This window comes from Pocillopora damicornis, chromosome 1 (assembly GCF_964200805.1).
Source record: "Pocillopora damicornis chromosome 1, jaPocDami1.2, whole genome shotgun sequence".
Taxonomy (NCBI): domain Eukaryota; kingdom Metazoa; phylum Cnidaria; class Anthozoa; order Scleractinia; family Pocilloporidae; genus Pocillopora; species Pocillopora damicornis.
In genome coordinates, this window is record NC_142670.1 from 40944233 (window position 1) to 41075638 (window position 131406).

General features: G+C 37.9%; 12 protein-coding genes, 3 long non-coding RNA genes and 1 other non-coding gene across 42 annotated transcripts; 9 read left to right on the forward strand and 7 right to left on the reverse strand.

Annotated features, from left to right (window-relative positions):
• The first annotated feature begins 957 nt into the window (after window positions 1-957).
• LOC113667940 (uncharacterized) lies at window positions 958-4686 on the forward strand. Its single transcript, XM_089183831.1, has 7 exons — window positions 958-1000; window positions 1132-1219; window positions 1538-1604; window positions 1882-1936; window positions 2801-2892; window positions 3847-3896; window positions 4154-4686. The coding sequence occupies exons 1-6, from the start codon at window positions 958-960 to the stop codon at window positions 3889-3891; spliced, it is 390 nt and encodes a 129-aa protein (XP_089039957.1). The 3' UTR covers window positions 3892-3896; window positions 4154-4686.
• Window positions 4687-4804: 118 nt separating this feature from the next.
• On the reverse strand, window positions 4805-13764 carry LOC113667938 (glutamate receptor 1). Of its 3 annotated transcripts, none has more exons than XR_016184033.1 (15): window positions 13611-13764; window positions 12892-13026; window positions 12247-12489; window positions 11748-11953; window positions 11253-11300; window positions 11016-11141; window positions 10319-10447; window positions 9730-9834; window positions 9379-9501; window positions 8908-9102; window positions 8173-8530; window positions 7060-7418; window positions 6670-6840; window positions 6238-6397; window positions 4805-5642 (listed from the first exon to the last, which is right to left on the reverse strand). XR_016184033.1 is itself a non-coding variant. In XM_089197632.1 (15 exons), exons 1-15 carry the CDS (start codon window positions 13699-13701, stop codon window positions 5624-5626), a joined length of 2472 nt encoding a protein of 823 aa, XP_089053758.1. In that variant the 5' UTR covers window positions 13702-13764; the 3' UTR covers window positions 4805-5623. The 3 variants fall into 3 exon arrangements, 2 of the variants coding, with proteins under 2 accessions (XP_089053758.1, XP_089053767.1); XM_089197632.1 differs by having other exon boundaries at window positions 7056-7418; XM_089197641.1 differs by lacking the exon at window positions 12892-13026 and having other exon boundaries at window positions 7056-7418; window positions 13611-13748.
• Window positions 13765-21536: 7772 nt separating this feature from the next.
• Window positions 21537-31564, forward strand: LOC149053895 (glutamate receptor 3-like). The gene is made up of 15 exons (XM_089197651.1): window positions 21537-21673; window positions 22257-22391; window positions 22794-23036; window positions 23330-23535; window positions 23978-24025; window positions 24137-24262; window positions 24842-24970; window positions 25405-25509; window positions 25985-26107; window positions 26837-27031; window positions 27409-27766; window positions 29253-29615; window positions 29829-29999; window positions 30297-30456; window positions 31052-31564. Exons 1-15 carry the CDS (start codon window positions 21583-21585, stop codon window positions 31104-31106), a joined length of 2508 nt encoding a protein of 835 aa, XP_089053777.1. The 5' UTR covers window positions 21537-21582; the 3' UTR covers window positions 31107-31564.
• Window positions 31565-31569: 5 nt separating this feature from the next.
• LOC113667929 (methionine aminopeptidase 1-like) lies at window positions 31570-42325 on the reverse strand. Of its 3 annotated transcripts, none has more exons than XR_016184037.1 (14): window positions 41056-42325; window positions 40328-40388; window positions 39937-40013; window positions 39312-39366; window positions 38320-38411; window positions 37960-38043; window positions 37719-37786; window positions 37360-37430; window positions 36895-37026; window positions 34462-34567; window positions 34316-34353; window positions 33230-34203; window positions 32798-32847; window positions 31570-32544 (listed from the first exon to the last, which is right to left on the reverse strand). XR_016184037.1 is itself a non-coding variant. In XM_089197670.1 (14 exons), exons 1-14 carry the CDS (start codon window positions 41167-41169, stop codon window positions 32428-32430), a joined length of 1131 nt encoding a protein of 376 aa, XP_089053796.1. In that variant the 5' UTR covers window positions 41170-42325; the 3' UTR covers window positions 31570-32427. The 3 variants fall into 3 exon arrangements, 1 of the variants encoding a protein (XP_089053796.1); XM_089197670.1 differs by having other exon boundaries at window positions 33230-33295; XR_016184038.1 differs by lacking the exon at window positions 34316-34353 and having other exon boundaries at window positions 33230-33295.
• Window positions 42326-43966: 1641 nt separating this feature from the next.
• Window positions 43967-45423, reverse strand: LOC149053896 (uncharacterized). The gene has a single exon (XM_089197656.1). It carries the CDS (start codon window positions 45378-45380, stop codon window positions 44118-44120), a length of 1263 nt encoding a protein of 420 aa, XP_089053782.1. The 5' UTR covers window positions 45381-45423; the 3' UTR covers window positions 43967-44117.
• Window positions 45424-45489: 66 nt separating this feature from the next.
• LOC149053897 (uncharacterized) lies at window positions 45490-48432 on the forward strand. Its single transcript, XR_016184039.1, has 2 exons — window positions 45490-45873; window positions 46099-48432. It is a non-coding gene; the product is annotated as an uncharacterized LOC149053897 (long non-coding RNA).
• A 3978-nt stretch (window positions 48433-52410) lies between these two features.
• LOC149053898 (uncharacterized) lies at window positions 52411-54531 on the reverse strand. The gene is made up of 2 exons (XR_016184081.1): window positions 54140-54531; window positions 52411-53914 (listed from the first exon to the last, which is right to left on the reverse strand). It is a non-coding gene; the product is annotated as an uncharacterized LOC149053898 (long non-coding RNA).
• Window positions 54532-55258: 727 nt separating this feature from the next.
• LOC113667927 (uncharacterized) lies at window positions 55259-58805 on the reverse strand. Its single transcript, XM_027183793.2, has 8 exons — window positions 58581-58805; window positions 58318-58438; window positions 57956-58028; window positions 57302-57395; window positions 56957-57075; window positions 56660-56844; window positions 56396-56472; window positions 55259-56107 (listed from the first exon to the last, which is right to left on the reverse strand). Exons 1-8 carry the CDS (start codon window positions 58731-58733, stop codon window positions 55877-55879), a joined length of 1053 nt encoding a protein of 350 aa, XP_027039594.2. The 5' UTR covers window positions 58734-58805; the 3' UTR covers window positions 55259-55876.
• Window positions 58806-58836: 31 nt separating this feature from the next.
• On the forward strand, window positions 58837-63277 carry LOC113667926 (F-box only protein 16). Its single transcript, XM_027183792.2, has 7 exons — window positions 58837-59103; window positions 59209-59244; window positions 60188-60559; window positions 60721-60923; window positions 61091-61205; window positions 62140-62320; window positions 62548-63277. Exons 1-7 carry the CDS (start codon window positions 58936-58938, stop codon window positions 62604-62606), a joined length of 1134 nt encoding a protein of 377 aa, XP_027039593.2. The 5' UTR covers window positions 58837-58935; the 3' UTR covers window positions 62607-63277.
• Window positions 63278-63845: 568 nt separating this feature from the next.
• On the reverse strand, window positions 63846-64976 carry LOC113667928 (uncharacterized). The gene has a single exon (XM_027183794.2). The coding sequence runs from the start codon at window positions 64974-64976 to the stop codon at window positions 64347-64349; it is 630 nt and encodes a 209-aa protein (XP_027039595.2). The 3' UTR covers window positions 63846-64346.
• Window positions 64977-65337: 361 nt separating this feature from the next.
• Window positions 65338-76711, forward strand: LOC113667934 (uncharacterized). 11 transcript variants are annotated; one of them, XM_027183807.2, is made up of 5 exons: window positions 65338-66027; window positions 66512-66629; window positions 67108-67290; window positions 73912-74859; window positions 75095-76711. In XM_027183807.2, the coding sequence occupies exons 3-5, from the start codon at window positions 67224-67226 to the stop codon at window positions 75292-75294; spliced, it is 1215 nt and encodes a 404-aa protein (XP_027039608.2). In that variant the 5' UTR covers window positions 65338-66027; window positions 66512-66629; window positions 67108-67223; the 3' UTR covers window positions 75295-76711. The 11 variants fall into 11 exon arrangements, with proteins under 11 accessions (XP_027039608.2, XP_027039607.2, XP_089053861.1 ...); XM_027183806.2 differs by having other exon boundaries at window positions 65408-66027; window positions 67095-67290; XM_089197735.1 differs by having other exon boundaries at window positions 65436-66444.
• A 236-nt stretch (window positions 76712-76947) lies between these two features.
• On the reverse strand, window positions 76948-77066 carry Trnal-caa (transfer RNA leucine (anticodon CAA)). The gene is made up of 2 exons: window positions 77029-77066; window positions 76948-76993 (listed from the first exon to the last, which is right to left on the reverse strand). It is a non-coding gene; the product is annotated as a tRNA-Leu (tRNA).
• Window positions 77067-77274: 208 nt separating this feature from the next.
• Window positions 77275-82269, forward strand: LOC113667922 (uncharacterized). The gene is made up of 7 exons (XM_027183784.2): window positions 77275-77622; window positions 79147-79312; window positions 79434-79548; window positions 79857-80002; window positions 81160-81208; window positions 81438-81497; window positions 81843-82269. The coding sequence occupies exons 1-7, from the start codon at window positions 77340-77342 to the stop codon at window positions 81873-81875; spliced, it is 852 nt and encodes a 283-aa protein (XP_027039585.2). The 5' UTR covers window positions 77275-77339; the 3' UTR covers window positions 81876-82269.
• On the forward strand, window positions 81974-94038 carry LOC113667921 (rho GTPase-activating protein 18). Of its 5 annotated transcripts, XM_027183783.2 has the most exons (20): window positions 81974-82114; window positions 83185-83264; window positions 84324-84397; window positions 84982-85151; window positions 85579-85644; window positions 86470-86952; window positions 87541-87785; window positions 87983-88042; window positions 88710-88875; window positions 89554-89645; window positions 89763-89787; window positions 90113-90165; window positions 90267-90367; window positions 90653-90711; window positions 91202-91284; window positions 91532-91732; window positions 92159-92236; window positions 92399-92500; window positions 92753-93017; window positions 93366-94038. In XM_027183783.2, the coding sequence occupies exons 4-20, from the start codon at window positions 85001-85003 to the stop codon at window positions 93467-93469; spliced, it is 2334 nt and encodes a 777-aa protein (XP_027039584.2). In that variant the 5' UTR covers window positions 81974-82114; window positions 83185-83264; window positions 84324-84397; window positions 84982-85000; the 3' UTR covers window positions 93470-94038. The 5 variants fall into 5 exon arrangements, with proteins under 5 accessions (XP_027039584.2, XP_089053822.1, XP_027039583.2 ...); XM_089197696.1 differs by lacking the exon at window positions 84324-84397; XM_089197709.1 differs by lacking the exon at window positions 81974-82114 and having other exon boundaries at window positions 83104-83264; window positions 85395-85644.
• Window positions 94039-96187: 2149 nt separating this feature from the next.
• On the forward strand, window positions 96188-104159 carry LOC149053899 (uncharacterized). The gene is made up of 4 exons (XR_016187120.1): window positions 96188-96514; window positions 98180-100436; window positions 100738-101834; window positions 102074-104159. It is a non-coding gene; the product is annotated as an uncharacterized LOC149053899 (long non-coding RNA).
• A 3043-nt stretch (window positions 104160-107202) lies between these two features.
• On the forward strand, window positions 107203-117827 carry LOC149053900 (uncharacterized). 9 transcript variants are annotated; one of them, XM_089199563.1, is made up of 9 exons: window positions 107203-107289; window positions 107447-107584; window positions 110083-110219; window positions 110759-112655; window positions 112832-112889; window positions 113020-113135; window positions 113676-113789; window positions 114726-114852; window positions 117628-117827. In XM_089199563.1, the coding sequence occupies exons 4-7, from the start codon at window positions 112651-112653 to the stop codon at window positions 113677-113679; spliced, it is 183 nt and encodes a 60-aa protein (XP_089055689.1). In that variant the 5' UTR covers window positions 107203-107289; window positions 107447-107584; window positions 110083-110219; window positions 110759-112650; the 3' UTR covers window positions 113680-113789; window positions 114726-114852; window positions 117628-117827. The 9 variants fall into 9 exon arrangements, 6 of the variants coding, with proteins under 6 accessions (XP_089055689.1, XP_089055684.1, XP_089055675.1 ...); XM_089199558.1 differs by having other exon boundaries at window positions 113020-113131; window positions 117628-117826; XR_016184748.1 differs by lacking the exons at window positions 113020-113135; window positions 117628-117827 and adding an exon at window positions 115042-117608 and having other exon boundaries at window positions 110759-112889.
• Window positions 117828-131406: the final 13579 nt, after the last annotated feature.

The window sequence follows — 131406 nt, forward strand, 5'->3', positions numbered from 1 at the left end:
AGAGCCGCTACCGTTGAGCACAAGAGTTGGAAACAAGAACTCTACAAGTTTCTACGACAGTATCGGGCGACACCTCATTCGACCACTGAAATTTCGCCGTGCGAAGCACTTAATCACAGGAAGCTCAAGACTACGCTACCAGAAGTGACACCACCAGTTCTTGAGAAACAGAAGAACATGACAGATAGGGATGCAGAACAGAAGTTGAAGATGAAAGCATATGCAGACCATAAGTTAGGAGTGAGAGAGAGCAAGATCAAGCTAGGAGACACAGTCCTTATTAAGCAACCAAAGCGCAACAAGCTAAGCTCCCCGTTCAGTCCAGTACCTCTCGTGGTTGAAGAAAAGAAAGGATCTATGGTTACAGCAAGCAATGGGAATAAAACTATCACGCGGAACTCATCCATGTTCAAAGTTGTCCCGAACCACATAAGGCATGCTGAAAAGATAACACAAGGGCAGGCAGACGAAGATTTAACAGCAGAGCCTTGGTCACCAGAAGTTTCAGAACAAGACAAGTCATCAAGTTCTCCAAGCCCAATTACACCCTTGCGGCGATCTCAGAGGCAAACAAGGCTCCCTGCAAAACTGAAAGACTTTGTCCTACTTGTGCAATAGAACCAGACACTCGAAGCTTGCAGTTGAACTTTGTGACAAGCTAAACACGTTCCAGTTTATCGTTCTTAATCATTAGAGTTCAGTTGCTTAAGTCGATCTTTTCTAGACATACATGTATTCAAGTTTACAATCAAGAAGGGGAGAGATGTAGTGTTTCTGACAGCTGCCAATCATAATGTTCGGAATGCACACGTGGTCCTTATGAAGAGAAGCTATTCTGTAGTCGGGTTTCGTCTCACAGGTTGATTAAATATCGTTGTGTTTCTACCGAACGTCTCAGTGGTTATTTAACCGTAAACACCACACCAACCAACAGAGCAGCTGGTCTTATTGTGAATAATGACCTTGTTTGAAGGGATCAGTTCTATTATGGGCATCCAAGGCAAGAAAAAGGTGCATATTTAAGTGGAAAGTAGATTTTCAGATTGCTTAAAATTGAAGAACACTAATGAGAAGCAGAAGTTTCTTTCCAGTTCAGTTATCTAACATACTTAACATGTTCTTTTATTTCAGTTGCGATTGTTTTATGCTTAGCGAAATCTTGGTTTAGAATTGGGTCTCTAGAAATTTTGAAACACAAGAGCGAAGAAGCTCTTCTTAGGTGTGAAGCATTTTGTTCATTTTGTGTATGTCCTGAAGCATATCTCATTAATGTATGTTTTAAGTTTGTGATAGTTTGCTAAGTTCAAAATGGTGCCCTGGTTTGTCTGTCTTCTTTTTGTGGCTCAGGCACCTCTGATAATGTTGTGTACATGGTATTTTGAAACAGATAATTGATTGTGCTTGAATACTCTACCATTATATTCATGTCAACTACTACCACTAAGCCCTCTGCCTATTAGTTGTGCCCACATGCATTGTATCAATTTTATTTTTCACTGTTTAATTAAACTAATAAGGTAATTTTTTTGTCTCACAGAAAAGTTGTGGATTTTGTCATTGAAAATTATTTCCGGGATTTAGTCAACAAGACCAAGAAGTACTTGGTAATATATTTTGCTTTTGTTTGAAGCAGCTTTTGGGATGATTTGAAAATTCATTTTAACAGTACAGTGTGATCAGATTTTGTGAAATTTTAATGTAATGAGAACTTCCAGTATTTCCCCACTTCTTCCACTTTTTTGTTCTTACTTAAATTAAAAGGCATCTGTTTTAATTTATAACGGTGCAAATAAAAGGAAAAGGTGAACTATTTATAGTAAAAGCCTTTGGTAATATATTACATTTGTACAATTTATATTATGAATTAACATTTATTTTCAGTCTCCAAGGCGAGAGGTTCCTGATCACATCCAGAAACCTAACTATGCAGAGAATGGTTTGTAATCAAATTGATTTTGTATCAAAGATTTAAAATACTGAACTTCTACTAAATGAGGTGCAGTCACTGGATTTATAGTTTGTTTGATTTTGAATGAATGCAAAAATAGTATTTATTTGACTCAATGCTCAAAGCTGTACTTCTTAGAAGAGAAGTTTGAACAATGGGGAATCAGAAAGATCTCTTTGCTAAGTTACAACTTTCCAATTGTTTCCCTCGTGATTATCATACAGTATGAATAAACAAATACTCTTACTAGCCAATTCAAGCTCTTCCATGTGATATTTGAAGAGTTAACTAACATACAAACAAGAGATACCTGTAATCAATGGTCACCCATAGAGAATGGCAGGGTGACTACTTAACACAGGTATTACATAGTGGGGGTATTCTAAAAAAAGAAAAACAATGCCACTTCATGTCATAATTAACCACTTCATGTGCAGAATCTCATTCAAAAATAGTACTTACCGATACTTTGATTTAAGGTAGAGAAACATGGATTAAAAATTACTTGAAAGATTATTCTTAGTATTATTTGATTGGTTCTGCTTTCAGTTTCTGTTCAGTGCAGGGGGGGACAATTGAAAACCAGTGGTTGAGACTTGGAGTAAAGGGTGACTGTGACTGCTTAATAGAGGTGACAGCTTGCTAAAACTAAAAATTACAGTGATGAACAAGAAAAAAATTCAAGACTTTAACAACTGACTGCGTAATACAGGGTGACTGCTTACTACGGTGCTGCTAGTACAGGTTGGACTGTAGTTTGGTTGCCCCTAAAGTGACATCAGAGAACTGCTTTTCGAGTTAACCAATTAAGCAAAGATGCATGACTAGCTATGTACTTGATCTTTCCACCAGGTGTTCCTCTGTCAGAGATAAAATGTAAGCAAAGCATGCAGATAAGAGTTCTGAATGACGAGGAAATTGAGAAGATGCAGGTGGTATGCAGGGTAAGATTTATTCTTTACCTGTTGGTGTAGGTTTTGTACATGTAGTATGAGGTTGTTATATACAGGACATTTCGCACAAGTCTTTTAGCACAAGTTTTGGACCGTTCGCACAATTCTTAGCGGTCATTTCGCACAATAATTATAAGTGAGAAACATCAATATAAAAGGTATACTAATTAATACTGATAAAAAATTTCACCTTCACATGTCACTTTCAATAAGATCCAACGGCGAGAACGTAGACATTTATTCAGGTAATAACTTCAACTAGATCGAAACGCTTGTGAACACGATCACTATTCTTACTTGAAGAAAGGAACAAATCTTTCTCTATGAAAATGTAAAGAACTCCCTATTCGAACGATTACTTCTTTTACTTTTTCTATGTTAAACGAAAAACCTTTTAGTTTTGACAGTACATCATCCACTACAAACAAACGAACGTGACGACCCAACCCTATGAGGACGCCATGTTGATTTCGAAAGTATTTGTCACCAATCCTCCCTCCTCTGAATTCAGAGTAAAAACCTGCACACATTTACCATTGAACCGATGATTTCACAAGGTACTCGTTACATCATTGTTGGGTTATTGAAACACTTTTGGGTAATTATTGGTATATATAAGACATGAGTCTTGATATCTAAAGTATTGGTTTACAGTTACACCTCTTAGTTTTCTACATTGGATGTTTGTGTTGGTTTGTCTTTTTTTTTTTCCATTGAAAATTTGTTTATTTGTCTTTTCCTTTGCAGTTTCCTTGGTTTGTTTGTGTGTTTTAGCAATAAACTTATACAACTAGGGAGAAAAGTTTTCAAACAAACACTGTAGCGTGAATTATTTATATTAACTCCACTCAAAGGTGTGATCAATGAAGCCCACCTGGTGTGATACAGTGGCTTCCAATTAAATCAATTCTATGGTTTGATTGCTTAATTCTGACAAAATTCCAGGAACTTGGCAAGATGAGATCTGGCCTGACAACTGGACTGCCGTGACACAGGTGTGTTAAGAAACAGTTTTTGTGCAATGTATTCTAACCCTAGGTAATTGAGTGTGAATGAGATGGTTTTGCCTTCTGAAGAACCTCAGGCCTTGGACAATGACAGAAACATGTGCCTTGATAATGGCTCTCTTTTATATATGAGCCCAGTGAGTGTAACTATTTGAATCCTCTTGACAGACTTAAAAAAGTAGCTTGTCACTGCACATTTATGTCATCTTAACACAGGTGACGACTTCAACATGTTTTCCTTGCAGGATGGCAAGAGGTCAGCTCAGTTTGAGCAGACCCTACTAGTGACTGAAACTGGATGTGACATTCTGACAATCAGACCTGATGACAAAGGAAGACCTCACTTCCTGTCTCAGATGTAAATCCCCAAATAAAACATACTGAACAAGCAGCAAAAGCACAGCAAGAGTGAATAAACATACTGGAAAATACTCTACATTGTAAGCTGAATTGCACATGTATTTCGATTGATTCTTAGTCATGACCTTTTAAGGAACTAACGCATTGATGATGTCACCTTTGACAACTTTTGCTACTTCAGTTTAAGGTTTTGATGTGTGGTAATCAACATCAAATTTGATCAGTTGGATCATTTTTTGTGGAAAAAAGGTTCTTTCAAACCAACACTAACTTGCATCAACATATTAGTTTGTTAAGGTACAGGCAATCCTCAACGGTGTGAAAATGAACTTTTAAGAGACTGCTCTGTCTTATGCTTTTTTTTATATATAAGAAATCCTATTGATAACCAGAATATTTCCTTGTAGGTCCTGTAGGCACAATATGTCTCAGGGTGGCATCGAGTTTTATAGGAGTGGGGTGTGTCCATGAACTGTGCATGTCATTTTGCTTAAAATTTTAATGAAAGAATGAACTGCGACTTAATGTACTTCTTGTTGCAAGCAATTTCATAATTTATTTCCCATCTGTTCAATTGTGAATCAATGTAACGTTGTTGATGTTTCAGGATGTAGAGTAGTTTTTTTGACGTTGTAAAAATGTTGCTACTAACCTCAGTGTTCAAAGAGAAAATGTCTACATTGAAAAAGGGTAGAATGTCAGTTTAAAAAATTGGAAACTTCTTGCAACATACAGACCTTCAACTCCTTAGCTTGAATATCTGCTGACCTAAATCAAAAGATAACTGTATGGCTCCTATGTATCACTGCGAGTTGATAGTGTGGACCCAAAGACGTGTAACAGACTAATTAAAACGTAGGAGCTCAACATTTGTGTTATTTCAAGTTATTTTACTTAAAATCCTGTGATGATACTCCAAGAGTTCAAACATATTATAAAAAGCTGACTGTCTTCCTCAATCATCCAGAAAATTATATTTCGAACAATCTGCGGGAGAAAAATGAACATATTTTCGCGTCAAATAGAGACTATCGTTTATAAACACATGATCAATACTAATCCTTGTACCTTTCAACTGAGTCATAAACGGTGGAAATTTATTAAGAGCTTTATCAGGTCACTTAATATGAAGCAAGTTGTGCAAGTTTGTTCCTCTTACAGTTTCGATGTCATCTATTAGCTTTTTTACTTAGCATAGGAACAGTGCTCAGCACCACAGAGCTTAGGGTTATTAGTCCAGACTTCCAAACAAAGTGATCTTTATATTTCCTTCTTTTTGGGCTATTCGCTTTACAGAATTTAGGTTCATTCCATGTTAGTCAGTCTGCTGAAGTCCTACTGGTGCAGTTAGACCTTCACGCAGAATTTGTTGGCCTGTAAACAAGATAAATTCTTTGTATTATTTATTGTTGTTTTTTTAGCCACAAACTTGCTGGTAGGATGTTTAATGAGAGTAATACAGTGTTATTGTATTTCTGGCTTGAATCAGCGTCAATGCCAGATGTGATGACTACTTACTGTCGGTATAATTACGTTAACTAATTACTATTCATCTACTTTTTCACAATTGTCTCTCTAAACTGGTCACTACGTTGAATTATTGCCCAGGGTACTGATGTTCAACTCGGTTTAATGCATAAAGGGGGTAAGTTTCTAAAGAAACTGTGGTGCTGCGTCGGTGGGAGAGTATAGCAGGTAATTTAGTGTTAATAACTGAGTAGTTGTATCGCTCTGATGAAGGGCTAACTCTGGAAACGTCAGCTTTTTTACCCTTTACGGTGGCCAATTTACGTTTTCAACTCAGTTGTTAACACTAAACTACCCATTCAGTTTAATGCACGTTGGTACATGGAAGAAGTTAACTTACTCAAATTCTTTATCATCAACCTTTAAAGTCCTTTTAAGGTTAGCTTTCATGCTTTGTAAAAGGTTTTGAATTGTAAGGCCTTGATAAAACAATCGAACCAACCTTCTGTTCCCTGTTTGAACTTTGTTTGCCAGTACGTGTTTAGCTGTTCTTTTCCAGTAGATCTCAGCAGCAAGCGTCACCAAGGCAACTGCTAGTCCAGCACTCAACACAATATAAACTCCCAGCATGCTCTTTAGACTGATTCGCTTACGAGACAAAGCTGTAAATACGGATTTTAACAATCTTCATGTAAGAGAAATACAAAAGATCACGAAAACAAACAAACAAACAAACAAAAACCAACGTCAAGCAAGACCTTCATTCAACATCCTCCGAAAATAAGTGTAGACTAGTTTTTTATTTGTCATCATACGAAAGTAAATAGGAGGATGTAAATCCCTGTAATGGTCTTAAGCAGTGATGAGATGTGTGCATATCTAGTTCAGTGCCCGTGTTTAAGCATTGAAGTGGTTAAAAACCTTATTGACTCACTTGTATCTTGTTCCTGAGAGCAAGCATTGGTATCATCCCACCATTTGCGTTTCAGTGAGTCCAGAAACTGATTCTCATGGAGGTGCAGAATAGTCAGCGTAAATATATTAGTGTGAGGGTCATGCGCTCTAAAAGTCAGGGCAAAACCTCTGGCCGAGGTCAGACCTAGAACTGAAAATCACAAATAGGCACAATTTTAGAGAACTGTCAGAGACTGATTTAGACGCTTATTGACGGATCTGAAAAATAGTCATGTCGTATACCTGGCCACTTAACCCTTTCTCTCGCTGTGAAAGTCCAGTGATGATTCTAACCAATTCAATCCCACAAGAGAGCCTTACAGCTTTTGGTATTTTGACCACGCCCTTTCAAGTTATTTCACTTACCTACCCTGAGGCCGCATGGCCGTTGCATGGCGAGGTAATCAAGGACTGGTCCGTCATAAACAAATGCAAAATTATCCTTCTCTCGAACCCACTGGACTCCTTCTTGTGCGTTTTTAACCAATGTTTTTTCCGCTTGGATTCTATTCCAAATCTTCCTATGCGGCTCGTACTGAGCTTTCTTAAATGCTGAATGAACGCTGGTGGAAGAGACAACGGCCACTTTGTAGGAGGTTTTTAAAATATCGTTCAGACTGTTGATCGGCTGAGCTGCATTTTTCACAGTGAGGAACGCTGCAAGGTTGGCTGTGTAAGTTGAGACCCAGATAAGAGTACAGAACCAGTAGCAACCGGTCAGAATTCGACCTGATGTGAAATAGGGACAAACTCGCATTTAATAAAACAATGGGGTTCATGTTCGCGGGCTTAAATATGATTTGGTTTCGAATCATAGTCATTTTAGCCGGAGCCTCTAGGCTGTATTACTCTATAACTGTATGACTATTTTATCACTTTGGAAGACGTTGATAAAATAACTAATGGAAAAAAATAACAAATCTCTTCACAAATCTCCATTTTAGCCCGCAAAATGCGCCACAGAGCATGACAAAGAAATGAAAATACCAGTAAATGCTGTTATCAAATATACATGAAACTGACTTTTCATTGATACACAAAAATGAAATTCCTTTTCTCTATCCTTGGCTTAGCCGAATTCTTATTATCTCTATTAGCCCGAAATAATATATATAGTGATCTGTGAGCAAGATACGACCAATGAGTAATACCTTTGGTACTGAACGCGCTAACGGGTTAAAAGAACTTGAACTATGAGTGATTTTGAGAAGCCATCACTATATTATTTTATTGTCTAGTTTTGAGAAAGTAACAGTCTGAACAATCGAGCAAGCGTACAAGAGAGCGAGCTAAAATACATTTTAGCCTACCATAGTCTTCATTCTAGACCACAAAAAACGCAAGAATGTACGATAAAGTGATGAGAATACCGCGTTATATTGGCTTCTCCTTCGCACGCAAAACCAATGGAAGAACGCGTTATATCTGTAGTTCACCTTATGAGTAGTAATCATTGCCGTGTGGATATCTGTGCTAACATTACCTGATAAATTCCTCGGTGTGTTATCTCCTCCTTGCTGCAGCATGCAGGCCAAAGAAAACCACATACTGTTGAAGAAATTAAACTCCTCTGATGTTCCTCTACCATTTTCATCTTTGTATCCATAAGGACTGAAGTAATTCACTGCGAAGACAGCAATAGAGATGAGTGCCACTACTCCCAGAGTAGCGATCCAGACGCCATTTTCAAATGGATCCATGAACTGCAATAAATCGGTTGTCTCTGTTGATGTCTTCTTCACCAGTAGATCGTCTGTGTAATACATGAACGGAACAGTGAAATCCACCACCTTTTCTCTGGTTTCAGTGATGGCAATCGATCCAGCCGCCATGTTCGCATTCTTAAAGAAGGCAAAAGTGAACGTTTTTGTCGTCAGTTTAACTTTTGAGATCTAAGTCAGGGATTTTAGCGGTACACTGTCATACTGTTACCCCTGATTTGTTTTGGTATTCAGTTTTTTTCGCACTTGATGCCTCGCTCGTCACTCACACTTTGCGCTGCCTTCCACCTACCTTAAAAAAGGGTCTGATCTGGTGGCTGTTTATCTTTTACGGGCATCAATGTCAGCTAGAGTTTATTTCTTTATAGGCGTTTCCTTTTGAACCTTTTACTAATTAGGGTGGTTGTCATCTGAGTTACGATGATTTTATGTACTGTAAAAAGTTAATATTACATCTGGTGCTTTTGGAGAAGAGAGTCAACTTTTCAGCTAATTACCCCGTCTAAAATCTGTCTTATCATGCCGTTCCAAGTTCCATTTTCCGTCACTGTTCCATAAAATCCATCTGGCGAAGGATACATTTCATATGTAAACCCGAGTGATCGAGACAGCTCCTTGAGAAGATCAATAGAGTATCCTTGAAGTGAAATCGTCCCATCTCCATTCTTCTTTGGCATTATAAATGGTGGATCCTATTTTGTTTTTCACGAAGGAAAAAAGAGTGTTAAACTAACGCCATTAGAGAGAGATAGAATTTACCAAGAGACTGAATTCATTATATTTGATTTCAGTTTGCCATGACATAACCGGCACTAAATTGTTTGAAAATTGCCGCAAGGCTTAAAAAATAGAGGCCTATTACAGTTGGTTACTTAGATACAAACTTTCTTGAATATAATCACCAAGCTACTTCCAGTGGTAAATGATAATACCTTTCAACGCACTTGCAATCTTCTTAATACAAATACCTCAACATATACAATCCTAAAATGTCTGCCGTTTACTTCTCCATTACTTGACGATCCTGGTAAAGTGTTTGGTAGTGGATCTTCAAAAAGAACTGCTCGTTCCGTTGAATTCCAACAACCAATCTACAGTGAAAAAGAAAAAAAACATACGAAGAGCTGCCCTGGAAAGTGTTAGTTATGGTAACTTGTGTGAAACTTTGAAATAAGGAGGGGACTCGAGATGGAAGTTGACAGGCCGAAGGTTTATCATTTTGACGTATTTCCTTTCGGTATTTAAACTAAGTCGCTGCATCTGTGGGTAACCTAATAAAATAAAACCCATACTTTTCAATCGGATCAACTTCATCTTACCTTTTCGAAAGAACCATTTCGAAGATTTAAGATTTCCAGAGAGACGTCTGTTCGCCTTCCGCTGTTATCAAACTGCACAGACCCAGTCATACCGTTGAATTTAACCTTAGAAAAGAGAAACAAACTTCACATACAAAGATCAGGTAACTCCTCTTTAGAAATCACATAAACTCCACTAGTAATCCGTGATATCGAAAGACCTGTATGGAGTCGGTGCAAATGGCAGAGTAATCTGAGAATGCTGATACAACCCTTTTGCGATCTCTCCTAGAATTTCCATCACGTGATGTACTAGGGGAACAACGCACATCAAGATACCCCCCCTCCCCCCCCCCCCCCCCACACACACACACACACACACACACACGCACACGCACGTGGTAAACAGTTGGAACAAAAATTTGAAATTAAACGCGCTAAACAATGGCTTCCTCGGAAGATCCACCGATAAAAAATACACTTCTCGAAACTTGAACTCGGAAATTTCAAACTGAAGACAATTTCGACAATTTTGGAAATTGATAGACTAAAAGAGACAAGCAATTGTGCTTCATGAACAGAAATTAATAATTCAGACCAGACTTATCACCTTTCTCATGCAGTTAAACATCTCTGTATCAGGTAACAGTCTATCTTTTCCATTCAGTGACAGACATGGCTTCTCATTTAAAGCTTCGGTAATAACGTTTATTGCATCGTGTGCCACAGCAACATAATCCTGAGGAAAGATTAGGAATTTAGTTATAGAAACCCCATGATGACAGAACAGAAGTGAAAAGAGTGATTAACTGTTTTATCGTTGTAAGACTTGTAAGCTGGCTAGCTAAAAAACTCGCGCTGGCCTATTGTCATATTGCATAGGTATATGAGATACTCACTTTAGCTCGCCTATTATTTCTTTAGTTGACATTGATTTAATTATCTTGTTATTTTTAATGGACATCAAAAGATGCTTGACTGTGATCTTGCAACAAATATTATCAACAAGAAAAGAGCGATCGGTAGACAGCTTCTTGAATGTTTTACTGTTAACCAAACTTAACTAGTTACTCAATATGTTAGTCAAAGTCCCTTGACAGGGAAAAGGTTAAGTTTTACTGTTGTCTAGATCTGTAAAGCTAAAAATGAAGTATAAATAAAACTTGAAGACCATGGTTGGTCACCCAAATAACTGCATGTGAACTAGACCACCATTTAATTTGTAAGAAAATCTGATAATCATTACTGCGAAGAGAAGATTTATTTATCTAACAATGTCATGACTCCTAAGTTTGCAACAATTTTACCTTGTTGATGTATTTGAGTTTTTCTTGTTCTGCTGATCCAAAGAGTTTATTAACAAAGCTGCTTTCGTATGGAAGCTTAAATGCCAAGACTACATTGTCAGGAAGACTTCTCTGGTGTTGAGATACCTGTGCAAACGAACGAGTCAAATTCATGATCAGAGTCTTCAATAACATTTCACTTATAATTAATGAAGAGCTTCATGCTTTCAAGTGCTACATACTCAAGTTATTTGGTACCTGTTCTTGGAGGATCCACTGATACGGAAAATGCCTTTGACGAGGAACCTAACATAAATGAAATAAAAAACCGTAACTGCGTATGACTCCTTTGAACTTTTGCTGATTGAAAGATTTTTTTCCCCAAAAGTACTTAATATACTTCTGCAAGAGGTAATCTTTTGTTTTCTGGTAATGATAGAGAGTAGAAATTCTGATAACATATCGTCAGCTCATATTTTTTGGATGAGACTGCTGAAGGCCCAGAGAGTTCGCAAGAATACTCTAAAAAAGAAGATCAAACCGTGACAGTAGATCCTGCATAATAACCAAACTCTCGTACTGTGAGATCGTCCTCAAGAGTGAAAATGAGAAATGTTTCCTCGTTGAAAAAAAAAGACAACAAAAGAAAGACAATTGTTACAACTACCGGTAATGTTGTGTCAGTGATCGTCGCATCCGCTGGCACTTAATCAGTCAAATTAATAAGTTTTGATTTTTGAATACTTCCCTCACCAGTTGCAATAACATATCTGTGTTTTCCTTCCCTGTGTAGAGAATAATACTTTCGGGTTGGTAGCTTTGTATCTGTTCTGTTATTTGCCATATTTTTCTTTCTCTGTCTTCAGCGTATTTTGTCTCGGGCACCTGAATTAAATCCATGATGAGTGTTGACTTCTTATAGTTGAAGTAGAAATATCCAGCCTCAAAGAAGCGACTCTCTGTGTCAACAGACATAACAAAACGCATCAAGGCTAAGTTTCATAACATGAGCTTAACTGTTCACTAAAAAAATTCCTGGAAAGTAGGAATAAACAGCCTGAAGATTCCTGGCAAGAAAACTCTAGGATAGGAGGGTTGCATCACAATAAGAAGTAATGGGTAAGATAACATGAGCGATGCACTTCATGGGATGAATTGTGGGGTTTCGGGTCCAACACTACAGGTATATAGATTTTTCACTTTGGTTAATAGGTTCTCTGTCATAACCTTATGCTAGTTTATTTCAAATTACCATCAAAGATCAGTAGAACTTTCCGCCATTTCAGTAAGCTCAACGCATCAAATGTTGCATGCGCGAAATATCTGTATCCTGCTGACATATCCACTACATTCTCACACTGGTCAAACTGTCCGTTGCTTCCATGGAGGCGAATGACAGAAACACCCATTACCAAAGAGATTGCGCATGCGGAGACTTTTGAATGGCTTCCCTCAACGAGTATCGTGACGTTTTGTTGGCGAAGCACCGAAACAGCTGCAAAGAATGATAATTAACCAGTTAAACTAAATTGTATCCATGCCAGCTATCTGTCATCCACTTAAATTAATTTTGTTAACGGTAATTAAATATTTGAGTTGTCTTGTACCCATGCCAGTTCTTTATCCTTTTATTTAATTCTTGCTAATGATGACGAAACCATCAGGCTTAGCTATTATCCTTCTTTGTACCTGTTATGAAAAACTGTCCTATACTAGTTTGGGTAGAACTAACATAGAGTTTTGAATTTATAATAAGGTTTAATAAGGTTGTAGGACCATTCTGTTGTTTTAGTGGAATCATGATTGATGCCTCATGTTAGAGTGCATGGTATTTACATGGAGGTTATTATCCAGAACTCGTAGAAAGAATGATATACCCTTTGTCTAGATTTCTTACCTTGGTCAAATAGACCTACAGAAGTTGATGTATTTAAAACCTTTAATGTTATTGAGATGTTGTTTTTTGTGTTACTTTGGGACACAACAAACTTCAATGCCTCAGATTCTTCTGCATTTCCATTATTTATAAATCCTATTTGGCCACAAGGAGAAAAGAAAAATACGGTGAAAACCTATTTTACAAAATTCAAGTTATAAAACCGGCAAAGAACATGCAGGATTTGCACGGCTACAGAACTTCAGGAAACCAGCTTTCTCTGCCTTTGTTTCCACTAAGGGTTGAGCGATTTACTTTTAAATTTACTGCAATGTCTTAAGGGTTTTTTTTCTGATTAAGTGGTCTTTCACTCGGCTGACCATTTTCCAAACTTTCTCTTATTCCCTGTATTAGTTTAATTTAGGGTTGAAAAAAGAATTTACTTTGACACGCTTGATAAACAAAATGGTGAAGAGTGAATTAATTTAATTTCCCCCGAAACGGTATAGATCACTTGGAGAATATCATGTTTGAAATGATTCCTCCATTTGATGTGGTTACGGTGTAGAAAGATGGTGTTAGTGGTTGCGATGACATTGAGCAAACTAGGACAGTTCCTTAATCAACGCAATTAACATCTACTACACTTTTACACAACTTACTTTATATGGCTTTTTTTCAGGGTTTGGTTTTGTTTACATCTTGAATGTTCTTATAGACTGAGTAGCTGTATAACTTACCACATGTGAAATTTCTTTTATCTGCGGATGCTAACAAAACAAGGCTAGAAACAAAAATTGTTAAAACCATTTTGCGGTTTCGTGCGTCCATGTTAGCCTAACAGGCTTTCAACAGCACGAAGTTTTCGATATTAACATATTAGCTGTCATATGGCCGACTTTGCTGTATCTGGACCTATAAATGATTAATGACTTACGTCATAAATATTTTTGATGAAATTAGTTAGTCTATTATATGGAGAACCCTACCTACAGGTGTCTCGATAGGTATAGTGTTCACTGAAGTGCATTTTCATATGACGAGAAATATGGAAACGCTTTATCTTAATTGATATTCTAGGTAAATATGTTGTACTAGTAAATTCGATGGATGTAAAATTGCGTGCTTCTGATACTGTGTGCTAAGCAAATCATAACTATTTTATTCTACTTAAGAATCCGTCTCTTGAAAAAAAATATTCAGCCAAAGAAGTTGTGATAGATATCAGGGTGAACCAATGTCCTGCTTTGAATAAAAGCAGTGGGTGGGTAAATTTTGTATTACTTTACCTTCATCGATTCTTTTTTTTTAATAATTCCTGTCTGTATATTATTTTTAAAAAAATCCTGTTAACTCGATTGAAGCGCTAATAACACTCGGTGAAGGACTCCGTTTACAAATAGGAATGTATCCTTTCGTGGAACAAAAGGTTTAAGTTTCTAAAGAAACTGTGGTGCTGCGTCGGTGGGAGAGTGTAACAGGTAACTTAGCGTCAACAAGTGAGTTGAAAACGTAAATTGGCCACCGTAAAGAGCAGAAAAGCTGACGTTTCGAGCGTTAGCCCTTCGCTCTGACGAAGGGCTAACGCTCAAAACGTCAGCTTTTTTATTCTTGGAGATTGGGCATGGCTTCGAGGTAGTAAGACGTGCCGTTCCGCGCTCTGCTCGAAAAGTATCTAAAATGGCTTCAAAGTTTTTAGGAAGCCATAATAACTGTCAATCATGTTCTTAAGTTAATATTTATCGGTTTGGAGCGAGTGCGGCTGAAGGGGAGAGAAAGGATGCTACACTCCTTCAGGAGGAAAGATGAAAATTTGAAATTTGATATTATTTTCCAAGCTAAATTATTTACTATGTGTTTATATTTTTGTGTCAGTGTTTTCGTTTCTTTGTGTAGAGCGATGCAAATCATTATTCAAAGGTGTGTTATAAGGCAAATGGTCTTCCAGGTTTTTTCCGTACCAAATAAGAAAAATCATAGCAGAAATGAGTGATTTTAGAATGCTTTCATTAAATGTTAGAGGCTTGAGCAATTTTAAGAAACGACGCGCAATTTTTGCATGGTGCAGAAAACAAAATGCAAATATTATTTTTCTTCAAGAAACGCATTCAACTGGAAACAATGAGAAACAATGGAAAGCTGAATGGGGTGCCCCTCTGGAGCTCGCTCATGGGAGTAGTGGTTCAAGGGGTGTTGCAATACTCTTTCGAAAGGGGTTTGATTGCAAGATAATTAAAAAAGTCATTGATCCCAATGGGAGATATATTAGTATTGAAGTTCAAATCAATGATGAAAAATATTTTTTAGTGAATGTTTACGGTCCAAACAATGATAATCAAGCTGTGCAATTCTATGATCATTTAATTGACGTTCTAAGGAAAGAAGGTCTCGCTTATGAAGATAAAATAATAATAGGTGGTGACTTCAATTGTCCCATTAATCCGCTACTGGACAAAAAAGGTGGGATACTGGTATTAAGGAAGAAAGTTGTTGAACGCATTGAAGAATTACAAACAACATTTAATTTGCATGATGTATGGCGTGTAAAAAATCCCCAAGCAAAAAGCTTTACATGGTCCCGAAAATCTCCATTTATTTTTTGTAGATTAGATTATTGGCTCATCTCAAATTCACTTCAGGACTTGATTAAAGATGTCAACATCATTGCAGCAATAAGGTCCGATCACTCAGCAATTTTCTTACATCTACAGGAAATCGAAGAATGTCAGCGAGGCCCGGGGTTTTGGAAAATGAATACTTCCTTATTGACTGATGAAAATTTTGTTCAAAAGATGAAAGAAAAGCTAGACCAATGGAAAAAAGAGGGGGAGGAATTTTCAGATGTGAGAGTTGCTTGGGATTGGATTAAATATAAAGTCAGACTCTTTTGCATAAATTACTCAAAAGAAGTAGCTAAGACCAAAAGGGAGAGAGAAGAAATGCTGCAAAGAAAATTGCAAATTGCTCAAGCACAGTTTCAGCAGGCCCCCTGTGAGGAGGTCGAAAAAATTCTTGATGAATGCAAAGCGGACTTGGAAAATTTTTATGAGGAAAAGGCTAATGGATTAATTGTGCGTGCCAGGGCGAGGTGGCATGAATACGGAGAAAAGAGTACTAAATATTTTTTGAGTTTAGAAAAGAGAAATTACACCAGGAAACACATAAGAAAGCTCTGTTTAAGTGGAGTCATTACTAAAAACTATCAAAAAATATTGGATTCCGCTACGGAGTATTACAAGAACTTATATAGTAGCAAATTGAAGGTAGACCAATCTGACTCATTACATCACTTTCTTGGAAATTCGAATATTCCACGACTATCGCAAGAGGAAAGATTAAGCTGCGAGGGTCAAATAACCATAGAGGAATGTGTTAAAGCACTTGATACCTTTGACACGGGGAAGACGCCTGGAAATGATGGAATTCCTTTTGAATTTTATAAATTTTCTGGAATTCTGTTGGTGAATTAATGACTGAAGTTTTTAATCATTGTTTTGAGCTAGGGCAAATGTCAAATTCTCAAAAGCAGGCGATCATCACCTTGATCGACAAAAAAGGAAGGGACAGGATGTTTTTGGAAAATTGGAGACCAATCTCGTTGATTAATGTCGACTCAAAAATCGCAACTAAGGTCATCGCAAATAGAATAAAAAATGTTCTTCCCTCTGTAATCCATGCAAATCAATCCGGTTTTATGAAGGGTAGGTTTATTGGGGAAACAGCTCGTTCAATCTTAGACATTATCGCTCATACTGAATCACTACAGTTACCAGGTGTTTTACTGTTTATTGATTTTGAAAAAGCTTTTGACTCCATAGAACATGAATTTCTTTATAAAGCATTAGAGTGTTTTAATTTCGGACCCTCCTTCATGAAGTGGATTCAAACGTTTTACAATAACCTCTCAGGTTGTGTTCTTAATAATGGTTTTTTTCTCTTCTCCTTTTCAACTAGAAAGGGGTGTTAGGCAGGGAGACCCTCTGTCGCCTTATTTATTTTTAATTGCCATTGAAATTATGGCGATATCTATAAGAACAAATGAGAATATTGAAGGCATAAAAATCGGGGAAGATGAAACTAGGTCTCTGTTGTACGCCGACGACATGACAGCTACTCTAGCAAATATTTCATCAGTCGAAAAAGTAATACAAATCCTTAATGACTTCGAAAAATGTTCTGGCTTAAAAATGAACCTTTCTAAAACCAAAGCTATGTGGGTTGGAAAAAACAAAAATTCTTTAGAAACACCTCTGGACCTTGAGTGGTGTACAGGTGTTAAGACCCTAGGTATTCACTTCTCCTGTGATCAAGAACAAGTTATAAAACAAAATTTCCAGGATAGATTAAATGAAGTTCAAAAAATGATTAATTTATGGAAACTCAGAGGTCTCTCCCTATTTGGCAAAGTAACAATAATTAAATCTTTCCTAATCCCAAAATTATTATATGTTTCCTCAATAATAGAAACCCCACCCGAAATTATTAAACAGATGGAGAAAATGATCTACAAATTTTTGTGGAAAGGCCCTGATAAAGTCACAAGGCTTTCTGTGATAAATACTTTAGAGAATGGTGGACTGAATCTCACAGACCTTGAGCTACATATTAAAGCATTAAGATTGTCCTGGATTCCGCGTCTCATAGATGAGAAGGAAGGGCCCTGGATTTCTTATCTCAAATACAACTTTAAAAAATACGGAGGATGTTTTCTTTTTAGATGTAACTATGATGTAAATGATCTTGAGTTAAGTCTTAGTAAGTTTTACTTACAGCTTCTAAGATGGTGGGCGGATTTTAGATGCTCCTTTTCTGATGTGAATTATTCTCAAAATGTAATTTGGAATAATAAGGATATACGAATTAATAATAAACCTGTTTTTTATAAAACATACTTTGACAAGGGCATAACTTATTTGAATGATTTACAGTTCGATGTTGACAATGTGCGTTCTTATGAATTCTTTAAGCAAAAAGGACTTAACACTAATTTCCTGACTTGGACAGCCTTGAGATCTTCTATTATTAATATGAAATCAAAAAGCTCCTGCCCCATCCCCACAGCGGGTAATCTCGATCCTATGAATTTTGATTATAAGTCTAAATCTTTTAATGCATATACTGCAAAGTGTAAACAGTTTTATCCTACGATGATAACAAGCAAAGCGAGAATCCCGAATGGCTTTAAAAAGTTGACAGCGGATTTTGAGCTTTCAAATGCGCAGGAAGTTTTCTCTATTCCTTATCTTGTTGCGAGCGAAACGTATGTTTGGACGTTTCAATACAGAGTATTGAATTTCATTTTGTTTACAAACGATAAATTGTTCAAAATAGGGTTAAGTGATTCGGACAAGTGTTCTTTTTGTGGAACCTATACGGAAGATCTGTACCACCTCTTCTTTAACTGCTCCTTTGTGCAAGCTTTTTGGAACGTATTTACAGTCTGGTGGTTTGATCTTAGTGGCGAATATTTAATTTTGTCTTTAAAAGATATTATGGTTGGCTTACTTCAGAGGAATGATCTGTTAAATTATTTGATAATTTTAGGGAAATTGACTATTTGGGAATGTAGAAAAAATAACACCTCTCCAATATTTAGATTGTTTTTGCACAAGGTTGAAGTTAAAAAACAAGTTGAAAAAATAATTGCTATAAGAAACAGAAAGCTTCGCGATTTTCAACTTAGATGGGAATTTCTCATATAATTTTGTGTTTGCCCTTTTTTTAAGGAAAAGAATGGAAGACCAATGCATAAACTTAGATCTCATATTCTTCCTTGTTTATTAGTTTATTGTAGTTTATTTTTGTTAGAGAATTAACTGGGCGTCGCCATCGCCGGTATGTGTCACTGTGCAATGTTAAAAGAAAATAGTACTTTTTTGTATGTAATGGCATAATTAGTAGATTGTGTTGTTAATAGAGCTGGATACTGTAAGTAGTGTAATTATTAGTGACTGTAAGTAGAGTAATGTAAATAAGCATTGTAATTAGTGTAAGTGGTGTTTCATATTGTATTGTAAGCATTGTGTTTGTAATTTAAAAATAAAAATTAAAAATAAAAAAAAATTAAAAAAAAAAAGAAGAATATGATCCCAAATAAAAACAGTGAGAACGATGGAACTTTACCTGATGTCCACCGTATCTATGTGATAGCATAATTAAGTTTGGTATCATTTCATTTCCCGCAGCAAAGTCTATGAATGCTGGTGATTCTAAGACAGTATCATTCAAATCAAGAATGTCCGTCAATACTTCTTGAGAAATAGCCACCAAATAAGGTTTATATTTCAGAGGAACTGGATGAACTTTTGAAAAAATTACTCCATGTACTTGTCTTATATAGTTTCTCGTTTCCTCGTCCACGTCAAATTCTTTCAATAGAATACTTCTTTCCATAAACTCCAGTTTTCAAATTCTAGTAGTTCTGTCTTTCGACAAACAGAAACCATTTGTACCAACAGCAAAAACATATTTGTCTCACAAACAGAGTGATCCTTCAGGGAGATGCAGTGAATTTTCCAAAGATCCTCATTCACTACGCTTAAAACCGAGCCGTGAAATAAAAAGAAAATAAAGATTGGAAGGGGACAACGAAAGAGACCCAAGTTCTCCGCCATATTAGATGCCTTGGTATCCAAGCCTCGTTTTCTGAGAAAGTAACCGCGGATGGACTTCAGAAAGAGAAAGGAGGAACAGCAAGAAGAAAAAGAAAACTCCTTCAGCCCGTCATCCCTTTTCCTTTTCTTTCCAAAGGAACAGTTTGAAGACTCAGGGTGTAAAAAGAGTAAAAAGGACAGAAATGGGTGCATAATGACGCAAACTGTTTGTCAACGTGAAGTTTTAGTAGAAATAGAGCCGATAGAAAAAACGGAAATGGGGGTTTGACAAGTTGCTAAGGTTGAAGACATTGCAGATAGTTTGGTTTCATTTGGATTCGCAAGGATGTTAACAGTTAATCAGATTTTACAACGTTCTCCGTTACCAACTGTTTCGTGACCTTGGTTACTCTTTTTTTCTAAGCCTTACACAAAGCAGCAGCTAACAAATTTAAACATAAGCATGCGTAGCATGCAAAAGTTATTTTTTGGCTGGGCGGGTTGAGATGGGGCACTTTTTGTTCGTAATGTTTTCATTTTTGAAACAGAAAAAGAGCATAACTTTCCAACGGACGAAAATATCGCACTACTTCAGCTAAAGAGAAAGAAAAAAAACTAATTTATCTGAACTCACACAGGTATTTTGTGGTCTATTGTTTCTATTGTCTAAATACTTCTAAGCAAAGATAAAATCCACCGGTGCCACACTTGCTGTTGTTCCCCTCGCAGCCGTTGTTTGGTCTCATCACACAACACCATGTATCCCTTGATGGAAAGAGAGCGCGTTGCAGGAAGGGATTACAAGAGGGGCCCGAGCCCCCCCTCATTTTGGAGAAAAAAAAACCGCAGAAGGAAGAAAAGCCGGCAGGGCAAGCGACAAAAAACCGGGCCCCCCTTTAGCTCAAGGTCTGGATCCGCCACTGCATACCCTAATGCCGCAATCTGACTGGTGCAAGATACATACCCAAATGCGGCGATCTGATTAGTACGAGCAACATACCACTCTACATGCTAACATAAAGTTACTTAAAAAAAAAAAGAAAAAAAAACGAATTATAACGAAAAATTAGATGTTGATGTGGTTGGTATTCGCATTGTTTTGTTGTCATAAAACTAAAGACCGTCGACACTGAGGTGCTGATATGGTAAACAGTTCCACAAAAGCAGGTAATCTAATGTTAACGAGGGAGTTGGAAACGTAAATTGGCCACCGTAAAGAGTAAAAAAGCTGACGTTTTGAGCGTTAGCCCTTCGTCAGAGCGAAGGGCAAACGCTCGAAGCGTCAGCTTTTACACTCTCCCACCGACGCAGCACCAGGAACCCTTTAGTTCCACAAAAGGATACATTCTTGTTTGTAAACGGAAAAATAGCGACTTGACTACTACAGTGTTTCTAAAAGTCCTAATCATAGAAATCACTGACGGATTGTAACGTTCGATTATGTTCAGCTGCTTCAGTCCACAGCTGACTCGACTGAATGACACAAGCTGTGCTCTGAACACATCCGCATTTCATCACATTTGTGACAGAGTTTGACGTTATGATCGTTAGTATCATAGGAGTCCTTCACCGAGTGTTATTAGCGCTTCAATCCATTTTAACAGTTTTTTTTTAATAATATATACAGACAGGAATTATTAAAAAAAAAGAATCGAAGAAGGTAAAGTAATACAAAATTTACCCACCCACTGCTTTTATTCAAAGCAGGACATTGGTTCACCTTGATATCTATCACAACTTCTTTTGCTGAATATTTTTTTTCAAGAGACGGATTCTTAAGTAGAATAAAATAGTTATGATTTGCTTAACACACAGTATCACAAGCACGCAATTTTACATCCATCGAGTTTACTAGTACAACATATTTACCTAGAATATCAATTAAGATAAAGCGTTTCCATATTATTCGTCATATGAAAATACATTTTTGTTAACAATATACCTAACGTGACACCTGTAGGTAGGGTTCTCCGTATATAATAGATAAACTAATTCATCAAAACTATTTATGTCGTAAGTCATTTATCATTTATAGGTCCAGATACAGCAAAGTCGGCCATATGACAGCTAATATGTTAATATCGAAAACTTCGTGCTGTTGAAAGCCTGTTAGGCTAACATGGACGCACGAAACCGCAAAATGGCTTTGACAATTTTTGTTTCTAGCCTGGTTTTGTTAGCATCCGCAGATAAAAGAAATTTCACATGTGGTAAGTTATACAGCTACTCAGTCTATAAGAACATTCAAGATGTAAACAAAACCAAACCCTGAAAAAAACCGTATAAAGTAAGTTGTGTAAAAAAGTAGTAGATGTAAATTGTGTTGATTAAGGAACTGTCCTAGTTCGCTCAATATCATCGCAACCATTAACACCATCTTTCTACGCCGTAACTACATCAAATGGAGGAATCATCTTAAACAAGATATTTTCTAAGTGATCTATATCGTTTCGGGGGAAATTGAATTAATTCACTCTTCACCATTTTGTTTATCAAGCGTGTCAAAGTAAATTCTTTTTTCAACCCTAAATTAAACTAATACAGAGAATAGGAGAGAGTTTGGAAAAAGTTCAGCCGAGCAAAAGACCACTTAATCAGAAAAGAAACAACTAAAATATTGCAGTAAATTTAAAAGTAAATCGCTCTACCCTTAATGAAAGTACAGGCAGAGGAAGCTAGTTTCCTGAAGTTCCGTAGCCGTGCAAATCCTGCATGTTCTTTGCCGGTTTTGTAACTTGAATTTTGTAAAATAGGTTTTCACCGTATTTTTCTTTTCTCCTTGTGACCAAATAGGATTTATAAATAATGGAAATGCAGAAGAATCTGAGGCATTGAAGTTTGTTGTGTCCCAAAGTAACACAAAAAACAACATCTCAATAACATTAAAGGTTTTAAATACATCAACTTCTGTAGGTCTATTTGACCAAGGTAAGAAATCTAGACAAAGGGTATATCATTCTTTCTACGAGTTCTGGATAATAACCTCCATGAAAATACCATGCACTCTAACATGAGGCATCAATCATGATTCCACTAAAACAACAGAATGGTCCTACAACCTTATTAAACCTTATTATAAATTCAAAACTCCATATTAGTTCTACCCAAACTAGTATAGGACAGTTTTTCATAACAGGTACAAAGAAGGATAATAGCTAAGCCTGATGGTTTCGTCATCATTAGCAAGAATTAAATAAAAGGATAAAGAACTGGCATGGGTACAAGACAACTCAAATATTTAATTACCGTTAACAAAATTAATTTAAATGGATGACAGATAGCTGGCATGGATACAATTTAGTTTAACTGGTTAATTATCATTCTTTGCAGCTGTTTCGGTGCTTCGCCAACAAAACGTCACCATACTCGTTGAGGGAAGCCATTTAAAAGTCTCCGCATGCGCAATCTCTTTGGTAATGGGTGTTTCTGTCATTCGCCTCCATGGAAGCAACGGACAGTTTGACCAGTGTGAGAATGTAGTGGATATGTCAGCGGGATACAGATATTTCGCGCATGCAACATTTGATGCATTGAGCATACTGAAATGGCGGAAAATTCTATTGATCTTTGATGGTAATTTGAAACAAACTAGCATAAGGTTATGACAGAGAACTTATCAACCAAAGTAAAAAATCTATATACCTGTAGTGTTGGACCCGAAACCCCACAATTCATCCCATGAAGTGCATCGCTCATGTTATCTTACCCATTACGTCTTATTGTTATGCAACCCTCCTATCCTGAAGTTTTCTTGCCAGGAATCTTCAGGCTGTTTATTCCTACTTTCCAAGAATTTTTTCAGTGAGCTGTTAAGCTTACGTTATAAAACTTAGCTTTGATGCGTTTCGTTTTGTCTGTTGACACAGAGAGTCGCTTCTTTGAGGCTGGATATTTCTACCTCAACTATAAGAAGTCAACGCTCACCATGGATTTAATTCAGGTGCCCGAGACAAAATACGCTGAAGACAGAGAAAGAAAAATATGGCAAATAACAGAACAGATACAAAGCTACCAACCGGAAAGTATTCTTCTCTACACAGGGAAGGAAAACACAGATATGTTTTTGCAACAGGTGAGGGAAGTATTCAAATATCAAAACTCATTAATTTGACTGATTAAGTGCCAGTGGATGCGACGATCACTAACACAACATTACCGGTAGTTATAACAATCGTTTTCTTTTATTTTTTTTTCTACGAGGAAACATTTCTCATTTTCACACTTGACGACGATCTCACATTAAGAGAGTTTGGTTATTATGCAGGATCTACTGTCACGGTTGGATCTTCTTTTTTTAGAGTATTCTTGCTAACTCTCTGGGCCTTCAGCAGTCTCATCCATAAAATTTGAGCAGACGATACGTTATCAGAATCTCTACTCTCCACCATTACCAGAAAACAAAAGATTACCTCTTGCAGAAGTACATTAAGTACTTTTGGGGAAAAAAATCTTGCAATCAGCCAAAGTTCAAAGGAGTCATACGCAGTTACGGTTTTTTATTTCATTTGTGTCAGGTTCCTCGTCAAAGGCATTTTCCGTATCAGTGGATCCTCCAAGAACAGGTACCAAATAACTTGAGTATGCAGCACTTGAAAGCATGAAGCTCTTCATTAATTATAAGTGAAATGTTATTGAAGACTCTGATCATGAATTTGACTCGTTCGTTTGCACAGGTATCCCAACACCAGAGAAGTCTTCCTGACAATGTAGTCTTGGCATTTAAGCTTCCATACGAAAGCAGCTTTGTTAATAAACTCTTTGGATCAGCAGAACAAGAAAAACTCAAATATATCAACAAGGTAAAATTGTTGCAAACTTAGGAGTCATGACATTGTTAGATAAATAAATCTTCTTTTCGCAGTAATGATTATCAGATGATTTTCTTACAAATTAAATGGTGGTCTAGTTCACATGCAGTTATTTGGGTGACCAACCATGGTCTTCGAGTTTTATTTATACGTCATTTTTAGCTTTATAGATCTAGACAACAGTAAAACTTAACCTTTTCCTTATCAAGGGACTTTGACTAAAATATTTAGTAACTAGTTAAGTTTGGTGAACAGTAAAACATTCAAGAAGCTGTCTACCGATCGCTCTTTTCTTGTTGATAATATTTGTTGCAAGATCACAGTCAAGCATCATATGATGTTCATTAAAAATAACAAGAAAATTAAATCAATGTCAACTAAAGAAATAATAGGCGAGCTAAAGTGAGTATCTCATATACCTATGCAATATGACAATAGGCCAGCGCCATACGAGTTTTTTAGCTAGCCGGCTTACAAGTCTTACAACGATAAAACAATTATTCACTCTTTTCACTTCCGTTCCGTCATCATCGGGTTTCTGTGACTAAATTCCTTCAAATTTTTCCTCAGGATTATGTTGCTGTGGCACACGATGCAATAAACGTTATTACCGAAGCTTTAAATGAGAAGCCTTGTTTGTCACTGAATGGAAATGATAGACTCTTACCTGATACAGAGATGTTTGACTGCATGAGAAAGGTGATAAGTCTGGTCTGAATTATTAATTTCTGTTCATGAAACACAATCGCTCGTCTCTTTTAATCTATCAATTTTCAAAATTGTCGAAATTGTCTTCAGTTTGAAATTTCCGAGTTCAAGTTTTGAGAAGTGTATTCTTTATCAGTGGATCTTCCGAGGAAGCCACTGTTTAGCGCGTTTAAGTGCAAATTTTTGTTCCAACTGTTTACCACGTGTGGGGGGTATCCTGATGTGCGTTGTTCCCCTAGTACATCACCTGATGGGAATTCTAGGAGAGATCGTAAAAGGGTTGTATCAGCATTCTCAGATTACTCTGCCATTTGCACCGACTCCATACAGGTCTTTCGATATCACGGATTACTAGTGGAGTTTATGTGATTTCTAAATAGGAGTTACCTGATCTTTGTATGTGAAGTTTGTTTGTCTTTTCTAAGGTTACATTCAACGGTATGACTGGGTCTGTGCAGTTTGATAACAGCGGAAGGCGAACAGACGTCTCCCTGGAAATCTTAAATCTTCGAAATGATTCTTTCGAAAAGGTAAGATGAAGTTGATCAGATTGAAAAGTATGGGTTTTATCTTATTAGGTTACCCACAGATGCAGTGACATATACCCCATTCACACCAGCAAAACATGTTTTGTTAAACTGGTTTTCATTGAATGAAAATTATAAACAGAGAACTGAAGGACTTGATTTTCCATTGGATTCAACTACTTGCTAACTTGCATTTCCAATGTGCTACATTCAAGTAAAAAATATTCGGTTAAATAGTTTCTATGAAGAAAAAAAAAATTAAACTGTGTTTAACAAAACAACTTTTAAACATGTTTAAGCTTTGGTGTGAATGGGGCATTAGTTTAAATACTTAAAAGAAATACATCAAAATGATAAACCTTCGGTCTGTCAACTTCCATCTCCAGTCCCCTCCTTATTTCAAAGTTTCACATAAGTTACTATAATTAACACTTTCCAGGCCAGCTCTTCGTATGTTTTTTTTTCTTTTTCACTGTAGATTGGTTGTTGGAATTCAACGGAACGAGCAGTTCTTTTTGAAGATCCATTACCAAACACTTTACCAGGATCGTCAAGTGATGGAGAAGTAAAAGGCAGACATTTTAGGATTGTATATGTTGAGGTATTTGTATTAAGAAGATTGCAAGTGCGTTGAAAGGTATTATCATTTACTACGGGAAGTAGCTTAGTGATTGTAGATCGCAACGCCTTACATTCTTTTTAGTTTGTTTATTGTTCTTGTGCAAGAGTGCTAATTGTAGTAAAATTTTGTGTGCGCTTTCTTTGTGTCATTGCGTAACGTTGCATAACGTAGCATGTAGTCAACCGTATTGTTCATCGTAGTTTGGTGCAGTTTTTGAAGTGTAGTTTCGTCGAGTGTAGTTTCGTATATTTGTTCTTTTCGCTTCGTGCAGTTTGTTCACCACTAGGCAGGATCTATAACATCGCAACAAATGTAAGTTTTGTATCATGTAGCTTTCTTCGTTGTTTTCGTTGTAGCTTTCCTTGTGTACTTAGTCTAGTTTATATTGTAATAGTTTTCGTTCGCTGTTTTATTTGCAGTTTTAACCGTACCGTGTCGTTTCGTTCCGCGTTAAAAATTGCGCTAGAATTAGTTAGTATTAGTCACCAGTGGCAGTTACAGTGATTATATTCAAGAAAGTTTGTATCTAAGTAACCAACTGTAATAGGCCCTTATTTTTAAGCCTTGAGGCAACTTTCAAAAATTCAGTGCTAGTTATGTCATAGAAAACTGAAATCAAATATAATTAATTCAGTCTCTCGGTATATTCTATCCCTCTCTGATGGCATTCGTTTAACACCCTTTTTTCCTTCGTGAAAAACAAAATAGGATCCACCATTTATAATGCCAAAGAAGAATGAAGATGGGACGATTTCACTTCAAGGATACTCTATTGATCTTCTCAAGGAGCTGTCTCGATCACTCGGGTTTACATATGAAATGTATCCTTCGCCAGATGGATTTTATGGAACAGTGACGGAAAATGGAACTTGGAACGGCATGATAAGACAGATTTTAGACGGGGTAATTAGCTGAAAAGTTGACTCTCTTCTCCAAAAAGCACCAGATGTTATACTAACCTTTTACAGTAGATAAAATCATCGTAACTCAGATGACAACCACCGTAATTAGTAAAAGGTTAAAAAGAAAACGCCTATGAAGAAATAAACTCTTACTGACATTGATGCCCGTAAAAGATAAACAGCCACCAGATCAGACCTTTTTTAAGGTAGGCGGAAGGCAGCGCAAAATGTGAGTGACGAGCGAGGCATCAAGTGCGAAAAAAACTGAATACCAAAACAAATTAGAGGTAACAGCATGACAGTGTACAGCTAAAATCCCTGACTTAGATCTTAAAAGTTAAACTGACGACAAAAACGTTCACTTTTGCCTTCTTTAAGAATGCGAACATGGCGGCTGGATCGATTGCCATCACTGAAACCAGAGAAAAGGTGGTGGATTTCACTGTTCCGTTCATGTATTATACTGACGATCTACTGGTGAAGAAGACATCAACAGAGACAACTGATTTACTGCAGTTCATGCATCCATTTGAAAATGGCGTCTGGATCGCTACTCTGGGAGTAGTGGCACTCATCTCTATTGCTGTCTTCGTATTGAATTACTTCAGTCCTTATGGATACAAAGATGAAAATGGTAGAGGAACATCAGAGGAGTTTAATTTCTTCAACAGTATGTGGTTTTCTTTGGCCTGCATGCTGCAGCAAGGAGGAGATAACACACCGAGGAATTTATCAGGTAATGTTAGTACAGATATCCACACTGCAATTATTACCACTCATAAGGTGAACTACAGATATAACACATGTGCTATCTGTGCTATGCTATTTTGTTCTTACATTGGTTTTGCGTGCGAAGGAGAAGCCAACGCAACGCGGTATTCTCATCACTCTATCGTGCATTTTCGCGCATTTTGTGATCTAGAATGAAGACTATGGTAGGCTAAAATGTATTTTGTCTGGAGTTCATTTAAAACCAATGACTAATCTGGAACTTTCAAATGCGCTCGCTCACGATGCAAAACTTGTTCTTTCATTCATAACGTAGAGAAAATATCGGGACCCAAGAGATCTATTAAGATCACTGATCACTTTACGTGTACCTCCGCCAATGTTATTTACTGCATAACTTGCACTTATTGAAATAAGTTATACATCGGCGAAACAGGAAGACGACTAGGTGGCCGATTCTGAGAACACCTTCGCGACGTGGAAAGAAATGACAAGGACGCATCCAAACCAGTCGCTGGACACTTTAATCTCCCTAATCATTCTAAATAGCATATGGCAGTCTGCGGCCTTTCCTTACATCTAAGAAGTTTGGAAAAGCCGCAAAACACTAGAACAAAAATTTATCTTCCAAATCGGCACCCTTAATCCCCACGGAATCAACGAGCGCTTTTTATTCAACTAATTTATTTCTGTTTTCTCGTCACCATATTCACACCAATGGCGTAGGTACACTTTCTGCATATAAACCCACAACCTACAATAGATTCCTCCAATCGCTCTGACGAAGGGCTAACGCTCGAAACGTCAGCTTTTTTACCCTTTACGATGGCTAATTTACGTTTTCAACTTAGTTGTTAACACTAAATTACCTAAATGCATTTTGTCTCGCTCTCTTGCACGCTCGCTTTATTGTTCAGACCGTTACTTTCTCAAAGCTAGACAATAAAATAATATAGAAATGGCTTCTCAAAATCGCTCATAGTTCAAGTTCTTTTAACCAGTTAGCGCGTTCAGTACCAAAGGTATTGCTCATTGGTCGTAACTTGTTCACAGATCACCATCTATTATTTCGGGCTGATAAAAATATTAAGAATTCGGCTAAGCCAAGAATATAGAAAAGGAATTTGATTGTTGTGTATCAATAAAAAGGCAGTTTCATATATATTTGATAACAGCGTTTACTGGTATTTTCATCTCTTTGTCACGCTCTGTGGCGCATTTTGCGGGCTAAAATGGAGATTTGTGAAGACTAATATGCAATTCCACCCGATCGCATGCTCGCGTGATTGTTCAGACCATGTTGTTGTTATTTTTTTCCATTAATTATTTTATCAAAGCCTTACATAGTGATAAAATAGTTATACAGTTATAGAGTAATGCAGCCTAGAGGCTCCGGCTAAAATGACTATGATTCGAACCCAAATCATATTTATGCCTGAGAACATGAACCCCATTGTTTTATTAACTGCGAGTTTGTCCCTATTTCACTTCAGGTCGAATTCTGGCCGGTTGCTACTGGTTCTGTATAGTTATCTGGGTCTCAACATACACAGCCAACCTTGCTGCCTTCCTTACTGTGAAAAATGCAGTTCAGCCAATCAACAGTCTGAACGATATTTTAAAAACCTCCTACAAAGTGGCAGTTGTCTCTTCCACCAGTATTCATTCAGCATTTAAGAAAACTCAGTACGAGCCGCATAGGAAGATTTGGAATAGAATCCAAGCGGAAAAAACATTAGTTAAAAACGCACAAGAAGGAGTCCAGTGGGTTCAAGAGAAGGATAATTTTGCATTTATTCATGACGGACCAGTCCTTGATTACCTCGCCATGCAGCGGCCATGCGGCCTCAGAGTAGGTAAGTGAAATAACTTGAAAGGGCGTGGTCAAAATACCAAAAGCTGTGAGGCTCTCTTGTAGGATTGAATTAGTTAGAATCATCATTGGATTTTCACAGCGAGAGAAAGGGTTGAGTGGCCACGTATGCGACATGACAATTTTTCAGATCCGTTAATCAGCGTCAAAATCAGTCTAACAGTTTTCTAAAATTGTGCCTATTTGTGATTTTCAGTTCCTGGTCTGACCTCGGCCAAAGGTTTCGCCTTGACTTTTAGAGCGTATGACCCTCACACTGATTTATTTACGTTGACTATTCTGCACCTCCATGAGAATCAGTTTCTGGACTCACTGAGACGAAAATGGTGGGATAATAAAAATGCTTGCTCTCAGGAACAAGACACAAGTGAGTCAATAAGGTTTCTAACCATTTCAGTGCTTAGACAAGGGCACTGAACGAGATGTGCATTACATAACATATATTGTTCTTTTCGCATCCCACCACTACGTAAGACCATTACAGGGATTTACATTCTCCTATTTACTTTCGTATGATGACAAATAAAAAACTGGTCTACACTTATTTTCCGAGCATGTGGAATATTTCGTAAGGTCTTACTTGATGTTTGTTTTGTTTGTTTGTTTGTTTTCGTGATCTTTTGTATTTCTCTTACATGAAGATTGTTAAAATTCGTATTTACAGCTTTGTCTCGTAAGCGAATCAGTCTGAAGAGCATGCTGGGAGTTTATATTGTGTTGAGTGCTGGACTAGCAGTTGCCTTGGTGACGCTTGCTGCTGAGATCTACTGGAAAAGAACAGCTAAACACGTACTAACCATCAAAGTTCAAACAGGGAACAGAAGGTTGGTTCGATTATTTTATCAAGGCCTTACACTTCAAAACCTTTTACAAAGCATGAAAGCTAACCTTAAAGGGACTATAAAGGTTGATGATAAAGAATTTGAGTAAGTTAACCTCTTCCATGTACCAACGTGCATTAAACCGAGTGGGTAGTTTAGTGTTAACAACTGAGTTGAAAAAAGTAAATTGGCCGCCGTAAAGGGTAAAAAAGCTGACGTTTCCAGAGTTAGCCCTTCATCAGAGCGATTTAACAACTCAGTTATTAACACTAAATTACCTGCTTTACTCTCCCACCGACGCAGCGCCACAGTTTCTTTAGAAACTTACCCCCTTTATGCATTAAACCGAGTTGAACATCAGTACCCTGGGCAATAATTCAACGTAGTGACCAGTTTAGAGAGACAATTGTGAAAAATTAGATGAATGGTAATTAGTTAACGTAATTATACCGACAGTAAGTAGTCATCACATCTGACATTGACGCTGATTCAAGCCAGAAATACAATAAACTGTATTACTCTCATTAAACATCCTACCAGCAAGTTTGGGGCTAAATAAACAACAATAAATAATACAAAGAATTTATCTTGTTTACAGGCCAGCGAATTCTGCGTTAAGGACAAACTGCACCAGTAGGAATTCAGCAGACTGACTAACATGGAATGAACCTAAATTCTGTAGAGCGAACAACCCAAAAAGAAGGAAATATAAAGATCACCTTGTTTGGAAGTCTGGACTAATAACCCTAGCTCTGTGGTGCTGAGCACTGTTCCTATGCTAAGTAAAAAAGCTAATAGATGACATCAAAACAATAAGAGGAACAAACTTGCACAACTTGCTTCATATTAAGTGATCTGATAAAGCACAAGAACTTCTAATTAACAAATTTCCACCATTTGTGACTCAGTTGAGGGTACAAGGATAAGTATTGATCATGTATTTATAAACGATAGCCTCTATTTGACGCGAAAACATGTCCATTTTTCTTCCACAGATTGTTCAAAAATATAATTTTCCGGACGATCGAGGAAGACAGTCAGCTTTTTATAATATGTTTGAACTCTTAGAGTATCATCACAGGATTTTAAGTAAAATAACTTGAAATAACACAAATGTTGAGCTCCTACGTTTTATTACTTTGTTACACGTCTTTGTGTCCACACTATCAACTTTCAGCGATACTTAGGAGCCATACAGTTATCTTTTGATTTAAGTCAGCAGATAATCAAGTTAGGAGTGGAAGATCTGCATGTTGCAAAAAGTTTCAAATTTTTTAACTGACATTCTACCCTTTTTCGAGGCAGACATTTTCTCTTTGACCACTGAGGTTGGAAGCAACATTTTTACAACGTCAAAAAAACATCCTGAAACATCAACAACAATGTTACATTGATTCACAATTGAACAGATGGGAAATAATAAATTGTGACATTGCTTGCAGCGAGAAGTACATTAAGTCGCAGTTCATTCTTTCATTAAAAGTTTAAGCAAAATGACATGCACAGTTCATGAACACACCCCATCCCTATAAAACTCGATGCCACCCTGAGACATATTGTGCCTACAGGACCTACAAGGAAATACTCCGGTTATCAAAAGGTTTTCTTATATACAAAAAAAAATAAGACAGAGCAGTCTCTTACAAGTTCATTTTCACACCGTTAACGATTGCCTGTACCTTAACAAACTAATATGTTGATGCAAGTTAGTGTTGGTTTGAAAGAACCTTTTTTCCACAAAAAATGATCCAACTGATCAAATTTGATGTTGATTACCACACATCAAAACCTTAAACTGAAGTAGCAAAAGTTGTCAAAGGTGACATCATCAATGCGTTAGTTCCTTACGAGGTCATGAGCTAGAATCAATCAAAATACATGTGCAATTCAGCTTACAATGTAGAGTATTTTCCAGTATGTTTATTCACTCTTGCTGTACTTTTGCTGCTTGTTCAGTATGTTTTATTTGGGGATTTACATCTGAGACAGGAAGTGAGGTCTTCCGTTGTCATCAGGTCTGATTGTCAGAATGTCACATCCAGTTTCAGTCACTAGTAGGGTCTGCTCAAACTGAGCTGACCTCTTGCCATCCTGCAAGGAAAACATGTTGAAGTCGTCACCTGTGTTAAGATGACATAAATGTGCAGTGACAAACTCCTTTTTTTAAGTCTGTCAAGAGGATTCAAATAGTTACACTCACTGGGCTCATATATAAAAGAGAGCCATTATCAAGGCACATGTTTCTGTCATTGTCCAAGGCCTGAGGTTCTTCAGAAGGCAAAACCATCTCATTCACACTCAATTACCTAGGGTTAGAATACATTGCACAAAAACTGTTTCACACCTGTGTAACGGCAGTCCAGTTGTCAGGCCAGATCTCATCTCGCCAAGTTCCTATAATTTTGTCAAAATTAACCAATCAAACCATAGAATTGAATTAATTGGAAGCCACTGTATCACACTAGGTGGGCTACATTAATCACACCTTTGAGTGGAGTTCATATAAATAATTCACGCTACAGTGTTTGTGTGAAAATTTTTCTCCCTAGTTGCATAAGTTTATTGCTAAAATACACAAACAAACCAAGGGAATTGCAAAGGAACAGACAAATAAACAAATTTTCAAAGAAAAAAAAAAGACAAACCAACACATACATCAACCATAGAAAACTAAGGGGTGTAACATTAATTCAATACTTTAGATATCAAGACTCGTGACTTATAACAATAATTACCCAAAAGTGTTTAAATAACCTAACAATGATATAACAAGTACCTTGTGAGATCATCGGTTCAATGGTAAATGTGTGTCCTGGCTTCATTACACCAAAAGCTTTGTTTTCTATAAAATAATGCCATCGTGAATAGAACGCTCTGCACATGATTTGGTTTTAGAGGAAAAATACTGTAATTTCCGGCCGTTTACCCGCGGGTATCTGTTGATTTTGCATTAAACGCGGGCCACTGCGGGTAATAGGGAGGTGCAGGTTATGTGACAATTTTAAAATCTACTGGTAGTTGAAATGTATTAAGAGTGCCACAGAGCTGTACGAAAACATGATGCCGACTCGAGTTTATTTCACGCATAATTAGTTGCGTGACCAACAAATTGTCACGCGTGACAATTGGCACGCGTGAAAACAAAATCTTGATGGTGACAAAAATAATCCAAAGATATCCGGCGCATCAATAACAAATTTCCATTTAACACTAGCTTAAACTAAAGAGAATTTTCCCGTTTTGAGGGACTTGTTAGGCTCGATAGAACCGGAGATATCTATTTTTTTCAGAAATCGCCGACAGTACTTTATAATTCAAGTTTGAACACTCACCCAGCTTTCTTTCAAATCAACATGGCGCTGTACGATCGCTCGCACAAAATGTGGCCACAAGTTCGCATTCTGTCAAGTATGAAACGCTGATATTTGGGCATGGGCCGTTAGTGTTTTTACTGTATAATTTTATCAATAAAGTACATGCTAATACTGACACAGAATTGTGCACGCGCCTGAATTTCTTTGACCTTTAAACTCGACAAAGAAGCTTTCAAGTTTTCAAAAGTTAGATCAGACAACTTTTAAAAGACTGAAATAGTATCACCTTAAAGTCACGTTTTCGCCACCAAAAACATAACGTGCGGGTTATCCACCGTGCGGGTAATTTTTTTCGCCGTGTGCAATAACCGGCCGGTGCGGGTAATCGGCCGTGCGGGTAAACGGCAAGAAATTAAGGTAAGTCATATGAAAATACCTGTGGGCAGAAGCGTAACCATGAAGATTAATGTGTTTGCGAGCTGCTTTGAATTTTAGGAAGCAAGAAAAGAACCACCGCAAAGACAAAGACAACTGCGTTGCATACTTACTTGCATAATGAGGGACACTTGGTGCAGTATGAAACAGCCTGTGATGTGGACGATTTGACACATTAGCACATTACTAATATATCATGGTTGGGTTCTCACAAAGTTGTTATCATAGCAATGCATCAGCACAATCTACATATACTTACTCGTGAATCCCATGGCCACAAAAACTCTTCACAACAGCATAGCCATGAGCTTGGGCATGCTTCTGAATGATGTTACCAATCTCTCTGTATTTCACACCAGGCTTCACTAAGATACAGAAAAGGATTTTAATCAACACTGTAATGCTAACATGACTGTTGCCATCTGTTTCATTGTTGGCACTAAAGTGCTTCCATTTGTCTGCAGACAGAGTCAAATTTCATCAATTACAACAGACGTCATTACTGACCAATCTTTTGGTCACAAGGATGACTGGCAAAACTAATGAAAGCAAGTGGAAAAAAAGACATAATGTTGTGGGTTTCCATACACTTGACAACAATTTAAGTGTTAGGTGGCTATCTATTTCCTCTCATTACAAATACATCTCTGAAAGGATTTATAGAGAGACAAAGAGGGGAATGCCCACTGTTTTTCCCTGATTACTGGGATACCTGTGGTAGCCCAGTCATAAAATGCCTTTGCTTTTTTGTCGTCTTTTTTTTTTTTCCTCCGCCACAAAATGGAAAAATTACCCAGAGGTCATTGGGCCCTCAACACCATGACAACTAACTGTGATCCAATGAGGTGTTCACAAGCTGATCACGCGTGTTATCTTGATGATGATTGACGTTGTCATGCACAGACAGGGCCGAGTCACATGACGAATCACGAGATTTTGCTTGTAAAACTCTTTGGTCAGTTTTGTATTTCAACGTTTTTGGATTGCGATCTCCTGGAGCATTATGGCGCAAACGCGCAAAATACTTACAGACGCATATACAAGTCGTATTAATTGCGGCTAATCCACACTGAAAGATGTTATTGAGCGGTAATTTTGGAACGGATTGAGTCGCGAACGCTTGAAAGCCATGAAAGCCTTGAATGCCTTGTATGCTAAGTATGCCAATGTCTTAGTTGAAAACGTTCACTTGTTGTAAAAAGCAAAATCTGAAACCAAACTGCATACACTTTATGCAATCTATTGAACAACACTGCTACCGTGAGACTGAAGAACATAACTATAATGGATGCAAACTGCTTGTGAAGAAAGACGACATGTTGAATTCACTTGATGGCAAAGAACGTAGCTACGATAACAGTACGAATGGTATTAATTTCACGATCAGAAAGGTGAATCTTATGTTTGTTTTCATTGTAGTTGTATGGATATTCTTTTTTAATAGATACGTGATCCAAAACCCTGTGTTTTTTGTGTATAATGTTATTATGTTAAATATTGTTTACGCAATTGTCTTGTCACAGGCAGCCCAAGCTCACGTCTCGAGTAAAAGCCAACGATTAATTCATGAACGCGTCACGCATTGTGTGACTCGGTGTTAAGTTACGAGAGGAACTGCACGTTATAAGGAATAGTATAGGGAACGAAGTATCGTTGATTTACAACGATACATATTTCGAAATATGAACATTTTTCTCGTAAAATCAATAAAACTTACTCATACCCTGTGTATCCGTTGTATTTTCTGGCAATTTCTACCGTTTTAAGCTTGCTATACCATCACTGTTATTCACGTCATCTACTTTTATGACGTTGGTAAAATCTGTACAGACATCACACCAACCAACTCGCGCGCAAAGTAAGAAGACTATATTGAAGGCTTGAAATAATGTTGCGATCGATTTTCATCAAGAAATGGGCCAGGAATATTCCACAATAGTGCAAATAATCGTGAAGGCGGTCGCAGAAAGCGATTGCGTGACGCTCGGTAAGCTGTAAGATGACATGTTATTATATACCAGACGTAAAAACTCTTCAGATTCTTAGTCTGTATTTTGTACCCAGTCTGCAGTCTATATTTTGTATCCGGTTTGCAGTCTGCTGTCTGCATTTTGTACTAACAGGTATCTGTGGCACCAATACAGTTTATTTTTGGTTACATTTATTCGCAAAACACACCTAATCTACCACAAAATACCTGTGTGTGAGGTAATTCGACATTTTCGTTCTTTCCCACATTAATATTCTTCTCTCCTTTTGTAAGAATGTAGACATCACTCACAATGTTTCAAGTAATCCACCCACCCTACAAAAAAGTAACTCTTGCATGCGTAGCATGCCTATGTTTTGAAATAGGTGTATGCCCTTGGCCAGACTTGAGCGCACTATTTCAGTATACTAGTCCAACACCCGTAGTATCACTACACTTGATTCCAAGGATCCAGTACCATCCAGGTATCCCAGTTACCCTGCTCACAGGGTCTAGTTGTTTATTTTTTTTAATGAAATATCTTTTGAGTTGTTCATTATAAAATGTTGTTAGTACGGAGTGAAGTTCCAATCTCACATTACAAGTTTGACCTGAACAGTTATCATCACCATATGTGACTTTATGACAGAAAATGCACTCAACATTGGAACTTTTACATAATGAATTAGCCTTATTTAATACTAAGGATATCTATCACATTACCTGATGCTATAGCCTGACTTAAACACTCATGTGTAACCTTCACTAACTGTTTGCTGTCCTCTGACACTTCACCAACAAAGAATGTCTCATTCAGATCTCCGTGGAAACCATTGTAATAAATGGTGATGTCGACTACAAAACAAAAATTGAGTAGATTTCAAAATTATAGTTAGCATGAAGCAAGCACTTTCAAGTGTCATTCATCACACTTAAAGTTTGGAAAGAAAAGGGTCTTAACTTTAACTTCCAAGCACAAAAAAGTATTTGTGACTTTGAGTTTGCTCCATAAAACAGTTTTCATAACTGTACTAATGTATCTGTCCATGGTACATGTTAAGTGTTTATCCATTCATGAATAACAGCACTCTAATAGTTATCATAAAGTGTACCATCTAGCCTTGTTTACTATTGTTCACCAACTGGTAAAGTACAGACATTAAAAAAGAAAATTCACTGGCAACTTACTGTTTAAGAGATCCCCATCCTCCAATGGGCGCGTGTCAGGAATACCATGACAGATCACTTCATTTACAGACCTGTTCCAAGAAGAGTATTCAATTCAAAGCTGGGGATTTGAACTTATCTTAAATTAAGCAAATTGGCACTAATGAAATATTTGTGTCAATGCTACACAGCTTGCATGGCCTTGAGAGCAAGAAAGCAAAAACATAAACTTTGAGGTTATTGGTAATATTATTAGAATCTCTGAATCAACCTGGTAACACTAGCAACCAAGATAGGGTATGGGCAATTTTTAAATATCTAGTAGACATATTAGTGTGTTGTGAGATTTTATTATGAAGAAGTAGACAAAACCAACTTACGTGCAACAAGACTTTGGAAATCCATGATAATTGAGAGGAGAAGGATAACAATTCCTCTCAAGACAGGCCTAAAGGATAAGAAGAGCAACGTTTACTCAATTATTCACAAATTTAAGTTAATACAGCAGAATTTGTGAGAAACATTAATGAACGCACTTTCAGACATGCTGGCACAATGCTAATGGTTGCTTCAAAAGAACTTATAATCAAGACAAACTGTGTATTTATTTATATTCTGTACCTCATGTACTATCCTGTCCAATTCATCTGTTGTGATACCAACTTTAATATGCCTTGCTGCTGTATCCAACACTTCCCTTGCCAACTGCAGAAGTAAAATACAATACTTTCAGTTGTAGAATTTCTTAACACAAGTTTATAATAACTTTCAAATAATTTACCCCACAGCTTGTTACACATGAGAGTAATTACACAAAGTCATGTCATTTCTCAATTTCCCTTAAGTATGCTAAGTTTCTACATGTTAAAAAAAAAAAAAAAAGCAAAAAAAGAACCAACCAACCCTCCCAAAGACAAAGTATATAACAACCTCATACTACATTTACAAAACCTACACCAACAGGTAAAGAATAAATCTTACCCTGCATGCCACCTGCATCTTCTCAATTTCCTCCTCATTCAGAACTCTTATCTGCATGCTTTGCTTGGATTTTATCTCTGACAGAGGAACACCTGGTGGAAACATCAAGTACATAGCTAGTCATGCATCTTTGCTTGATTGGTTAACTCAAAAAGTAGTTCTCTGATGTCACTTTAGGGGCAACCAAACTACAGTCCAACCTGTACTAACAGCAAGGTATTAAGCAGTCACCCTGTATTACATAGTCAGTTGTTAAAGTCCTGAATTTGTTTCTTGTTAATCACTGTAATTTTTAGCTTTAGCAAGCTGTCACCTCTATTAAGCAGTTGCAGTCACCCTTAACTCCTAGTCTCAACCACCAGTTTTCAATTGTCCCCCCCCCCCCCATACTGAACAGAAACTGAAAGCAGAACCAATCAAATAATACTAAGAATAATCTTTCAAGTAATTTTTTATCCATGTTTCTCTACCTTAAATCAAAGTACCAGTAAGTACTATTTTCGAATGAGATTCTGCACATGAAGTGGTTAATTATGGCATGAAGTGGCATTGTTTATCATTTTTTATAATACCCCCAATATGTGATACCTGTGTTAAGTAGTCACCCTGCCATTCTCTATGGGTGACCATTGACTACAGGTCCCACTCTGCAGTTATTTACATGAATCATGAATCTCTTGTTTGTATGTTATTTAACTCTTCAAATATCACACAGAAGAGCTTGAATTGGCCAGTAAGACTATTTTTTTATTCATACTGTATGATAATCACAAGGGAAACAATTGGAAAGTTGTAACTTAGCAAAGAGATCTTTCTGATTCCCCATTGTTCAAACTTCTCTTCTAAGAAGTACAGTTTTGAGCATTGAGTCAAATAAATACTATTTTTGCCTTCATTCAAAATCAAACAAACTATAAATCCAGTGACTGCACCTCATTTAGTAGAAGTTCAGTATTTTAAATCTTTGATAAAAAATCAATTTGATTACAAACCATTCTCTGCATAGTCAGGTTTCTGGATGTGATCAGGGACCTCTCGCCTTGGAGACTGAAAATAAATGTTAATTCATAATATAAATTACACAAATGTAATATATTACTAAAAGCTTTTACTATAAATAGTTCACCTTTTCCTTGTATTTGTACAGTTATGAATTAAAACAGATGGCTTTAAAATTAGGTAAGAACAAAAAAGTGGAAGAAGTGAACACTGAGACACCACAAAGACAAAATGACATATACTTAACATTGAACAGACATAAGAAAAGGTTTATCAAAAACTTGCTGAGAGGCACTACCTTTTTTGAACAGTTGCTCCAATTTACTATTTAATTTTCAAGTTGTTATGACTATTTTTTTCCTTTTTTCCATTTTTTTGGGAGGCAGTAAACAGCACCTGCTAAACTTTTTCTTGGGTGTCTTCACTAATGCTTCTTCCAGAGGAGGAAATATTACAAGTGACATAACAAAACTTTGTCTTGTTAGTAAAGCAAAACAAGTAATTTTTTAATTACATGAGCCCAAACAAAATGACTAATTAGAGTCTGAAGTATTTCCTCCTTTATATAATTCAAATATCTAGTTTGTTTAAAGATTATACTCATACACAATACTATACCTGAGGCCAGGGCTTCAGTTTTCCTGTGAATCTATATCCAGGCCATGGATTATAGGTCACTGGTTTATTATTGTCATCTACCAAACAGTTTCATAGAACAATCAAGTCAATGAAAGTTATGTGAAAGGTGACAGGCAGACTTGCTGACAATAAAATTAAACATGTGAAATATTGTGCAAATGATAAACCCTTTAGATTTTTAACATGAGTTGTATTAAGAAAAATATCAATATATGAAAAATGTTTAAAAGATCAATATCTATAACAAATGAAGATAATTGAACACAATAACCACTTCTGATCAGTTATTGAACTGTTGTCAACACGGGTCCTGTTTATGAATTGATGTGGAACCCAGGCTTTGTTTGAGTATAATGTGGTACACCTGTACCTGCAGCTTTAGCTGACTTGTGTACTTTTCTGTGTTCACTCCAGTTCTGCTTGAAGCAATCCTGCAACAAAATGAAGTTCCAAAAGTAAATACAACAATCATATTCACAGGTGTTTGATTTATACTCATCCCTGAAAGGTATCACTTTATAACCAGTATCTCCTTCAATGATCACAGAGACCAGTACAACTATAAGAAGAGTGATTGTTTCATATTAAAGAATTCGCCTGCCTTTAGTAAGGCAGACAATCACAATCAGGTTCTGATGATAATAAGAGGTATTTTCCTTTAAATCCAAATATCCTCAAAATAATGAATCCGATCACATTAATTCTTCCCTAGAGTGACACAAAGTATTATGAAAAGTAGATCAACGATTCCATACCACGAGCAGCAATGGTGAAGATTTTGCAGAACATATTTTTTAAGTTGAGCTTAATTATTAGAACAAGTGCAGAAAATTACTTGTCATAGAGTTTCATTACTAAAAGCACTTTGTATTGACAGAAACAGTGAAAAAAGACTTGTGGAGTGGAAGCAGTGGCGGATGATTAACGACGATTAACGTCGACCATCTCCAAAGAGACTAAAGATTATTCTCAAACAATTTCGAGTCAACTCACAATGCATAGATACGAATCAGTACAAGTCGTATTTAAGCCCTTTCCATTATACATAATGTGGCTGCCACACAAACCCGCCTAAAATGGGCAATTCTTAACCATTACCTGAGCACAGAAGAAACTTCCTTGAATTCCAAGCTTAATACATGTAGGACACTGTAATTTAGCTGGTTGTTGACAGCCAGGACTTTCGCAAGTGCGTATCGCGACAGCCGCCATGATGAACAAAATGATCTAATTTCCAGTCTCATTATTACGAAGCAAGTGAGAGAGAACTGGGGCCACTACTCTTTTAATAGCAACATGATCTCGAGACCGAAATTACGATTATCGTTATTTCTAAATTGGCACCAAATTTATGGATATAGTAATTTCGTGGCACTCTTTACCAATGCTCTTTACTATGGGCGGCCGTCACCACCAAAAATACAAGGATGTCAAATAGATCAGCAAATACAAAGATGGTGTAAGGATCAGCTGCAGGATAGCATAGCTAATAAAGGAATGGCATGGCCAAATTATAGACAGTCTAGTTTTCCTTCGTGAAACAGAACACCCTAAACACGAATAGTTTAGCCAAATGAGAAACGGTCTAGTAGCCCATGTTGAGTTGGATCATGAGATTGTGAAATGGACTAGCTTAATTACGAATAGCTTAGCACTCATTTGCGATACAGTATTCAAACGGTGTAGCGTTGAGTTAAACGGCTCAGGGTAACGTCGAGTAGCACAGCGTACGCACAAACGGTGTAGCGTTGCGTCAAATGGCTCAGCGTAATTTAGAATGGTACAGCGTACACACATATGGTGTAGCGCTGCGGGAAATGGCTCAGCGTAATGTCGAATGGTACAGCGTACATAAAAACAGTGTAGCGTTGTGTAAAATGGCTCAGCGTAATGTCGAATGGTACAGCGTACATACAAACAGTGTAGCGTTGCGTGAAATGGCTTAGAGTAATGTCGAATGGTACAGCGTACATACAAACAGTGTAGCGTTGCGTGAAGTGGCTTAGCATAATGTCGAATGGCACAGCGTACACCCAAATGGTGTAGCGTTGCGTGAAATGGCTCAGCGTAATGTAGAATGGTACAGCGTAGACACAAATAGTGTGGCGTTCGGTCGAATAGCTTTGCAAAACATCAGACGCTCTATCTGAACATTAAATTACTTAGTATTACTTGAAATATTTCGATGTTGTGGCGAATCGTCGTGGCGTGACGTGAAGGCCATGCCATTCCTTTATTAGCTATGCTATCCTGCAGCTGATCCTTAAGCCATCTCTGTATTTGCTGATCTATACGACATCCTTGTATTTTTGGTGGTGACGGCCGCCAAGGCATCTCGCCGAAACCACCAAAAATACAAACCGCAAATGGAACAGCGATCTGCTGGGGGTATGACGTCATCGAATGTGAAGACTGACACGAAATCATTACATGGCGTAGTATAGTCTTCACTTCGCTTTGCCGTAAAGCAGAGCCAATTTGGTACGTTTCTCCTCTTTTTTCACTACTGATATTGCACTTATTCGTTGTCGTTCATGAAAGCGTCAATTAAAATAGCAACGAGACTGAATTCTACCACGATTTGCCGGCCTCCCGGTTTACCACAGTTTGCACGCGTTGGTGGGCCTGAACATGTTTATAGTATTAAGTAGTGTTATGACGTGCATTAAATGTCAATTGTCGAGCTCTCTTTTCTTTCTCCGACTCACGCTTACTTTTCAATGAGAGTCCAACTTCAACGGCTCTTTGAACATTGGAGGAGTACGTGAGAAGTTAAATATTGTGTGTGCCCTGGACGCCATAGTAAGAAAACTGCTGTCCTTGATCTGTTTTGACATTTTTCGATCAAAGTGATATCGGAATGCTTTAATTGATGTGCCGGACGATAAGAGTAAGCTAAGAGAAGACATATTTATTATTTTAAAAAGGTGTACATTATATTGCTTTGTTTATTAATTTTTTCCTGGGTGCAGTGATAGTAAAAGTAATGCACCGTAATGCACGTAGTTGTACGTAATTGTCCAACTTTACATTTCTGTACCTCAACTATTAATTTAACTATTAAACTCAACTATTATTAAAATGTGCATTAAATGTCTATTGCCGAGCTCTCATTTCTTTTCTTTTCTGACTTGCGCTTTCTTTTCAAAGGGAGTTTAACTTCAACGGTTCTTTGAACATTGCAGGAGTACGTGAGAAGTTGGATTTTGTGTGTGCCCTGGACGCCATGGTCACGCAACTCTAGTCAATATATTTGGTGTGTACTGAACTCAGTCTGTAGCAATAATAATAATAAAAATAATAATAATAATAATAATAATAATAATAGTAATAATAATAATCACAAAAATGAATAGTTGAGGTACAGAAATGTAAAAATAAATAAAAATGTAAATAAATACGTCTACCGAAACAAACGACGAAACAGCAAGACGTCCTGTCAATTGTCTGAATTATGCAATAGTTTTTATTCAGCAAGTTGCGACTGTAACAGATCGAACGGTAAAACTCGACCTAGAGTTGGACAATTACGTACAACTACGTGCATTACGGTGTCCGCACTAGCCTTCCTTAATACGTGATGACTACGGAATGGGAAAGAGCACAGGGAAGATAAGTATGTATGCGCGCAAAACCAACTCAGAAAAAATATTACTCTGGCAAAAACTATTTTGGAACGCGAAAAAACCCTTTAACTGTTTCCGGTCCAGACATGTAATCTACGTTTGATCGACAAAATAAAAATGGAACTTACTTTTACTATCACTGCACCCAGGAAAAAATTAATAAACAAAGCAATATAATGTACACCTCTTTAAAATAATAAATATGTCTTCTCTTAGCTTACTCTTATCGTCCGGCACATCAATTAAAGCATTCCGATATCACTTTGATCGAAAAATGTCAAAACAGATCAAGGACAGCAGTTTTCTTACTATGGCGTCCAGCTGGGCACAAACAATATTTAACTTCTCACGTACTCCTCATGTACTATTCCTGATTCAAAATGTCGGTCGATAATCGCCGCCATAAGACCTCTTGGCATTGGAGTTGTGCCAGTCGATACTGTAAAGCGTTCTGGAAAACGGAAGGAGAATATTACACCTTAACTAAAGTTGCTTCAGCTAGTAAACCTGTTGTCGAAGCTTATTTGTTTGTCCTCAGGAAAACCATAAACTCCCAACTCTTAGTGCTCTCCATTCATTAGAACACTGCTCAACTTCCAAATAATTCTGCTTTTTCAATAAAGGAATGATAATCTTTTCATTCTGGAATGACTGGTCAGATGGGCTGCTGCTGCATGAATCATCCTTTGACTCAGTTGATATCTGTGGCCTCCAAATTGACTCAGTACCTGCCTGAAATCTTGGTTTTAATACTTCTTTGTCATGATCTCGTCCTTTCTCCCTTCTTTCATACTCTGTTTTATATCTTAAATGTAAAAACAAGCCAGATTTCTTCTTGTATCTGGACAACACTGAATAAACATGGTTTTCAACTGATTTCTTTTTTGCAATATTCTCCATGATTTTCCTTTCTATTTCAATCACATCACGTTTATACCAATCACTGAAATCACTTCTTTCCTTATTTTGCTCTACAATTTTTTTCTTCTTTCTTCTTTTTTTTATATCCCTTCTTGCTCCTCTGAGATTTCTCAAATACTTCAGCTTGATCTGTGATGCTGACTTTATTGTTCTATTACATGCAGGTCCTTTCAGGTGCCATTTTTGTAATTTTTCTGTGCAAGTCATATGAAGAAACAGCTTCTTATGTTCTCTAAAATAATTCAACTGCATCAGCAAGGCGATTGCATGACAGCACAATCCACTTTTCCCCACTGCACAAGGACAATATGCTTGGGTAGGTGTATTACCAACAAACATTATGGTTACAGGACGGGAAATACTTCCTGTGTAGGATTTGAGGATGTTTGCTTTTACAAATGAGCGTTTAGAATTGCTTTCCATCATTTTCACAGACGTTATTCGCCTCGAAGAAAACATAAGGTGCGCCTTTCGGTACTGACCTTTTTTACCTGCGTATTTGGCTTTTTGGTAGTCTCGAATAGTATTTTCGTTAACCACAGGGACGTTAGAATCTTCATTTCTTCCTATTATTTTCCAATTTGCCGATGGAGGAGGAACTTCCGAGGCTTCAAGTGAGGTGGAGAATTTATAAGTTTGACTAATGCGAAGTACTTTCTTCTGGAATAGTTCAGCAGATTTCCCTAGAGGAGCCAACCTTTCAACAAGTTCTTGCTTTTCCCCGGTGACCTTTAGCCTCAATTCCTTACAATGTTGCTTCAAACTTTCTTTGCCGAGTGATGGCAAGTTTTCTGGTGATATATCACATTTGATTGCCTCAAAAGTAGACAATTTTGATCCACATTTTAGATGAGTTTTTGGATTGCTTGCAGCCATTTTGAATCTGGAAAAAGTCCGCAAAAATCCGGTAGTGCCAGTCTCCCGCGCGCCATGAAATCAGGCAATACTTTACCGTGTTAAATAAAGAGAAGGACTCGGTTCCACTGTCTTACAACATTCAAGATGGCGGAGGAAAGGGGTAAATGTGCGTTCAGTTGTGATCAGCATGATCTCGACACCAAGATAACGATTATCGTTATTTCTAAATTGGCCCTGAAATAACGAATATCATAATTTCAGTGCATGTCTGAGACCTTCGGGCTCGAAGCTTGGGAACTAGTATTCAGGGAAAGATAAAATGGCGGCTTACGGCGGCGAAGGAAATCTCGGTAGTTTAATATTTTAGCGTGAAAAGGCTTGGGTGTTGTGATCTGGTTCTCAAGTAAAAAAAAAATCACGGTCTGCAATGGCCCTACCACCTTTTGAACAACAAGAAAACATTGAAACGGTGGTAAAAAGCAGCAAGTTTCGAAGTCTAAACGAAAGATGGGTAAGCTGAGTTTCAGTCAAATATCATGACATTTGGGATGTAATTTCGATACCGAATAAATAGTTCTACATGGTTATACACGGATAGGATTCTGTTGTGTTCACGTGAAGGCCATTTCAGCCATTCCTGCCACTTGTAAGTGGTAGGAAATAAAAGATATGTATAGTTGTTTCGTATTGAAGCCCTGTGAAATCAAAAATTTGATTTATTTCTTCTTTGTTTTAGGTGGTCATTATCCATTACTTTTGGAAGTCGATACTGATGAGAAAGAAAAAATGTTTATGATTATTTCTTCTCTCGAACATTTTACTATTTAGGTACCAAATAATCTTGATACTGAAGACCATTGCATCCTATTATGAAAAATGTACCCCTGATTGCTTTGTCAACATGTATGATGTAATATACCTTGTGATTTTTGGGATTTTCACATGTTAACTAGAAATACCTGTAGAGGGTAATGATGTACTTAATGCAAAGTGTTTTGGTACAAAGTCTGCTTTGCTGTAATCTACCTGAAGGTGCTTTTTATATGCTAGTAACACTTGCACAGCCCAGTCAAAATGTTCTTTAGTAGTAGTCAAGCTGGCTGTTGTAATTATAGGCAGCAGAGGCCAAACCTCATCCTGAAAAGCAGTCTGAAAGGTGTGAAGTCAGTGGAAGATACTTCATTGTAGGTGGCCAAATTGCAGGCTGTCAGCCCATTTTGAGTGAGTAGTTAAACTCAAGATCGGCTATTTTAACTAATTTTATTGAGAGCCAAATCCTGCAAGGCTTATATTCTGTATTAATTTGAAGTGTTACTTTTATGTTTCTTATTTTGCAGTAAGTGGGCTTGTTGTGGCCATTTTTCTCTCAAACATTTTTTTCAGCTTAGTCAAAACGTTTTTTAGAAGTAGGCAAGCTGGCTATAGTAACAGAAGGTAGAGACCAAACCTTGTCCAGACTAGACGCCTAACAAATGTTCTGTGTGGAAAGCCAAATCCCTGGTTACCGGCACATTTTGACTAGGCTATTTGTTATTTAGCTACTCTTATTATTAAAGATTACTGCATTCCTTTTTAATAATTTGCTGCCAATTGTATGCTGTATATAGCTTATGATTTGTGTGATTTTCAAGAGTAAATTAGAAATACCTGAAGATGGTAATGATGTACTAGATAACGTACTTGATGCAAAGCAATTTTGGCACAAAGTGTATGCCTTGTCCTCAGGTGATTTTAACATGCTAATAAGATTTGTTATTCAAATAATATACATCAGCTGGAATGGGAATATTGAAAGAAAAATAATAATATTTAACCATAACAAGTTTTGGTTTTATGTCCAAATTAAGCACTTAGTTGAAGATCACTGCACTGATCAGGCCCCGAAGGCCAAAAAAGTGCTGTCTGCTGTTAGTTTAATTTTTGTCATTTCTATTGATTTATTTTATTTATCAATGTTTCTTTGAGTTATAATTCATTGACCTCTTTCAATAGTGCAGGTTCGCTCGTGTAACCTAATCCCACATGTATTTATGTACAATCTCAGTTGAAATTTTGAGTGGCAGGCAAGCTGGCAATAGTAATAGGCAGCAGAGGCCAAATCTTGTCCTGAATAGAAGTCTGACATGTGTGAAATTGGCAGCTATTTCATTGTAGGTGGCCAAATTGTTGGCTGCAGCACATTTTGACCTGGCTGATTGTGTGTGTGTTATGTATGTGTTCTTCTTTTTAGGTGTTAAACAGGTCAAAGTACCGAAAAAAACCTCTGTGATAACTTGGTAGTCTAAGATGTAAAAAATTTTTAATAATAAGGTAAAGCTTGATCATTCTTAAGAGTTTGCATCTGTTCTAAAAGTTTTGGGGAGAGTTAGGGGAGCATTATTTATACAAATGTATTTAAAAAGTAACAAAAAAATAAAAAGAACTAGGGCAAAATCCCAATTTGCTTTAAAAGTTTATTTTATTAAGAGCATAATTCTGGATATAGCTTGGGATTTGTGTGATTTTCACAAATTGTTAGGTTGTTATGTAAACTTAATTTACAGGAACCTTGTTAGTTTTCAGCTTTAAGAACAAGTACATAATTGCAGGAAAAGCTTGAAGCTTGAAAAATTGACTGATGAAACTGGAACAGATGTCATGAGATTTGTACAATAGGTTGGCCTGGGAGGGACCAAGAATTAAAGAATTCATTGATTCTCTTACACCTTTTGTCTGCATAGTGTGCTTCTGTAGAGCTTAGTTATTGCTGTAGAAAACGTTTTTGGAGGGCCCTTGAGATCACTCACTTTTGAGCTAGTTGCCCCTAGGGAAGAGGATATCTGTACTTATTATCTCCCTTGGGGGGGGTGAAGGGTTAAAGACTGATTCTTCTCCAGTAGCCACAAGTACCCCTGCATATGGAAATTTTGAACACTATTAAAGGGCTAGTACCCTCATTTCATACTTGAATTTCTAATTTAGTGTAAGTTATGACAAATAATGAATGTAAATTCATCTTGGTTGTACAGGTTATATCCAGCAGTCCTTAAAAAAAAATAAAAAGGTATTTTTCTGAATTAAAAAAAAAAAAGTGTTCTTCCTTCAAAGTAAGTGCATGATATGTCATTCAATTAATGCTCTAGCAGAGTTTTTGTTTGAAATGCCAAAATCAACTTCATGAGTAAGGACAAAAAAAAAGGCAATAAGCAAATGTTCTTCTGTATCCTTTATGTCAATTTGGGCTGAAAAACAGGTTTTTTTCCTTTTGCAAAAATTAGCTTATTTCACGACCAAAAACGATGCAAACAAGCTGAAACGTTATGTTTTCAGCAAAACAGCGATAGAATCTGCGAAAAAACAATGGAGACAAGCTAACACACAGTGTTCTCAGTAAAATTTGGGCAAACAAAACCTTAAAAACAAAAAAAAAAAACAATTGCGCTGACTTACCCATTTTTTGACAAGATAACTGCCAAAACACTGAAAACTAGCTTGAAACTACATGTTTTTCACAAGATCGCGACGAAATCTGTCTAAAAACTCTAAAATACGGCAGAAATGTACGATTTTTGCAAAATTTTTCGCTAAAGTTGACAAAAACACTAAATTCGACTGAAAAACACGTTTGTTTTTTTTGCAAAAATAAGCTTATTTCAGTTTTAAAAACGCTGCAAAAAATGTTCTCAGCAAAATAGTTTAAGAGTCTGTGGGAAAACACAAAAACCAAGCTTAAACCAAGTGTAAATTGATAAAAAAGGCCCGAATTGCGCATTTTGGCAGTTATTTTGGCAAAAAATGGTATATTTTGATTTCAAGCAAACTTTCAAGTAGTTGTTAAAGTTTAGAGCCAAACACAATACCAAAAAAAAATTGGATGTTTTCAGAAAAAATTGTGACCCTCAGCCTAATCATAATCCCACCCTACCCAAGCCCTAACTCTAGCTGCGAGCTATCCTAACCCTAACCCTAACCCGGGTTAGGGTTAGGGCTCGGGTTAAGAACGGAACTTTTCACTCCAGTCAAAATGATGCAACTGGTTAACATGGTCCAACCAGCCAAAACAAGATAAAATGGTTTAAACGGTGAAAAGATTTTAATTACGTGACATGGTCCAATCGGAAGAAACGATCTCACTTAGTAAAATGGTGCGACTGGTTAACATGATCCAACTTGATAAAATGATGCCAATATCTAAAATGGACAAACTGGTTTAAATAATCCAACCAGTTGAAATGGTCTAACTGGATAATGCATGTCTAACCAGTGCAATTGGTTCAAATAATTCAGGTAAGGATGGTAACATTAGTTAAAAAGATCCAGCATATTACAGTGGTTCAACTGGTAAAAATAATCATCCAACTACTAAAAGTTATTAAACCCCAATCAAAATTAATCCAACCGCTTCAAATAATCTAACTGGTCAAAATTCTTCAGGTGGTTATTTAAGTGAAAAAGGTGACAAAATCTTCTTTAAAATATTTTTGAAGAGGCTTACACCCTTACCCTAAACACTAACCCTACCCCCAAACCCTAACCCCAAACCTTCACCCTAGCCCTAACCTCAACCGCAGACCCTCTAACACTAACCCTAACCCCAACCTTCTCTATCTATCCTGTAAGTGTACCAGTCGGCCTATCGTTTGTTTTTCAGTAAACTTTCAAGTAGTTACTGAAATTTACAAACACAATACCAAAAACCCTGCAATTGAATGCTTGTAGAAAAATATTAACGCCAACCCTAAGCATAGCCTCATCCTAGCCTTAACCCTAATTCTAACACTAAACCCCGCTAACTCTAGGCATAATTTTACCCTAGCCCTAACCCTGATTGTAACACTAAACCCCTCTGACCCGAAGCAACCCAAACTCTAACCCTAACCAGGTAATGGGCTCCTGCCCTAACCCTATCCTCAACCCTGACTTAAACCCTTTACCATAGCTTAGGATTGGTTTGGGGTTTGGGTTAGGTTTAGGATAGCACAGAGTTAGAGTGAGCACAGGACGAAATAGCATGATTCCGTAATTCGGAAAAATGAAACTCTATGTTTCCACATCATTCACTTCTTCCTTGGACCTGTTATGTTTCCGTTATGATTCCTGAACGGAAATATGACGACACGTTTCCGTTGCATTTCTGTCAACGGAATATTATCATCGCCTGTTTCCGTTACGTTTCCTTGTACGGATTCAAACTTTTACCGTCAAGTAAAACATATATTTATAAAGTGCTGTACAGTTCTTACACCACGTTACCATGAAGACGTGATCGTTCGAGGACAACAAAGGCAAATTGACGTGCATTAGGTGTGTACGTTCGTAGGAATCATAAGAAGTCCTAGAAGCTTCGATGTTTTACACTGAGCTATGTGCATGTTAATTTTGGAACTGTTTCGAAACCTTACAAAATTGAATCTTTTAAACTTACTCTGTGCTTAGATTTTTAAGCAGCTGGATCATTTGAGCCAGTTTAGTCACTCAAACCAGCAATACAATACTAGGCTAACTGGATAGTTTTAGGGTTAGGGTTAGGATTTTCAAGTAGGCACACGCAGTTGTGTGGATATTGTGGTACATGGAGTTTAGTAGAGTGTAGATTTTAGCAGTATTTGCCAGTGTTGACATATTTATAAAATTATGGTTCCAAAGTGCGTGTCACTGTTGAGAACCCAAGAAAATCATGAGAAAGTCGCCGATGGATTAGCCATAAAAATAAGCCCAACTCTGAGTCAATGCCAAACCACAAGAAAGTTGTGAAACTCGCGCCAATGTAAAAAAAAAAAAAAAACAACTGAGGTTCGAAGTATGGGTCGCTAACATCCTATGAAAATCATGGGAAAGTCGAGGAGATTGGTCATGGTACCAACCAATGCCACTTTCCCATGAAAATCAAGAAACCTGTGGTAACTAGCCAACATATGCTAGAATGACAATCTTTAATAAAATTCATATCTAATAAGGATGTGTGAAATGGCCAATATCGCTCTTGGCCGAGATACTGGTTTGCCGTGTTTTGGCAGTTATTTTGGCGAATATGGTTAAAATCAAATCTGTGTAAAAACAGTAAAATCAACGAGTTATTGAGGTTCGTCAACATAGGGAGGGTCCTCTTAGTCTAGAGAAAAACTTCTGCCCACGGCTAAAGGCGTTAAATTAATAAATTGATATATCTGGGCGGCATATCACACAGCAACACTAAACTTCTCCTTTCTCACAGCTTTTTCCCCTTTAACATCTTTGCTAATTCCATTTTTTTTAAAGTAAAAACTCGTTTTGGAGGCATAAAGGTCCCTAAAGCAAAGTTTCAAGATTTTATGGCGATCTTGTGAAAAACATGTAGTTCCAGCTAGTTTAGAGGGTTTTGGCAGCTATTTACACAAAAAGTGGGTAAAATCAGCCCAAATTTTACTGAGAAGACTGCGTTTTAGCTGGAATAAGTGTTTTCACATGGATTGTATCCCTATTTTGTTAAAGATATCGTGCTTTTGAATGTAAAATAGGCTGATTTTTGAAAAAAAAAAAAAAAAGTGTTTTTCAGGTCGAATTTGAGCGCTTTTGTCAACTTTTGCGTAAAATTTGGCAAAAACTCGTGCGTTCTGCCGGATTTTGGTGTTTTTAGATAGATTTCATTGCAATTTTACGAAATACATGTAGTTTCAGCTAGTTTGCAGCGTTTTGGGCATGAGACCGGCAAGAGTGATGGTAGACACTCTTAGCAGAGATAATTGTGCTAGCAGATATTAAAATTTCACCTGTAAAGACAATAAATTAATTGCACACAAGAAAAAGGAAACTTGATAAAAAAAATTAGAATAATGGCGGGGAGAAAAGAGGGCTGCACTAAAGATTATGTACTTGTGTTCTTGAAGCTGAAAATTAACAAGGTTCCTAACAATTTTTGAAAATCACACAAATCCCAAGCTATATCCAGGGTTTTCTCTTAATAAAATTAACTCTTAAAACAAATTGGGATTTTACCTTGGGCCTTTTTTTTTACTTTTTATGTACATTATTTATGTATAAATAATGCTCCCCTGACCCTCCCCCAAATTTCCAGAACAAATGGAAACTCTTAAGAATGATCAAGCTTTACCTTATTATTTAAAATTTTTACATCTTGAATTATCAAGTTATCACAGAGGATTTCTTGGTACTTTAACCTGTTTAACACCCTAAAAGAAGTGCACATATATACTACACACAATCAGCCCAGTCAAAATGTGCCACAGCTGACAATTTGGCTGCCTGCCACAATATAGCTGCCGCTAACTTCACACTTTTCGCACTTCCATTCAAGACAAGGTTCAGCCTCTGCTGCCTATTACTATCACCAGCTTGCCTTCCACTCAAAAACATTTTGACTGAGCTCATCCATACATACATACATAAGTGGGAGATTAGGTTACATGAGCGAACCTGCACTATTGAAAGAGATCAATGAATTACAATTCAAAGAAACATTGATAAATAAAATAAATCAATAGAAATGACAAAAATCAAACTAACAGCAGACAGTACTCTTTCAGCCTTCTGGACCTGAGCAGTGCAGTGATCTTCAACTAAGTGCTTAATTTGGACATAAAACCAGAACTTGGTATAGCTAAATATTATTATTTTTCTTTTAATATTCCCACTCCAGCTGATGTGTATTATTTGAATTACAAGTCTTATTAGCATGCAAAATCACCTATGGACAAGGCACACACTTTGGACATAAAACCAGAACTTGGTATAGCTAAATATTATTATTTTTCTTTTAATATTCCCACTCCAGCTGATGTGTATTATTTGAATTACAAGTCTTATTAGCATGCAAAATCACCTACAGACAAGGCACACACTTTGCACCAAAATAGCTTTGCATCAAGTACATTATCTAGTACATCATTACCATCTTCAGGTATTTCTAATTTACTTGTGAAAATCACACAAATCATAAGCTATATACAGCATACAATCAACAGCAAATTATTAGAAAGGAATGCAGTAAATTTTAATAAGAATATTACTAAGTAGTTAAATAACAAATAGCCCAGTAAAATTGTGCCCGTTGCTGGGAATTTGGTTCTCAATAAAATTAGCTAAAATAGCCAATCTTGAGTTTTACTGCTCACTCAAAATGGGCTGGCAGCTTACAATTTGGCCGCCTACAATGAAGTACCTTCCGCTAACTTCACATTTTTCAGACTGCTTTTCAGGAAGAGGTTTGGCCAGCTTTTCTACTACTCAAAAACATTTTGACTGGGCTGTGCAAGTCTTACTAGCATATAAAAAGCACCTTCAGGTAGATTACAGCAAAGCAGACTTTGTACCAAATGCTCTGCATTAAGTACATCATTACCCTCTTCAAGTATTTCTAGTTTACTTGTGAAAATCCCACAAATCACAAGGTATATTACATTATACATTCCAGTTGACAAAGCAATCAAGGGTAATTTTTTCATAATGGATGCAATGATCTTCAATATCAAGATTATTTGGTACCTAAATAGTAAAATGTTCGAGAGAAGAAATAATCATAAACATTTTTTCTTTCTCATCAGCATCGACTTCCAAAAGTAATGGATAATGACCACCTAAAACAAAGAAGAAATAAATCAAATTTTTGATTTCACAGGGCTTCAATACGAAACAACTATACATATCTTTTATTTCCTACCACTTACAAGTGGCAGGAATGGCTGAAATGGCCTTCACGTGAACACAACAGAATCCTATGCGTGTATAACCATGTAGAACTATTTATTCGGTATCGAAATTACATCCCAAATGTCATGATATTTGACTGAAACTCAGCTTACCCATCTTTCGTTTAGACTTCGAAACTTGCTGCTTTTTACCACCGTTTCAATGTTTTCTTGTTGTTCAAAAGGTGGTAGGGCCATTGCAGACCGTGATTTTTTTTTTACTTGAGAACCAGATCACAACACCCAAGCCTTTTCACGCTAAATATTAAACTACTGAGATTTCCTTCGCCGCCGTAAGCCGCCATTTTATCTTTCCCTGAATACTAGTTCCCAAGCTTCGAGCCCGAAGGTCTCAGACATGCACTGAAATTATGATATTCGTTATTTCAGGGCCAATTTAGAAATAACGGTAATCGTTATTTTGGTGTCGAGATCATGCTGATCACAACTGAACGCACATTTACCCCTTTCCTCCGCCATCTTGATTGTTGTAAGACAGTGGAACCGAGTCCTTCTCTTTATTTAACACGTGTAAAGAGGATTGGTAAAGAGTGCCACGAAATTACTATATCCATAAATTTGGTGCCAATTTAGAAATAACGATAATCGTAATTTCGGTCTCGAGATCATGTTGTTTAATAGGGAAGTGCACAGGCACACTAGTGCACAACCCACCGGCACAAGTTTTGAAATAATCTTCTGCAAGGTGCTAGCGAGGAAAAAAAAAATACCCACACGCACTTAATTTTGTCTTCGCTCTTGTACTGACTCCTAGTTAGCCTATGTATTAGCACTAGATTTAGATTTCTGATGCAACAAAAAGTTTCTTTGATTTCCTCTGTTGAGGGTTACCGATTGGTTTTTCGGGATTCAGGGTTAGTCCCACTCTCTGAAAAAAAAAGAAAGAAAAAAAACGAAGAAAAGAAAAACCTGGCCTTCTGAGCATTCCCCCATTCCTTTGCCTTTTGGCTGAAGCTTATGCGTTCATCTTTGGTCCTAAGTGAAAATTTTGAAATCCTATAAAACTCAACAATATCATTGTTTTGGTCAGTTCAGATTGGCTGGTATAATTCTTTGGGATTACAAGATTGAGAGAAATCTCTGTTATGCACCATGTCTTGTTCTTTGCAAATCAAAGAAAGATGATGATTCAATAAGATTGTCTTTTTTCAATTTTGTCTTTAGTAGTGAGGGCCCTAATGAAGACTTCAACAATAAGGAAGTGATTACTGATTTTTTATATAATTCTAAGTTTATTTCTTTTTTTTTTTGCTATAATTCTATGCACACCAGGAACTAATTAGATATCTGGCTATAGCATGACTCCTTGCATACCATCTTTGTACGGTGACTGTTGTTGATTTGCTTCAAAAATTGGGAGATCAGGAGGTGATGAGTGAGTACTGAAAAATAATTTAATAAACAACCGTCGCCATCTTACACCAAGCACATGGTAGAACTAAGGAAGCAAAGTGTCATGGTTGATTACGTACATGTAGGCATGCAATGCGGGTGTACTCATAATCTTGCTAATACATCAACAACTGTCTATTGTACAAAACACTAAAACATGAGTGTTTACATTTGTGAACTTCTTTACTAAAATAACATTTGAATACAACTTATTTTGACATCTGAAGTGGCCATTATATGAATGTGTAACAAGAGCAACCTGCTACCAGATAATAATAAAATATACCTAACTACTATAACTAACAAAATAACTGTTGTAACTTTACTTCCCATGTAATACAAATCTATTTTTTATTTCCCACCATAGTATAAACAATGCTCCATAATATTGACGCAACAAAGCTTCTTCTTAACAACACTAAAGATAGTCATTTGAAATCAGCTCTGTAGTAGATCAAAGCCCAGTAGAGTCTCAGATATGGAGTCACACAAGGAAAGTAGTTTAAAAGGAGAGTACTGAGCAATACTGGTGGCATGTGGGATTGAATCTGTTATGTAGAACTTGCTGAAGGGCACTTCACAGTCTGTGAACAGCTTCCACGAATCTTTAGGAAACACAGCATGTGTTACATATGCACTGATCTTCACCGCTCCAGCTGACAACAAAGCCTGGCAAAACAAAGGGTTTGTAAGTGTGTAGGTTATGATTGGCTATATTCTAAGCCTGATACCATTCTATTCCTATCTTTACCTATATTATTAGCCCTGCGTACCAGTAATGAGGTTTTAAGTGAGGATGAAGTTATGTCAAGGTATCAATGAGCACCAGTTAGAGACAGGAAATATGTTAAGATAAAAGGAAAATACCTCAGAGTTTGCAGCTTCTTTTTTGTTTTCATTGTTTCAAGTATTCACATGTATATTATAAACTGGCAGGTACCATATCTACACTCTTACTTTAGCACACTCCACTAAGGTCCCTCCTGTCATCACAAGGTCATCAACGATGATCACATGATGTCCAGCTGGGTCACCTTGAAATCCAGATAAACAGATACAAAGTTAACTGAAGGCCTACATGGTCAAGTGGGTCATCAATGACTAACAATGGATGTTCTCAATTCAGTTCAACTCTGACCTATTTACTTGTACTTAAATTGTTGATAAGCAATTTATCATTCAAAGAGCCATAAAATGAAATCACAATGTTATCAAAGCTACCATCTTTGACTTTCACAATTCTGTGGTCCTTGTCACGGATTTTTGTGCAAGTGATAGTTGGGAAGGATTTAAACATGGTATGAAACCTCTTGAATGCACCATCATCAGGAAAAGCAATGCTAATGGCATTGTCTTTGCTTAGCATCATTATCTCTCGTAGAAGCAAAGGAATGGCTGTCTCCAATCTGCATGAATTAAAATCAAGAACATCTGAAATTACATTATGGCATTAATCAACCCCATATTTAAAATATGATCTTCCAATAACATGGGAAATTCCTCTCCTAAGAGTATTACCTTGGAATTACATTGTCAGTGAAATAGAATCTTTCCTGCAGGGCATGAATATCAAATACCATTATCTGAGATGGTCCTCTGGCAGTCAATGGAACAGTGGACAACAAAATGGCCAGAGTCTATGGGAGAGAAACAAGTCCACCTGTTGTATTACATTTCCAATGTACATCTTGTCCAGTAATACACAACAGTAAAGCACATGCAAGTTAAACACTCCAAAAATTAGGAAGTGGGTTCCTTTTGAACAGATCAGACTGTATACCATTTGCTTGTGTTTTTTGAGTTTGGTACTGCTTACATACCAAAGACAATAAGTTCAAAGTTAATCACTCATCCTGGTAATACCTTTGCAGTAGCAACTTGACCCTCTGTTTCCTCCCTTTCCATTGTTCCAGTTGGAAAGTATGGTACAATAGCAGTAAATGATCGAGCCAATAGCCTGTGAGAATGTAAACAGATGATTAAAAAAGGGAGAAATTATTGTTTACCTATCCTTCAGGAAACCTCTTTGCTCCCAAAAGTAATGCATAAGGCTTCCAAATTTCTCTTATTTTCTAAGATATAATCATGGAGTTTTAAAATCTTCAACTTTTACAGCCTAACATCATTTTACACATTTTCAGTGCTGTTTCCTATACATTTCTTTTGTTACTAGAAAGGTTAATTTGTTTAACAGTTTATAGCTTCTCTTAATAAGTATACAATCATATCCTCCACTCTCATGACCTTGGTACTTAAATTAGCAATGATGCTGTGAGGAGAAATCAGATCCTAATGCTAATAGATGCAGTCTCTTCATGTCTTTAAAAGGTATAAGATTTTTAACAAACTCTTCACAGTTTCATCTGGAGTATTTACCATTTCCCATTCTTCCTGAGAGCATGCAATGGTTGTAAAAAAGGATAGTGAGCAAACCCTTGAGCTGTGGAAATTTTTGTATAAAAAATAACCTGGGCTTGAAATAACTGGTGGTTTTAATGTTCACCTGATGTATCTCACCTGGGAATCTTATAAATAACAGAAAGCTGCTCAAACACAACTTCCGGTGAGTGGAAGCTTGCCAGAAAGATGACTGCAATGCAGAAATATATATATGTATATATAAATAGAAAGTCTGTGTTTTGGTTTATCCATATATATTATATACATTTATATTTTATATATATATATATATATATATATATATATATATATATATCCTTTTTCTTTCTTTTTTTAATGAACGAAACAAAGTGAAACATGTACAGTGCTCATTCAAATGACTGAAGGAGAAAAAAATTAGCAAAGGCAGACATTAAAAAGCTGAAACACAGGACAAGACCTTTTAAGTTTATACCCTAATGCTGACAACGTTCACATACCATCTCTTCCTGCACAATCTTGTTTAGCATTTGCAATAAATAAGTTTGGCCATCCATCCGGAAATTGTTCCCATGATACAGATCTCAACTCCACACTTTGTTGATAGTATAAAAGTTCTTTCTAAACAACATAAATAATCTTGTAAGATATTTTTCATGCAAATTTACCGCTGCATATATTTATCACCATGGTTTGATCACAAATTCACAATCAAATCGATGGTCACTTCTCAAGCTTAGATTTGGAAAAGAGTAAGTCTCACTTGTTTCGTGCTTGATGACTGATCCAGTGCACGGCTGCACCGTTCACAGATACTTTCTGCCAATTGACTCATGGATTTATGATAAAACAATACTGCCGGAGGGCGGGGAACATGACTTGTTTTCTGATGTTTATTTTCTTTGGGATCCGCCATGTTTGTCTTGATATATTTAAAGTGAGTGGACACTAGGTCTAGTGCAGTTTACACTAAGGAGTTTCCGTGTGACTCAAGTCAAGATAATGGTCAGCGGATTTCTTAATAATCAACATGACTTTACAACGGCTTTCGACACATCTATGTACTGTGATGTTTTGTCCATCTTAGTCTATTTTTATTCTAAAAAAATATTTTACAGATGTCTGTCAGGGCTGTAGACTTTTCTTCTAGTGCTTATGCTAAAACTAAGAGCTTCAAGGCAAAAGAAAATGTTGCAACAGCCTCCAGAGTCAAAAGAACACCTGAAAACTCTCCGTCCAGCGTGAAAAGTTCTTGGACGCCATTGAAACAAGACTTAAACGAAAAGGTCTATATTCAGGGAGTCGTCGTATTTCCCTCGCTATTGATTGCTATTTAAGTATATGTGCAGATAAAGGACATTTACGGACAAATGATTTTTTTCATTTTGCAGTTGTTCGATGAAAGGAAAGAGCTTGTCAGTAACTGGGTAAGTGTTTATTTACTTTAGCACTTAATAAATGTTCCATGTAAAACTAACGCAATAGGGTTTCTATTTTTTAAAACGAAAACAACGCTCAACTCGAGATTAAGAACATACATATATACATACACACATACATGACCTTTATTTAAGTGTCTAATCGTTTTAGTGCCTATTGGCATTAATTGGGGACACCTTTAAGACTAAAAAATCTAATTAAAAACTATGAATCTTAAAAGCAGGAAAATAACATTATTCAGACTAAGTACTCTTCTACACTTTAAAACTAAGTTACAATTTTACTCTATAACACTTTGTAGCAGGGTGCTGAATTCACAATGTAATATATGAGCTCGGACACTAAAAATGAATATGACTGTATTAATATGCGTACGTCAAGTTAACCTAAGCATAGGCGACATTTACTCCCACATCCTTCGAGAAATGATGTTACATCCTTCTCACGTATAGTTGTCCTAAAAGTTGCCAAAGTTCCAATATTTCTCTTTTCCTTGCTTAATTTTAACCACAATTGTGGTCCAAGTTATCTAAGAGAGTGACCGTTGCATCAACGGTCACTCTCATCTTAGTTCATGTGATTGTTTGATAAAACCTTATCTAGCTGTTACTGAATACAGCTGTATTTATTTTGTAGTCTTCAAAATAAGAAACATTCAGACGAAAGTCACAAATAGCTGAGATTTGATTGTTACTTTCAATTGATGGTTACTGGTATAATTTCTCTCGAAGCTCCTGCATCTGGAATTTTCTCTGGCTACTTGTTTATTAATTAGACAAAAGAGTGAAGTATTATAGCCTTGTTTATCTGAAATTTATTTTATCCCTTACTAGTCAGTGTTTTCTTTCCTCCTTCTAAATTTTTGAATGGCTGGCTGCTACAAAATCCCTAGAGAATGCTGCTGTTAATGCATGTAATACACATTTACAGTTTGACAGGTGGTCTGATGTGCAAAGAAAACTGGTTCTCGAAATCCTAATATCAAAGTGCAAGAATTCTCAGCTGCAATATACATTCTCACTGATTGATGAAAAAATTCCAATAACACATGTGGACTTTACCCGTAAGCTTCCACGTGTCATTTCTATCTACATCATGTCCTTTTTGGATCCTCGAAGTCTTTGTCGATGTGCACAGGTTTGTTGGTTCTGGAAATATTTGTCTGAGCTTGATCAGATCTGGATGCCCAAATGTTTTAAGTTTGGTTGGATTTTACCATTTGTGCCAACACCTTTTGAACAAGGGGTGTGGAAAAGACATTATCTGGAATGTGTTAAAGGATTACAGTATGTTCGACCAAAGGTAAGATCATTTTTATATTTTATTTTTAAGACCTTTGATAACATTAATTTGATTGAAAAGAACGGCTCTTTACAATTTTTTGAAGGTTGTAAGTCACACTAAAGAAGTGTTATCAGCAATTTTCAGTTCTTTCAAAATACATTATTTTTCAAACCAAACAGTCTCCTCCAGGATCCCCAAAGTCCATTCCAGCAGGTAGAGTGATGTCAAAAAGCCTAAGTCAAGGCAGCCTATACAAAAAGGCAGGAACAGGAACCAAAAAAACATCAACAGCTTGGGAGGCTCCTCCCTGGCGGGGTCCTGATCCACATCCCGATGACATCAAGAGGAAGTCATCCAGTGGTGGACATGTAGGAGGCTGCAGGTGAGTTTGTATATAATATGCAATGGAATTGACAGATGCTATAGCAAAGTAAAACAGTTATTGCACAAAGCTTGTGATTCCTGATTTATACCGCTTACTTTAGTTCATCATTCAGAGAATTTTCATTACTTTCCATGACGTTACTTCTGCAATTTGTTTTGTTGCAGACGGTGCCACATGTCAACAAACCTGTCGAATAATAGTGATCAACATGATCATCTGTACTCATCTAAGAAAGGAACTGCATTTAAATCCACCAAACCAAGAATTCACTCTGTTACTGTAAGTAAGGATCATTCTATAGAGTGATCCACAATATTGAAAACTTATGTCAAATTCCCATAAATACTGGATTTGAATAAATTCAAGGGTTATTAGGGTGAGTCATTGGTACAGTGTAGGTCATGTCCCTGTTTTTAAGAAAATGCTTACCTCAAGCTGGATGGATGTCGATACGTTCCACTGCCTTTAGTGCCCAGGGCAAAAACAAATTAATTGCATTACAATTTCCACAAACTAACCACAATGTAACCAACTTAAAAGCACCTGTTGCAGAGTTTGAAAACAGTGATTAAGGTTTAGGGAGAGAGTGGGTGATCAAAAATACCCTGAAGAAGTACTCTGTCATGTAAACTCAGTTTATAATTATAATTCAGATGCTGGTACTGTAGTGGCAAGTGCTGAGTTTGAGGTCAGGGTAATCTTACTGACTTGAGTACCTAAATTTTCTATTTTTTATTTAATTCAAGGCATAAAATGAAATACATTATTACTACTAAAGAAAAAGCTACTATTAAAAATTATTTGGTCTTGTGTTTTAATTCATTGAGTCAATTTATGTGCAGCAATATGTGCTTAAGTAGAGTTCAATTTGGCTTATACAGTACCATTCCACAACAGGTTATCTTTTAGGAACACTATAAATGATTTTTTTGATCAATTTAAATGCTCATTTTAAGAGAATCACATTTATCCCAAACAACTAGAGAGAGACAATTTACTTCACTTTATTGGTTTGACTACCTGCACTTATGAAAAGCTGATCTGATAGTTAGAAACAACTACTTGTGTGCAAATATAATGATGCTGATGTAGGTGAGTTAATGTTTAAAATCAATTGAATAGGTTAACTATTAATTAAAGCTAGAAATCAAGCTAAAATAGGAATCCCGTGCCCACATTTATGGGAACACATGCCATATTTTTTTTAAATTAGGGAAACTCTGTCTCTGAATCAGAGCCTGGTGGATCAAAAATAAACTCACGAACAGGTCGGCCAGACTGGGCAGTGCAGGCATCAATCACACCTCTGAAAGCCAGTCGGCCACCAGCTCGGTCTGACATAAAACCTTCTGCTCAAACACTCGGAAATGCAAGAGGTGCCAGGGACCTACCAGGTAAATACTGTATTCTAACACTCATGTTAAGTTTTTTCATTTCTATTTGTTGACTGCAAACTCAGATGATGTGATATTAGGCCCATATGGATTTGTTAATGGGCTCTACTCCTGCTGGTTATTGATCTTTTGATGTTTAATTTTCAAAGCAAAAACATAATATTCATACTTGTACTAATGTTCACACTTGTAGCAATCAATATTTGTTCTAATTTTCTCTGCTACAGCTGAGGGTTTATTTAAAATTCAGCCATGGCGGAGGCCACCTGAATATGACTCAGACTAAACAACATACATGTATGTTGGGGTATGTCATGCCTGGTATGGTCACTGTGAGTTGCCCTGTCAGGAAATGGAGGTAGTACTCTGTCACTGGTCCTCTTGCTGCTCTGGAAATTAAAGTCATAGCTGACCTAATAGTAAAGCTTATGGACTTGCCATCGAGAAGGCCAAGAGAAGGCAGGAATGGTGGATGAAGTGAAATCTAGACAACTCTATTTTCAACCCTCACCTCCCTTGATAAGTGTATGCCACTGTGTTACATCAACAGAAAAGCAGTCTCCTACACCAAGTTGGCTGTAGTGCAAGAGAGTAGATCTTGCCATATAGTACATGTTATCAGCACTACTAAAAAAAAACAATGTACATTTGCTTATAAAGAAAAGAAACATATGTATATGGTTGTCGTTTATGAAAGCCTGTTACCAATGTAGGAATTATTTATTTTATATGGACAAGGTAATAGAGGAGTTAGCTTAAGTTTCTTTTGTCTGCATGCATGTTCAGTAGAATCAGTGTGCCATAAATTCTTGTTTGCACTTAAGATTGCTTGTTGCAAGGATTTTTAAACATGCTTTGTGTACATTGCTTGGAATTCAAAATGGAAATAGAAAAATAATGATAAGTGCAGTTAATGGCTTATATTTTTTAAAAATGAATTACAGTTTTGGCAAAAAGGAGAAGAATGGAAACTTTGTCTCACATCAGTGAATAGAGAAGGGTTCAGTGAATGCAGCAAATAAAGAAAGAGGTTCGGGGGGGGGGGGGATTTCAGAGAGATGGGAACCACAATACACACTAACAATATATTATTATACCCCTCCCCCTGGTGAAAATAGAGGAAAACTGATGGCACTCCCCCTTTTGGTCCCATTCCCCCCAAATCCATTCATGATGAATGTCAAGGCTAAGTTGCCGTCATAGGTCTATTTCGTTTACAGGAGATTGCTTCTCGATTCGCTTTCTTTACGAAGTGAAAATTATGAATTACACTAAAAGTAAGTTTCAGTTTTGGACGCGAATAGTGTGAATATTGGCTGATCAGCTTTCTACATATGGAAAACTCGCCTGATACAAAGACGAAAGGACACTGATTCGAGTGAGGAAGAAGCACGTGATTCAAACAGTACTATTCCCATCTTTTATGCTGTTTCTTTCTTTTTTTTTAAATCTCAATTAAATTAACGTTTCCATGTTACTCCAAAATTCAACCTTATCGACCTCCTGAATTGAAACAAAAGTTCTCTTTATTACAACTCGTCTTTATTTATCTTCGTCAGTATTTTGATATTCAGATAAGACGGAAAAAGGCCCTCAGTACACTCTGGGTCATTTTTAAAGTATTGGGTCATGCCTTGAACATTTTGGACTCTTTCATGACAACTCCTGTGAAATTGGACTTTGTAACTCCTGGTTTGGTTTACGGTAGGCAAGATGTGAATTGATTATTTAATGTCTGCCGGGACTGGTCAAGCATGTATGAAGTTCAAGTAGTGCTGAACTTGGTTGTGCAGATTGAATGTATTTCAACTCTTGTAGCTGGCGTCGTGATCTTATTTCAGGCGCATAAACTACATAAAATACAATCCTGTTATCGCACTAAAAATTACGCAACAGTGGATTGCAGACAAACAAGCCCTCTTTAAGCAACATCCTCCAAGGGAGACTTTTGTCTTTCGTGCAACCAATCTGTATTTAGAGATAAAAAAAATGATAGACTGAAGTGTGTTTCCTGTGGTTTTCTCATTTAAACCTTTTGCCCTTCTTGAATGACGGGAAGACCAGTAACACAAGGGTCCTCTGTAGTCTTAGCTTCATAAGAACTATTAAATACTTCTTCGTCATCGTCGTCAATGTTACTATTTTGATCAAAAGTCTTCCCCGAAACATCACGAATCCAATTCAATATTCGATCATCTTTAAACTTGTCATCAACCTGTTCGGAATCAGTCGACACGTGTCGCAAGGAACGATGGAGGCTTCGCTGTAACGCCGGGCTGGGAGGAAGGCTTCGAACACACGGCCGAGGGCTCCACTCATCGTTAGTGGAGCTATCCGCTAAGCCACCATTGTGCCGTCTTAAACAAGTTCCTTCTATAACTGGTCTCAAATCAAGTGACAGGGAGCGTCGTTTTGGGGAGGTCCTTGGCGATAGCCTGGATGTTTTACCGCAAGAAAACAATGTTTGTGCCCTACACACGTTGGGAGTTCCAGGTCGACTCGGACGTATTCCGCTGCTATTTAGCTGCTTTGATTTCGTTTCCTCGATGCGGTTTTGGATCGGAGGAAGCGATGATTGCAAGTCTGTGTCGCTTCGCCATTGCCGACAATTCAGACGATTGGCGAATGGAAATTTAGATGGTTTAAAACTTTCCATGTCAAAATCAGGGTACAGATCTCCTCAAAAGTGACGCAGAGGCAGACTAAAATCTTGGACTAGCCTGATTTCCATAGTAATGTTTTTCGGATTTTTCTCTCTCATGCTCAAATCGCCAAGTTGTATCCAAGTTCTGGGTTAATTAACCACATTAATACCATGGTATAACAACTTTCGCCAATTAAAGATCTTTTCTTTTAACCGGCGTTTTACAGCATTAACCTAAGCTGGAATTTGCCTTGCATTCCTAGACTCGTACGTTCCATCTGATAGCTTGTCACATGCAAACAAAGGATGTAGACTCAGTGCTTTATTTTAATGCCAGGGATCAGTTTACTAAATAAATGACTTCTGTCAGAGTTAACTAATTATGTTAATTCCTTTGTTTGAGGACTTGTCAATTAGCAATGTTTAAAAATCTAAGCCAACGTTTTTATTTCGGAATGATTGGATTAACGCATTGTTATATTTTGAAATTGTCTTTACGATGCGTTTGTTGAACTGATACTGATGAAGCGGGCTTTTATTGCTTTCAGGCACTACTGTAGAATTTTTTCTCTTTTCTCCAGTCTCCCTGTTACACTTTATGAGGTTTTGAAAGTCATTGATTACGGACTCTTTTGTATCATGTGGTCTATTTGAATTTAGACCGACATACTAATCATAGTTAGTAGTCTCCTCTACTAACTATGTACTAATTCATGAAGTACGGGTGTTGATTCCGAAGCCGACCTTGGATAAGCAAAAGAAAACTTCGGCGTCGGAACTAAAGCAGTTACACAGTCGAAATTCCAGCCTAGACTAGTTGGGAAGAACGGCTGAGCCGTATCAAATGAAAGTGGACTTAAAGCGACGAACTTTTCTTGTACACACATGGTGATGTAAAGTTCAGCGTTAAAACCGAGCATACGTTAGAATGAAAGGCTTCATAGGCGCACAAGCAGTAAAGGCTGTGGACCACAAGATCGACCCGACGGAATTGATGGAAAACTGGTAACTACAGGTATTCCTAGGCAGCGTGCGAAAATCGTCGAGGTGAAGTAATAAATCGGTAAGATACCAATGTATAACCTCAGCCCCACCCACCCACCCACCCCACCTTAAGCTATCCACCCGTTTCTTTTCTAAGGGCTGGATGGGCCTTTACCCTCTCCTTGTTCCCTCCAACTCACTACTGAATAATGCTGCAGAAGTTAACTTCATTTTCAGGAAAAGATTTGTGAGCATTGACTTAACAGCTCTCTCGAGAAGTAAATAATTTATTGCAGATAGAGCTTTTCAATTTACTTGTGCCGGAAAGAAAAGGCTTTGCCAGCCAATATAGCCTTTAAGTTGTATTTTTCAGGGATGAAAATATTCTTCGCACAGTATTAATGATCTTTTTGACCCGTTACATTACTGAGAGAGAAGTGTACAAATAGAGATCAAGCATTGCTCAACATCCAACCAAACATGCGGGTAGTGACAGGTAATCAATTCTCTTATGTACAGGCAATAACGTTACTTATCAACTGACCATCATTATATATTGACAGGTATTGTCTAGGAACGATCCAGTGTTACCGGTCGGCTGTCATACGCCTTGTGGGATGAATCTCGTGGCCTTTCTCGTCGCACAGTGATATGATTCCACCGGAAACGAGCGACACATGGGTAAGATCCCTTGGTAAAGATTTAGTAATCTGAGTAGTTGTAACGTGTTTATTTGAGGATCCGGGGCTCGAGTTTAACGCGCTGTTTGTAAATTTATGTGGCAATCCAATGCAAATTAATGACCAGTTGACGATGATGTTGGCGAGTATTGTGTGTCGTGATTTACGCTGGAGAAGATGACTTACCGCTCGCTAATGAGGGAGGTTAGTAACCATTTCCTGTTTCCGTTTTCGATCAATGTTCAAAACAGAGAAAGTGGGAGATTTTCAAGCCGTTTATTATGTAGCCATTTACGGTGTTTTTACGAGCTTTGACAAGGAAAGATTGATGTTATTAATAGGATTTTCGACAAATTGCCTCATGGTCTCATGGCTTAAAAACTAAAATCGCGTGGGCGGTCAGACCTTAAGCGTTGAGATGAGATAAGAGCTCTAGTCGTTATCCTGCCATTGCTGTATCTTGTAGTTCAACTCAACAGATGCCTAAAATTCCCCACACGGTTATTGGCTTCGACCTCTCTTTGCAAAGGATCTAGAGTCAAGACGTCAGTTATAACCCTTTTAATCAATCGCCGACCATACTCAGGGACGTTAAATGGCTTTCTTTTGTCCGTCCGTAATTGGAAGGAATAGGAAACCTGCCAACTCAGGGAAGTTTAAAGGTAAGCATTCCTGGGTTGAAAATTTCTGAGCTCATTTTTATTCATTGAACCCGGCTCGTCGCCCTGTTGTTGTTGTCTTGTAACTGTGCAACATTGATTTGTCGATTTTCTGAATAAGAAACGAAATAAATTCCACGGCAGGGGTTGGGTCGTAAAATCTTCATCTAAAGAAATAACATTCTTTCCACGGTGATTATGAGTAAATATACCGTCAATATTGCTTCATGATCAACGTTTTGAACATTTTTAAACTGGGTTTATTTTCGATTGCACATTACAGTAATATACTCAAGATGGAAGTTTTAAAAAATAAAAAAAAATAAAAAACATGAAGAACATGAGATGAAAAGATTAAGAATTCATAACAATGCTTTTTAGTTGTGTAGCTTTACTAAACAAACATAAACGTGATAACAATTCGCGTGATCTACTTTTCTTGTTTTAGGTTTAGAAATTTCGAGTGTAGAGTGAGATCCTCCTTATACTTTCCTTTCAACGGTTGGATCTCTGGACGAACTATTCATCTCTTGTTGTATTTCAGAATTCGTTCAGGCTCAGGCAAATACGAGTTAGTCAGCTCAAGGTCTGATACAACAGATGTCTTTACACTTGGAAGGATTAAGCCGAATTGGTAACCGGTATCCAAAACAAAACAGTTTGTTTGTGACTCTTGAAAGAAAACTGTTAACATATTATCGCGCTTTTCTACTTGAAATACACCCAACTGAAAAGCTCTGCGATGGACATCGTTCGCTGAATGGAGAACAATTGTATCTCGAACAGCAAATTGTGCCAGGTCCACTTTTCGTCCATACCATCTCTTTTTTTACATTTAATTTCTGAACGACGAAGAAAGAATTATGCGCAGTCATTTAATTTAAAGATTTGACCGTTGTGTTTTCGATATCAACGGACAAGGCTGACCGAACATTGAATTAATTGTGGATTTTTTTTGTAGTTTTCTACTGGAATCAGTGATAAAAATATTACAAGCATGACACAGCACAGACTTCTTGACGCAATATTAGAAAGTCGTGTAAACTTGTCGAGTCTCAACTCACAACATTGTTTACTTTTTGCGCAAGCTTTTGGATTTTTGCATAGTTTTGTTTCCGCTTTAAGTAGACGAATGGTAGAAGTGTTTGCAAAAAGCTGATAAATTATTTTATCAAAAGATAAAGACTTCATCTGATTTCTAGATTTATTATGTCAATAGGTCGTCTCCATGGTTCATGGTACAACTATGTATGAAAGTTTTCAAGATTTATGTGTCAAATCGTAATAAATAAAATATTATTAGAAATCGATGTAATTGTCATTTTAATTGTTGTTACGGTTTTCTTATTTGTGAAAGGTCTGCGAATTCATTTTACATTTAATTCTAAAAATTTTTCGAGGTTTACCAAAGCAACTTAGGCTATAACCTATGCTCATTTTTTTTTTTAGATGTCGTCAGAATATTGAAGTATGTAGACGTTGTAGTCGTCATTGAAACGGTCGTTAGGTCGTTATCACGAAAGAATTACAACAATCATGAGAAATGAAGAAAAAAGTATTTAACAGGCTTTTGCTGAGAACGAAGGGAATTGATACAGGCTCCCTCCAGCTAGAGCGGCATTATGAGAAAAAGAGAGACAAAACGAAAAGCAGAGAAGGGGAGGACAAGAATTTCGAATACCCTTCTTGTATTTGTAGGCCTGTAGCATTAGACCTCTCATACTTTGGACCCATTGAGTGTGGAATTCGACAACGTTTTAACTATATCATCAGGAATGTTCTAGTTACGTACTTTACTAAGACTTTCGATGAAAATGAGCTCACATCAACTTCACTCCTTGACCTCAGTTCGCAATGCAAATCAATTTGTTTATTATCTGCGCGTCTCAGCCTCTTTTTCCGTTTGGCAGCTGGACATTTTTGGTGGAGCAGCATCCTGATCAGCTTTGGTCATTACATGATATTAGTTAACTGACGCGTTGAGATTAGGTTAGGTTGCTAATCGCCTTCAGCCTTCCCGGCTCGAATTACGCTGTGTTCAGCTTGTCAGATTTCACACGGTGGAGTTACTAACTGTAACCAGAATCAAGTTTCTTTTCTCCATTCGAGCTTTTCGTAGACTAAAGAAGAAAATACTTTAAGGTACCTGTGTTGGAAAGGAATATTATCATCACAGGTTTTTTTCCTTTTTTAAATCAGTGAAGGTAATCGATCGATGCTCAGGAAAGAAATCAAGTGTTCAGTCGTAGCGGGAGTAAAACTTCTGATCAGTGTGTTACAAATTACTTCAGGGACAGCTTGGCCATTGGACTAAGATGATGTATGTCGATATATTTCTCAAGTTTGTGCAGTGATGAAAATAGAGATGGTACATTACTGGGATAAGCCTGGTGACTAATGTGTCTCGTTCCCACACTAAGTGGCTTACTGCGCAAATTGACAAACCTTATCAAGTTCTATTCCTACAACTGTGTTTGACTCTTGTTTCTTCTTTATGGGTAATAAGTCTAATCCAGTGGATTTTTTCAACCTGACAGCCTAGCTTGTAGAGCGTTAAGGACTGACTGGGTGGTGCTACCTTAGATATCAAAAGTGCACATTGTTTAAGGGATAAAGTAATTAATTTTATGATAATCCTTCCGTTGTTAATTCAACTCAGCGCTCTCAACACAAATATTCCTGCTTTGTAAATAGGGTTTCATGTTGTCAGATTTACCTTTAATGGCGCCGCTGACGCGTATGTTTTAGATTATCCATATTATGGCGGATATTGCACCTTCTAGTTCTCTTTAGCGTGAGTTTTCTCATGCAATCGTTCTGAAAATTTTATGAGGCGGTCTGGAAGATATTCTCTATCAGTAAGTCAAATCAAAACATCAGAATGTACGGGTTAGTAACATTCTTTACCTTCTTCAATATTCATGTTAATAATAGCAACACAAGAGGATGATGACTGGCTAAGCAAAAACTTATTAGAGACAATTAAACATGACAAAACTCACGGGAGAATGATTGAGAATAAATTCTTGTTACTAATGTTGCTGAAAGTTTTTTTTAAATTTAGATTTTTTTTACTAAAGGCCAAACTGGTGCACAGTCCATTCCATCGGGTTTGTAAAACTGTAACATTAAATTAGCGCGCAGAAGCGTACAAAAGGAATCCTTTCAGAAGGAATCCAACAATGCACACAGGCCATTAAAATGTCTTCTGCTCGTTAAAGATGTTTTGTACCAAAATAGTATCAGAATGCTTTGCTTCAGTCACTGAAGTGTAATTCGACCACGAGATGCTAAAATCTCCATCAAAAATGCAATTTCAAATCAGGATCCCACAGAGATTCTCCTCAAGGTTAATTACATTTTCCCATTGACTGATCGAAAAAGAAGATGGATGTTGAAAGTGAGATGTTCACTTTAGGTTGCCAGATCGCTAGAAAACAATTTTTTCCACGCCATTCAGTTAATAAGCTTTCTCGGAATGGAAAAAGCAGCAGCGCAATCAGCTTTTTTGTCTAGCTTTCTGGAGAATGAGAAATTATGAATTACATTGTGCAGTAATACAGGTCTGGTATGCCAGCTTTCTCCCTCTCTCTTTCTCTAGAATATTAAAGATGACGTGTTCCCGCAAATTGTCAGCCAATAAACTTGAATAAACTGATATATGGATTCTTTAACCACGCAAAAAGAACGGCTAAAACATCTGGGGGTAAAACAAATCTAGTTTAGCTCTTAAATGTGTTAAAACTCAAAGACAGACAATTTATTCGATGAACTGAATTTTGCTAACAACAGTTATCCTTCGTTAAAAGAAGAAACTTTTCAAATTTAGCCAATTTCAGTAATGGATAATTGTGCTTGTGATTATCAAGAGTTATTTCGCAAATTATTGTGCACCTCAAATTTAGGTTAATATAACATCAGTCACCAGAATTAGGTATTGAAAAGAGATTCATGAAACCGTGAGTGGTTTGCGAGATAGACATGAATGCAATATTTTCTTAAGCAAATATTTGGAATTTTTTTTTATCATTCAAATACATTTTATCCTCTTCTCTTACTTGTGCTGTGAAAAAACAGTGGGAGGGGCAATACGACTTTGAACAATAACTTTTAAGTCTCCTTCAGCTTGAATTAAAATTTGCATGTTTAAATTGAGTATTAATATAAGAATAGTTGATCTATCCGATAGCTTTTTGTGTATATTCAAGGTTTGAACATGACAAAGAACTCTCAAATACAGGAAGATATCGAATTCTCTTTGATATCCTGTCATCCTTCCGATTTCTAATTATGTTCCAAGCACCTGCTCCCACTTTTTTTCGCCGAAAAGAAAATATTTTTATTCTTTTCTTAAATTGCTTATTGTTTTAGACCTTTCAAATTGGACGGCTGCAAATCCAAAGCGTAGCTTAACGTCTCCTTGATATTAAACAAATGATTTCAATACGCCATATCAAGGATCACAGAGTGAATCTAAATCCTGAATATTTCGAGGTATCCATTAAAAACTCGACATAAGTAGGCTGTAATGAACGTACGCGTCAAGCATCTGCCGTAGCCATGGTAACGCCAAAAGCTGTGAAGCACGAGACTTGTATGATTGTTTGCTAATGAGTTTCCCTCCTTCAACGACACACTACATTTTGACTCAAGTGTCAAGCGACCTCCCTAAAGCTGCATTTCAACCGAAAAAAACCGTCAAACATGGATTGGGATTACGATCAATCAGAAGACGGTGAGCAAAGTGCCTGTTATTCCAGGAAATTTCGAAATTCAAACTTTGTGTAAAAGTATCATCTAAGAAGTGTTTGTAATATTGGTAACATTCCAAACAATTATGCATAAAATGGAACTGAGGACTAATCAACCGGCTTTTTTTGGCAATGAAATAATTCTAAAGCCGTTTTCTTGTGCTTCGATCGACTTTTAATGATGGTTGTTTCCCTAGTTCGTAAGTATAGCTTAAATTTTGTCGATATAACACTGATGGGATTGACTTTGGAGTGATGTAGGTAAATCAAACCTCGTAATCTGCGAAGGTTTTGAATTATCATAACATGACGTCCCCAAGGACTGGCAGAAAACAACAAAGCAATTCCCTTAGAATATGAGAAGTGTCATAGAATATTATGCTTATATTTGCACAATTTTCACAACGACTGATGGACTGATCTGTGGCGTTTTCTTATATCAATTTTTATCCTCTTTAGTTTTCATTTTCGGAAAGTCCTATATCGATTTCAGAGAAAAAGAAGGAAGTTCATTTAGTAACTCGAGAAATGCGTCAGTCGTACTATTTTTAGTTTGTAAATTGGAAAAATTGGGGTGTTTGTGTTATTGAGGAAAATAAAGTTTTTAATTTTAATTATTTTAATTGCTCTCAAAAAAAAAACTATCCTTACAAAGAGAAAAGGTATCAAAAAGCTCACTTGTAAAGTGACAGTGATTTACACTGTCATCAAAGCTCTAACATCTTTATCTTTGAAGAAAAGGCAAAATCATTTGGAAAGTATGAGCTTTATGTTTGGATATTCGATGAAAAGGAACTTGTTGATAGGAGATCAAGGAATATAATCATTTTTGAAACGTCCAAAACTTCTATGGTGTATCTACGTGCAAGCATGAATTGATGAGTGCGTCATTCAAAGCACAAAGCATTCTTATTCAAATTTCATCAACTGGAAAAAGGATTCTGTTTGGATTTTGGGTCAATTTCACTTAAATTCATGGCACGTTTTCTCTAAATTATAACAATGTCACTGAATACCTTGCATGTAGAACTTGATTAAGGTTAATTTCTCGTAAAAGAATGAAAATTCGGTCATTTCCGCTTTCACGTACTGCATACATCAGTGATTATAAGGCAACTTGTACCACTGGTTTAGCTGTGTGGAACCCAAACAAAAGGGCCTGCTCGGTAAGAGGTCTTATAGGCGGCAGTAGTAACTGATAACCAGATTTTGTTGAAACTACTGGGTATCACGTATTTATTTATAATCAGGGATTTCACTGATATCGAGTAGTACTTAGGTTGAAACGAAAAAGTGCCCTGTGACAGAGGAAAAGATTCAGCGGCCCATATAAATGTTTAGGTATTTCTTGGAAAAAGTATCACCACACAATTGCCCTTCCTGACAACTCAGTTGTAAACAAGGGAAAGAAACTGAAATAAGAGGATTGTATTTGTGTTTCCAAAATACCGATAATCAAATTGTTAACTTAAGATATGTTGCACGAATCCAACGAAAGTAAGTGCTCCCAATACTCGTCTAGACCTCTGTGCCGCACGCGCTACAGGAAAATTCGCGCGCGTAGACGGCATTAGAGAGCTTAAGCACAAACGTTTTTGAGACGCGGACGGGAGGTGGAAGTTACAAGTTCTCATTCCTGATGCTCTAAAAACCTTTCGATCAGCACAGTTTAATTTATAATGCAAAAAACGGCTACCCTACTGTAGATAAATTGGTGTCAAAGCCCGCGAAAGTTATATTTTTTTGCCGGTTGCCGTCCGCGTCTCAAAATCGCCTCTGCCTAAGTTCTTTATTGTGAATACCACACTGATAGACAACTTCCGTTCAAAAAATCAGTTTCGAACGTCAACCAATTCCATTTTTTTCCCCTCAGTTTCTGCAATGAAAAAGGCAAGGAAAATGAAGCTGCATACATTGAATCCACTATTACCGGGCGGCGGCGGACAAACAGAGCTGGGCATTGACCAACAAGATGATGATAGTGACAGTGGTATAAGTCAGGTGTATAACCCAGTCAGTACATACAGACGCGCACAGTTCTCTCTTCCAGACATTGCAAAAACTGAACTAGCATCAAAGCTTTTAGCCGCCACTCCAGCTCATCCAGCTCACATTAAGGCCAGAGTTCTATGGAGATATATTGCTGTTGAACGAACAGACTTACAAGTCGAAAAAGGCGAAATTATACTACTTCTTTACCGAGAAAAAAGCAAGGTTTATGCTGTCAACAACAAAGGAAAAAGTGGGTTTATACCCTTTAATTACTGCACTGTATTAAGGAAAAACGATTTTGTGTCAAATGTTTACCATCCTCAAAGTGAGAGAACAAACTACGAAAAATGTTCATGGCAAACAAATGGCTGCCATCACGAGTTTGTAGATGCCTCTTATTACTCAAGAACAGTTACTTCCACTAATTCCCATATTCATCGAAGTCGGAGTGAGGAATCTCTTTGTTCTCACAACGACTGTGAGTCGCTAAGTAGGAAAATTTCATCGTCACTAGAAGACTTATCCGACGACAATCGAATTGCCACGATGATGTCCGATCTTATTAACTGGGATCGCAAAGCTCCTGAGACCTACAGGCGTCGGCAGAAAGTTCAAGTGAGCCATTTCCGAAAGTTTGAAAATGAGTCTGTAATGGTTTTATTTGACTTTCATGCTGCTGATGAGAATGATGTGGACGTTCAGCGAGGAGAAGTCGTGACGGTTTTCAATAGAGATGATCAGGATTGGTGGTGGGTAATGAGAGATGACGGGTTGGAAGGATTCATTCCAAGTTCTTATGTGTCTATTGAAGCAGTTCGAATGTCTCCAGGTAAGTCTTCGAGGCTATTCAAATACTCTCCCCGCAGAAAATTTACTTGAACTTCAGACATTAACTGTGTTTTAAAAGAAAGGACGTGCTACTAAATTCAGACAAGGTACACATGTTTAGGTGCTCGTCGACTTCTATAAATCTCATGGTCACTGAAGACATCTTAAACTTTTCAGATTTTTCCTGCTGTTGTCATTGTTTTGGTTTCACGTCACATTACATTTTTATTTTTTAGAATGCACACCAAGGAGTACAGATAGTTCAGTTGGTAGCTCAGAGGGAAGCATTAATCAAGTCAGGTTCCAAGATCCACTCTGCACTATACACAGTTACGAGATAGAGCACTCGGACTCAGACTCTGTTGGACCACATGAAATACATGACTCAGATGACGAGGAAATGTACATGGACTCAAAGTGGAGTACGTGGTGTTGAAGTAAAAATGTAATAGGGTTCGTCACTTGAGCATAGATAACTTCATTACTATTAAGAGATGTGAAGTGTAAGAGACAAACAGTTTATCAGATAAACCTACTTTTCGGGAAGTTTTCAAATCTTTATTTGGTTTCTTTTCCTCAGCCTTGTGTAAATCCGAAATATTCTTTTTGCAATCATTTTCGCAAGCTGTTGAAGGAAATTTTCTCCAGCCGCTAAAAAACAGCAATTTCAGCTTACCACAGGCTAGTTCATCTTTATAAACATGTAAACGTAAATTTTCTGTGGGAAATTCATCCAGCTCCTTATCGTGTGCATTTCCTCTAAGACTTATGTAATAAGTAAGAATTAAAATTTAAGTAAGTTCTTAAACTGTTGTATTCAAGTTTGTGAGATGGCATCATTTCTATCATTGGTATAAATATTATTCCTGAAAATTAATCCATGTTTATGATAAAAGCAAACATAACTTAGGTAGAATTACCTCCGGGGTAAATGGCGTTTGTACCCTTTTCTCCGTTGAAGGCCGATGTTTAACTGATTCGCAGGCCCGGTGGTAGCTTCAGATTTCGCTGAAAACTAATATTTTGATACTTACTCACTCTGCTTATCAGGCTGGGGTTATATTTCCCCTACTGAACTTATCGTTCTCTTACCCATTTTCCCTGGCCGATTGGCCAAGTGGATTTAAAACAATCTGGGTACAATCCATGCTTCCGGCCGGCGTCACTTTACGAAGGGTTAAACTGATATCTTTTTCCTTTTCTTTTCTTTCGCGCTGAAACTCGTCTTTCTATATTATCAATTGGACTGCGGATATAACTTGTTCTGAGCTGTAAACGGTTTACTCAGACCTTTCAATTGGCCTTCGGTAGACACCTCTCTCTGCTCTTATTTCCTCGCTCTCTTGGTGGTAATCTAAGCGAAATTAGTATAAATCTACAAGCGCTCTATCGCAAATGTCGTAACCTTATTGGCTGCATAGCTCACTCTCTATTCCATGATGGATGGTGAGTGTGATACAGTTTTCAACTGTAAAAGTCAAAGTAGTTACGATGTTGAGAATAGAAGATCAAATGAGGGAAACCAACGCGCCATGCCGATATTTCAATGGAGCCTTCGTTAAGTATTTAATCACCTTAGTGGTTACATGATAAAATGAAAAGAGTAGCAGTGAAGTATGTTCGCAAGTTCTAAAAGGTTAAAATTCTTACAATTCTCTAAAAAATGTTCTATCAAAGTCTGAAGTGACTTGAGGTTGGCTAAAATCTTAAGAATATGAGTTTTCACCTTTGCTTTTAAATAGATAAAACGTATGTCTTTTCTTAGGCAATTATTGGCCAGGCTGTTTCAGTCTTCATTATACACGTGGTGTGACCTTAGTTGTATCATTACACAATAAAACACGAAACTAAAACGTTTGACTGGTCGATTTATTTCAGGTCAATGATAACAATAATGGTAACAATAATAATGATAATAATACCGAAGACCATAGTGATGACAATGATGTTGGTAGAGGCCTTGAAAACATTACAAAGAGAAGGAGCTTCAACCTTTATCTATTTTTTTTGTTCCGAGACATAACTTAAGTTTCACTTTTTGAAAAAATGTTAAATATGAACTTTTTCTGTAAAGAAAAAAAAACGTTGATGTCAGGAGTGGGATTCGAACCCACGCCTCCATTTGGAGACCAGAACGCCCGCTCTCGTGTGACACGAGAAGGATATTATCCTTGAGTCTGGCGCCTTAGACCGCTCGGCCATCCTGACAACACATTGAAAATGAGTTAATTTTCAGTATTTATTAATTTACTATGATATTTGAATATTTCGATCATCCAAAGTAGTAAAAGTTTTGTTTTTCACCCACATTTATTTCTATCTATGGGTAAGTCTCGTTTTCTTCGAGGCTCTCCTAAGTTTTGTACGGCCTAAGGGAATCTTTCATTCTCTGCATTACTACGACGGGCCAGAAGCTTTCGGACTGGAACCTAGTTTGGCGAATGCAAAGAAGTAATGGCCTAAAGTGCCTGAACGATATAAATGAACAGTAATAACTTGTTTTTTAACCTGGGGAAAGTGGTTATTTGCACAAAATATTACAGCCCTGACTTATTTCATGAACGAGGATCAAGAGAGACCGTGAGATGTGTTTCACTCGTGGAGAAAAGTGAAGGGAAACATGCTCAGTGTTTAAAAGTGATATTGAATGCTGATACGATCTTTGCCAAGTTACTTTGGCAACAGATCACTACCTCGCGTTTCTTTGGTGTTCATTTATCATCATGGCTTTATTCCCAGTTGAGAAGTAATACTGAAAGAAATGGTGAGAGAACTTTGATTTTTACTGGGAACTGACAATCGTTGATTTTACACATAAATACCACAGCGTACCTACAATGTGGGAAAGGAAATTAGGAGTTACTCTTTTTAACAAAATCTGCTTCACGTACAACACCCAAAAAATATGAACTACTTGAATGATCGCAAAATTTACTGATGCAAATCTACTTCAAAGAAGGAAAACACCAAGCATTCAATGGGGAGGTTTACATTAAAATCGAATCATGAAATTCTTCTCCCACCTTCCCTAAAATCCATTCCCAATCTGGTATGATAGACCTTGATGTCAGCTTTCTAACTTTGGCAGCCTGGTACTATGGAGGGGTTGAAGAAGAGGTCTCATTCCTCCAAAATCCCTCTTCCTAAGGCAGAGCACAGGCAGAAGAAGGTCAAATCACATCAAACTGTGTGCCATTACTATTATGGTTTCTCGTGATGATGTGACCTCAGCATCTAGGCTGACATGGTTATGGCAAGTTGGATTTTGCTGCCTTTTTGATGAGCTTGGGTGCCATGTTTATCATTAATTTATAATTGTAAAAGGATCAAGTGAAGTCCAATGTGGTCTGTAATTATACAAGTGATTAACAAAATCAGACAACCACAAAGCAAGAGTCCACTTTGTCAATCACTCTTATAAGTACAGACAGAATTGGATGAAATAAAGCCCTGATACCAATTAATCAAAACTATGACAAAGTTTGGGAAGGGAACTAGACATTGGTGATATGTTTTTATAAAAAAAAAAACAAAAGTTAATGTAGCAAAATGCGAGACAACAGTGCACACACATGATGCGTTCTGTCCACTTACACAGACATTTCATGCTAACTGCCCCTTTAACTGTCAAATTACAAGCATGATGCACAGACTGTCCTAGTAGTGTTCAGATGGCTCCCCCCCCCTTCCCCAAAGCAATTCTAGGCATTTGAACTTTTAAAGATTGGTTCATTCGAAGTTCTGTCCCCTGTGCACCAAAATTGTGTTCAAATGCCCCACCAAAGAACCTGATTTGATAGTCATTTTTTTAGTAAAAGGCAAGATTAGCATTGGTGTATTTCTTGTAGACTTTTTCTTCAGAACCATCTACTTGGGAAAGTGAACTTTTACCTTTAAACACCTTCATATGAAAAGATAAAACACATTTATTCTGTTGAAAAGACTTGATAGTTCTGGTTCAAATTACTCACCTCAACCAGGCAAGGTTCAAATTCCCCACTCCACAATGCTTGGATAATAATCAAATGCCTGTAGGTTGTGCTTCTTATAAGACTGGAAATTAATTGATTGTTTCAGTAGCTTCCAGCTAATAAAGGCAAATTTGTGGTTACTAATCAATCTCAGGAATGTTACAATTATGGTATAAGTTAATATTAAAATTTTTAGTCAGGGCAGTCTACAATTCACTATAGCTCCACTTCAGGCTGCAGTGTACTTTGATTATTCTTTTTCCCTTGTTTGAAATAACTTAAGGCTTTCTATTCCTATTTTCCTCTCTGTGCTGCAGAGCAGCTGTCCTCTGCCTTTAATGGCATGATTGATCTTGGTGAATCCTGTTCAATCAATATACAAGGAGAGCTAAGCGAGATGAAGATTCCAACATTTTGTAAAATTGTGGTGAACATTGGTGTTCAGCCTTTAGCACGTTTATGTCTGGAGCCTGATCTCAGGTGGTAGGTGTATCATTGAAGTATTGTTATTCTCTCCTCATTGTACCTTTATAGTAGGAGATATTTATTTTACTGATTGAAAGTTTTGGATCATTACTCATTCACATTAATGGTGAATTTGTAGGTCAAAGCGACTTGTAGCTGACCTTGTAGAGTTCATGCAGTTACAAGATGTGATGGCATGGTTGTCAACCTTAGGAGGGGCATATTCTGCAATGGGAGACCATCTTTGTAAATATGTGAGTGATCTTAGACTATAGGCAGTTGAAGCAGATGTTGACTACAATCACTCTATGTTCACTTGACTTTTAGCGAAGTTGTAATTATTTTCAATTACTAAGCTGGTTGGGTGTCTTTGATAGTTTGTACCTAGACTGAAATGTGATTCCCAGAATTAATTTATCACTAGATTGCTGTAAACTTCACAGGTGAATCAATGATCACTGAACTACTGGAAATAGTACAATAATTAGTGACTGTGGAATAATGGTCTTACAAGCTAACTCTTACTGGTGTCATAAATTCTAAATTTTTTGTTTTTTCACAGTCTGAGAAAGCTGGTCAGATCTCTCAACATCAGTTACTTGTGGCCTTGAGATTAGGGAATCCAATTCTTGTGGCACAGTGCAAAGTCTTTGCTGCATTTAGTTTTATACAACGTGGACAGCTGAAACTAGCAGCTAAGATAGTAAGGTATATCACTAAAAATTTGTCATCAAAATAATACTCTGGTTTTTGAAAATAAAACAAGATACTCTGTTATCAGAGGTTAAACAAGGAAGTAAAAACAAATTGTCTTAATTAGCCTTTTATGTGGTAAGTCAAATTGAAAATTTCATTTTATATAGCCAGACAGCCATGCAGAGTCAGTTAGTCATCCATGCAACCACAGCCTTCATGCGGCTAGTCTCACCTGCTGGCTAGTTCTTAGTAATTTGTTTTTTCATGGTAAATCACCTAGTTATAATCATGGGTAATTTAGTATTATCAACTGAGCTAATAATGTACACTAGCCACTGTAAAGAGTTTAAAAACTGACGTTTCGAGCTTTAGCCCTCTGTCAGAGTGATTGGAGGAGTTGTGGGTTGTGTATGGGTATATATGCAGAAAATGGAGCTATGCTATTGGTGGGAGTATGGTGATGAGAAAACAAGTATAAATTAGTTGAATGAAATGCATTTGATACTGTGGGGTTTAAGAGTGCTGATTTAAAAGATAACTTTATACCATTGCATTACTTTTGGCAATGAGTGCAATCTATAACCCTAAGCCTAGGTGTGAGGGTGGAAGTGAGAGTGAATGGAATCCAATCAGTATTTTCCTTCTCAGCTGTTTGTAGTACTAGTTATACATTGGTAAAACAGGAAGACAAGTAGGTGACTGATTCTGAGAACACCTTTGCAACTTAGAAAGAAATGGCATGGACATCAGTCACTGGACACTTTAATCTCCCCAATCATTCTTAGCAGAAAATGGCAGTTTGCAGCCTTTCCCTACATCTAGACAGTTTAGAAAGCTGCAAAACTCTAGAACAAAAATTTATCTTTTAAATTGGCACTCCTTATCCTCATGGTATCTATGAGCACTTTTTATTCAACTAATTTATTCTTGTGTTTTGGTCACCATATTCCCACCAATAGCATAGCTCCATATTCTGCATATAAACCCACACACAACCCACAATTCCTCCAATTGCTCTGACGAAGGGCTAACACTTGAAACGTCAGCTTTTCAACTCATTATGGTGGCCAGTTTATACTGTCAGTCATTTAGTTAGTTAGCTTTTAGTGCACCAATTAGCTGGAAGGAACGTTTTCAATCTTATTCATTCATTTAATGTGCTCTTTCAGGGAGCAGTACACACTTGCAACATCTCATGGTGTTGGAAGAGATGATAAGGTAAGTGACAAGCTGGGTAAAGTTCGTCATTCAGTCAGGAGGACTAGAAATAATTATGATAAAAATAATAATAATGATCAAGAGAATAAATGTAACTTATTTATTTATATTAAGCTCATTAGTTTATTTTATGAAATTAAATTTTGGGGAATAATTTCAAAATAATAATTCCTCATTATCTCAAATTGTTCAACACTTAACTGCTGTCATTTTTGTTTTATAATATCAGCTGATATCGTCATGTAAAGCTGCTTGGCACAGAATAAAACACTTGAAAAAACAGAAAAAGGTATCTTTATTAAAGCTAAGACCTGTTTGAGACAGAAAAACTGTTTCTTGGTGGTTAAAGAATTTACCTTAGGGAATAATATTGATTCCTACCTAGATTTACTACTAGGTTAATCTATTGATTGTCTAATTGATTCATTTATTGATCACTCATTGGGTGCAATAATTGACTTATATATGTCCTGATACACCTGATTGGCTAGCATAACCAAGTGCTAAATTGTTAGATGTTTGTTCAAGGCAAAGAAGGGTTGGAATAATTAATGTTTTTCTCGCTATGTTGCCACACAAATGTTAGGTTATATCACTCACACTATTTCAATTTTTTACTTTTTTTAATTCTTAGATTGACCAAGAAATCATGAAATCAATCACATGATATGGAGCATTTAGCTGTTTTGATGTTCCCCATCTGGTCTTGCCAATATTTGTCATCTTATTGCTGGACAAACTTGTAGTAATTTGTCCCTCTTCTTCAAGAAGCAATTGGAGGAGATTTCTGAATGAATGCAATGTACCTTGCGAGTAACTTACAGACAACTGATGATATTGAAAATTATACTACCAGTATTATAACAGTTCTTTACTCTGCTGACAATTTCAGTAAAGGACAGTGAGGTAAATGCAACCAGCAGGATATCTTGTGTCAGAAGGCTGTTATAAATTTGAAATGTAATTTAGAAAAGCCTGTCGAAGGACCCATACAAACAATAAAACAAAACCATGTATGATAAAAATTACCCATTAAAAGAAAAAACCAGTTAACCTTCAAATATGAAAGTTTACAGGCTGAGCTTGCATGCAGTTAGTGACATTAATGTGGGTTATTTGAGGGACGATCACCAATTTGGAAGAATTAAAATTTAAAATGTAGGTTTAGTGCTGTGAGGGATCTGGAACGTGATTCCTTGTTCTTACTGCTATTAGGAATAAGTTTGATATATTAATATAAATATGTGTGTTTGGATGGTTTTGTTCTCTTTGTTTGTAAAAGGATGGAATGCTAAGTCAGGGCTGAAAGTTTTATTTTGCGGGGGAATGCAATGTCAGGACAGTCGTCTGTATTCAAGATTCTTGTGAGAATGATCTGCATTCAAAAAATTAGGACTGTACTAAAACAAACCAGTGTACCAATTCAGCGTTTCATTTTAGTTATTTTGAACTGTATTTTGCTTTACACTCACATGTATTGAGCACTTTCCTTCAGCATTTGGTACAATTTCCCACAATAATTCCATACTCACATTTGCCCACATCCACTGGGTTCGATTTTAAGCTCTCTTACTCTCATAGGCCAATAATTTGCTTGTAGCCACATACAAAGTGTGAAACTTCAGTCAATCAACCTGAAGACAGTTATTTTCCAACATGAAAGGGTATTGCATTGGAAAACTATTTCAATCCATTTTGAAGAGTGAAAACAGAAGTATTTTTCTAAAAAACTTCACCATTATGAGTGTTTTCAAGTAAGGTCAATTGATTGAAACGTAGATTTAGAATAACGTATGATTAACTGACAAGAACCAAGAAGGAGAGATAAAGATCTGTGTACCTCTGACTTACAGCGGGGGCTGGGGGTGGGTGCCGTTTGGAGGTCAAAGTTGATCACGTGACTCGGAAGCCATTTTGGAGTTGATTTGTCACTTGCCTACATTGTAAGAAAGTTCAACTTTTCCTCTTTTCTTTAGATAATTGTGGATTGGCGATGGCTTTTATCAAACGAAGATGAGTGTTTCACTGTTGTGTCATGAGTTTTAAAGCTACCAAGGTGAGACGAAAAGGGAAGTTGCTAAATTTGTGAGAACAAGGCAACCTACTATCGCACTTGCAATTCGCTTGTAATTTGTTTCTTGTTCATTTCACCATGCCCTCGTTTGAAGTGCTTCCTTTCTTCGTACTTTATCGATCATTTTTCTCTGTGTTCCACGTTAAGATCTAACTAATTCTAGAGCGTTTATTTGTGTTAAGGACGATCGCTGAAACAAAATTGTGGTCTTTTATGAATTGTAAATGGCTTGGCTTTGTTTATGTCTCAAAGGTGATATTAAAAAGTTGCACTTTTAGAGGCGCAGGCCGTTTATTGTCCAGGTTTTGTAAATGAAAATGAAATGTTCTTAATCCACCTTTTTTCTTCGGCATGTAAAACTGAAGCTAACGGAAGTTGATAATTAAACGTTTGTTTTTAAAAAGGACATTTTAAGATAAGTTAACATTTCAGCGTGGCACTTTCTTAGTTCTATTTGCAACTACTTCCCCGATCTTTACATTTGTCATGTCAGTGTTGTCACTTGGCCTATTTTTGGATTGTTCATGTTACCTTCATTTAATTTATTTAATATCAGTTCAAACTTTATAAACATTATTCAGTGCCGCTGGTAACTCATTATTTTGACTTCATTGCTGTCGTAGTTACGATCGCGTCCCGATCAACAAGTTTACAAATCCAATATTACTTCCTATGTCTTTAAATATAAACATTTATATTGTTATCATTTAAATGGTTAAATGACTCGATATACCGTAACAAACTTGTAATTACTTACATGTACTTGAGGTGCAGTGATCCTTGTAGAATGATTGCTTTACGAATATTTACAGCATGGTTATATCTACCTGGTAATGGAAAAAAAAAAAACCGCTAAAGCAAAGCAAACATTAATACAAGTAAAACTTAGTTATGTTTAAGTGAACCAAAATGCAAACTTGATATAAAGCAGAGTTTAGAATGGATTTAGAATCATTCTCAATATTTGAGATTTAAAGGGGAACAAATAAGGTGTATCACCTTTGTATTGAGTGGCTTGTTAAAGATAATTTATCTGAACAGGACTCTGAATGCATACTGCATGTTACAAATTTGCACCTTGTCACAAGGGACAAAGCACATCTTACTGATTACAGGTAATACACACACACACACACACACACACACACACTAATTGATTGTTAAAAGTATAATGCAAGTAGTGAGCAAAATATTTTTTTGTATTATGTGGGATTCATTACTTTGGCCTCTAGTTTTCTAAAAGTACCCATTACCTGGGAATCCAGTTAATGGCATGGGGTACCTTCTGAAAGGAAAACAAAAACAAACCTTTAAAGTGCCTTCTATGGGACAAACAAAAATATCTAATTTGCTCAAAAATTTAAGCCTGAAGGACACAAATGAATCAAAGTTTGGACTGTTTAGTGCGGTTATCTTGTTGCTATAATTTTGGCTGTCATTTTGCATTGTTGCACAATAGAATTATTCGACCTATTTTGTGCATTGTGTTGTCCTGATATGGTATAAGGTGTAATGGTGGAAAATTAATGCTCACTGCTACAGCACAGGTTCACACTATAGCCTCCAGTCACTAAGTTTATTACATGGTGCAATTTTTTTTGCAAAATCACAATCATTTCTTTTAGCCACAAGAAATTGACAGTGTGAGTCTGACCTTTCTTAACCAGCTTTAATGATAACTGAAACACTGTTTTTTCAGTTCATAGTCTTGAGAAGACATGGCATTGCGCATGAAAGGACGAAGTGGTTATCCACCAGACCAACAGGAATATGACATATTTTGGACAGAATATAGGGCCATTGAGGAGAGTCGGATTCCAGTAGCTGACGAGGATCATGATGATGAACACACTAAAGAACCTCAAGGAGGTACAAACTCAAGTCAATATTTTATTCATGTGACTGACAAGGAGTAATAAATAGACATGTTGTGTTACACACAGTTTGCTTCAAAGGTCCTATACACTGCCTCAAGTTAGACAATTTTGGGCAGGTATAGCATATGCAAGTTATTCATTAAAGTTCACTGTTTTTACATTATCTCTATGATAATTAAAATTTGTTATGCTTAGCTATGATTAATGCTATTTGTCCCTCTTTGTGTCTGTTTAGGGATTGAAAATGCTATACAACAATGAAATCTGGTCAGCAGTCTGCAAACTTTTGGGGAAATGCTCACAACTGTAAAATCTGTTACTAACTAAACTTTCATTGTAGACTAAGATATCCATTTTACTACTTAAAGTTTCTCTCACATCACTAATCCTTAAGAATATGTGTCTTCTCCAATCTACAGAATGTGAACAGGAAGTACAGTGGCTCAAAGAAGCTGGATTTGATACCATTGTAAAGAAATATAGAGGTATATATTAACCAACTTCAGTTTAGTATTTGCTGAAAAATCAGTGCAGAATATTACTGTTGTTATTTCATTATACTGTATATTCTATAGACTCTCTACTATGGTGTCTGGTCTTGGTGATGGACAAAATGCTGATCCCCAGTCCATGGATTACCCTAATGGACTATCCAGAAGGACTACCCCAGCAGTGCTTGTAATTAAAAAAAAAACCAAGTTGTCCCTATTTCAAATGCAAGACAACCTAACCCCTGGCTCTGGTCCTCATGATGATGGCTTGGTTGCCTATAAAATATTGTATAATTTGTTTAATAGTTATATCAGGCCCCCTAAGATAAAAAGAAAATGTACAATGACTTACTTAGAGTAATTCCTTTAAAAAACAGTAGTCTATTATATTATTACTAAATAATAGCTGGGTTTACAAACCTATAATTAAGTATCAACAATTTTAATGGAAGCTGGCTTGCTTCTCTCTGACAGCCATGGTATTTAATGGAATTTTCCTCCCTATAAATGTATATTTGATGATATTTGACAACTTTGAAAGTACTTTCCCGAATGCTTCAGAAAAGAAATGACTATCTGCTTGCAATCCTATTTTGGGGAGGCCTGGGTTTGAAGGTTTGGTGGTTTTCAGCATTGGTCAATGAACAAAAACACCAGATTTAAATCTTTTATATACCAGTCCAGAATTCTGTTGTGCCATAAGTATCATTCAGCTTCTTAAGTACATTTCATATCATTTATTTCAATTGGTGATTCCACATTCCTAAACTATAAGGAAATTGGAGTAAAAGGTATGAATGATTGAATCTTTTTCAACAGATAGCAAAGAAATTGATCATAATGATGTAGATTTTGAGAAGATCACTGGTTCCCTTACAAGGAAACAAGCGGAAGCTGTTAGAAAAAGAATAGATACCTTAAACCAAAGTACCAAGAGAAAGTTAGGTGTGTGTGTGGCCCAGCCAGCCAAACATTCCGACAGTAACTATCCAACAGATGTGAGAACAATTTTTCCAGTAAAAACTTGCGGGCAGCCCAGTAATGTAGAGCAGATACCCACCACATCAAGGCCATCACTGCTCAGAAAGTCTTACAGTGAAGGAATACATGTGCAGAAGTCACAATCATTTAAGAATGGAGCAAGGGACAATGAATTTGCACAAACCACATGTAGGCTTTCGCATTCAGCTGGCATGCTTTCATTTCCAATAGAGGGTAAAGAGTTAACAGGGCTTCATTTGCATCCAGGACATGCAGTGGTTCCTGAGAGAAGATCTAGCGATGAATCTCGCTATCGAAAAGGTAAACTCTTTATATGATTATCCCCCTAGTTTGGCAATACATACTGGATATCAAACAAGACTTACCAAAGCATATGCCAGCCAAGTAAAATTACCATTTAATTTTAAGTCTGCTCAATTTCTGAGATAACACAATTAGGTTTATGATTTACCTAACTATTAGGTATGTGTAGTATCCCATGTTTCAAATTCTTGTTTGGTGTCAATTCTTTGCTTCTCTTCTACTCTGTTCTGAGCAAAATTTGCTGGGTTTGATCAGTTGTTTCCTAAATAACCCTGTTATGTCAACATTATCATTATTATTAAATAATCTGCATGTTACTCGTTAGTTTTTTTCCTAAGCCAGGATACATTCTAGTCAGGCAGGTATAAAAATGGTCTTTGTTATATTTTTATAAATAATCTGCCTGTCGTTCTTTTGTTTTTCCCTAAGCCCTCACAGATTCCAGTTAGGCAGGTGTAAAAATGGAAAATGGTCTTTTATTATATCATTATAATAACCTGCTCAGCAGTTATTAGTTTGTCCTTAAGCCCTGACACATTCTAGTCAGGCAGGTATAAAATTAATGGTCTAATCTGTAAATTGCAGGATTCCAGCAAGTAAAGCATCCCCATGGGGGATCTGTATTTTATTTGACTGGAACAACAAAACAAGAGCTGTTCCACACTGCCGAAAAAACCAAAGAGTCATGCGTGGATGAGATTAATGCTGATCTTAAAGGTCTAAGTGTATTACCACCTGATTCCAGCCCAGACTGTTTTCATGAGGTTCCTGTTGACTGTCCTGAGGAGATTCCAGTCGATGTTCCTCAAGACAGGGTTCATGGAAAACCAGTAAGAGTTAAAATGACTAAGACCCTAACTTTGAACAGCATGGCCAAACAGCTTTTTCTAGTTTCAATTAAAGGATAACAATATTGTACTGTCTGTTCTCCCTCTAAGGTTAAGGAACCCATCAAAGAAGTTTTAGTATAAGACTGACAAGCATCTTAATGATGTAAGAGAACATGTTTTTTTATTTGTTGGCACAGAATGGGAAAATAATCTGCAATGAGAAGCCTTTCAGGGAACCGCAATTTCCACGATTACCAGTAAGCTTTTTTTATGTTTTTTACATACAAGGATACAAATAAATCTGGAATACAAAGTCTGCCAAGTGTAGCTGCAATGTCTTGAGAATAATTACCCTTTTTGAGCCAGATATATGCAAAAGCTATGTTGCTACTATTTTTATTATTACTATGTCAGACTATTTTTTTGCTATGTTTGCTAAATAGTGCCCATGTATTGCCTATGAAACATGTCACAAGCCTAGAACAAAGAAAAAATTCTGAATCCCCACGTGGAATCAAACCTCAGACCTTTGGATTCTGAGCTCCGATACTCTACCACTGAGTCACAGATACTCTATGGTGAACAAGGCCCATCGGCCGGAGCACACAATCCAAAGGTCTGAGGTTTATTTCTAAAATTACTGTGTTAAGCACTGAAAAATAAATTGAACCTATGCACATATTGTGTAGGAAATTTTCACATAGTTTTAAAAGAACATAAGGAATTTCAATAAGTAGTAAAGTAAATTTAATTTGGTTGTAGTTTTATGGTTTTTCATGGTTGAATGTATTTGAATACTAACTTGTTTATTTGTGAAGAGCCCTTTAACAACACAAATTGAAGCAATGGACTCAGAGCCAAATTCCTTTCAACCAAACAAACCAAACATACTTCTAATTTTTTCAATACAATTTCTGTACACAGAACTTTACACTCACAAAAGATGAACTGGGTGTGACAAGTGTAGGAGATATCTCCTTACAGGATATGGAAAAAGTGCGGTCCCTGTCACTCATAGAACTCACAGCACTGTTTGATTCCCACGGACTGGCCCTTCACAGACGGAAGCCAGTCAGGAGAAGAGTTAGAGGTATGGAATATTGTCCAGTGAAACAAAAAATTGGCTTGATTTGTTATGATTCCTTGTTATCAGTACACCTCTGCCAAAGAGACAGACAGGCGGACAAACAGCTAGAGTTGTCATGATTCACTACAATTCTACAGAAGGTAGATTCCTTTGCACTCCGTGTATTGCAACAATAGCTGCCATTTGGCATGCAAATATGTAGGAATATTTATTTGGGAACAGTTTTCTGACAGAAGAGCTGAAGGAAAACTGTGAGCTTTGAGGAACAGATAATGTTCAAGGACAAACATACAAGCATATTTTTGCACCATATGGAGGCTATTGTGGTTAATATCTTTCAAATATTTTTAACATGTGGGGAAAAATGTTTAAGAACAGCTTACTGTTTACTGCGTACTCTGATATGAATTTATGAACATGAAAAAACATTGAACAACCACACAATGCTATCTTATGTTAGGTGAAATTTTAAGCAGATTTTTCCATATTGGATACATGTAAGGTTTGAAAATTGGGAATATCAGTAGGGGTATGTCCTTGGATATCACCCAATTTGAGTTGGGAGACATGTAGTCATGCAATGTGTTTTAACCAATTGCATGCAAGCAAAATATTTGTTGGATTATAATCCTCCTCATTGTTGTTACTATTCATTATAACAATTCTAATTTGTTATCTCAGAATCAGGAATCTTTGGGGTGCCACTACAGAATCTACTTCAAGAGGACAAATTGAAGAATGAAAAAGTAGTAGTTCCTTCCTTTTTTACTGAGGTAAATTGATTACAGATCTCTTAGCTTTGTAAAGGTTAATATTCAGATCTAATTTCAAACTGCATTTGAAGCACTTTATTTCTGTTTTTCATGTGGCTGGTGTTAAATTTCTTTCAGCTCATTAGACAATTGGAGTCAAGAGGTATGTTGACATGTCTGCATTTTGATACTCTTATTAACTCTCTGTTACTGTGTCATCTCCTCCTCGTTACTTTGGAATGGCCTCCACCAAAAGTGGTGGAAGAGTGTTCGCATTCCTTTTTTTGTGAACTAAATGTTAGGGCCATGTGCCTTGAGTTTCTTGTGGTGTAATTCAATTATTTTTTAGAGTTTTTATAGTATACTTAAGTCATATTGTCATGGTCAGTTAAAGGGCTATCACAACTTAACCTTGTTGTAATTGACATTTTTTCAGTTAAATTACTTTGCATTAGTAGATGAATCTCTATAATAATTATTTTTCACAGGGCTAAAGGAAGAGGGAATCTTGAGAGTTCCTGGAAATTCAGGAAGAGTTAAGGTATTAGTGACTTTTGTTCTGCTTCTTTTCTTTTTTTAAATTTGCTTTACAGTCATCAAAACCTGTGTCATATAGTTAAGTATGACTGGATCTTTTTACAGGCACTAAGGGAAGAAGTGGAGGAAAAGTTCAATGATGGGTACTTTACATGGGATGACAGAAGACCTCATGATTGTGCAGCTTTGCTTAAACAGTTCTTGAGGTTAGGGGTTTTTAGTGGTTGAAATGTTAGTGTTCTAGATTACCCTGAGTTATGGAGATGTTCCCTTTCCATTCCAGAATTTAACAAAAATATTCTGAATGGTTACTTCTCAAAATTTCACTTTTAATGATCATGTATGACTACAATCCCATCAAATCTCTTGAACAAACCTGCCAAAAAAATTCCTGTTCATTAAGGTAAAGTAGGAATATTCACTAATAACCTTCAAAATTTTTCCGTGTCCGTTTTGTATTAAATTCAAAAGTTGTTATTGTATCCTAACAGGGAACTTCCTTTTCCTCTTTTAACTCAAGAATATCAACCAACATTTGCATCAGTAGAAAGTGAGTGGTGATTCATAATGTCACTTATAGGCTAAGTAAAAGCAATAATTTATTTATTGTCCATAGTGTGGGAAGTGGTTGCCCAATCTTCTGAGCAGGGAAGCTCATGTATAAAATGCTCAACAACAAAAAACAAAAATATAAGTTAAAAAATTAGGTAAAAATAAAGCACAAATTATATAAGATTGTATATAGATATGTGAGGGTCTTCATAGAGTTTCTGGATGTATCAAGACTATCAAAAGGATATATTAACAATGAAAATCATAAATCTAATTCACATCTATGGTGCAAGCCAAAAAGATTTTTTTGCCATCCTACGTGAAAGAATAGATTTGTCCCTTGACAAAAACTGGTCAAATATGATGCAATCAAGAGATATTAAAAGTTACTGAGCTTGGTTATAGGAAACAGAGAAACCTTTCATTTGCGGCTTGACAAATACAAAATGTATCTAATCTGGCTCACAATATTTTAAATTTTTTTTCAGGTATACCAGATAGAAAACAACAGCTTCAGGCATTGAATCTGCTGATTATGTTGTTGCCTGCAGTTCATCGGGACTGTCTAAAAGTAAGTTGTTGAGTTATGAGCATTTACAAAGTGGTTAAATTTTAAGGCAGAAAAAAAAAAAGACTACCAGTCATAGTGCCTGATGTAGAGAGAAAATTGTTAAGGAAGCTCTTAGAAGTTTGTGTTCTCAGTGCAGTACATTATTGTAAACATGTTCTCGTGTTGCTTGAAGATGTTTGGTTTGCAGTCTCTTGAATACAGTATTTCAACAAGGTTTATAACCAGGAAAAGTAAATTTTTCTTATAGATCCTCGTTCACTTCCTAAGTGGAGTTGTTGCCCAAGAAAAACATAACAAAATGGGTTTAAACAGTGTGGCTATGATTGTGGCTCCAAATCTGTTCATTTGTTCAAACAAGTCTCAGCCATCTTTACAAGAAATCAAACAAGCTCAAGGCACTGTCAACATTGTCAGAATGTTGATAAAATATCAAGCAATTCTATGGACAGTAAGTTCTTTACTACTCAGTGAGTATGAATAGTGAGTTATGTTATCTAAAACCAATAGGGTGATTTGTTATAATCATGGTCATATTACTCTTGTGTTCAAAAAGCTGGTTTTACACATAAAAATGATTCATTGAGGACTAAGGTGAAGTAAATTGGTTGAGTATGACACTGTCCATATAGAAAAGAGTCAAACTTGTCCTTAACAGTCTCCTCTGACACCAGGGGGAAGAGAGTTGACCTCCCAACAATGATATAGGGGTTCAGTAAGACTGATTACATGAACGTTTGGTGAGTTTTACTCTGATCTATGTATGTGGCATCACAAAGGAGAAGGTGAATAGATGGGTAGAAGCAATAAGGTTGGTATAGATTTACTTGGATAGTGTAGAACAATTTTTTTTTGTACACGTTTCATTTCTGCTCAGATTCCTGGATTCATGGTGATGCAGGTTCGTTATCTCTACGAAGCTGAAGGGAACAAGAAAGCCAAAGATGCTAAGGCGGTGGGTGTCTTTACTTCAGTGTCTAAGAGACAGTTGGCTTGAAGTTAGGGGTTGTTAATTCGAGAAGAATTCATATGAAGAATATCAAATTTAACTGATTAAAGAACAGTCCCACAAAAAGTTCTACATGTCTTTTTGAGCATATATTGTTGTGATTGACAGGTCAAGAAGTTATTAGCTAAACGTGCACGAAGTGAGGGAATGGGTGGATCTCCTCAGAAGAAACACTCAACTGGAGGAGATTCTCCTCTTGTCTCTATGGATGTAAGTGTCATCAAATAATTACTACTGTAGACTGTCTTCATGCATGTAGCACATCAATTTAGAAGATTGCTACTTCTTCCAGAGATGATGAAGACTCAGAGCTGTGTACTAAAAGGGTCAGGGCAAAAAATTTACTGCAAGTAATTAATTTTTGTTTGTCTCGGATTCGTTTATCCTCAGATGGATCATCTTCAGTTGATTGATATGTTAATATTTAGTAACAACTAAAACAATCAATTTTGTTTGTCGTAGTCTGATCATGAAAACAACATAATAAGAGTGCAGGCACCAATGCTGAACAAAGTTCTCATGGCAATTCAGCTGACTGAGTTCATGCGTGCTGGTGACATTGTCTCCAAGTTCCGTCGGCGAGCATCTCCATCAGAAAGCCCAGATAAAAGCTCCAAATTTTTAGAATCATCATCCAGCAGTTCTTATCGCAATTGTGTCAACCCTCATAACAACAACAGATATGCGTCTGATAACTTTTTTCTCTTTGAGGCCGGCGGGAACATTGGTACTATGCAGTTTCTTAGCTTGTTTAATCATTATTCTACTTGTAAATAGTTTGCCAGTTACTAACTGAGACTAAGACAACTATTTTCAATTGATAACTGCATGCATGTCTGTTTTTTATGCCATGTGACAGTCTTCACATTCAGCAAAATTGTGTTGTTGTGTCTACTTGTACGCACGTCCGTTTTTTAAGTGGCTCAACAAACACCTTATATTTGACTTTTTAAGCCATATTTAGGGGTTTTAGCCATCCTTGTACACGCGTTAATCTGTAGTACACATAGATATGTGTGTAGATGTAAATATTTTGTTTATTTGTATTTATGAATGTTTCTAATTTGATTGACAGGTGAGCGCTGCCTTGATAATGATACTAATATGATGGCCTTACTGAAAGTCAACCCGCATGCAGAGTGGATTGTTAAACCTCGTGATTATTACCTTAACCTGTAGAAAAGCTAGCAAAAAGTTTTATTCCTTGTTAGATTTACTGAATTGTTGTATAGAAAGTGTCTAGCAAGTAATGTATAATCAAATTACCTTGCTGGATCATTTGCATTTATATTTTTATTAGTCTGAAATATTCTGCGGAAAATTCTAATATTTCTGCTGGTGGAGAGTTAATTATTAGAACTTGACAAAATTATTACATAAGTTGTCTAATCAATTGAATACACTAGTGTTACTAATTTATTCAAATGAGAGTGAGAGAGAAAACGTCATAACCAGTTTTAAAAAAAAATGATTGTTCCATTCTAAGGCATTATGCTTATTTATTTTAATGATTTATAATGAATTAACGGAAAGGAAAACAGTGATGTAATATACACTGTAGTTGAGTCTATCTTTTAACGTTCTAATAAGTTAATTATTTATAAGGAGAACAATCATCTGTTTTAAAAAGCTGTTCTTGGTAATAGTCGGCTTGTTTGCTCTCATTTTTCAAACAAAAGTTAACAAGTTTTGTACCGTTCACCAAAGTTAGAATCATTTTTGAAATATTAAAAATTTGTACTCTCCAAGTGAAGCAAATCAAGTACTTATATTTCTACTCCAAGTTTCTTACCCTCAGCAAAAAAAGGCTTGTTGATAATAAAATTGTGGTGGGAGGAGATGGGCATTGCGAATCACCGGGTTTCGCAGCAAAGAACTAATGTTATCTTTTGATGGAGATAACAAAATGATATATCTTTGAAATTAAAGTTAAGGACAAGCAGCACGTAGGATTAGCACAAATATGGAAAATATAGCCCTCCAGAATGTCCAGCGCCTCTACCTCCCTCTCTCTGATTGGTTTTTTGTTTTTGGTTTTCTCTGATCAGTTTAGCCTGATGGTGCCGTATACATGCACATCCGTGACCTTTTGGCTCTACAGAATGTAGACGGGCGTCACAAGACTGCAGATCAGCAAACCGCGGAATCTGTGGAACCAAAATTTTTTTGGAAAAGAAACGTAATAGGATAAAATAAAAGCTAAAAAGACCTTTTACACTTTCTGGAAATTCGTTTTTGGGTATAAAGAAGAATATTTTAAAAGAGAAATATGTTTTGACTGTCCTTGATGCCCAACTTTAACTGTGGCGGCATTCACAATATTACAGTAATACAAAGGTATGTAATGTCATAGGGACAAATAGGCAGTCACCTACCCTGACAGCAAAAAATTGAACAATAATTTGAAAGCTCCGCCGGTTTGGGTGCCTCGATATCCGAATAACGCCCCATCCGAAGGCTCTAAGCAAACCTTAAGGCTGGAATTTACTATACTTGACCCTGGAATAAGGAATACGAGCGTAAAAAAACATCATCGCCCGCGATGCTTGTAGAATTTCGGGGATATTGGGGCGTCCGGAGCGAATTTACGGCATTTTGCGTCCAGTGTATTCGTTTGGTTGGCGTTCATCACAGACGTATTGTGGAAAGGATTATGTAGAGAGCAAAGCAGATAAACTAAAACCGAGCTAAATTGCGCTAAATCAGCCCCAAAAAAACACAAGATGTAAAAGAACAACCACTCGAGCGGGGTAAATTTGTTCTTACTCAAATCTAGTTCCGACCTTTTTAAGGTTGAGAGCGCAACTGTTTATTGCCATGCAAATCTTTATATTTCACCCATTGCGCAAATTGAACGTAATTGCTTATAGGTAGATGCTCACTTTTGAACTTGGACTTCCTGTGGTTGGACGTCAAGGTAGATAATACATACATACCCGATATACCCGAATAAGACATTTCGAACGGCGTAGAGATATTTTTAGTTTTTTTTTTTTAATTCCATTATTATTTATTTTTACAGAAAATTAATGGTTCCGCTGGTTCCGGAGGTTTTCTAGTTTAGTAACACCCTAAAGGCCTGTTTACATGGTGGTGGGGGACTCCAGGTAGGTGAGGTAACCCGCCTAGGTGGGTAACCCGCCTGTTCATATAATTTCTTGTTTTATTTTGATCACGTTTACATGATAGGTGGGGTGACCCGTCTAGGCGGGTTGCCCGGTCTGCCAGGTCGGTTAACCCTGTCAGCAAGAGTGACAATTTGTCATGTAAACGTGTCGAGGTGAGGTAACCCGGCTAGCCGGGTTCGCGGTTCATGGCAAAAAGCTCAAAAGCGAAACATATATGTTTTAAAACTTTGTACATTTCCTAACCGTCTCAGGGCAGAAATCACCAGAAACCGCAACGGAAGTACAAGGAGAAATGTTCACATTTCGGAGTATTTAGCGTCGTAAATCGACCATATTTGGTTTCCCAAACTATTCCGTACAACGTATTAAGTCAACGGTCTCTCGCGAAACCAAACACCGCGGAACACAACGCGTGAAGCTTTCCTGAATAAATACGTATTGTCCGAGACTTAATCTTTCGTCTTTTTCGAGATGTGAGCTTGGGACGCCTCTGCTCAAACTCCTTAATTGTAAGCGCAACAGCAATCTCAAGAAACACCACCCCAGCACCCCGGGGTTGTAAGATTGCAAGTAAACGCGTTTTATTTTTACGGGTTACCTCACCTACCTGGGGTCCCCCACCTCCATTTAAACAGGCCCTAAAAAAAACACTTGTTTTGAACAGTCCAGAACATTCCAACGTGCGTCTTATATTCTCGTGACCCGTTTCACGCACGAGTGATTCAGGTGTTCACAACTGTTCTTAATTGTTCTTCTTATTATTATTTAGTGACAAACTCATTAGCACATAACAAACAGGCTGTGCGAATACGCTCTTATCAATGGTGCTAATCAGAAAAAATTCAACGCTCTAAAGACCCCGTGCAGTTAGACCAGCCACTCAGGGAAGAGCTCAGTAACCCACGTGCATGCACAAGTTTTAAAACGGCGCAGTGTTTGAAATCATCCCAAGCTTCAAGAACTTCTACTACAGGTATCCCAATCTTTAGCCCCAACACAGTGTTTTCTCCTTCGGAAGCCTTCTTTCGCCTCTCGTTTTGTCAAACTTTAGCAACAAGATAAGTATCATTTCTGGCAACGTAACGGACAGAAGCAGGTAGGTGTTTATCGACGCTTGTGTAAGCAAGGAAAACTATGTAAAATAATCCTCAAAGGAAGCCAAGCCATTTACAAATTCAAGGGAGGTTTAAGGTCGAATCTTCGTTTCACTACGTCCTTTAATTCTTTTCAGCCGCTTGTATTTCTGCCCAGAAGCTGTCAATTACTTAGCATTAGACGTTCCATAGCGTTATCTTTTTTTGGCAAAATCGGCTTCCTTGAAATTCGCCTTTAAAACTGCTGTCGCGAGTAGAACCATTTCTACTCTTTCATCTTCTTAGCTGAAATTCCGCATTAACAATATGGCAAAAGTGTGGTTCCTGCTCTTTAATTTTAATTTGTTACAAGTTTGAAGCGAGACGAGCTCAAAGAGAAACTCAGTGTCTTGAGTTTGTAAAGTTGTTGTAGAGGCGTTAGTTTCGGCCTTTGTGCGTAATAACGTAATGACGATTGAATTAAGGAAATAATTTAATTCACTTCCAATTTAGATTCTGAGAAATTCCTTCGTCTTAACCTTTAAAATCCAAGTATAAGATTATTGATTCTCTCCTATAGCTGCTAAACATTTTCTTGTAATTATTTGCAAGAAACGTGATATATTTAAATATTCTCATTACCTGTTTGCTGGATAATGTATGGATATTATAGGGAGAAGTTACATGTTGATCACTTCTTTAGAGTCTAAGAGTTAACCGTTCATTATGAAAAGTGGAAAATTAGGCCCACAATTATTCTTTTTCTTTTCAATCGCAAAATCAAAGCGCTCTGAATGATAAAACCTCAAGCAATATGCTTTTTATTTAAAGGTTTTCAAATCTTCTGATATTTTAGATGAAAAGCCCATTTTTCAAAGAAGGTTTTGATTTTCGAGCATTTGAGACATTAAAAACTTTTCTTATCGCAATTGTTTTTTTAGAAATTTAAATCTTGTGCACACGATTGGCTGTTTTCTCCACTATTTGAATAAGATTTCATTTGCCTGTTTGTTTGCTTCTTTTCTGGACTTGAAATGAAGCGATAATCTGCAAACTTTTAAACTTAATTCTACCATAAGATTCTCCAAAATTTCACAAGGAAAAATTTAGGATATGCCTCGATGTTTACTCAGCATGACTCCAGATGAAACTGTTATTTGGCAACTTGAAGGAGGTTTCGTTCTCAGACGTTAGTCATTTTTTTAGTAATCTTAAAACCCCAGGAATGAATTACTAGCATTTGATTTCTCGTTACAATATCACCCCTCGATCACAAATTAAGGTCACACACAAGAATAAGGGAAATCATCACCAACAAACGAAGCCCATGATAGTTAAACATATTCTCCTTGAGAAATGTATAAGGAACAGTATTGAGAACAAAAACACTGATGTAAAAGCGTAAAGGGTTTAGGAGTGACTCAAACTAAACAGTTTTCTAATCTTGTTACTCCCAAAGGCTACTCTGTAAAAATGACTTAAATTTATCGCATGTTGACCAACCAAGTTTTGCACTGTCTCGGTAAAAAGTGTCCAACAGAAAATCCCAATTCAGTTCTTCTGACACGTGCGATGGTCGCGAACTCAGAATAGGATTATTTTGCAATGTTTTTCCTTTCACAATAGGCCACGATGCTTTCACGTATTATTTACTTCACCTAAATATCCACAACATCTTTCTCATTTAGACCCCTACGACACGCTCCAGTCCAAACACCGCTCAGTCCATTCCAGTCTAGCTAGTCCAGTTCACTTAATTTCAGTCCCGCTCACTTCATTTCAATGGAGTCCAGTTCATTGTGCATTTAGTCCAAAACTCAGCGTCCAGTTCCATGCAGTCTAATACGGCCTGGTCCAGTCCACGCTATTCCTTTCCAACTGGTCCAGTTTATCATCACAAGACAAGAGCTGACTCTCGTTACCGGTATAACTCGCTTATGGACGTTAAAGCGTGGTGAAGAAAAGGGCCAACGCTCTATTGGGTTTTTTCTACTCTTCCTCTCTGTTGCATACGCGGAGGCTAGGAACAGATTAGTTAGAAGACGCTGATGTCCGGCCGGTTAGTAAGATTCTTTGTGGGTTGGGATGAAGAGAGGGTTACTAAATAGTGCGCTGGTTAAACCTTAGAATCCAAATTCTACCAGAAGTTGTCATACTTCTGATTCGGCTCAAAGTAGTTAAAGTAAAAACTTTAGCCAGCTTAGCTAGCGGGTTCCCTTGAGATTGGGCGAGGTCCTCCCTCCAAATTTTTCTTTCAATCGAATACTGTTCGGCATATTTTCGGTTTGGATAATTTCTTCTTCGTCGCTTCTTCGGTTTGTCACAATGTCGACTTCGTTTATACTTCGGCTCTTCGTCAACAGGTCTTTCGGTGTTAATCAGCTGCTCATGGTTACTTCGACTGTGGCCGATTACATTTTCAGTTTCACTTGATTGAAGAGATCTTAAACACTGTGATCGAGTAAGGCTGTTTAACACAAAAAAAGGTTTGGATCGAAGGTTCAGCTAGATTTTAACGTTATTATAGGAGATCGGATTTGAGCAATTCAGCTATGACAGCAAATTAGAATTGAGAATTAGCCTTTTACAAAAAAGATTATGCATGTGTTAATGAAAATTGAGATTGTGTTGCTTTCGGAGTTCGGCTTCACTTTCAGTTCGAATTTCACTTCGGCTTTTCGTTCGGCCTTTCGGAACTTGTTCGGATTTTCAGTTCGGAATACAAAGGCAATAGGAAGCGACTGAAAGTTGTTAGCAAGTTGATATAAAAATAAAAGCACCGTCCGGGACACTATGGGTGTTCAAATTATCGGGATGTCTACATTACTGACACGGAACATTCGTAGTTTTGTGGACGCCAAATTTTTCGTCTAGGGTGCACGTCCCCTCCTGCTCGGTTCTGTGGAGTAATTTCAAAAAATCTTAGTAAATTAATTGATATAATATGGTATTAGAAATAAAATGCCTTACCTGATTGTCCATGTGTTCTTTCCTTTATTAAGAAGCTAGTTTTATATCCTACTAACGCAATTTCAACTGCAGGAGCTTTATATTGGCCTATTTTCGGAGGCTTGAATTGCCAATTTCGGGGCATTTGCTCGGATCGTGAACTGGATTGTTTCTATTACTTTCCAATCTGCCAATGAAAAAGCCCCAGAAGCAAAGTCACCTTGGTGTTAACTGTGCGTTCGCCCATTTTCGAGGGGTTTGGTGGTTGTCTTACATTTAGCCAAAGTCATCCATTGTCGAGTGCAAACTGTTCTTGCGGCTTTCAGGTTAAAGATTTCAAAACTTCACTCTGTCCATTTTCGGGAACTGACCAAAACCTTTGAAAGTTTTTACTTTGAATTTCTTATATCTGCGGCTCGACAGGAGCCCATTTTCAGGGCTGTGTATCACTGAGACGGTAAGAGAAAAATTATTATAATTTTGGCATATTGATCTGTTTAAGATATGTTTGTTCGCTTGATAATTTAATAAAAGTAAACCCAATAATTTGAAATAAACAAAACCAATTGATCAATAAAAGATAAATTTAGCAAATAAAATATGTAATAATAAATAAAAACATTGATTAATTCTTAAAGAACTAAAGAAATAATGAATAAATAGGGAGATGAATAAATACGTGAATAAATTGATATATAAATAAGTTGATAAATAAATAAATTGATAAATAAATACGATTTTATCGTATGGTCAATGTATTAACAATCCTTCTTGTAGAATATTAAAATACAGTACCACATTGTCTTAAAAGTTTGCAAGTATTTTTTTCTCACAAGACTTAGTTTTGCCAAGACACAAGGAATCACAGGGTCGCTGGTGATTTATGGCTGAATTTTTAACACTGGGATATCATTAGAGCAGGACTGGAATGGATAATCATGACAACAAGCTGAGCAACAGCCGCGAGGAGAACCCAAAGCTTGGACATAACCACAGGTACGTTAAATTTCTGAGTGATGGATTAAGAGCTAGTCGAAGAGGATAGTCTTCCACTTACAAAAGTATTAAATATTATAGCATAGCATTAAAGTTAAAGTTGTCTCTTGTTCGCAAGAAAGGATATAAAAGGAAAGCGGGCATTTTTTATCTGAGAGCTTGGAAATTGAATTACTACAGCTCAAGATAAGCCCATTTCGGGGGCTATGCGTCAGGAAACATGCAGTGCAGTTCCATGCAGATCATTCCGGTCAAGTGCAGTAAACTGTTGTACTGTATGGTGCTTTCCTTTTCAATCCAGGGTGCTGCAGTGTGGTGGAGTCGGGGGAAGTCAAGCGCAGCCTAAGATAGTCCAATCTAGTGAAGTACAGTGCCATCCAGTCCACTTAAGTGTAGTCCAGTCCAGTCTTCATTCGTAATGGAAGTAAGTGATAGTCAAAGCAGATTGCATACCTCTGACAAAAGTGCTCTTAAACGGGTGTAAACGTTCTAGGAAGCTAGAACAGCTCAAATAAAAAAAAACAGCGTTCATATGAAATGCAACGTTTTCTTAAAGTTTTCCAAGTATTTTTTTCCCACAAGACTTAGCTTTCCCAAGACACCAGCTGACCTTTGGAAACACAATCAATCAAAAGGTCGCCGATGGTTCATGGCTAAATTTGTAACACTGGGATATCAGTAGAGCAGGACTGGGGTGCTTCATGAAAAGATATTCATAACAACAAGCTGAGCTACAACTGCGAGGAGAATCAAAGTTAGGACATAACCACAGGTACGTTAAATTTCTGAGTGATACAAGTATAGTATAGTCCAGTCTAGTTCAGTGTAGGAGTTAGCGTTGTCTTGAGTTTGCTAGAGTTAATATAAAAGAGAAGCAGGCTCTTTGCATCAGTGAGAAGGTAAGTAAATAATTATTTATACTAACCTGTGTAAGGTGGGTTCGTTCGCTGATAGGGAAACCCTGATGCGTCGCATAGGGCACTTGGAGTTAAAAGTTATGGTCGATCAGCACTACAGGTCATCTGCAAGAGGTAGGGCCGGCATGTTTTGGTTGCAACAAGTATTTTTAGATGTTTTCTTTTCAAAATGTCCTCGTGGCTCACTTCGGATCACGTCATAAGGAAATAGCACATCGAACGCTTCAAAGGTATTGTGTAATCATTGTTAAGAATTATTCCTGGTTCTGGACTATCTGAAATTTTCTGTTTACAGACTTTGTTAAGTGGCTTCCCGATTCAATGGCTCGATGACAACGTTTAACAACTCGCAATGTGACGTGTTTAATATTTTTGTCTCCTAACAGTTTTCTATTTTCAGTGGAGAAACTTTTAATTGCTTGTGCTTTTGAACAAGGCCCAATCAGCAGCCCATAAGAAAGGTTACAGATGACGATTAAGGGTAAGTATTCAGTTATGGGACAATTCAGGGACAACTAACACTATTTCCCTAGCCGATTACATTTCGTATCATCAAAATACAAATTGTCTCAAATAATGGAAACTGAAACTAGCTTTATAATATAATTTGAATTAGTTTATCTTTTCTCAAAACAGCAGAACTGATTATCAATCTTTATTGGCAGTCTTTTGCATATAAATTAAGTGTTGTTTAATGTAGTGCCGTCAACTCCATTGCAGTTTAGGCAATCCAGACCAGTCCTTCAAAGTTACGTCCAGTGCTGTGCAAAGCTCTGTTGTGTGATCTAGTCCAGTGGAGTACATTCACGTGCAATACAGTACAGTCTTGTTCAGTTTCATTTGGAGACGTGCAATGCAGTTCGGTGCAGATCAGTCTGGTGGGGTGCAGTGTTGTGTAGTCAGGCTAAGACAGTCTAGAGAAGTGCAGTGCTGTCCAGACAAGTCCAGTACAGTCCACTGACGTGTAGTCCAGTCCAGTCCTTGCAGTCCAGTCTATTCAGTAGTGTCCAGTCCGATCTCGTCCACTCCCGTCCAATTCTGTTCAGCCCTGTCCAATTTCATTCAGTCCCTACTAGTTAAATGCATTTCAATTCGACATAGCCCAGGTCCATTACAAGTCAACCGCAGTCGATTCTAGTCCAGTCAAGTGCAGTGCGGAGCAGTGAAATCCGTAACAGCTCAGCTCAGTCCAGACCCGTCCCGCCCAGCCCAGAAAAACCAAATGCTGTCGAGTCTAGCGCAATGCAGTCCAACTCAGTCAAGTTAGGAACAACCTAGTGTGTTGCGGTCCCGTCCAGTCCAGTGAAGTGCCATTCGGAAAAGCCCACATTTAAGTCCAATTTAAATGTAGCTCAGTCCAGTCTTGTCTTAAGTTGTCACACCAACACAATGAAAAGCGTCAACTTACACTGTCGTAAACAGTTCTTTTTAAATTATACCTTAATAAAAATATACCTAATAACTTAAAAATAAACAAAAATAATTGATCAATTAAAAGATGAAATAAAGAAATAAAATATAACTCAATTAATGATAACAGTGATTATTTCTTAATTGAATTTTTAAGGAAATAAAGAAATAATGAATAAATAAGAAGATAAATAAACATATAAATATATTGATTCATAAATAAATTAATGAATAAATGTAACTTAATGGTATGATCATTGAATTTATTATTTTTAATTCAGAATATTAAATTGAAACGCAACTTTGTTTTTCAGGTATTTTTTTCTCACAAGATCTAGTTTTCCCGAGACACCACTTGACCTTTGGAAAGAAACAAGACTATCACTGGGTCGCCAGTGATTCATGGCATAATTTGTAATACTGGGTTATAAATAGAACAGCGTTGGAGCGCTTGATGGAAAGTTTATCATAACAACAAGCTGAGCTACAGATGGGAAGAGAATCCACCATACGGCGCGTTTAGGGAGCGTCCCCTTTGACCTCTAGGGGCATGATCAAAAGTCCTTACTCGCCTAACCATTCTCCTCTTTGGAAGTAAATTGCACGGTCTTAAAGCAATAACGACGGTGATTTATTACAAGACTTTGAATGGCGAAACAAGTGAAATTATTACGCTTGTATCTACGTATTATGTCGCATAGTAAGGAATAGTGAAGGAGTTGAGGTCGTTTTGAGTTTGCTGGGAATAATGTAAAAGAATATAAGGTATTTTTTCGATCCGAGAGCTTGGAACATTTTGAATATTTTTTTAATTGATTTAACAGATCAGCTGATACTAGCGATAACCTCGACTAAAGGGTTATTAACAGAATACAGAGTGTTGTGAATCAGGTTCAGGCTGCTCAATTTACCATTACTGTGGTGACGTCATTTCACTTTGACAAGAAATTCAAGTCGATTGATGTGGGGTTTTGATTTGGTCATTTGAAGAATTAGTTGATTGTCGGTTGATTTCTTTGTTTGTTAAAATTATAATAGAGTGAAGTGATTTCAAGATTAATTAAAAGTTCAGTGGACTCTGCAGATTAATTGGTTTCCGCTTTCAATCAAGTACCGCAAAAATGCGTCTGAATTTTTTTAGTTGAAAAATGATTTTTTTATCTACTGATTTGAAATTGGGTAAAGAACTTGATCAACAACAAAAAAAGAGATAACAGAAAGTATCAATTTGTACTAAAAAAATTAGTCAATTATCTGTCACTAGTTTTTTCAAGAAAAATCTAGCTAATTGAATCATTTAACTTTATAGGAGATTGTCTATTTTCCAATACCTTTAGGCTATTTTTCTTTTTTTAACTGTTTAAGTTTATTCCCTATTAAAGATTAAACACATTTGTTGACTGCTGTACACTTATTGCTCTATATTTTTCGGTAATTTTATTGCTTTTTGCTTTAAAAGGGTTAGGTGGTCCTCGACCACAGGGAGCCTCCTTTTGAGCACTCCAGTGATTTGAAATATCATAAGGGCTTTTAAAGCTTGCTCCCTCGTAATACCCCTCCCCCCCCCCTTAGGGTTAATTTTGTCCAGTAGGCCAAACTCCCTCGATTCGATTCTTAACCCATTCATAAACAATGCATCACATGTCTGTCTTTTTTCATCCATTCCGTATCTCGCGGGTCTGTACGCACAGCTATAGGACTATTGACGTTCTAGCATGGTAATAAAGTGTTGTTCAACTAAAGTGAATTGGAAACTGTGTGGAACCTATGATAGAGTTTAGTGCGATGGCAATACACATATCTGCTTTAAAATTCGTGAGTTTCCAATTAAAGAAGAACATACCATATACCGTGTGCATTGTGCTAACCCTAACCCTAAGCATTATAAAAGAATACCTCGCGTTGTAGTGCTTTGTGAGTTCAAGGCCCTCCACCGTCCCTCTTCCCATCTTCCGTGGGGGGCTTATTGGCTTTAAGGCTTACAATTCTCACAACGCCTACGAAAATTAAAAGCTGATATACAAACGACAGTTAACATTTTCTTGACCTTATAATAAAATTGCAAAGGGTTTAGGGTTAACTCTAACCCAAAATTGGTCATGTCAGCCCCGGAGACAAGTACAGGAAACTTTCATTAAATGCGTTTCAACGTGGGAAGTAAAGTAGTAAGGTAAAGCTAATGACAGACTTTAAAAATTTAGAGTACCCAGAAAAAGTACGATTAAATAATAAAAAAATCATTAAACCTAAACCAGCGAAAAATATATATAAAAGCAATAGAAATTGTATGTTACCAAATTATTGTCGTCATATTGCATCATGTAAGAGTGGATCTTAAAAATTTTGATGCATACAGCACCAACTCTTTAACGCTTTAGCCTAATTAAGCTGAGAATTTTTTCAAGACCAAATTATAAATATTCCATACTTAGTATAAACATGCGATCATGTCGTTGCATGAATAAGTGGGTGAGACAGACATTTAAAAAAAAAGCACAGGTCTGATGATGACGTAGGGAGGGGGTTTGGAACCCTTAATCCGCCCCAGATTTACATTTTTTTGGCTCCCAAAGGAGCGTTTTTTGCGGAACATTACAGTTTTTCTCGTTAGATGGAAACTCTTGTACTTAGTATATAAAAAGAATTTTCATGACCATAAAGTTTCGTGATTGAATCATAGTGGCTGAGAAGTTAAGTTCTTCTCGCGAAGAGTTGGATATTGATTTATATAAAATCGTGGGTATATTTACATCACAAATACAATAAAAAATAAAGTCAATTCTGAGAAACTGAAGTTTTAAAAATTCAGTGGACAAAAAAAGCATGTAAAATTTAGAGGGCTACGTTTTCGTAAACATCTGAATTTAATCCATTTTATTTAAAGGTCTTTGACGACATTGAGATGAGCTTCCATACAATTTACGACCTTTCAATGAGCTGGACTGATTATTTTACTCTTTCGAGCTTCGAAGCGCACCTTCTACACAGATGGTATTAGAAGGCTGCTCTTAATAGCCAATTGCAACTTCCTGGGAAGGACAGTTCTTAAAGGCCGAATTTCGTGTTACTTGGTTATCCATCCTCGTTTGTTTCATTAAGGAAGGCTTTTGAAATTACGGATCAATATTTGTTCCTGGGAAACCGAGCTCGATATAGATGACTCACTCTCGAAAGATCAATATTTGTTCCTGGGTAACCGAGCTCGATATAGATGACTCGAACTTGAGTCACAACCCTTGAAATCGAGTTTGAATCGAATCAAATCGTCACGAAGTTCCGGGTCCTTCAAAGGGCGTGATTGGCCTTATTCTGGAGATCTCTAGAGCAGACATCCTGTAGCCGCCTCAAAATCCCGCTCATTAAGTTCGGATTTAAGATCAGGTGCTTAGAAATTTTTCGCTGAGAGTCCTCGGCGGAAAAAAAAAGTAGATTGTGAATAGTAATTTACCAAAAGACACTCTTGGGAACTCCTCGAAGAGGCTGTTGGACGGCAGACTTCTTTTCTTCCTGCATCCACTGCAGCGCCTGTGCGATGTAGAAAAGAAAGGGTTTCTTGCAACTTTGAAAAGTTTTAAATGGTTCTAATGATCCGAATGACTTGCACGCCACTTACAGACGTAATAAAAAAAGGCACGACCTATCAATTCGTAGCTTTTTAGTCCATTTTGGATTTTGCCTTTGTTTATCAATCCAATTATTACTTGTAATAGCTTTATTTTTTAGTCCATTTTGTCATAAGGTATCTTTTCTTTGTAGTGAGATGGTCTCAAACAATTTTGCGCCTATCCAAAAAAAAAAAAGGAAAAAATCAAGAAAACACTTTGCGAGGGAATTATGAACATGTTTTATTCCATTGATTTCGGCTAGAGAAACCAAGAGCCATAGTTCGTTTTATTCAACCACATCAAAATTGAACTATTAAACCGTGATATAATTACTTGCTCCAACTTTAACTTGACAGAAAAAAAAATTGGAAATAGTTTTTGCAAAGAAAGGAAGACAGAAAGAAGGAAACGTTCTTTTAGAAATGCGAGTTCACTGAAGAAAAACTGCTTATAAGATATTCATCCGGGGGGCAAAATTTGTTTAATGCGTATTGACGCCCTTTCACACCTCTGGAGTTGTTGTTGTGACACTCCTTAACCCAGTGGCGTAGCTAGCGTTCACTGGGAGGATGTGGTGGAGTTTGTTTTCGTGCGCGAAGGGCGATCGTTTGGGATCAAGGATTAACGACTGCTAGGACGCTTAAATGTTTTCTTTCTTTTTTACATCGACCAAAATGAACTTAAAAACTACAGATTGGTGAGTCTATATTATGTCTGTACTTAATCAATTATTTTGAATTGTCGAATATAGATGTGATCGCGCGTCGTCTCATCTTACATATTAGTGACAGATTTACGCTGGGTAATTTAAGCGAGTGTTTTTGTTTTAGGGGTGTCTTCTGTTCGCCTTTTCTATGATTGAAATCCGCAGCGCCAAAATTTGATTTCATAGTTTCGTTGTTGATTTATGTAAACGTAAAGGTAAGAAAATTGTTAATGAATAGTTACCTAGTTAGTAATTGATCAACCGAACAATAGAGGGCTTCAGTTTTCATGTTCGTTGGGGTTCTTTCAACGATTCAGTAAGAGCATGCAGCTGCAGTCTTTACACACTCTAAAGTTACATTATGATCTACAGAAAACGTGCTTTTCAGAGGGCCGTGGTGTTATTGGAAAGGAAGAGGGCTGCTGTTCCCGGGAACGCAGAAATGAGTTGGGTTATAAACGCCAGGCGGGTGATGGACATTAACTTTACAAAAGGAGAAGACGTCATTGGGTGAGTCTTGTTTCTCTTGTCACTCGCTTCTTCTGAATCATTTCGCTTCAAGGTGTAAGCTACTTCAAACTAAGTCGCTATATGAAGTTTCTATTGAGTTGATGACGCTTACTGATAATTGTCTAACATATTCCATACGACAAAAAATTGGATTAAGTTGATTTAAATTGTTCAAGTGGAATTGGACTCTACTTTGCCATCTAATTGCTAATGACACCTTGACACCTCTAGTTCCACGGTTCAATTGACCTTAGACTGAACATTGTTCGCGTCGCTGGCGCACAAACCAGAGAGCAACATAGGACGGGAAGTTAAAAAGTAGACTTAAACCTTTACTAGACATTCAACGCTGCGAGCCCGGCAAATAATTTTTAACTTTGGTGAAAACTTTACCATTTCGTCTGAAAGTTCCGATGCGAAAACGTCGAAGGAACACCGTCCACCACTCAGCCCAGCGGGTGTCTTGTACGCCTAATTTTGCAATCGACGCGGTGGTGAACCAACATCAAATCTAGTCCTAAAACGACGCAAATTTCATGTTTAGTTACGAGAAAAAAACAAGAAACAAAACAAAACTAAAAATCTCTTAACCTCTGAAAGCTATATTTTAGTGCGTCGTTTACTTCGGTAGACACAAAGCAATAAACAGTTTGAGAGCAGAAGGGACGTGCGGGATTGATGATAGGTCGAGTCACTTTTTCTCGCATATCACTTTTTAACTCGCGTTTTAAACTTTAAGGATTTCAATTTTGGCTGACTTCCAATAAAAAAACGAACATCTAAGAAACTAATCTTGTCAACCGTCCAGACGTTTAAAAAGGAAAGCTCCTTTTCCGCTTAACGATCAAAATTTTAAAAGTAAATTTAATGACCCACATTATTCCTTGTTAGACTCCGCGAAAATGTAGATCTTTAAAGGGATAGCTGGAATAGTTTGTATGCTATTTTCGTGAGTGCCCTAATTTTCTTTCTCTGATACCATAGAACGCCGGATGTACTCTGCCAGGAAAGGCGCTTACTCAGCTATTTCAATGCTTGCATAATCAATGAAAAAAACCAGTTATTCTTAAATTGCTTTTTCATACTGTTATCATAACCTTTGATGAAGAGGTTGGAAGAGTGAAAGCCAAACTTTTTCCAGGAGGAAAAGAACAAATTATCCACATATTTGTTACCCTCTCAGATAAAATGTAAACTTCACACTGGTCTCCGAATTAAACTCCCTAAACTCCCATTAGTTACCAGGACAGAATTTCTCCTTACAATAACAATACAATATCAACCAGACAAGAGACGTGATTAAAGAAAAATATGAAATTGGGGATAATTACCGTAATTTCCGTCCAATTACCCGCGTGGCAGATTACCCGCATTGGTCAATTTTTGCGGTAACGAGAAAAATTTCAACAGATTACCCGCACTGGCAGATAACCCGCACCCAAAAGAAAAAGAAAATCGTCGACTCCTGCAAAGTTCCCTCATTGTTTTTGTTGACATAATATCCTTTAGCGTGCAATTAAAAAAGTTTCACACTTTTTGTCTTCGCTGTTTCGTTGAGAATGATACCAATTGTTTAACTCTGTTCTTTGAAAAATCGATAGCACGAGATCTACTGGGTCGGAGAAATCGCTTTAAACGGGAAATACTCTTTACCTCAAGGCGGTGCTAGCTAGGGAAATTCCTCTGATGCGTCGAATATTCTGTTGCGCTAATTTATTATACGGCGCCACGAAATGAACATGTCGGCATCATTTACCGTGTGAATTGCCCTGAAGCCAGCCTTTTCACAGTAGTTGAATTCTTTTATTTTCAAGTTCACTTCCCGTGTAGGTGAGACTTGTTTTTTTGAACTAAACAAAGAAACAAGCTGTGAAATTGACAAGGTAAGAAAGTAAGAGTACGAACAAGATAAAAGCTATGTTATGCGTGTTTTCGATATAGCTATGTTTTGTATGTTTTCGATTTGCATCGGTTTTCATCGAGAGCAATAAAGTCTCTTATTATAGTGAGCAATCTGCGCGAAATAAATGAGTTATTGCACAAGCTTTTTAAGAGTATTTGTAGTGTATCTTATCACCTGTTTTTTTTCCTGTTTATCGTTTCTAACTACACTGGAAGCTTTCAAAATTATTGTATTACCCGCACCTTCCTATAACCCGCACCAACAACTGTTTTTGGAAAAATTAACAGATTACCTGCGGGTTATCGGCCGGTAGTTGATCGAATACCCAGTTCTCTGAACTAATATTATGAGAGTTGTACGATTGACAGTAAGGAGAATTACCAATTTAGATCTAGAATTAAAGAATATTGGCCCCTATGATGACAGTATGCTCTAGTGTCTTTACCTTTCTTAGGCAAATGCTACCTATGTGTAATTTCTGCAAGTGCAATGTTTAAGAAAATTTTCAGTAAAGTGAGGGACTACTATTCAAAATTACAATATGATAAATTGTTATGATATGGTGATATCAATCCCTAATATTTCCTTACACCAGGTTAGAGTTATTTGCATCATACTTCAGAGGACATGCCATGTCAAAGGTTGTGGCTGCCCTCCAAGATGGTGTCAAGCTGATGGAATTATTTGGATGATCAAGGAAAAAGAAAATTTCCCTGTGGCTTACAAATCCAGGTTGGTAACTTAGCTTTTTATTACATAAAAATTATTAGCATAATGTCTTTCTTTCTCAGTCCTCTTCATTCCACTGAAACTTTTTGGTCTCATGTCCTCCACTTCATGCCATGGAAGTTGTCTTTCCCCCACTTCCAAACTTTTTTTTTTGTCACATGTAATAGTTCCTTACTGTTGACACATATCACCAAAATTGGCCAATTGTAGAGTTTGAAGCCCATCTACATTTTATATCCCAAATCTCAAAATACTTTACTGGTTACCAATATATAAAAGCCCCCAGGCAAACCAGTGTTGATGTTTTCTTGCTGCTGTGAATTTTTAGTAAGTTGCATTTGTGCACTGTTCTTAACTCTATCACCATCAAAAAAATTAAAACTTTAAAAGAAAACATGTTTCTATTTATGTAAACTATTGAAGCAATCAACAACCATGTTGAAGGCTACCAGACAGAAATTCACAATTATATTAAGAAAAATATCCCCAAGTAGCAATATGTGATTGACCCCTTGTGACAAGAATCTCATTCTTGATTTCAGCCTCAAATACCTTGACATCCACGGTATCAACACCAACCCCTTCGTCAACCCAACCTAATCCCATTCCTCCACTAGCCCAAACTAGCTCCACTCCTCCACTAACCCAAACTAACCCCACTCCTCCACTAGCCCACCCTAACCCCACCATTCCGCTCGCCCAAACTAACCCCACTCCTTCACTAACCCAACCTAACCCTACCATTCCACTTGCCCAAACTAACCCCACCCCTCCACTAGCCTAACCTAACCCCATAATTCCACTTTCCCATCCTAACCCCAATCCTCCACTAGTCCCAACTAACCCCACTCCTCCACTAGCCCAACCTAACTCCACCCTGCCATTTGCCCAACCTAACCCCACTCCTCAATCATCCCAACCCAGCTTTGCTCCTCCACTAGCTAAACCCAACCCCAACTCCAACCCCACCCCTCCACTGGCCCAACCTAACCTCAGCCTTCCATCAACCCAATCATACCAGACCCTTTCATCAGCCCAATCCTCCGCTTCATCCACTTCAGAAATTGGAGGTAAGTAATTTTTCTTTCCATACACTACATGGGACAAAACAAACCACAGTACTGAAGAAATACATGCACAGTTGATTTGAATGGCAGTTCTTTAATTAGTGATATCCAGCACACACCTTAACAATATTTATGTTTATTATCATGAGAGAATATAGCCAACTGCAGCAATTCATGCATGAAGGTAAGTGGGTGTATACATCTTGAGGCTGTAGCTGGTTAAATTTAATCCTCTACCATATCCCAGGTCATGAATGATTCATGAAAACTATGATACTCATGGTTCGATACCAAGAACTTGTTTAAACATCCCTAACTGAAACATGACATCAAACTAAACAGCCTGTAATGGTTGTGATTGTTTCCTTGTTTAACTGTCAGTAGCAATTTTTATTTGCACTGATGTGCATGCATTTAAAAGATAATGATTTGCCTGAAATTGTAGGATTGCAGATGACCAACCCCAAGGTATCACCCGTTGATACAATAACCCACTTGTTCTAAATTGTACCATCATTAGATATGTATGCCTTATTGGCCATCAGACTTTATTTGTGGATTAGTATAAATACGTTAATTTTTATTGGTATATCATCTTTACTCTCATTGATTGCTGCACTGGCTGTATGTTGACAATTATTTCGTGTACAATACATCAATATGTTTTAATGGGAAAACATTTAAATGTAGCTGGTGTCCTTCAAGAAGACCTCAGCTTAGTGGAAGCTGTTTGTCAAAACCATGGAAAAGGTACTGTTAATTGGAAAGGTATATAGGATACACACAAGGGGTGAAAAAACTGTGTTTCCCAACATGATTTTCACAAAAATGGAACCAAATGTCTTAAAAAAATTATCAAATTATAATCACTTGGAGACAACTTACTTGTTTAAACCTAGACTAACAGTACATGTTGCATTTCTAAGGAGACACATAAATAGTAGGGTAAAAGCCCTAAACAGACAGGATTTCTTCAACACAGGTTTTACAATGGCTTGCTAGGCTTCGTTCTTTTTTGGTAGTTCAGATTTGAAAGAGAGTAAGCATTACTGCTCGCCCTGAAGGGCAAGCTGTGACTAGCATGTACTAGCCCCTAAGTCATTTTTACTGGCTCAAAATGTTGTAATTTGAATGAATCTTAAAAAAACTGCCTATCCATTAGGCAAGTAACAGTAAGAATCCATTAGCCTGATCAGAAAATCCGCTGTACCCTTAAGTTGTAGATTTGAGTCAAAGTATTCATAGAGAAATTGAAGTTACATTAAGAAGACTGGACAGGATGGAGGAGGTGCTCCTATGTGAGAGGGAGCTTTATGACAACTATGCTAGGTTGGAGCCCCTACAAGTCTTTTTAAATCTCACCTTTGATGAGGTTTGTATTGACTATTATAGCCTGAGGAAATATAAGGTATGTGTGGAAGGTTCCATACATGTACATTTTCAATTGTTCTATATTCTTAATTTCCATTTAACAAAACAATCAAATTAAAGGAAATACCGGTAAATAATTGTCATCAATCTTCACTTCAACAAATATTTTTCTGTCAGCAAGAGAGTGAAAGTCCACAATGACAAGGAGGATCAAACCACTAGGATAGACATGGAGGTGAATAGTATAATATTACATATCTCTAACATGTCTCAAACATATCTCTACAATATGCTACACCCCATTAAAGCCAATTCATAGTGTTTTGATATTGATGAATGATGAAAGTATAAGTTTATGTTGACAGAAAAGCCAGGCCAATGAACATGGAGAAGTATGTCCTGGAGTGTTGACCCTTTCACTCCCACAAGTGACCAAGACAGAATTTCTCCTTACAATATCAATACAATATCAAGCAGGCAGGTGATGAGAATAGAGACAAATATCAATCATGGGATTATTAGTTGATCCAATACCAAATTCTCTGAACTAACATCATAAGAATTGTATGGCAGATAGTAAAGAGAATTACTAATTAGATCTTGGGAGTGAAAGGGTTAACCCAATCTGCTAATCAAATCTTACAATGTCGTGCTAGTGTCTTTGGTGATGAGTAGGGGAAAAACTTCTTATGACATGTCTTGAAAACAATAATTTCATATATTGCCTACATACTACCAATCAGTGGATAAAAGAAAGAAAAAAGTCCTTCAATAAAATAAGATAAAAGTGTACATCCTCAGGAATAGAGAATATTGAAATCAAAGTAATGACTCTGTAGATAGCGCCCCAGTAATACTTGTAAAGGCAACCTTTCAGAATCACTGGATAATTGCTGCAGTTATTTTCTGGCCAACAGATCTCTTTGGTGTTTTAATTCCCCCCTTCTTTCTGCTTGGAATGAAGTCTGGGGAGTTCAACATAACAAAAAATAAGAAATATTTTTCCCTTTTAACTTGATAGGTGAGAGGTAGGGGGTCAGTGGGTACTGCATGAGGACAAAGAGGGCATAACGATAATCCTACCGTGTGGCAGTACCGACTGAAATGCAAATTCAAGGCAACTGCCCTTTTCCAGGTATTTACAATAACTTGTGTATGAGTAGTTAAGATGAATATCCTTTAAGATCAATAATTGGAATGATAAACACAGTGTTTCTATCTCTCTTCTAAGGATTTGTGAAAACAAATTTTATTCAAGATGTATAGATATTTTATATATCTACATTGTTGCGGCAAACGAACATCAAGGCTCGATGAAATACCAAGAAAATCGTGACCGGAGAAAAATGCCAACCAAATCCAGGGAATATATTACAGGGACATAACTTTAATCAATCTCGTAAACTGTAAACGAATTAAAAAAGGGACTTATATAATAGATTGTATTCAATTAAACACGTGGCGACTTAACAGCGTAAATGAATCTAACATAATAAAGGAACTAATAAATGAACCAAATGCTACGGCAAACACAAAATATACATACAAATAAGGACGAAAGAGCTTGCCCGAAACGAGATAAACAACAAAAAAGGCGAAAACAACTTACATATCAGTCCCTATACGCCGGTGGCTTGAAATCACACTTTACAAATTAACTTTGGATGAACAGGCGATTAATGAAAGCGGGCGAGAAAAACTATTTAAAGGAATCAAATGGCACAAAGGCCAACTGTAACGCAAATGTCACGCAAGTTTGAAAGTCACGCATTTACATACATGGTCACTTACTTGCAAGTATTAATTTCCTCTTTTCTTTGATAAATATTTCTTGATCAGAGGAAATAAAACTGAGTTGTATTGATTTACAGGTGACCAAATATCTGTAATCCTCTTCATCTCAATACATGACAAGAAAAGCCAGCTTCATACCACTAATTCTAATTAAGAAGGCAACCCACTTTCCAAAGGAAAGGAGCACCCGCCCACTGCAGGCTATTTTGTCTGTTTCCTAGTCACACTTCGTATTAAAGACATTCTTTTAAAAGAAATTTCTTTCTTTAAATGAAAGGAGGTGTATGACTGGGCAGGGTCACAACAGAATGTGCCCCTAAATTTTACCATACAAAGACAGAAACAGGTGGTTAAAAACCAAGATCCCCTTCTGCGTAAGGAGGTGCTGGATATCTTGCGAGAGGGTATGTACATAAATTAAAGTTGTATCTATTATGTAGATTTTTTCTATCAGCGGTAGCAGGCTTTCAGTCAGTTGTTCCTTTTGCTTGTTAAACCGTGCGTGATTTTTAGTGTTTATCGGAGAATTTTTTTCCACCCATGGCAGTTAAATTACTTTAACAAATTGGTTGAAAAAATCTCATTGTTTTTAGTTGATTAGTCATTAAGATCAGTCGCTAAGCACGTGGAATACAAGTATCGCTAAATTAATCAGATAAGTGTCATTTACTTCTTTATAATACCTCTTCTTTTGGTTGACTTAGTGTTTGTCTTCAATTAGCCATAGACGAGAGAGTAGATACATGGCCAAATTCGAACCAATCAAGTACAAAACAATCACTTAACAAATACCAATTTGATTTTTTAAAACCAAAGTAGTGCTCGTAAATTTATTACCAACCTGAACAATATCACAACCACAACCACAACCACAACCACAACCACAACCACAACCACAACCCCAACTCAACCATCATGGGTGTATGGGTGTGTGTTTGGGTTAAGTTCAGGGTCTGTGTGTGGGCTTGGGTTAAGTTTTGATTTGGGTTTAGGCTTAAGTTAGGGGTAAATGGTTTTTGTTCCAGTATAAACGGAGGCAGACTTTCGTACCAATACAAAATGTAACAATTATTTTACCCGAAAAAAAACCAATCCTTTAACTGCCAGCCGACGATAAGCATGTAATTCAATTGCCACACAGTTAATGATGGCAGTGTGAGATTCCTCGCCTATATATTTTTATATGCAAATTTTCGCAGTATTTTAATAAAGTTAAGGTTATGATTTACATATTGAAGATGAATAAGCAACCTGAGTGTAAAATATAAGTGAGCAACATCAACCAGTGAAACTTCGCTTAAAGACTTTGTAAGACAGCGTGCGACATAGCCAAAAAGAAATAGTGCCTATGACTTTATTACTTGAATTTTTCTGAAACGCCATGTGAAATAACTTAAAAAACCGATCTTCTTCCCTTCAACAACAGGCAAGTCGACTTCAAGCTTGACTTCATCAGGAAGAATTCAACTTACCGAAATTAGATCTATTAACCATAACAGTTGTATAAAATTGCTTCAATATCTTGTGTCTTGCAAATCGACTGCCACTTCATTCTTCAGGGGCCCTTCATTATCCCCCTATCCTCTTTCGTGGGGCTTATCGAAGTGTTTACTTTAGGACCTTCTGTTCACACAATGCCTACAACAATTAACAGTTGATGTATAAACGGCAGTTAATATTTTATTTACATTTATTGTAAAAGATAATTTAAAAATTGGTCATGTAAGAGTCGGATTCAAGAATGGGAAATTTGAATGAAATGCGTTGCAAAGTGGGTTACACTATCGGGCCCTATACCGCTTTTTTTCCCTCAACATAACTATCCATATCCTTTTGGATGGTATATGTTTGGCATTGGAACGCTGGCTGATGAGAAGAGTATTATTTCATAATTGGATGACACACCAGATTTCTTTCCAGTTCCAGTCATTTTAGCAAATGATTTGCGAGCGTCCCTGAGGAAATAAAGTTCTTTGGATCCAGAATTTCTACGCAAATCAAAATTTTTAAGTCTCTAGTCAACCTTTTCCCTTTCTACTCCTGTTCTGCAACGACTCTAGGCCAGGAAAAGAAAACTAATGCATATAAACCTAAGCTTTCTGGCTTTTTTGATGGAATTGCGATTCCTTTGTTTGAAACTTTGTCACTGATGTGTGAAAGTTTAGTGACGTTGAAAAGTCATATCCTCCTTCATCTTTTAAGAAACGCGTTCTTTTTTATGAAAATTTTTCATATCGTCAGATCAATTAGAGGATGATGTGTAGATAAAGAGACTGAATAAGTAGGAATACTCAAATTATCAAATATTGTAGCTGGGTAAAGTTTTTCGACTTGTTAAATTCTGATATTTGTTGGCCCAATCTTGTTTATTTGTAAAGTGTAAGCGGTTCTCGTAATGAAAAAAACCCATTTTAAAATATTGCTTGTGGCATAGCATGGCCAACAATTGAATTACTCCGTGTAGAATTAAGGGGTCATACTGGTTGTTAAAAAAGCACAGATCAGATGATGGGGGAGGGAGAGGGTTTGAACTCCCTGGCTTACCCCTGGTTCTTCCCCTAATTTACATATTTGGCTCCTAAAGAACCCTTTTTAGCGTGACCTATAATTGAAGCATTCCAGATTCTTTTGTTTGATGGAAACTCTTGGAAATAATATGGATATACTTGTTTTGTGATGCAAAGAGTAAGGCCTACAGAATATGATCAACTGACCCTCCATTCATGTGGTATTTTTTTGCTTCCTGTGAGAGTACGAGATTGTTGAAACTTAGAAAACTTGTTAGCCAGTCTATCAGAGACCGTACCAGTAGTCAAAAATATTCCCAGAGAATGTACTGTTCCATATGAAAACCTAATGAGTGTGTTGGAAGTTTGTTTTACAGATAGCACATTTGAAATTTTTGATCGTTCATCCTAGAACGAAGAAAAGTTAAGATATGCAGTAGAGATGATGGCAAGATCATTATCTATTATTAAAAAGGCTAGAGATGCCAAATTGTAAACGTGAGAATTATTGAGACTGTCGATTGAAAAAAAACTACAGTGCCAGACTTCAGTCGTTTTCTTTTCCTTCTAAAACTATGAATGATTTTTCATTTTTAAGGAACTTCAAAATTGAAAATATTTCTCATTTCCCGTCTGAGTTTATATTCATTCTTATTATGTCCTTCTCGTCAGGGAAAAAAAAAGTTATGACAAATGTTCTGTATTATGTCGAGAATCAACGCAAGTACCTTCTGGGGAAAGAAACTGGCAATAAAAACGTTTTGGTAAGTTTTGATTACGTTCATACTTTTAAAAATAGTTGTAAAAAAGCCCTAACGCTGAACTCTAACCCAGCTTCTTCCCAAACCCCAACGCTAACCCCATCCCCAAGCACCAACACAAAACTCGAACCTTACCTCAACTAGAACCCCATCCACAACCCCAACCCCGACCCCAGCCCCGACCCCAGCCCCAACCCCAACCCCGACCCCAACCCCAACCCCAACCCCAGCCCCAACCCCAAACAAAAAAAACCCAAACCCCAGACCCACACCTCACCAAAACCCAAACAAAAACCCCAGACCCAAACCTCACCAAAGTTCTTACTCCACGTTCAACCACAACTCAAACTGGAACCTAAACCCTTACTTAAGCCTAAGCCCCAACCTCAACCCCTAACCAACCTTAACCCTAACTCAAACCTTAGCCCCAACACCAACACTAAGTCCTAACCTAACTCAATTCCATACCCAAACCACAACCCAAACCCAAACCCAAACTCAAACCCAGAAACCAACACCAGAAAGCCAAGATCTAACCCCAACCACATCCCAATCCACAACCCCAACTCAAAAAAATCCCAAACCCCAGCCACAACCCCTCCTCAATCCCCAATCTCAACTTTAATTTTAACTCAAATCTAAACGAAACCCAAAACATAATACAACACCAACACGAATCCCAACCCTTAATCCCAACACCAAACATAACCCTAAGCTAAACCCAAACCCAAACCCAAACTCAAACCCCAACACCAACACCAACACCAACCCAAAAGCTAACCCTAACCCTAATTCCAATTCCAACTTCGATCCCAATTCCAACACCAACCCTATCACCAACCCAGGCTTCATACCACAAACCCAACCTTAAACCAAACCCTCAGCCCCACACCACATCAAACCCTAGCCTCACCCCAACCCTGACCATAAACCACAACCAAAGCCACGACTAAAACCCGAACAACCACAATCCAAAATAAAGCCCCAACTCCAAACCCCACCCCCGCTCGAACCAAAACCCGATTGAAATTCCCATCCCAACCTCAGCTTCAATGCAAACCAACCAAGTCCAACCCCCTAACCCTACTCCCAACAACAACGACAACACCAACTCAAACCTCGATCCTTAAACTAACCCCAAGCCCAGTCCCAAATAAAATCTTAACCCTAAGACCTACTCGAGCTTCAATCCCAAATAAGACCCCAACACAAAAACCAACTGAAGCCCAGCCCTAATTTAACCCCACCCTAACCCCGACACCAAATAAAACGAAAAGCTGAATCACAATCACAAGTTCAAACACTAACCCTAAACCCAGCCCGAGCCCAACCACAAATAAAAGCTAAACCCCAAACCAAAACCCAAAGCCCCAAAACCCAAAACCCAAAACCCAAAACCCGAAGCCCAAAAACCAAAAACCCTAAACCAAAACCCCAAACCAAAACCCACGAAAAAACCTTAAACCCTAAACCTTACACCCAAAACCCTAAACCCAGAAGGCTACACCAAAAACTTTAAACCATCAACCCTGAACCCATAAACCCAAACCCCCAAACCCCCAAACCCCAAAACCCAAAACCCTAAACCCAAAACCCAAAACCCTAAACCCTAAACACAAAGCCAAGACCCAAGACCCAAGACCCAAACCCTAAAACAAAACCCAACATCTAAACCCTTAACACACAAAGCTTAACCAAAACCCTAAACCCTGACGCCTCCAGCAGAAACCTTAAACATTAAACACTCAACCCCATACAACAAAACCCCAAAAGGCTAAACCCAACATCCAAAACCCTAAACCAAAACCCTAAACCTAAAACCCAAAACGCGAAACCCTATACCCAAAACCCTAAACCCTATACCCAAAACCCTAAACCAAAACCCTAAACCTAAAACCCAAAACCCTAAACCCAAAACCCAACTACTAAACCCTAAACATAAAACCCAAGACAAAAATCTTAAACCCTAAACCTTACATCCAAAACCTTCAACCCCAAAAGGCTACATCAAAAACCTTAAACCATCAACCCTACACCAATAAGCCCAAGCCTCAAACCCAAAACCCAAGACCCAAAACCCGAAACCCGAGACCAAAACCCGAGACCCTAACCCTAAGCAAAACCCAAAACCCAAAACCCTTAACCCAAAACCCAAAACCCAAAACCCAAAATCCAAAACCCAAAACCCGAGACCAAAACCCGAGACCAAAACCCGAGACCAAAACCCGAGACCAAAACCCGAGACCAAAACCCGAGACCAAAACCCGAGACCAAAACCCGAGACCAAAACCCGAGACCAAAACCCGAGACCCAACACCCGAGACCCAACACCCAACACCCAACACCCAACACCCAACACCCAACACCCAACACCCAACACCCAACACCCAACACCCAACACCCAACACCCAACACCCAACACCCAACACCCAAAACCCAAACCCTATATCATAATCAAACCCTATATCATAATCAAACCCTCAACCGAAACCCAAGTCCAAAAACCCTAAACCCTAAACCCTAAACCCTAAACCCAAAACTCTAAACCAAAACTCAAAACCCAAAACCAAAATCCCTGCACCGAAACCCAAGACCCTAAACCCAAAGCCCTAAGTCCTAAACCTTAAACAAAAACTCTAAACCAAAACCCCAAGCCCAAAACCCAATACCCTAAACCCTAACCCAAAGGCATGAACCCTAACCCAAACCCTAACCCTAAACCCAAAGCCAAATCCCAGAGCCCTAAACCCTAAGCCAAAACCCAAAACCCTCCGCCCTATACCCAAAACCCTAAACCAAACCCCTCGACCCAAAACCCAACATCCTCAACCGAAAACCCTAAAAAAAACACAACGTCCAACACCCTAAACCCTCAATCCTGAATCCTGAATCCAAAACCCTAAATCAAAACCCAAAACCCAAAACCCTAAACCCAGAAGCCTACACGTAAAACCTTAAACACTCAACCATAAACGTAAGACCAAACCCCAAAACTCAAATCCGAGACCCAAAACCCAACATCCTAAGCCCTCGACCCTAAACCCTAAACCCTAAACCCAAAACACTAAACCCTACACCGTACAGCACAACCCTCAACCTCAAACAAAACCCAAAACTCTAAACCCTAACCCCTAAGCAAAAACCCTACTCCAAGACCTTTAACGCAAAACCCTAAACCCACGGCCCAATCCCTAAACCAGTAACCCAACACCAAAAACCCAATAACCAAAACCTTAAACCAAAACACTAAACCCAAGACCCTAAATCGAAAACCCAAAACGAAAACCTAAGATCTCAAACCCTCAACCGTAGAATCTAAATCCAAAACCCTAGTACAAAACCCGAACCTGTAGACCCTTAACCCAAAACCCTAAACCAAAACCCTAAGACCAAAAGCCTACACCCAAAACGTAAAACCCTCAACCCTAAACCTATAACACCAAACCCCAAAACCCAAACCCGAAACCCGAAACCCAAAACCCAAACCCAAAGCCCTAAACCCAAAACTCTAAACCAAAGCCCTAAAACTTAAACCCAAAGCCTTAAACCCAAAACCCAAAACCTTAAACCCAAACCCTAAACAAAAAACCAAGACCCAATAACCTAGAATCTACACCCAAAACTTTAAACCCAAACCCAAACCCTAAACCCAAAACCCAAAACCCTAACCCCTAACCCCTAACCCCTAACCCCTAACCCCTAACCCCTAACCCCTAACCCCTAAACCCAAAACCATAAACCCTAAACCCTAAACCCTAAATCCAAACCCTAAACCTAAAACCTTACAACCAACACCCTGAACCAAAATCCCCTGCCCAAAACCCTAAACTGTTAACCCAAAACCCAAAACCCACAAGCCTATACCGAAAAACCTTAGACCCCAAAACCCAAACCCAGAACCCAAAACCCAAAACCCAAACCCAAAGCCGTAAACTCTAAACCCAAAACCAAAACCTTAAATCTTAAATCTTAAACCTAAAACCTTAAACCCCAAACCCAAAACCCTAAACCTAAAACCCAAAGCAACCAACACCCTAAACCCAAAACCCTAAGCCAAATCCCAAAACCCTAAACCCCAAACCCTAGACCAAATCCCAGAACCCTAAATCCCAAACCCTAAGCCAAATTCCAAAACCCTAAATTCCTAACCCTAAGCCAAATCCCGAAACCCTAAACCAAAAGCCAAATCCCAAAGCACTAAACCCAAAACTCAAAGCCAAATCCCAAAACTCTTAAACCAAAACCCTAAACCCAAAACGCCAAGCAAAACCCAAAACCCTAAACCCCAAACCCTAGGCTGAATCCCAAAACCCTAAGCCTCAAACCCTCAGCCAAATCCCAAAACCCTAAATCCGTAACCCTTAGTCAAATCCCGAAACCCGAAACCCTAAACCCAAAGCCAAATTCTAAAGCACTAAACCCAAAACCCTAGGCCAAATCCCAAAACCCTTAAACCAAGACCCTAAGCCAAGTCCCGAAACCCTAAACCCAAAAAACTAAGCCAAATCCCAAAACCCTAAGCAAATCCTAAAACCCTAAACACCAAACCCTAAGCCAAATCCCAAAACCCTTAATCCCAAACCCTAACCCAAATACCAAAAGCCCCTGACCCTAGGCCAAGTCCCAAAACCCCAAACCCAAAGCCAAATCCCAGAGCACTGAACCCAAAACCCTAAGCCAAATCCCAAAACCCTAAAACCAAGACCCCAAGCCAAATCCCAAAACCCTAAACCCAAAACACTACGCCAAATCCCAAAACCTTAACTCAAATCTCAAAACCCTAAACACCAAACCCTAAGCAGAATCCCAAGACCCTAAACCCCATACCCTAAGTCAAATCCCAAAACCCTAAGCCTCAAACCCTCAGCCAAATCCCAAAATCCCAGGCCCCAAACCCTAAGCTAGTTTCCCAAACCCTAAGCCCCAGACCCTACGCCAAGTCTCAAAACCCTAAACCCTAAGCCAAATTAAAACACGCTAAGCCCAAAGCCAAATCCCAAGGCATTAAACCCAAAACCCTAAGCCAAATCCCAAACCCTCAAACCAAAACCGTAAGCCTAGTCCCGAAACCCTAAACCCAAAAAAACTAAGCGAAATCCCAAAACCCTAAGTCGAATCCAAAAACCCTAAACCCAAAACCCTAGACCAAATCCTGAAACCCTAAACCCAAAAACCTAAGCCAAATCCCAAAACCCTAAACCTTAAACGCTAAGAAAAACCCTAGACCCTAAACCCCAAACCCTAGGCCAAATCCTAAAACGTTCCACCCAAAACCCTAAGCCAACTCCAAGAACCCTAAACCCAAAACCCTACGCCAAATTCTAAAGCACTAAACCCAAAACCCTAAGCCAAATCCCAAAACCCTCAAACCAAAACCGTAAGCCAAATCCCGAAACCCTAAACCCAAAAACCTAAGCCAAATCCCAAAACCCTAAACCCAAAACGCTAAGCAAAACCCTAAACCCCAAACCCTAGGCCAAATCCCAAAGCATTCGACCAAAAACCCTAAGCCAACTCCAAAAACCCTAAACCCAAAACCCTTCACCAAATCCCAAGGCACTAAACCCAAAACCCTAAGCAAAATCCCAAAACCAAAAGCCAAGTCCCGAAAACCTAAACCCAAAAAAACTAAGCGAAATCCCAAAACCCAAAACCCTAAGCTAAATCCCAAAACCCAAAACGTCAAGGAAAACCCTAAACCCTAAACACTAAACTCTAAACCCCAAACCCTAAGCCAAGTCCCAAAACACTGAATCCCTAACCCTAAGCCAAATCCAAAAACCCTAAACCCAAAACCCTAGACCAAACCCTAAACCCAAAACCCTAGAACAAATCCCGAGACCCTAAACCCAAAACCCCAAGCCAAATCCCCAAACTCTAAACCCAAAACCGTAAGCCAAATCAAAAAACCCTAAACCCAAAACCCTACGCCAAATCCCAAAACCCTTGATCCAAAACCCTAAACAAAATCCCGAAACCCTAAACCCAAAACGCTAAGCCAAACCCAAAACCCTAAACCCCAAACCCTAAGGCAAAATCCCCAAACACTAAACCCAAAACCCTGAGCCAAATCCCAAAACCCTAAATCCAAAACCCTAAACAAAATCCCGAAACCCTAAAACCTAAACGCAAGGCCAAACCCAAAACCCTAAACCCCAAACCCTAGGCAAAATCCCCAAGCACTAAACCCAAAACCCTAAGCCAAATCCCAAAACCCAAACCACGAAGGAAAACCCTAAACCCTAAACCCCAAACCGTTGGCCAAATCCCCAAACCCAAAACCCAAAACCCCAAGCCAAATCCAAAAACCTTAAACCCAAAACCCTAGGCGAAATCCCAAAACCCTGAATCCAAAACCCTACTTCAAATCCCGAAACCCTAAACCCAAAACGCTAAGCCAAACCCAAAACCCTAAACCCCAAACCCTAGGCCAAATCCCCAAGCACTAAACCCAAAACCCTAAGCCAAATCCCAAAACCCTTAAACCAAAACCCTAAGCCAAGTCCCGAAACCCTAAACCTAAAAAACTAAGCCAAATCCCAAAACCCTAAGTCCAATCCCAAAACCCTAAATACCAAACCTTAAGCCAAATCCCGAAACCCTAAATCCCAAACCCTCACCCAAATCCCAAAACCCTAAGCTCCAAACCCTAGGCCAAATCACAAAACCCTACACCCAAAGCCAAATCCCAAAGTACTAAACCCAAAACCCTAAGCCAAATCCCAAAATCCTAAAACCCAAACCCTTGGCCGAATCCCAAAACTCTAAACCCAAAACCGTAAGCCAAATCCAAAAACCCTAAACCCAAAACCCTACACAAAATCTCAAAACCCTAAATCCAAAACCCTACGCAAAATCCCGAGACCCTAAACCCCAACCCTACTCCAAATCACAAGACCCTAAACCCAAAACGCTAAGCCAAACCCTAAACCCCAAAACCCTACTTCAAATCCCAAAACCCTAAACCCAAAACGCTAAGCCAAACCCAAAACCCTAAACCCCAAACCCTAGGCCAAATCCCCAAGCACTAAACCCAAAACCCTAAGCCAAATCCCAAAACCCTTAAACCAAAACCCTAAGCCAAGTCCCGAAACCCTAAACCTAAAAAACTAAGCCAAATCCCAAAACCTTAAGTCAAATCCCAAAACCCTAAATACCAAACCTTAAGCCAAATCCCGAATCCCTAAATTCCAAACCCTCACCAAAATCCCAAAACCCTAAGCCCCAAACCCTAGGCCAAATCACAAAACCCTACACCCAAAGCCAAATCCCAAAGCACTAAACCCAAAACCCTAAGCCAAATCCCAAAATCCTAAAACCCAAACCCTTGGCCGAATCCCAAAACTCTAAACCCAAAACCGTAAGCCAAATCCAAAAACCCTAAACCCAAAACCCTACACAAAATCTCAAAACCCTAAATCCAAAACCCTACGCCAAATCCCGAAACCCTAAACCCCAACCCTACGCCAAATCACAAGACCCTAAACCCAAAACGCTAAGCCAAACCCTAAACCCCAAACTCCAAGCCCTAGGCCAAACCCCCAAGAACTAAACCCAAAACCCTAAGCCAGATCCCAAAACCCTTTAACCAAAACCCTAAGCCAGGTCCCGAAACCCTAGACCCAAAAAACTAAGCCAAATCCCAAAACCCTAAGTCGAATCCCAAAACCCTAAACACCAAACCCTAAGCCAAATCCCGAAACCCTAAATTCCAAACCCTCACCCAAATCCCAAAACCCTAAGCCCCAAACCCTAGGCCAAATCCCAAAACCCTAAACTCAAAACGCTAAACCAAAACCCCGAAACCCTAAACCCTAACCCTAGGCCAAATCCCAAAACCCTAAGCCCAATCCCAAAACTCTAAACCCAAAACCCTAAGCCAAATCCCCAAACCTTACGCCAAATCCCAAAACCCTAGGCCAAATCCCAAAACCCTAGGCCAAATCCCAAAACCCTAAGCCCAATCCCAAAACCCTAAACCCAAAACCCTAAGCCAAATCCCCAAACCCAAAACCCTACGCCAAATCCCAAAACCCTACGCCAAATCCCAAAACCCTAAGCCCAATCCCAAAACCCTAAGCCCAATCCCAAAACCCTAAGCCCAAAACTCTAAGCCAAATCCCCAAACCCAAAACCTTACGCCCAATCCCAAAACCCTAAACCCCAGACCCTAAGCCAAATCACAAAACCCAAAACGCTAAGCCAAACCCTAAACCCCAAACCCTAAGCCAAACCCTAAACCCCAAACCCTAGGCCAAACCCCAAACCCTAAACCCCAAACCCTAGGCAGAACCCCAAAAGCCTACGCCAGCTCCAAAAACCCTAAACCCTGAACAAAATCCCAAAACCCTAGACTCAAAACCCTGAGTCACATCCCAAAACCCTAAACCCAAAACGCTAAGCCAAACCTTAAACCCCAAACCCTAGTCCAAATCCCAAAACCCTAAATCCCAAACCCCAGGCCAAACCCCAAGACCCTAAGGCAAATCCTAACACCCTAAACACCAAACCCTAACCCAAATCCCAAAACCCTAAACCCCAAACCCTAAGGCCAAATCCCAAAACCCTAAACCCAAACCCAAATTTTAAACCACTAAACCAAACACCCTAAGCCAAATCCCAAAACCCTAAAACCAAGACCCTAAGCCAAATCCCGAAACCCCAAGCCCAAAACACAAGGCCAAATCCCAAAACCCTAAGTCAAATCCCAAAACCCTGAACACTAAACCCTAAGCCAAATCCCGAAACCCTAAACCCAAAACCTAAGCCAAATCCCAAAACCCTATGCCCCAAACCCTCAGCCAACTCCCAAAACCCTAAGCCAAGTCCCAAAACCCTAAGGCCCAAACCCTAACCCTAAGCTAACCCTAACCCTAACCCCTAAGCCAAGTCCCAAAAACATAAACCCAAATCCAAACAGCCCAAAGCAAAAGCTAAATCCCTAAACACTAAGCCAAATCCCAAAACTCTAAGCCCCGACCGTAGACAAAATCCCAAAACCCTAAACCCAACCCTACGCCAAATCCCAAAACCCTAAACCCAAACCCTAAACGTAAAACCCTAAGCAACCAACACCCTAAACCCAAAACCCCAAGCCACATCCCAAAACCCTATACTCTTAACCCAAAACCCCTAAACCCACATGCCTACACCAAAAAAACCTTACACCCTCAACCCTAGACCCATAAAACCAAACCCCAAAACGAAACCCCAAACCCTAAAGCTCAAACGAAAATCCTAAACCTAAAACTCTTAACCCAAAATCCAAATCCCAACTTCCTAAGCCAAAACCCCTAACATTAAAGCAAAACCTAAGACCCCACACCCTAAAACCTACAATCAAATCCCTAAACCCGACTTGAAACCGTAAACCAAAACTCTAAGCCAAAATCCTAAACCCTAAGTCAAATCACAAAATCCTAAACCCTAAGCCAAATCCCAAAACCCTACGACCCAAACCCTAAGCCAAATCCAAAATCCCTTGACCCCAAACTCAAAGCCAAATCCCAAAACCCTATGCCCCAAACCCTAGGCCAAAGCCCTAAGCTCCAGCCCAAAACACAAAGAAAAATCCCAAAACCCTAAGCCCTAGACTAAATCCCAAAACCCTAAACCCCAAACCCAACGCCAAATCCCAAATCCCTACACCCCAAACCCAACGCCCAATCCCAAAACCCTAAGCCCCTAACCCTAGGCCAAATCCCGAAACCCTAAACCCCAAACCCTACGCCAAAACCCTAAACCCTTAGCCAAATCGCAAAACCCTAACCCCAAGATTCTAAGCAAAATACCAAAACCCTTAATTAAAAACACTAAGCAAAATATCAAAACTTTAGGACTCAAACCCTAAGTCAAATCCCAAAACCGTAACACCCAAACCCTAAGCCAAATCCCAAAGCCCTAAACCCAAAACCCTAAACCAAATACCAAAACTCTAAGCCCCAAACCCTAGGCCAAATCCCAACACCTTAAACCCAAACCCTAAGCCAATTCCCAAAACCCCAAGCTCCAAACCCCAAGCAAAATCCCAAAAGCCTAAGCATCAAACCCTAAGCCAAATCCCAAATTCCTAACGACAAAACTCTAAGACAAATCCCAAAACCCTATGTCCCAAAGCTTAGGCGTAGACCCTAAACTAAATCCCAAAACCCTAAACCCAAAATATTAAGCAAAATCTAAAAATCTAAGCCCTAAAGAAATTCCAAAAACCCAAAGCCCCAAACCCTACGCCAAATCCCAAAACCCTAAACCTAAAATCCTGGGCAGAAACACTAAACCCTTAGCCAAATCGCAAAACCCTAATCCCAAAACACTAAGCAAAATCCCAAAACCATTAATCCAAAACACCAACCAAAATCCCAAAAACCTACGTCCAACACCCTACGCAAGATCCCAAAATCCTAACCCCCAAGCCCTAAACCAAATCCTAAGACCTTATACCCAAACCCTAAGCTAAATCCCAAAACCTGAAGCCCCAAACCCTAGGTCAAATACCAATAACCTAACTGCCAAATCCTAAGCAAAATCAAAAAACCCCAGACGCAAAACTCTAAATCAAATCAACAAACCCTAAACCCCAAACCCTCACCAGTATTCCATAACCCTAAACCCCAAACCCTTAGCCAAATCTCAAAGACCCAGACCCAAAATCCTCCGACAAATCCCAAACCTTCCGCCCAATCAAAAATCTTTCAACCCCAAACCCTTAAAAAAATCCAAAAACCTTCCACCCCAAGCCAAATACAAAAGCCCTAAACCCTTATTAAAATTTAAAAACCCCACACCAAAAGAGCACAGCCTAAACCCTAACCCTAGCCTTAACCCTAACCCTAACCCTAACCCAACCCAAACCCCAACCCTGACCCCAACCCCAACCCCAACGTCAACCCTACATCAAAGCCTACATCCAAGCCTACATCCAACCCTAACCCAAACCTCAACCCTACATCAAAGCCTACATCCAAGCCTACATCCAACCCTAACCCCAACCCCAACCCTCACCGCAACCCTAACCCCAAGTCCAATTCGAACCCCAACCCTAGCCCCAACCCCAACCCTACATCCAACACTACATCCAACCCCAACCCTAACCGTAACCCCAACCCCAACCCTAGCCCTAACCCCAATCCTAGCCCGAACCCTACCCCAACCCTAACCCCAAGCCGAACTCGAACACCAACCCTAGCCCCAACCCAAAACGTAGTCCCAACCGTAGCACCGACCCAAACCCCAACACAGGCCCTAACCATAGCCCCAACCCCAAATCCCACCCCAACCCGAACCCCAACGTTAGCCCCGACCCAAATCCTAGCCCTAACCCTAACCCCAACCGTAGGCCTAACCCAACACCCAACCCAAGCCCCCAGCCTAGCCCCAACCCTAGCCCCAATCTTAGCCTCAACCATAACCACGACCATAGCCCCAAACCTAACCCTAACCCTAACCCTAACCCTAAGCAAAACCCTTAGGGTTTAGGGTTAGGGTTAGGGTTAGGGTTAGGGTTAGGGTTAGGGTTAGGGTTAGGGTTAGGGTTAGGGTTAGGGTTAGGGTTAGGGTTAGGGTTAGGGTTAGGGTTAGGGTTAGGGTTAGGGTTAGGGTTAGGGTTAGGGTTAGGGTTAGGGTTAGGGTTAGGGTTGCTTAGGGTTAGGGTTTAGGGTTAGGGTTAGGGTTAGGGTTAGGGTTAGGGTTAGGGTTAGGGTTTAGGGTTAGGGTTAGGGTTAGGGTTAGGGTTAGGGTTAGGGGTTAGGGTTAGGGTTAGGGTTTAGGGTTAGGGTTAGGGTTAGGGTTTAGGGTTTAGGGTTAGGGTTTAGGGTTTAGGGTTAGGGTTAGGGTTAGGGTTAGGGTTAGGGTTAGGGTTAGGGTTAGGGTTAGGGTTAGGGTTAGGGTTAGGGTTAGGGTTAGGGTTAGGGTTAGGGTTAGGGTTAGGGTTAGGGTTAGGGTTAGGGTTAGGGTTAGGGTTAGGGTTAGGGTTAGGGTTAGGGTTAGGGTTAGGGTTAGGGTTAGGGTTAGGGTTAGGGTTAGGGTTAGGGTTAGGGTTAGGGTTAGGGTTAGGGTTAGGGTTAGGGTTAGGGTTAGGGTTAGGGTTAGGGTTAGGGTTAGGGTTAGGGTTAGGGTTAGGGTTAGGGTTAGGGTTAGGGTTAGGGTTAGGGTTAGGGTTAGGGTTAGGGTTAGGGTTAGGGTTAGGGTTAGGGTTAGGGTTAGGGTTAGGGTTAGGGTTAGGGTTAGGGTTAGGGTTAGGGTTAGGGTTAGGGTTAGGGTTAGGGTTAGGGTTAGGGTTAGGGTTAGGGTTAGGGTTAGGGTTAGGGTTAGGGTTAGGGTTAGGGTTAGGGTTAGGGTTAGGGTTAGGGTTAGGGTTAGGGTTAGGGTTAGGGTTAGGGTTAGGGTTAGGGTTAGGGTTAGGGTTAGGGTTAGGGTTAGGGTTAGGGTTAGGGTTAGGGTTAGGGTTAGGGTTAGGGTTAGGGTTAGGGTTAGGGTTAGGGTTAGGGTTAGGGTTAGGGTTAGGGTTAGGGTTAGGGTTAGGGTTAGGGTTAGGGTTAGGGTTAGGGTTAGGGTTAGGGTTAGGGTTAGGGTTAGGGTTAGGGTTAGGGTTAGGGTTAGGGTTAGGGTTAGGGTTAGGGTTAGGGTTAGGGTTAGGGTTAGGGTTAGGGTTAGGGTTAGGGTTAGGGTTAGGGTTAGGGTTAGGGTTAGGGTTAGGGTTAGGGTTAGGGTTAGGGTTAGGGTTAGGGTTAGGGTTAGGGTTAGGGTTAGGGTTAGGGTTAGGGTTAGGGTTAGGGTTAGGGTTAGGGTTAGGGTTAGGGTTAGGGTTAGGGTTAGGGTTAGGGTTAGGGTTAGGGTTAGGGTTAGGGTTAGGGTTAGGGTTAGGGTTAGGGTTAGGGTTAGGGTTAGGGTTAGGGTTAGGGTTAGGGTTAGGGTTAGGGTTAGGGTTAGGGTTAGGGTTAGGGTTAGGGTTAGGGTTAGGGTTAGGGTTAGGGTTAGGGTTAGGGTTAGGGTTAGGGTTAGGGTTAGGGTTAGGGTTAGGGTTAGGGTTAGGGTTAGGGTTAGGGTTAGGGTTAGGGTTAGGGTTAGGGTTAGGGTTAGGGTTAGGGTTAGGGTTAGGGTTAGGGTTAGGGTTAGGGTTAGGGTTAGGGTTAGGGTTAGGGTTAGGGTTAGGGTTAGGGTTAGGGTTAGGGTTAGGGTTAGGGTTAGGGTTAGGGTTAGGGTTAGGGTTAGGGTTAGGGTTAGGGTTAGGGTTAGGGTTAGGGTTAGGGTTAGGGTTAGGGTTAGGGTTAGGGTTAGGGTTAGGGTTAGGGGTTAGGGTTAGGGTTAGGGTTAGGGTTAGGGTTAGGGTTAGGGTTAGGGTTAGGGTTAGGGTTAGGGTTAGGGTTAGGGTTAGGGTTTAGGGTTAGGGTTAGGGTTAGGGTTAGGGTTAGGGTTAGGGTTAGGGTTAGGGTTAGGGTTAGGGTTAGGGTTAGGGTTAGGGTTAGGGTTAGGGTTAGGGTTAGGGTTAGGGTTTAGGGTTAGGGTTAGGGTTAGGGTTAGGGTTAGGGTTAGGGTTAGTAATTGCTTAGGGTTAGGGTTAGGGTTAGGGTTAGGGTTAGGGTTTAGGGTTAGGGTTAGGGTTAGGGTTAGGGTTAGGGTTAGGGTTAGGGTAGGTTAGGGTTAGGGTTAGGGTTAGGGTTAGGGTTAGGGTTAGGGTTAGGGTTAGGGTTAG

Bases quoted from the DNA above. Each gene is read 5' to 3' on its own strand.
- LOC113667940 (XM_089183831.1), top strand. From the start codon at position 958: ATGACCTTGTTTGAAGGGATCAGTTCTATTATGGGCATCCAAG. The intron at 1,220-1,537 runs GTGTGAAGCATT...TTTGTCTCACAG, and splicing joins AGCGAAGAAGCTCTTCTTAG to AAAAGTTGTGGATTTTGTCA. The intron at 1,605-1,881 runs GTAATATATTTT...ATTTATTTTCAG, and splicing joins ACAAGACCAAGAAGTACTTG to TCTCCAAGGCGAGAGGTTCC.
- LOC113667938 (XM_089197632.1), bottom strand. From the start codon at position 13,701: ATGGACGCACGAAACCGCAAAATGGTTTTAACAATTTTTGTTTCTAGC. The intron at 9,835-10,318 runs GTGATAAGTCTG...CTCTTTTCTAAG, and splicing joins TGTTTAACTGCATGAGAAAG to GTTAAATTCAACGGTATGAC. The intron at 6,398-6,669 runs GTGAGTCAATAA...CCGTATTTACAG, and splicing joins CTCTCAGGAACAAGATACAA to CTTTGTCTCGTAAGCGAATC.
- LOC149053895 (XM_089197651.1), top strand. From the start codon at position 21,583: ATGGACGCACGAAACCGCAAAATGGCTTTGACAATTTTTGTTTCTAGC. The intron at 21,674-22,256 runs GTAAGTTATACA...GTGACCAAATAG, and splicing joins TAAAAGAAATTTCACATGTG to GATTTATAAATAATGGAAAT. The intron at 24,026-24,136 runs GTACCAAATAAC...TCGTTTGCACAG, and splicing joins AGTGGATCCTCCAAGAACAG to GTATCCCAACACCAGAGAAG.
- LOC113667929 (XM_089197670.1), bottom strand. From the start codon at position 41,169: ATGGCGGCTGTCGCGATACGCACTTGCGAAAGTCCTGGCTGTCAACAA. The intron at 40,014-40,327 runs GTACAGGTGTAC...ACTGTTTGGTAG, and splicing joins CAAGTCAGCTAAAGCTGCAG to ATGACAATAATAAACCAGTG. The intron at 32,545-32,797 runs GTGTGAAACAGT...TTTTCCTTGCAG, and splicing joins ACTGGACTGCCGTTACACAG to GATGGCAAGAGGTCAGCTCA.
- LOC149053896 (XM_089197656.1), bottom strand. From the start codon at position 45,380: ATGGCTGCAAGCAATCCAAAAACTCATCTAAAATGTGGATCAAAATTG.
- LOC113667927 (XM_027183793.2), bottom strand. From the start codon at position 58,733: ATGGCGGATCCCAAAGAAAATAAACATCAGAAAACAAGTCATGTTCCC. The intron at 58,029-58,317 runs GTATGTGAACGT...TCTGCATTGCAG, and splicing joins AGATTGTGCAGGAAGAGATG to TCATCTTTCTGGCAAGCTTC. The intron at 56,473-56,659 runs GTAGCTTTGATA...CTGGATTTCAAG, and splicing joins AATTGTGAAAGTCAAAGATG to GTGACCCAGCTGGACATCAT.
- LOC113667926 (XM_027183792.2), top strand. From the start codon at position 58,936: ATGTCTGTCAGGGCTGTAGACTTTTCTTCTAGTGCTTATGCTAAAACT. The intron at 59,245-60,187 runs GTAAGTGTTTAT...ACACATTTACAG, and splicing joins AAGAGCTTGTCAGTAACTGG to TTTGACAGGTGGTCTGATGT. The intron at 60,924-61,090 runs GTGAGTTTGTAT...GTTTTGTTGCAG, and splicing joins GGACATGTAGGAGGCTGCAG to ACGGTGCCACATGTCAACAA.
- LOC113667928 (XM_027183794.2), bottom strand. From the start codon at position 64,976: ATGGAAAGTTTTAAACCATCTAAATTTCCATTCGCCAATCGTCTGAAT.
- LOC113667934 (XM_027183807.2), top strand. From the start codon at position 67,224: ATGGCTTTCTTTTGTCCGTCCGTAATTGGAAGGAATAGGAAACCTGCC. The intron at 67,291-73,911 runs GTAAGCATTCCT...TTTTCCCCTCAG, and splicing joins CAACTCAGGGAAGTTTAAAG to TTTCTGCAATGAAAAAGGCA. The intron at 74,860-75,094 runs GTAAGTCTTCGA...TTTATTTTTTAG, and splicing joins AGCAGTTCGAATGTCTCCAG to AATGCACACCAAGGAGTACA.
- LOC113667922 (XM_027183784.2), top strand. From the start codon at position 77,340: ATGAACAGTAATAACTTGTTTTTTAACCTGGGGAAAGTGGTTATTTGC. The intron at 79,549-79,856 runs GTGAGTGATCTT...GTTTTTTCACAG, and splicing joins GAGACCATCTTTGTAAATAT to TCTGAGAAAGCTGGTCAGAT. The intron at 81,209-81,437 runs GTAAGTGACAAG...TTATAATATCAG, and splicing joins GTGTTGGAAGAGATGATAAG to CTGATATCGTCATGTAAAGC.
- LOC113667921 (XM_027183783.2), top strand. From the start codon at position 85,001: ATGGCATTGCGCATGAAAGGACGAAGTGGTTATCCACCAGACCAACAG. The intron at 88,876-89,553 runs GTATGGAATATT...TTGTTATCTCAG, and splicing joins AGTCAGGAGAAGAGTTAGAG to AATCAGGAATCTTTGGGGTG. The intron at 91,733-92,158 runs GTAAGTTCTTTA...ATTTCTGCTCAG, and splicing joins ATCAAGCAATTCTATGGACA to ATTCCTGGATTCATGGTGAT.
- LOC149053900 (XM_089199549.1), top strand. From the start codon at position 111,910: ATGTTGACAATTATTTCGTGTACAATACATCAATATGTTTTAATGGGA. The intron at 112,034-112,500 runs GTACTGTTAATT...TGTACCCTTAAG, and splicing joins TTGTCAAAACCATGGAAAAG to TTGTAGATTTGAGTCAAAGT. The intron at 112,656-112,831 runs GTTTGTATTGAC...TTTTTCTGTCAG, and splicing joins TAAATCTCACCTTTGATGAG to CAAGAGAGTGAAAGTCCACA.